The following is a 144,179-nucleotide window of genomic DNA, read 5'->3' on the forward strand; positions in this document are numbered from 1 at the left end:
TTTCAGCTGTTAATATTATAACAATAGTGCAATTCATTGAGTGTCTGTAACATCTCAGACACTATGATGAGCCCATTAAAATATGTCATTTAATTTTCATAACAAGTCTATAAGTACAGTATTGTTCTAATTTTATACATCATAAAACAGGTCTGAGACAAATATCACTCTTTCATTGTCTTATAACTAGCATTTCATAATTTGAACACAGGATACTTTGACTCCAAAACAAAGATAGTCCATCCACTATGACAGCAATTGAAAATGCAGTAAATTTTACCGCTGGGTTTTCTGGCATGAAAAGCCTGTAATTTTTTAGCCTGGATTATATTTTCCAATCAATTCTGTCATGTGAATTTTCATAATAGAGATCTTAAACAAAATTTCTCTTTTCCTCTTCCTTCTCTAATGTAATAGCGTGGCTCTTTCCTACATTCATCAAGATTAATTGCTCCAGACTTGGTATCTCACATAACTTTCATGGTTCCTAAAGGAAATATTCAAAATACCTAATAACTGATATGCCGTGGCAGCAACCAATCAGAACAGACCACCGAGAAATTAGACTCAGCTATAAACAAATAGATAGCAGCTCTGACACAGTCCCCCTGAAATATATCTCTTGTCAATATCCCACTGAAATTGGTAAACAGTATTGCCATTGAAACAGACTCCTGATTCACTAGATCTCTCATCTTTTGTCTGCTGAATTATAGCAAATTCTGATTCCTGAAGGATGTACCAAGGGATAGTGGAGGGACTTTGGAGAGATCCATGCTTCATGCTCCCTGCTTAGAGCTACTCATCCTCAGTAACTCCCTACCTCTCAGAGTTCATTTTTACCTGTGGAAAACGGGGATCATAGCATCTACTTTTCAGACATTTCTAAGGACCAAATAGGCACAATCCTGCATGGTATTTTTTACCACTCATGGCCCCTACATTGGTTCTTTCTGTTGGCTGTAGCCTCTCCTTATCTAATGGAATAGTCTAAAGAAATTGTCCAAAGGGAAAAAAAAATCTCTGTTCCACAATAAACAAATTAGCAATATTTTTATTTGTAATTATTTCTATTAACCTTATTCTAAATCCTGTTTTCTGCTCTTCTTTTCTAAGCTTTGCATTTGTGGCTGATTTTCATTGTGCCTATATATCAGAAACCTCAAGAAGAAGTCTGTCCATAGAGTCTTTGACATTGGTTCCAGACCCCATGTCTTACAAAATTAAACCTGCAGTGGAATTCCATTGAAAGCCTTTACCCCTTGTAATACCCAGCCCTTAAGGATTCATTTCCAAAGAATGTGTTCTTAGCCGTCCTCTTGGCTCGTTTCCTAGTCTTATTCACACCCATGACCTGAAGCCATGGCTCCCAATTCCGCCTCTGTGACATGTGCCCTTCTCCTGAGATCCACGCCTGCACTTCTTTTCACTGTTTCCTCACTCTCAGTGTCTCCACAGCATGATTTGCCCTCCCATCCCACATTTCCAGAGCCACATATCATCCTCTCCCACCGAATCCTGCCTTTGTACCCATCTAGTTACCAAAGCCAGAAACCTGGGAACCACATGAGGTCTCTCTCTCTCACTACCCCTCCTCCCAGACAAAACCTGACTTTTCTTCCTTTCTTAGATCACTTACTTACACATTCATGCATTCAGTCAGTCAGTCAGTCAGGTAGTCAGTGTGTATACACTGACTAGCTATTATGTTCCAGAAACACTGAGAAAACGCAAGCCAGAGACAGGCTCGGTCCCTGTCCTCATGGGTTAAAAGGGGAGGGAGGCAAGGTGGATGCTGGGATTTGGGGGTTCTTTTCTTACCTCAGATTATTTTTGTGAGGTTAAAACTAGACAAATACATAAAAGTGTACAGCACTCTATTCTACTTGGTGTTACAGTTTGGTGTGTGTGTGTGTGTCTTTTTTCCTCCAGATTGTAAGTGAAGGAACCATGTGTCATTCATCTCAGCAGAGTATCTTCCACCTGGTTCATTATTAATGAGTGTTTATTGAGTTAAAGGGGTGAGATGGAGTAAATGCTGAGGTGAAAATGACTGGATATGATAGATAATCTCCCTGAGGAACATAAACACAAGCTTTCCACTTCAGGTGTTCAAAATTAAATTACAAGTTCTTAATAATTTATCTGCTGCACTTTTAAGCATCCATGAATAGAGTAAATCAACAATCTAATGACACATGTTTCATAAGGAAAAGTCAAGGACAGTGAGCTGAAATATGCCTAAAGTCAACATCTGGTTTTGGAAAGAGTAAAATACTCCCACTCAACAGCCAAACCCTCCCCTGATTGGGTTAATTTGTAGTGGACCCTGTCACCTGTGATGTGTCTTGCATTTATTCTTAAAAGGCACCATAGTCATCAAAGAGCTGAGAGCAAGAACCGTGGCCTCTGTAGACCTCACAGTAATAGTCTCCTAGAAATGTGGCTTTGCAGACAATGGAGAGAAGCTACTTTGTTAATGGTCACAGCAGGGTAGAGCTGTTACTTGCCAAGACATAAGGCTCAAGCCTGACTCCTGGGAAGAATATTTAATGAGATAATAAAATCACTTCTCCGTTCTTTATAACTAACAGAGAATATATTATTATTATCTTTTTAAATATATCAGTATGGACAAAGAGTTGAAATAAAGCCAAGGGAAAAAAACAATGTGTGTGTTCCATTTCAGGTTACCCTGATTGGTAAACTCTTCTGTCACCTGCTCATGCTTTCTGGACTGTTATAAAAATAGCATGTTCCTGTGTTCTCCCTCCCAAGGATACTGGAGAGGCTCGGTGAGAGCGAAGGGTGTAGAATGAGGGATGAAATGTTTACCATGCCAATTGCAGCTCACCAAATAATGTGATGTTTCTTCCTTGGACTAATTCACGTTTTATGAGAGCTATTTTTAAATGTGTGCCTCCTTCTCTATTGACTTTCCCTGTGCTCATGGGGGCCTGAACACACAGAACATTTGTATTGATATTTTCAAAATGAACTTGCTCATGCATTTTGGTAGAGTATTTCTGATTCATCCATGGCTGCTCTCTTACTCTGTAGAAACACTACTTTGATTAGATATTAGTTGACTACTCTTTTTCTCCTACTACAGTTAGCACCTTTATTTATGATTGCTTATGAAGGAGAGAATGGAAAAACAGCTTACCAAGGCTTGTTTTTAAAAAAATGCATAGTGAAACGAGTCAGAGAAAGACAAATACATACTGTATGTGACCTCACTTACATGTAGGATGAGAAAACAGTTCATAGATACCGAGAGCGGGTTGGTGGTTACCATAGGCAGAGGCTGGGGGCTTGGGGAGAATGGGTGAATGTTGATCAAAAGGTACAGACTTCCAGTTATAAGACACATACGCACTCAGGATGCAATGTACATCATGGTGAGTACAGTTAACAGTACTGTACTGTATATTTGAAAATTGCCAAGACAGTAGATCTTAAAAGTTCTTACTACAAGGAAAACAATTTTTTAACTATGCATGGTGATGGATGTTAACTAGATTTATTGTGGCAAGCTTTTTGTAATGTACACATATATTATCACATTGTAGACCTAAAACTAATACAATGTTATATGTCAATTATAACTCAATGAAAAAGCCCTCTGACCTCATCTGTTCTGCTGAGATAATGATGACACATAATAAAAGTAAGTGTGGAATTTACTATCAAACTAAGTCTAAGCCATGTTCTTAAAAAATTCAAGAGCCCAAGTATTGTATTATTATTATCTTTTTAAATATAAAATATCAGTATGGACAAAGAGTTGAAATAAAACCAAGAGAAAAAATAATGTATGTGTTCCATTTCAGACTACTCCTGATTGGTAAACTCTTCTGTAACCTGCTTAAGTCTTTTAAAGTTGAGTAAATTAGAGTCTCATTGTATAAATTGTCTCTATTTCCCTCATCAGGGCTCCAGGTTTTTCAAATCAGCTAATACTCATTTCTCAAGCTTTCATTTTTACTCAGAAATTGCTAAAAGCAAATTGTGAAAAAAGACATGGAACTGCTTTTTGACCCAGCAATTCCACTGCTGGGATTACAGTTCATTCTAAGAACCTTGAAACACCAATTCATAAGAACTTACACACCCCAATGCCCATAGCACCACAATTTACAATAGCCAAGTACTGGAAACAACCTAAGTGCTCATCAGCAAATGAATGGATCAAAAAAAAAACCCAACAAACTATGGCACATTTACACAATGGAATACTGCTGTGCAGCAGAAAGAAAGAAGGAGCTCCTACCCTTTGTGACAGCATGGATGGAACTGGAGAGCAATATGCTAAGTGAAATAAGCCAGGTGATAAAAGACAAATACCATATGATTTCACCTTTAACAGGAACCTAATCAACAAAACAAACAAGCAAGCAAAATATAACCAGAGACATTGAAATTAAGAACAATCTGATAATAACCAGGGAGAGGTTGGAGGGGATTAAGGGGGGGGGGGGAGAAGGAGGAAGGGTTTTCAGGAACAACTATAAAGGACTTATGGACAAAACCAAGGGGGGATGGAAGCAGGGGAGGGAGGTGGGGATGGCTGGGATGGAGGGAGTGTTTGGGGGTCAATGCAGACAACTGTACTTGAACAACAATAAAACATTTTTTTAAAAGGTAGTGCTGTTAATCAGAAATTAATTATGAGCAAGTAGAAATCTAAGACCATATTTTACAATGATAATTGAATCAATTAAGAATAGAAACCTGCCAAATCAGTTGTTTATTGTCATATGGGTCAACTAACCACCATAGTAACCGTTTTCTCTTTTTACAACCACTTAATTCTTTATACAGGCACAACCAAAATATCTTTCCTATGAAAACCAAAAACATGCATGTTGAGAATGTGACTACATGTAAAACTTCCCCACTGTGGTAGACTCTTGCCTGGCCAGCATCGCTGATCCCCTCCCCCATTTCTGGTGACTTCAATTTTCTGTCGGAGAAACAGTCTTCTCCCTCCCCCTCTCTCTCTCTCTTTTATTTTATTGTTGTTCAACCACAGTTTTCTGCCTCCTCCCCCCACCCCACAGAGGATGATGTCAGACTCATGGAGACTGTGACTGACAGTCTCAGTCTGACTGTGACTGGTCCCTAATGGGCCCAGGAAACAACTTGAACTGGAGTCCACCCTCAGCTTTCACTGCTTGGAAAAGGCAAGTCTTTCTCCTGATGTTGATAAACTCTTTGAAAGTAATTGAATTTTCCAAGGCCATTGTTTGGAGAGAGCCCATCTGAGAAAAGACCGATGCAGCAGAACACAGCACTCAAATACGGAGAAAAGGACTATTTTCTTCAAGTCATTGCTGATTTCTTAGATCTATCTGTAACCAGAGCTGCAGAAAACTACGCAACTCTGATTTTTAAAAATCACAGAGACAATAAGTATTCCATGAGCATAGACTGACAGATTCAACTGGTTTGAAAATTCACCTGATTTAAAATCTTATGTTCACATAAAACCTACACATAAATGTTTATGCCAGTATTGTTTATGGTCACCAAAAGATAGATGGAACCTCCAACAGGCGAATGAACAAACAAACTCATCCATCCATGCAATGGAATATTATTTAGTGATAAAAGAAATAAGCTGTCAAGACATGAAAAGACACAGCACAGCATAATAAAAGACTTAGCATATTGCTAAGTGAAAAAGAGCCAATCTGAAAGGCTGTACGATTATGTAACAACAATTACATGCTATTCTAGAAAAGGCAAAACTGTAGAGTCAATAAATACATCAGTGCTAGCTAAAGGTTTGAATTGGTGAAACAATACCATAATTATCGTGAGGATTAACTAAAATCAAAGTATGTGCAAACATCACACACAAACACACACACGGAAAAAACCCCTCCAGCAGCATTTACCATGCTTGCCTACCTAATGTTTTTCAGACTGCTGAATTGTCAGCATCGCCGAGATGAAGAAATGAGTGGAGCATTATTCATGTTCAATTACTTTCCTTATTCTTTATCCAGAGAATTGTTATTTCCAGCTCAGTCATCCAGGGAGGCCCTGTATTAATGAGCCTGTGTCCCATGGCATGACTGCCAAGTGGGTACTAATGAAATAAGATACAATAAAATTTGCTTCCTCCTGGTGTCAGAGGATGCCGAGGCTATTTTGGGCCGTGGCATAGTGAGAGGGTTATTATCACTTTCGACATGACTGTGTTAAGATTGCACCTGGAAAACTTTTTGTTCTTTCATTTTTGGCAGCTCAGGAGCACAAAGCCTAGGAAGTGGTACCAAGAATCTGTGAAGTTCCATGCCGGTAAAGAGAAAAAAAATGATGGGCTAAAAGTGCGTATCATCTTGCTTTGTCAGCGAGAAGGAACATAACAGTGCAGAAATATGGGAAAGGAATCAATTCTAAAGTAAGAGAGTGATAAATGATGATAGTCAAGTGGAAAAAGGCATATCTATGTAAGATCTCATTTTTTGAAAGAACAGTTTAGGTTAAACACCAGAATGACAGTCACACCTATTCGGCTATGGAATACTTGGGGAGAAGAGGCCGTGTGTGCTCCCTTTCTCAAAACAGTGCAAACAAGAGCGAGTTAAGCAGCCAGAGGGTGAGCTAGAGGGAGCAGTACTTGGCTGACAAGATTTTGGTTTGGTTTATCATCCAAAATACTGAAATTTAGTCTTATTTATAAACATACTAAGAGATACCTAATTTCAGATATATATTTTTTTCCTTTAGCTTGTCTTGTTACTGATTGCTTATCTCTGAGTGAGTGGGTAAGAAAGATAACAGATCTATCTTATGGAATATATTAATGTGTCTCTGTAGTGTCATTACAGCTATTGATATTTTTAAAGCTTTGACCAAAAAATAGGTTTTTCTGTTTTAGTTTCAACTCATAAAACAGTGCCTATCAGCAAACAGTAAATAAATGGTGAAAAGATTGAATTTAGAGGAAACTGCACATGCCTAAATTATGCCCAGTATTTAATTATAAAGTGGACAAAGTATTATCTCATGCCAAATATAATTTTCAGTACCGTATTAAATACCAGATTCTGTTAGTGTATTTAAGTGCTATGGAATAAATTCCATCTTTATACGTTAATTGGAAGTTAATTATTTGTTTTCTTGTTCCTTAAAGCTCTTTGAAGGTCAAAGAGTAATATAGTATTAGATTTCCTATGTAAAAGTTAGATTATAATCAATTATCTTTTTATTTATTTTTTTATTGTTGTTTAAGTACACTTGTCTCTGTTTTCCCACCACCACTTTTCCCTGCCCCACCCACCCCACCCACCCCCACCTCCCACCCTCAATCCTACACACCTTTGTCTTTGTCTATGGGTCCTTTATACATGTTCCTTGATGACCCTTCCCCTTCTTTCTCCTGTTATCCTCCTCTCCCCTCCCCTCCCGCTCTGGGTACTGTCAGTTTGTTCTGTTGATTAGGTTCCACTTATAGGTGAGATCACATGGTATTTGTCTTTCACCACCTGGCTTATTTCACTTGGCATAATGCTCTCCAGTTCCATCCATGCTGTTACAAAGCATAGGAGCTCCTTCTTTCTCTCTGCTGCGTAGAATTTCATTGTGTAAATGTACCATAGTTTTTTGATCCACTCATTTGCTGATGGACACTTAGGTTGCTTCCAGTACTTGGCTATTGTAAATTGTGCTGCTATGGGCATTGGGGTGTGTAGGTTCTTTTGAATTGGTGTTTCAGGGTTCTTAGGGTATAATCCCAGCAGTGGGATCACTGGATCAAAAGGCAGTTCCATTTTTAGTTTTTTGAGGAAATTCCATACTGTTTTCCATAGGGGCTGCACCAGTCTGCATTCCCACCAACAGTACACTAGGGTTGCCTTTTTTCCACATCCTCTCCAACACTTATTTTTTGTTGATTTGTTTATTATGGAAACACTTGGAAAAGTGGGAATAGAGGGAGTGTACCTTAACATTATGTTTATTGATGAATCCCTCACAGAATGTAAATTGTGTTAAGGAAGATATTCTTTCTTATTCACGGGGTACCCCAGTGGCTAGAATAGTCTCTTATACATAGTAAACACTCCATAAATATTAGCTATTACTCATTATTGATATTATCTCATGAATCATTGTTACCTTGTCCTTCTGCTCAGAAAATGTCCCAGGGTCTAAGATGACACATAGAACCCCAAGTCAAGATCTGGTGTACGGGTGAGGGAAAATTACAATAATCCCAAAGAATATTAATTTAATCAAACTATTTTTTACATTATGTGATATCTCTCTTCTTAAACCATGCCCCTCAAAATAAAGTTTGACCAACTTATTTAGAGACAAGCAAATTTCTAGTCAACTAATAACCCAAGTTTTTTAGTTACTTTTGACTACATAGAGTTCTGAAATTAAAACCATCCCTAAGTTATCAAATAAATATAAAACCTACTTTTATTCCTCAAGATTTTACTGACTGAAGATGCAGGAAATGAGATAAAATACTAATTATATTTATGTCTTAATGGTTTGCAAAATTAACAGAACTTCTGGTGTTTTTATCTATTCTCAGTAATTAGCATCTGTGCTGAGAGAATGTAGTGTTGGCAGAGGAGCAAAGGTTTCCTTAGAAATCACAGAGACCTGATGTCTCTTCAACCCCTGCGACATATGACCTACTACAGTGATAGCCTGTCCCTGGAGGGATAAGTCCTTCTGTATTATTGGATTTTCAATATTTCCTTCATTCCTAAATGGCAGAAGAATTTATTTTTTAAAGCTTAAAGATTTTTCATTTAAAAAATCTTTTTAAATCTTGTGATTTAATCCACTAGTTTCTTAAACTGGAAATGTTTAATATACTATAACTTTAATATCCAAACATTATCATTAACTTACATTTTTAAATTTAATTTTAATATAATGTTCTCCAGAGGTACTGAGATTCATAAGCATTTTTCTATGAACACTAATTATCATTGTAAATAAGTATTTGCACATCTAATATGAGAATTAATGACCAATTGCACATTTTTATTTACTATTGAGTCTGAACATTTATAAACAAGTGAACTAGCCATTTAAATACTTAGTTTGGGTGTGAAAACTTCCTTCTCATACATCATGACCTTTTCAACCAGGTTATTTTCTTTTTGGTTTGGAATAGTTATTTATGCATGAATAATGAAGCTCTGTCATAAGTGCTTCTCATCTTTCTAGGTTATTATTTGCCTCTTTCATTGAATTTTTAAATAAATCAGTGAAGGAAGTAAGGAGAGAAATCACTATGCTGATTTGATTTTGTAATTAAATATAAGTAATTTTAAAAATTAAAGTGGGTAGTCTTACAAAAATAACATATCTCAGTTTTTCATTAGTTCTTTTCATTTTTACATGTTGGTTCAACAGATACTTATTAAGTATTTATTCAGTGGGTTTATAAGTTAGTTTCAACTCAAAATGGGGACAGCAGCATTGACACAGCGAGACATATGCCTGCATCTCTAGACCCTGGAAGGTGAGCCCCTGGCCAGATACTTTAATTGTGAGACCACTGAATTGGACAGGAATCTCTTGAAGCCAAAATTCTGTTTATAACTACAAATTCCCTATTCCAGGGAAAATACAAAAATGAAAACCATTAAATCATGTGCCTGCCCAGGAACGACTCAGATATTTTGAGGGAAATACGAAAAGCTGAGAGGTGAGGCACATGCATGATGAAAATCCCCAGATTGGCAGGAGTCTGAAACAGAGACAGAAAAGCAAGAGGCATAAATGAGCAGAGGCTCGTTAAAAATGCCAAAGACAATAAAAGTGACATTTTTAGAACTGTCCAGAACAAGAACAATGAAGCCAGAATAGGCCCACTGCTTGGGGCCATATGACATAATTCTGGAATGAATAGCTAATGCATTGGATGACAGAAAGGGGATTCAAAAAGATCTCGACAGGAAAGAATGAAGGATCCAAGCTAACAAGATAAAAATAAATACTGTTAAATGATTCAGACCGAGGGTGGGAGTTGGGGGTGGGTGGGACGGAGAGGGGGGAAGTGATGGCGGGAAAGTGGAGACTACTGTACTTGAACAACAATAAAGAAACTATCAGCTGTACAAATACAAGATTGGGGAACCAGGAAAAATGCTCTGGGGTTTTCATTGATTGAAAACTCAGTATGAATCAGTGGTTCAGAGTGTAGCCAAAAATGGTCACAATTATTATAAGGTGCATTTATGAAAATATATAATTATAGAAGTACTTATCCTCCAGTAGTTGGTCCTGATCAGAACACACTGGTTGGACTCGGCACAATTTTAAGTGTTTTTACTTTAGAGAAACCAGGACAAGACAAGACTCACTGGTATCAATGACCTGGGCCATTTTATAGGATCTCTATGGGACTTGAGAATGTTTCCTGTAAATGTTGGACTCTACACGAGGTATGAACATTATAAAATCTTTGAATGACTATGATAATAAAAATAGTTTTTACTTGTTTTCTGTTGTTCCAGAAGATAGTACTGAGTGCAGTGGATGGAATTTACAAAAATATAGATCTTGGTTTAATGAAAAATGTATGTTTCTGGTTACTGGAGGAGTTGAAGAAGAGGTCAGGAATGTTGTACTTTAAATTTAAACATAGGATGAAATCTAATAAGAGAGATTCTCATGGCCCTATCACATCTACCATTCTACGCTAATCTAATTTTCATGTCGCAATGCTCCCATTGATATCTGTATTTCTGAAATGATTTTGTAAAAGTTTGCTCGGTTAATTAATACATAACAAAATAATTATTAAATAACTTAGCACTGATTTTTTAAAAAGTATTCCAAAGAGTATCAAAATAGGAAATGAATGTGGAAACCGTCCCTTTCTAACTGCAAGAATTTGGGAAGAACACTGCATTTCACTGTCCCTCAGTAGCCGGTCGGTTGATTTCTTTTAAAGTAGAAAGCAAGTCTCAGCAGTTATTATCCCTGGTTTATAGATCGGGACAGTTGGTTAGTGGTCTTGTTTATTTTGTGTATGCCTTTGCTGATTTTTTTCTCTACCTGGTCTATCAACTGGATATTAAAAATCTCCCAATATGATTATGAAATTTTCCAGTTCTCTTTCAAATTCTATTAACTTTTGCCTCATATGTTTTGATACTGTTATTGGGAGTTTCCAGGTTTATGATAGTTATGTCTTTGTATTAATACATCTATTGTTCTGTAAAAAATTATACCTAAACTTAATGGCTTGAAACAGCATTTGTTACCTCATGGTTTCTGGAGATCAAAAATCCAAGTGCCGCTTACGCGGGTCCTCTCTTGCAGTCAGGTGTTGGCTGGAGCTGCAGTCATCTCAAGGCTTGTCCTGTCAAAGATCTGCTTCCAAGCTCACTTATGTGACGGTGGGCACAATTCAGTCCCTCATCCTGTTGCTTGTCTGAGGGTGTCAATTCCTTACTGACTGTGGGTTCGAGGCTGCCCTCAGCTCCTTCTCCTGTGGGCTCCGCAATATATCAGCATACTTTCTTAAAACACACAACCAGAGGAGGCGATAGAGATGATCATAAGAGGGTAGAGTCTTTTGTAATCTAGTAAGAGAGATGACATCCATCACTTTCACTAAATTCTATTAGAATTACTTTACTAGTCTAGTCCACACTCAAGGGTAGGTTGTTATACAAGGGTTTGAATACCAAGAGGTAGAAATTGTTGTAGTCAGAAGCTAACCACCACAATTCATTTGTTGAATTAACACTTTTATCCTTTTATGTCCATTTCTCTCTGGTAATAATTTTATTTTGAAATATGCTTTATCTTTTATTAATATAGCCACCATTTGCATAAAATATTATTTTCCTTCCATTCATTTTTATTCTATCTGTATTTTTATTTAAAGTGTGTATCTTGTATTCAACATGTAGTTGGGTATTTGTTTTCCCTCACTTCTTTCTTTTTCTCTTTTTCTTTTATTATTTTATTCTCACCCGAGGACATATTCATTTGCTTTTGAGAGAGAGAGAGAGAGAGGGAGAGGGAGACATTATCCTTTCTGATAATATTTGCATTTTGGCTGTAATATTTATTTCATTATTAAAACATTTAATTTAATTATTAATATTGTATGTTGGTATGCCATTTTATTATTTGTTTTCTACATGTCTCTTCTATGTTTTGTTTCTGTGTTTCACTTTTCTTGACTTTTTTGGATTTAAAGATATTTTTTAGACTTCCATTTAAACTTTCTATTTAACATCTTATCTATGTTTGTGTGCTTAGTTATATATTTCGCATTTTCTTTTTGTTACTTCAAAAAACATATGACCGTGTTTTCTATCCTTTTCATTATAGTGTATTGTATATGCTGTATCTATACACATTATAAATCCTACAAGATGATGTTGTGATTTTTGCATTAAACAGTTATATAATTATTAAGATATTAAGAGGAAAGAGGAAAAATAAATAGCCTTTTGTATTAACCCATATATTAACTATTTCTGATACCTTTATTCCTTTCTTAGGATCTGGGTATCATCTTCCTCAGTTTGAAGAATTTGTGATTTTTGTAGTTCATGACTGAAAGACATGACTTTTTAGTCTTATCTAAAAAGATCTTGGTTTTGCCTTTATTTTTAAAGGATATTTTAGTTCTATGTAGAATTCTGGGTTAATTTTTTTAAGCACTTAGTATGTTACTCCACTTGTTCTAGTTGCCATGGTTTCTGATGAGAAGACATTGATTCTGACACATAACATCGCATTTTTTCTTGTTACTTTTAAGAGATGATGTTTAGTTTTGGATTTCAACAATTTAACTTTGCTTTGTTTTGCCTATTAGCTTTTTTTTTCTGTTTGTTGTTGATTTAGTATATCAAATACGTGATTTTCTCTCTTCTCTCTTTCGTAAGTTTGTAAAATTTTAGCCATTATATTTTCAAATACTTTTCTGGTCAATTATCTTTCCCATTCTTTTTTATCTATTCCAATTGTACTTATATTTGACCATTTGATGTCATTTAACAAGTCCCTGGGCCTCCATTCACTTTTAAAACAGTTATCTTGTTTTAACATTTTCAATTACAATTATTAATTTTTATTGATCTAGCTTCAAATTAACTTACTCTTTTTTGGTCATATTCATTTAACTAAGTCCTCCCAGTATTATTTTATTTCAAAATTATACTTTTACTTCTCAAATTTTCTTTTTTTATCCTCGCTAAAATTTCCCACTTTTCTGATGATGTAAATATTCATTGGTTGAAAAATATGTTTTCTTTTAGTTTGGGGCACCCTTATGATTCAAAACTCCCTTCTGTAGACCCAAGTTTCCTTCTGGCACACTTTAATTCTGCTTGAAAATATTTATTTCAATATTTCTTATGATGAAGTTCTTATGTCTTTACTATGTAAATTTTCTAAATAAATTCTCTCTGCTGTTGTTGGTCTGCTAGAATCTGTTTGCCTCCATTTTTAAGGTATTTTTGCTGGGTAATAACTATAGAATAATAGGGTTTTTGTTTGTTTTAAGTGTCTTTACTCTGAAATGGCATTTACTTGTCCTCTGGATTGAATAATTTTAGTCTGAAATTAGTCCCTCTTTTTCCCTGTACATAGTGTGTCTTTTTGACCTGTTTTTGCTTTCAATTTTTAATTGTGATACGCCTTGCTGTGTTTAACTTACTTGCAGTTACTCTGGTTTATCCTATACAGTTTATTGAGCTTTTGTTGGTTATGTGGATTTGTAGTTTTTACCGAATTTGGAAAATAATTAGCCTTCATAACTTCAAATATTTTTATCCACTTTTTCCTCTAGAACTTATACCTATGTCTCACTTGTTGAATTATCCTACAGACTACTGATTTGCTGTTCTTGTTGTTGTCCTTTATTTTCTCTTTGTGATTTAATTTATATTGTGACTCTGCAATTTTCATTTCTACTGTAGTGTCTTAATGGTCACTGATCTTTTCTTCCTTAACTAATCTATTAATCTCAGATATACTATTTTTCATTTCAGATGTATAATTTTCACTTAAGAATTTATATTTTGTTTTTGTTGTATCTTCCATGTATAATCCAATTATATTAATATAGTTCTCTTCATCTTTGAACAATGTCTAATACTTATAATAGAGATTTTAAAGTGTTATTTGCTAATTCCACCATCTTTAATACCTGAATTATGGATCACATTTTCCTGCTTCTTTATATTTCAGTTATTATAATAATGAGATAACATATATTGTGAGTTTTAGTTTGTCAAGTGATGGTCTTTGCCATCTTTTAAAAGACGTGTTAGACTTTGATAAGTTACTAATGACAGATTGATACATCAGGGGTCTGCTTTAAAGCACTTGAAGGTAAGGCACGGAGTTGTCGTTACTCCAGATGTGGGCTAGCCCTGCTCCTCATGTGTGTCCCACCTGTGTTCTCCACCAAAGCTGAGTGTTCAACAAGGACTCTTGAACTCTGTTTATTTAAATACATTGTATATGGCAGGAAAGTAAGTCCAATGCCATTTACTCTGGCCAGTTAGGAGTGGCCAGATGTAGAAATACCAGCGCTCTTTATTAATGAATAGAAAGCATTTTAAAATCATCATATGATATTTCCATGTTTAAAAGTCATTAATAATCAAAATATATTTTAGACATAAATGCAACATTATAATAAATACAGTACTAAGTACTGCAATTTCTCTATAATTTTCATAAGCACTGATGTTACTATTAGATAATAACTTCTGAACTACATTATTAGTATAAGAAAAACAGGCAAAAGCTAAATTCAGGTTTAATTATATGTACTTCTTGATCTTTAAAATTTAAAACTCCTCAAAATGTTTTTGTTTTTTCTCTTTTTGAATCACTTTATCCAAGCCTAGCTAAGTCCTATAGTACAACCATTTTTAACCACACTGATAAAAGTATTAAAATATTAAACAGACTTGTAGCACTTAAGAACTTCTAAATGATTTGTAACAATTTTGTGACTTTTCTTTTCCTTAATCTTCAATACTGCATTGGTCATTCAGTCCATCACTGGAAGATTCAGCCTAGGATCACCACACAAATTTAGTTTGTAATAGCTTGAACACTAATTCAGATCTCAAAATTAATCAGTTTAAAATTTTGACCTTTTCAGTTATTAACCCTATATTTGTGATTCAATTATTTCATCAACTTACTTCATTATATTAAGACAGGTGGTATTTGTTTACCAACTCCTAGATTTTCCTTCATTCATACATTAAAATGTGTATAAATCTTATATGGGCAAATGGATGCAGAAGGTACTCAGAACTCTTAAATACTTATTGGCAGAATTTGGGTCCTTAAAGACAGCAATTGTGAAGAATTTCATTCTGATTAGCAGCTATGTTTAATAAGAATTACTTTGAGGTTTTACACACATGTATATTCACTGTGTCATATATAAGCCAGCAGGTGGCAAACTTGAGATTTTTTTTTGTACTATTGCTCTTGTTGAAGATGTATTAAACAGTGTATCAATGGATCTCATAAATAGCTCTTTTGGTGCACCATGGCATGAGAAAAATTAAACCCTCTCTAATTGTAGAGCCACTGGTATTTGAATAGCAATGTACTCATTATAGTTTTCTCTTGAGTTACTGTTTTATCCTATAATTCTTTCCCTAACAAATAGTTTTGGGAGATAGAGGATGCCAGTTTGAACTATTTTGTGCTGTGATCTTCCTGACTAAGAGTAAATATTAGCTTTGCTTGCATTTACTTTGGGGGAGATCTTTATATCATTTATAAGGCCATGCAATATATATTTTGTCTCCCAGGCTAGGTAATGCAATATGCTTTTGGAAGTTTTAACAACACTGACCCTCATGTTTTCGAACACGAAACAGTAGTTTCTTCTATAGGTAATAAGTATTTTAATTTTATTCCTACAAATATTTATGTTTTCATATGACTTACTTGTAGTCATTGATACATGAAGATGAATTGAATTTTTTTCATGTACATTTGATTCTCAAAAGTTTTAGATTTTGTACCAATACTAAAGGATCAGTCAAGATTGCTTATATTGAGGTATACGATTAGGCCTTAGGGCATTTAAGTAAACATAGTTCTATCACATTCAGAGAGAAAAATTCAACCGTAATACATGATTTACCCACTGCTTTCTCTGTGTGAAATTCATCTATTGTTAACACTACTTCTCTGTTCTCTACAAAATTCTTTTCCCTCCCTGTAAGTTACCTTCCTTCCTATACATCTGCAGTCGATTTTAACAATAACTGCAGCATGTTACTCTCTTCCTAGTGGGGAATACTTTTTTCATAAAAGGACAGCAATGACGAAAGACAAACCCAAATTAGGTACTGAGATGCTTCATGATTTCTACATATAAATTGGGTCATTTGGATGACTTCTACAAGATTTAAATAAAACAAACTATGCTTTGTTAAAGCCAAAACTATTTGAAGGATTCTAACAATTGACTCCTTGGTGGATTCAGTGTTTAAGAAGTAGGAAGTGAATTCACTAATTATTCAAAATAAATGTTTTAGTTGTTCTCCACATATCACAGTAACTAAGGATTCTTTAAGGCCTAATAACTTATAATTCTTCCTTTATTGCTTTTTTATTTCTAAGGAAAGAAGACTCAAATTTAAAAAATATATCTAATATAAATATATCATAGGGAAAGTAAATTATGGTGTAAAATCGAATTTAACTATGAAACAAGACCTGAATCAAATTGGAGCACACTGAAACTGACACTTAGGCTGTAGACCGTACGTCACTCGGCCTTAGTGTTCTCCTCATTGGGACTTTAAGAAAGAAGCTTCTAAATCAGGAGGGTGCCTGCATGAGTATGCATATATTCAGAGGTCGATACCCTGGTCTTGGTAATGTGTCCAAATTCACCCCCCCCCCCGTCTTCTATTTTCCGTCAATCCATGTCCAACTAGGGAATCCAGTTTTTGAGAAAGACGATACCCCAAACACCTTCTCATTCCCCCACTTCCTGAGTCTCCTTGAGGGAGTACCTTGTGATTTTTCATGGGGTAAAATCAGAGACCTGAAACAGGGTCCCCACTCAAGGATTTGCAGACATCTGTAGTGGCGTCGTCATCAGCCTACAGGACACAAATCCCCAAGTCAAGGCCGGCCCCTGCCCTGATGATCCTGACGAGGGCACACTGTCATAAACAATGGTGCCCTGTGCCAGATTTTGGTTTTGTGTCCTTTCCAATGTAGTACTTAAATGTGCACATCTCTCGGAATCCCAGGGAGAACACACGGTCCCAGTCCTGCTTGGTCTGGCAACGCATCCCGGAATGCGGAGCAAGGGGACAGCAAGGATCTGCCGGCCACATCCCCACCTAAGTGTGGCCCCAGCTAATCGCATGTCCCCCTGCACCCAACAAGGAAGGCAACGGGAGAGTGGACGCTCTTTATGAGCAATCTTGAGTCTAGCTCTTCAGAGAGAGGCGCTCCTTGGTGAATTTAGGAGTCTGGCCTTTCTCCATCCTCGGCGCGCGCTCCGCCTTTCTTTGCCCACTGCGCCCCCACCCCGAGTACACGCAGGTAAGTTTTACACAGAATGAGCCCCGCGTTGGCGTAGGCATCCCTTTCCCTCCCACCCGGATAGAAGCCCAGGCGGAGGCGAGTAAGGGAGATGCGGAGGTGGGGATCGCTCGTGTCGCGGAGGTTAGGGTCCCTAGGCGAGACCAATTAAGGGCCAGACAGGAGTATTGGTTCTAGACCCACAAATAGACCAAGCCTTTCCCTCCTCCGTCACCCTCTGAAATCCCGATGAGGTCACTGCGATGAGAGAGAGTCAGATCAGAGAGAGGGGGAGGAAGAGGACGACGACGGAGAAGAAACCCAGACGGAAAAAGGCCATCAGACAAGGTCGCTTTTGCTGGCGACACAGCGAGTGCGAGGCGCGTGGTGCTGAATAGCATCCGCCCGCTCAGCCAGGGGACCAGGACTCGCAGAAGCACTTCGTGTTGCCGCGAAAACAAAGGAGAGGAGACGAGCGGGAGCAAGAGAGGGAGGCGCCGAGCAGTTCGGCTCAGCATCGCGGGGAGCCAAGCTCATCTCCTTGGCAAGGGAAGGAAGGGGAGCTTGACGGTGGGCAGGAGGAGGAGGGAGCGAGCGAGAGAGCGGGGTTTCCCCGCGGAGACGCGGGACGCGGCAGAACTCTGGACAGCGCCGCGCGAGCGGGCCGGCTCGCAGGCTCCTCTTTGGGAAGCCCTGCGCCCGGGCTCCTCTGCGCTCCTGGACCCCGACCCCCGATCCTCCCACGAGTGCTGTCTGAACGTGCCAGGGGGTGGAGCGGCTCTTCTGCCTCTGGCCCGGTCAGGGAAGAGGGTCTCCGGCTCTGGAAATCCAGTCCTTGTGGATAATGCTTCGCTGGTGAAGAAAGAAAAGTTTTGGGGTCTGGTAGGGGGAGGGAGGGGTAAGGCGGATAGTGGAAGAAAGAAGGTGGATGGTTGGTTTCCCGCTCTGACCTGGAAGGAATGATGACCGAGGAAGAATGTGCACCAGCGGCCAGATTATTGGGAGCCTCTTGGTGCTCTCCGTGCTGGAGATAGGGCTGGGGGTGTCCAGCGTGGCCGTGGGGGCGGTCAGCTTCAGCCTGGCCCTCCGACAGCACAAGCCGCAGCTCGGAGACTCGTCCCCGGTATGGAGCGGGGTGTGTGTACGTTGAGCCATTTCACTCTCTTTACCTCTTTAAGGTGATGGGCCGTGTGCGTGCGTTAGTCACCCCACCCTGGGGCAGAGAAGCATAAATCTCCTCTGGCCTGCTTGTAGGTTCGTGTTGGCAGGGCAAGGCTCTTGATGGTGCCCTTTTATTTAGCACCCTAATTGTTCTCTTTTCTTTTTAATAACTTGGCTTCAGACCAAATTAAATGCCTTTGTTGAAAGTTGGGAGGGGGCGGTTTTCGCCAGCTGAATCCGCAAGACTGCCCCGGGGTGCAGATGAGGGGTCACACCTGTCAAGGGCAGACTCAGCGTCTTGTTTCTTTTACAAGGGAAATCAAAACGAGAGTGTTGTTACATCATTTACTTGCACCCGGACCAAGCGAGGATAGTTATGCATTTATTTTCGCGTACACTAAAGGGAACACAAGCATGACAAAAAGAGAGCCGCGGCGTGGGTGTGAAGGCGCATTTTATCCCAGATAACGCTGCTCTTAACTCCCCGTGCTAGCTTTCTGTACTTCGCATCTAAAAACTCTCCCTAAGTTCTAGGCAGTAAGTTGAACAATAAATGGTATGGTATTTAGCAACATCCTCATTGGAGGATAACTCAGCTCAAAGAGTGCCTAATGCTTAGAGAAAATGTCGTACTTTTCTCTAGGTCAGATGGCTGACCCAAAGAGCTTCTGGTTTATTTACTTTAGGTGAATGTCCAGGAAAGCCTTAGAGATCTATCCCCCCCCCACCCCCACCCCTGGCCCCTTGAGCGAGTACAATAACTCAGCACTGTTTCCAGTAGGGATCTCATTGTGAAAATCAACTTTCCTTCTCCTTTAAGTTATATAGCTGCTATGTCCTTCTGGGTCTGTCGCTTGATCTTACTTCAGGTAATCAAGTAGGATGTTATTCTATCCCCGACAATTGGTAGGTGTAATTAACAATCATGGCTTAGTTACTTGTGCTTTAAGTTACTGAGGGGAAAATTACCATTTTTCAAGAAAAAATTATTCCAAAGTAATTTATTTTTGAGGGAAATTCTAGCATTCTTAAAACCAGTACAATTCTGTTTTAGAAAATTTGTTTTAATATTTTAATTTTTCAAGGTGAAATGAATGTTTTTAAATTGCAGAAGTTAGAAAGAAAAAGAAAAATGGTGTTCAAGTTTAACATTGAATTCTTCCAAGAATCCTTGTTCTAAATGCAGTACGTTACTACCAACCTCTGAATCATTTACCTTTTTCTTTATCATGTAATTTTTAATGAATATTTTAAATTTATATGTGAAAGTCTAAAAGGCAAAGCTTAAATCTGATTTTACATCCTATATGTAGTAGGGATTATTCTGAGAGTTGTAGTTGTTATTATTTAACAGAAATGGTCTGACCCTAAAACTTCTATGAGACAATTGTCAAAATGAAATGGAATAGCAACATTTAAGCAAGGGGAAGAAAATGTGATCTTTTTTATGGCTTATGTGGGAGAAGCCTCAAACACTTCAACCATTCCCCCTCCTGTATTTAAGAGACTGAGTGAGTGAACTTAGGTTGTCCCTAAATAGTATCAAAGTATCCCATTTATATTCAAGAATAAAAAATAGTTACACTTGCTTGACAGCATGTAAGAAAAATAATTAAATAATTTTATCTCTCTTCCCAGACTACTCACTATTATCTAGATTAGTTGATATGTGTACATAAAGAAAATGAAAATTTTGAATCTCAGTGAAAAGCAAATAAAACAGTAATATATAGTCATCATCATAAATACTTACTTCCATTTTTAACTGATTCTTTAGAGTAACTAGAATTCACCTGTGACCCTAGAACAATAGTTTTGAATTCTACTGTCTGATTCAGTAAAAAAACATTTTAAAACTGCGTGTGATTGAATGAATGGATTTGAAACTAGAATGCCCAAACAGCTGGTCACTTTTATAAACTCAAGTTAAAAAAGCAAACTTGTGAAGAAATCAATGTCAACTTGCCATCATTGTTTATCAAAGTATAGGCTTGCTGAATTGATTTTTTTAAAATTATTTGTTCAGAGGTCATTTGTGATACAGTTTGAGTTCTCTCAATTCCGTCATTGATGAGTTCACACAGCCAGCATTTACAGGGGGATTACCATGTGCACGGCATTTTACTGTCTTACACACACAGGCCATGAAAATGAATCAGAATGCCTAGTGGAGGAAACGTGATGGGAACATCACTAACTTGGTCAGCGACAAATTAGAATCTGGCCTCAGAGAGACAGAGGGGCAGATAAAGGGAAGAGAAGTTGGGGTGGCCAATGAAACATCCACGTGAGAACTGTTATTTTCTCTTGATCTTGCAACTTCAATGGGACTTGGAATTAGTGTGTCACAGTGTTAAGTAATATAGCACAGTGTGAAACCTGGAGTCTATCTGGGTACACATCCAAGATCTGCCACTTGCTATCTGCACGACTAGCCAAAGTTTCCTCCTATGTTGTAAAATAGTGTTATTAGAAGGCACAAATAAGGCTCTTAGTTAAAAGCACAGCATGGAGTAAGTAAGCACTGAATAGATGTAAGCAGCTAATACTGGGCGCACAGACTGGCAGAGAAGGGCATGAGAAAGGAAAACGTTTCAGGCAGCACAGATGAAGGAAAACTCCTGGCGCAGGGTGGGTTATCTTCCGGGAAGGATAGGCCCCTCTGGGGCTTCAGTGCCTGCGGGAGAGATGAGGTCAGGAAGAGTGGTTAGGGCCAGGTCACGGGAGGTTGTGTGTCAGTTCAGCGGAATGGATTTATTTCCTCACACTTGTAAATTATTATTAATAACAACAACAATAATAATTTTTACTTCCTGAAAAGACTCCAGGGACATGCAGAAGAAAACTAGACAGAAGATTACAAATCTCTCTGGTATTTTATGAATCAAAAATCGGTATTATTTATGAACACAAGATAGTGTTTTATAATAACTTATCAGGATAACCGTAGTCTATAACTGGAGTGTGTTTTGATTGGTGCCATGAAGTGTTTCAACACATTAAAATTATTATTATAAATTTCTGAATTAAATTTTAGAAGTCAAGGGAAATAAAAACTGTGTTATGAAAGGATTACTTCTTATATATGGAACCCAACATCAAAAGCTCTTTTATGTAGGCCAAGGGCACTAAGAATTCAGATAAGTAGTTTGATTGCGTGGACCCAAAATATTTTTAAAAATTTAAAAGATAGCTTAAAAATAAAATAGTATCAAGATAAAGGGCTTAAAATCCATGAGATGGATGCTTATACAGATTATTTCCTGTCACTATTTCATAACCGGGCAACAGGTGCTTCTGCAATCAGTGTAAAAATGTGAGCATCTAGAAGGAAAAAATCTTTTAACTACAATTTTATAGAGACAGAAAGCTATACATGCCTTTGCAGTTTTCTGCTTCTTCTTGATTCTTTGTTATCGCTGATATAGTCACCTCGTTAAAAGCATCAAAGAAGACACAACCGTTAGATAACAGTGAATGAATCGTTGAGTAAACTGCCTTGGAAAAGATATAGTCATATGAAACATAATTGATGTGTAAGATCTGTTAACAGGGAGTTAAATAGACAAGGCTATGGTTCTGAGTTTCTGTGTGACACTCATCTTTCTCAGTCTTCAGCACTGTGGACTTCTGATGCACCATGGCAGCAACTGAGCCAATGTTAAGATTGTGATGCAATTCACCTACTGTACATTCTGACCCACATTATAGCAATGCAAGTGATGTGCTGGATATAAATGATAGCTGCTCCAAAGTATTATTTTTAATATTTAAATCTGTCCAATCCATTTAAGGAAAAAAACAGTAAAGTGAGAGAAATCCCTCAAACAGTTACTTCAAGTATACAAAATTTGGAGCTAGTGTGTCTCTTACCATATAACATATCATTATTCACCAGAGTCAAAATATATAACATAAGGGACTCATATCCTTTAGCATGAATTAAAACACTGTCCTATCCTAAGAAAATAAAACCACAAATGTATATTTATATATAATTTTAAAACTAATTTTAATTATGCAATTAATTCATAAATAAAATCTAATTTCAAAGGGTTAAAAAGGATTAAAACTGAAGTTCTTTTTCCTACCACGTCATCTAAATTAGCCACCCTTATAAATTTAGTGTGTAATCTCATAGATATTTCTCCATGCATAAATAGTATTGTTTGAACATACAGACTAATTTTGATCAAGTCTCTGGATATAGTGAACTCTATTTATGAAATCTGAAAGCTCAGGTAAAGAATCCCTTCCTTATCTGAAATACACTCTTATTCTCAACTGCTACTTGTTACACACTGGGGTTAGGTTGTAGGGGTGTCCAACCCATGGCCTGTGGGCTGCATGCCGCCCAGGATGGCTATAAATGCAGCCCAATGCAAAACTGTAAATTTAGTTAAAAGCTTTTTTTTTTTGCTCATCAGTTTTCATTAGTGTTTGTGTATTTAATGTGTGGCCTAAGACAACTCTTCTTCTAGTGTAGCCCCGAGACGCCAAAAGTTTGGACACCCCTGGTAGGGCAATTAGATAATCGGCAATTAGAGAAGTTAGCCAAGCTAAACTACGGGGAAATGTAGTTATTATTCAAGGAAATTTTGGTCACCTTCAGCCATCTATTTGTTGATACAAACAATTTGAATACAATTTGATACAATTTGCTTGATACAAACAATCTGAATAAAGTCGAAGTCTTTTATTTGGACGCTTTTGCCTAAAATGTTCAAGATAGCTCTCTGCATTAACTTAATTATTAGTCAGATCATCCAGTATGTGCTTTGAATATGGCTAAGCAGTTTAACTTTTTTGTATATTTACTTAGGTAATACTTAATTTTATTGGTAAATAAGGGCATAGCCCAGCCATCCCAACTGAAATTCTTGTTTTTAAAGTCAATAAAAACTAAAACAAATTTGATGGGCATGCACATACCCACCAAAAGAAGAAAACACCCAACAATTTTCTGTTCAAATGATTTTGAGTCTTTAACTTTTGAAGTGAAGAAATTTTTATTTACTCTCTCTCTATATATAAGTATATACACTATATATAAGTATACATATTATTATATATAAGTATATATTACTATATATACCTATATACTGCTATAGGTATATATAAAATATCCATAGTTTACATACAAGTATATATATAAATATATATTACTATAGATTTAGTAATATATATTACAAAGATTTAATAATTAGATTATTTAGTAACAGTAATACAGTATACATGCTATATATGAGTATATATATCACTATATGTACATATATATAGTATACGTATATATAGTAAAATATATATGTGAAATGTTATTCATTTAAACAGCATTTCTAGCATTTCTGTACCTAAATAAATGAATCCAAAGTTATTCAAAATACTTTTTTGTCTCAGTAGTTTAGTCAAATTACCAGATAGTCATTCTGCAGATAGATGTTCATTTCAGCATGCCAAATGGACAATGCCATAAAAATTAGATGACAGTATAGAAAGACTCTGATAGTCCTTCTAAGAGAGAGAGGGAGAAGAAGAAACTATGTGACTGCTTTCCTCTGTGATGTTCAAAGTCACATAGTCCTTCTCATGAATACAGGTCTAACGTATATATTCTTTATTTAAATCGAATGATAGTTTCAATTCATACATCTCACTCTGTGTAACTGTAGCACTAGATATTTATGTGTCTTCACTAGGTCAGGGAGAGAAATACAGTACCTGTTTCATGGGTTGCTGTGACGTCACAGTGAGGCTAAGACCATGTGCACAAAGCTGTCAGGACCAAGCCCGGCACAGAGTAACTGCCCAGTGGGCATCAGCTCCTCTAGCTCCCTGCTGTCCTCACGCTGCTCCGTGACCAGCCGGGACCTACAGCCTACCAGGGCTTTTTTTTTTTTTTTAATGTATAGCATGTGTCTAGTTAGCTTTTGATTTAATTCAAGTAACTACATCAGCAACTACAAAAATGTACCCAAATAGCAACATTAGATGATAAAACTGAATAGAGAAAGAGTTGCTGTGAAACATCTCTCTCTTTATTTTCTTTTGGAAGTGGAGGCAGTGATAGAAACTGTCATAAAAAACATTTGGTAATCAGATAAATTAGACAATTATCTCAGTTAGGCAACTCAAACAGTGGAGATATCATAACTACTATTTATGTCATAAAATAAAGTCCTCAAAAACATATAAAACCACGTAAGTCTTGTCAAAAAGTTAAAAGCACAAATGAATACACTAATAAATATACTTACTATCTTGGAGGCTTGTAGAGTTTTGCCCGAACTACCCGAGCGGCTTTTGAAGCAGTGTTTACTGCACGTGTATTATTAACAGATGCATCAATGAAGTCTCTATAGTCAACAGCGGCTCTTACAACATTACTCAGTGCCCATGATCTTCAGCCAGTATTAAGACTCCTGAGGAGCAATTAAAAGTTCCATTAGTTCGTGATCTATTATTAAAATCATGTGGTCAAGGCAAAAAGAAAATATTAGTGGTTAGGTAGATCGATCACCTTGGGAAACAGGGTGGCTCAAGCTAAGTATCTGGTAGAAATAACACAGGGCATGATTTATTAATAGTTAACTATGATTCAGATGCTTTCATATATGTTATTATTTCTAATCTTAACTTTGTGAAGAATATAGTATTTTATAAAGTTTATGTGGAGAAAAGAAATTACCTGGTGTCCAAATGTTATTTAATCAGCTGAGTTAGTACTAAAGCCTGGCAGTCCTGTTTCAAAATATGTACTTGTGAATTTTCAAGAAAAAGTCGTTGACTGAGTGAGGCCTGGCCTCATTATTTGTTCCTACTCCTGAATATAGGAACCAAACAGGAAGGCATGAAGGTAAGGTCTCGATCACAATTTATGTGTATTTTCCAGAAGAGACTGGCATAGTCAACTGATCAACCAACTCAGCCCCCGTGTTCTCAGAAGAGTGTGAGGTATCAAATTAAGTTGTTCCTACCCTTGCAGCCTAAGCTTTAGTCTTAAAAATTAGACTAAGTTATGCATCTCAATGATCATTAAATGTTATGAAGGCACATCCGGATGACACAAAACAATATATTTAAACATAGTTCAAAATGAGAGGTATTGGTGAGGGTCAAGGATGACTTCCTCATGGAGGGAGAACTTTTTCCAGGCCTTGGAGACTGGGCACCTGCCCAGGTGGGCAGAGGAGAGAAGATGTTCTAGGCATAGCTATTACCCTGTGTAAAGTCATGGAAGGGACAACAAAACGGAGAGTCTGTGGGAGACTGAGGAGACTAGACTCGATAGAGTGAAGCCCATCTCCATAGGATGGGACCTGCTTTAAAAGTGTCCAAAAACCCAGCAAGACTTGTCTGCTCTTGATTCTTAAGTAAGCTTGTTGAGCTCTGCCGGGTTGAACTTGATGAGCATGAGGCAAAGCCACTTGAGCCAGACATTGCTGCTCAATGTCAAGGCAAAACACCAGCCCTCGGTTCCAAGACGTGTATCCTGGATCAAAAGAAAGACTTGAAGAAAGTCTTGAGACTTGAGGGAAGCATAAATCTACCAACACACACCTAACCCCAACTTCAAATGACTTTCCTGTTGATGGTGGATTTGTAAGATCATGCATTCCTTTTGCTCAATTATTCTCATAGCTGCCTGACATACAAAAATAAGAGACATTTATGTCATCAGAGGTGTCAGAGTGGCACAAAGAAATGAAAACTGATTTTGGAGGTATGAAGACTTGGGTTCAAATTCTAACTCTGGCATTTTCTAGTTCTTTAAGTGTGAGTGAGTTATATTACCTCACTGAGCAATCAGCTAACTCATCTGCAAAATAATACTGTTGCCTATCTCATGGAGTTGTTCTAAAAACTAAATGTAATTCTTGTATCAAGGACTTTATACATATTAGGCATCCAATAGCTATGACTGGCCCACAACAATGACTGCCTGCTTTTGCTATATTTCTAGAAAATTCATTTTCCATGTATGGTTTCTATTTATATATTATAGACATTTTATTTTTATCCGTTTCTGAAGGGGAGCTTATTGTGAGACCATTGACGAAATTGACCTTGGACTCAAGGCTTGGTAACATCTAGGTCATGTACTCTCTCTTAGGAAATATGTACTTTTCATAACCAATTTGGGGCATTAATAGTTCATTGTGATTTAGTATGCATGTTCCAGGGTCCAAGGAATATTTTCCAGGTCAATATTGGGATAAGGAAGAATAACTATTGTTTACTAAATAGAGATGTATGCTTGATTTCTCGTTATTTTTGGCTCGGCTGTTGGATATCTTAGTTCTTTCTCGAACTTGTTTCCTGCCAATTATTTCCCTGCATGGATTACTCTGAGGAATTAAAATCATAATGATAATTATGACATTAATAATAACAGCAATGGCAGCTTATGTTTATAGGATACTATACTGTCTATGAATTTCAACTGCTTTCCTTATACCATTTATTTCAGCAGATCAGTTTCTTCACTGAGGGGTGAGAACCTAATGGATTTAGGATTTAGGGACTTAAAATCTGAAAGTGAAATCAGTAACAGCAGTAGGATAAAAGCTTAAGTCACCTGAAGAAAGAAGGTACGCGTGGGTGCGCGCCCATGCTTGTGTGCGGGGGAGATGAAGAGAGAAGCAGTTCCTCGGAGGCAGTTCGCAATGCTCGCTAATGTGCAATATAGCCTATGTTTGGGTCACTAGATGCCCTGATCTGGGGCAAGTTCACAGTGCCACGACCCTCTCCCAACTGCACTTTGTTTCCATAACTGGCTGGCTTGCAGAAACTGCCAGGCATGGTAGATGGACATTCATTTGTGTTGGACAGTTCTGGGAAGTGAGAACTTCTGTCCCCTCATCCCCTGGAGTCCCTGGCTATCTTCAGCTGAGTGGGGACGGATCACAAGTCATAGACTCAAAGTGGAAATGTTCCCAAGGGTTGATTTTTTTCATTCTTTCCTCTCTACCAAATTCATCTTCCACATCTTAAACCTTGTTATATTTTCCACGTGTATCAAGTTGTATACTTGATGTAAATACATGTGCATATACCACATGTATACTTGAATGTTGCTCAAATATATTATAACACTGTTTATTTCACTCATATATGACATGAGGGAATCTTAAACATAAAAATATAAACAAAAATCATGCAAGTTGAGGTAACTTAATGTGTAAAACTACCTTAGGTTATATAAAGATAGTTATCGAGTTATAATTATGAAATAGAGCATACACAGGTCTTGTGTAATGTATATAAGAAGTTTGTTGCTTTAGTAATTACCATGCTATTGATACAATGTCTGTACCTGGATGTTCAACATTGGTTGCATCTTCTTCTACTTCCTTCCAAAGCAGGAATCATTGCCTTAAATTGATATGTTTGAATTTTAAAATTTATTTATTTGTTGTATTTGGCTGAAATAACAGAAATTTGGACTCAGGAGGTAAACTCTTCAAATTTAGTTACTGCTATTTATGAGACATTTATCTTGTTTTGTTTAAGAACTGACATAAATTAAGACTACACCTAAGATTTAATTGGACAACTGATACTTAAATATATTGCCAATTCAAAGTCCCCCTCACCCAAATTCACAAGTTTAGTTATAACTTTCCTGGCTACTGTTAAAACAAAAACAGCTCTAACAGCAAAACACCTATTTTGTTAATATACTCAAAATATTTAACAGCTTATTTCTTAAAAAGAAAACTATCATAATGCAGAATTGGAACTGGACACAATGCATGATGAGTTAAATACAAGGAAGGTTGCAGTGCGCGGACATTGAGGAGGGTGTGTGAAGGAAAGGCATTCTGAGGACCAAGACTGTTTCCTTCTGTACAGCGAAAGATTTGAGTCTTGGGCCATTGACAAGGTTCTGAGATTTTTGGACTTGGATTCATTTAGAAGAGCTTGGCATGCCAAACAGCTACATGCTATGTTTGACGATTTTTGAAATTCATTCTTGTGTATTGTTGGTTTCATTCAGTTACTTTACAGTCTCTAAAAAGGTTACTCTTAGTACCTGCTGTGTGTCCCATTTATCACTGTGAGGGTTTTTACTTCCTTCTCTCCCTTGAGTGGTTTCAGTTCAATTTCTTTGTCTGCTGTGGTTGTCTCTCGGTGGCCAGCTGGTAAAGGGGGGCTGCTTACCACATTGATCTATCTGTTGTACATATTGTCCCCTTGGTAATTTATTTTTCTGTAAAGGTGATATTTGTAAGATGCCATGGCTCTATAGACAAAAATATACATTTACCCTTTTCCAACTGAACTTTTAAAATTTTGAGAATTTCAAAATTTCCTGGAGTGGGAGAAAGATGGCATATGAATCTATGTGCCTTGCTTTATCTCAGTGTTCTGTTTGGGAGTAGAAAATAAGAAATTGGTTCTAGCTTAAGGGGGGGGGCAAAGAACGCTGCATAATCAGCAGGGTTTTGCATGGACTAAGAAAAGAAAGAAATATAAATAGAAAAGTGAACAAGTGCCTTTTAAAAAAAGATAAATGTTAGGCTAAAAATGCAAAAGAATTGAGAGAAGGGGGAGCAGAGGCCACTAAGGAGATCGGTAAATCTAACAAAGGCAGAACAAGCCCAAGGAACTGAATTGCAAGGTAGTACAGCTCAAAGCCCGGGACCCCCAGGTTAAGGCTTTATGGAGATGGGGCCAAGTCGATGTTAAAGGCAATGGCAAAGGCGTTTGATGGGCCTGAGCTACACGGTCTGCACTGGGTTGGAATGATTCAAAAACAGGAATGGGAGTGTGGTGTGGAGGAGGGGCTACAGGAAATCAAGAGAGGTTCTGTTCCCAATCTCTTGAGCCAATGCTCTTTCTCCTCAGTTCTCTTTCCAATAAGATTTAGTCAACAAATGTTGATTCTTCAGCTATAATCTGTGCTCTGAGTTAGGTTCTGAGGATCTAGCAGTGAGTCCAATAATCATGATCCCTGATCTCCTAAAGGTTAATTTAAAAGAACAATATAGACAATGAACAAAGAATGCACAAAATAACAATTACAGGTTGTGACATGTTAAACAGGAGAAATATAGGCTTATGAAGAATGTAACTGGTACTAATAATAAGAGAATCAGGAAAAGCATCTCTGAGAAAGCAGTAGTTTCTGAAGGATAATGAGGCATTGCCCAGGTGAAGAGGGGGAAGAGCAAAGTTCCAACCAGAGGGAACAGCATGGGCAAAGACCCTGAGACAGGAAAAGTTGGATGTGCTTGAGAACCCAAAAAAAGGCCTGAGTGACTAGAATATGGCAAGTAAGCAGGAAATTTAGAAAGCACTGGTTGAGGTGGAGAGGCAAACAGGTAACGATCAATAAAACCCCCCACATGCTACTGCCCTGCCGGGTGGTACAGTTGTTGGAGCGTCGTCCCATGTACCCAAGGTTGCGGGTTTGATTTCGGGTCAGGGCACATCCCTAGGGTGCGGGTTGGATCTATGATCAGCCACATACAGGAGGCAACAGATTCTCTCTCACACCAGTGTCTCCCTTTCCCTCCCTCCTCCCCCTTCCTCTCTCTCTCAAATCAATAAACATAAACAAATTTAAAGACACGTGCTACAATGCTTTGATGTTCCTGTAATTATAATAGGATGATAGGAGCCACCTGGGGCTACAGTTTAGAAAACATTTTAGAGTCAGACAAGAAGTTACAAACCTAGTTAGGAAGCTACTAGGACATAGGATACAATGGTTACATGGATCAGGGTGAAAGAATAAGAATATAGAGAAAGCACAGACACGTGAAGCAGAGTTGACAAGACTCTAATTAGATGCCATTGTAGAGTAAAGTAGTAACAATGAATCTCAGATTTTGGGATCCAGCAACTGGTAGGATCCCATTTACTCTTTGGGAATCAGATGATTAGAAAAGGAAAACTCCTGTGTGTGTGTATGGGGTAGGTAACTGTATATGGTGGGAGAGATCAAGGATTTATTTGTAATCTGTTAAGTTACAGGTACCTGTGAGATATCCAAATGGAGAGATGCTGTGGACTCTTAGATGGGTCCAGAGTTCAAGAGACAGGACTGGGCTGGAAAGAGGAACATGAGAGTAGCCCATAAATACATGGAATACACATCAAGGTATTTAAAACCACGTGACTGATTGGCCCACCCACGACAGAACCTTTAGTTGCTATAATATACAGAGGTCAGATAGTGATTAGCAGGCAGAAAAAAAGAGACTGAGAAGGCCAAGAAAGTGTGGTGTTCAAGAAGCCAGCCCAACGGAAAGGGCTTCTGTGTAAGATGAGGACCGAGGACGGAAAGGTGGGAGGCATGGCCTACCTTAGCAGAAGTACTTAAACAGTGGGCGTATAAGCCAGCCTGAAGTCTGCTAAAGGGAGAATGGGAAGAATATAGAAATAGTTCAGTGTAGACGTCTCGTGGTAAAGGAAAAATGGGTCTGTGTAGAGAGATACAGCAAGAGATGTAAAAAGATTTGGAATTGAGAAAAGTGTCAAGTTATAAGGGAGATTTTGGAGCACTTTTGTGTGCTGATGTGAATAATGGAGTGGAAAGGAAGAATATAAACAGAGAGGAACTCTGAGTGGGTGAAGGGCGATTGAATTTAGAGCTGAAGTGGAGGTTTCATGTTGATGTTTTATCTTGTCTATTGTAAAACACAGAGAGTGCAAAATGCATATGAGTAAAGATGCAGATTTTTTCACTTAAGCGGGGAGTGCTGACAGGAGTCTCTGAAGGTTTCTGGGTTTCCTGTCTAATCTGAGATCTACTGATAGCTAAGGGTAAGGAAGAGCTAGAAGTCTGCTTTGAGGAGAATTGCATTAAAATGTTTTCTCTCCCCATTCGTTGTGAATTATAATTCATACAATAAAAAAGTGGATAGAGACAGATAAATACTTTCTTCCAAATTTATCACTTCACAAATGAACAAATTGGAGCCCAGAAAATTAGCACTGCTGATAAAGAACCAGACAAGAGTCCTGGTCCAACACTATTTCCACAGATGCCTCAGAATATTAAGTATCCTTAAAATAAGTGCTCAACCAAAAAGAAAATGCAGTTACCTGGCTACTACCTCAAACTGAATAGGAATGATTTCAAAGTACTGGCACTGCTAAAGTATCATGGAGATATAATTAGCATTTTAACAGATATTCGGGGTTTCCTTCCAGTTGGGAGTTTCAAGGAAACAGCTTTCTACAAAAATAGTGGTCTGTTCTCCATGGTGCTTTTCCAAAGCAACTAAGAGATTGAAGCTAATTTTAAAAAGTTCACTACTATTTCCAAACCCACAAGAGCTAGTAATCAATTTAGGTAAGTGAATTTCCTTCAAGAAAAAATTTAAAAACGTTTCAAAGCTCATTTATCAAGCTGTAAACAGGGAATGCCAAAGTCCTGTAGTTCTGAATATTTTCTGAGTGTTTTCTTTTTCATTCAAACATATGGGAACTAAAATTAACATTCAGATTTAGTATACTATTTGCCTAAATTGGCTAAGAACAAACAGGTTTATATATATATTATGCCTTCATCTAACACTTAAAAAATTTGTCAGCATATTTTACATAAAGATATATGTCTTTAAAAAGACCACATGAACAACAAGAAAAGCAAAGAAACAAAAACTCGTAGACACAAAGAACAGTATGATGGTCGAAGGAAGCGGGTGGCGGGTAGTAAGGGAAAAAGAGGTAAATATGAGGTGATGGAAGAAAATGTGACTTTGGGTGGTGGGCATGCAATGCAACGTACAAATGATACACCGTAGAAAGGCACACTTGCAACCCACATACTTTTATTAATTATTGTCATCTGAATAAATTTCATTTTTAAAGAAAATTATAAACAAAATAAAAGAGCCACACTTGTTTTTTAAAGATGCCCTTTTTCATAAACGTATCCTTAGCCATGGATATAGAAGAATATTCTTACTAGTGATAATGTGAGCTGAGATTTCCAGGGTGACATTAAGAAATTAAAATATGATTATGAAAGATAAGCAACATTCATCGCCTCTACACTCTAATCAGTTATAGTGAAAATAAAGGATATTCTGAAAGTAACAGTTCTTGTAGAAAAGTGTAATTTTAACTCATAATTTTGCTCATCTATTTTCAGCTCTAGCCAAGAAGTAGTATCATCGAATATCTTAGGCCCTTAAATCTTCAGCATATTCTCTTGGAGGGAGACATGAGCATTTTATGAAATATCAAGCTGAAAGTATCTACTGCATTAAATGATACAAGTTTGAGAGTCATTATGCAATGGATTACTAGGGCCAGTAGAGGGTAAAGAGAGCTCTCATAGAACTGAAATCAGCCAACCTAGGGAAGCAGTGGGTCTCCCGGTGATAAGACGTTTGGGAGGAACTTGTTTTTCTTTGATTTATGGCTGCAGCTGGCCTTTGGTCTCATCTAGATGTGCACAGTCATGTAGAGTGGCCATTAACCACCTGAGGCTACTGAGCACCCTACATGTGGCTAGTCCGGTCTAGCTGCACTGTAAGACACACACTGGGTTTCAAAGGCCAAGTATGGACAAGAAGAATGTAAAATAGCTCCAGTTTTTTAAATGTTGATTACATAGAGAAATGATAATGAGTCTATTGAGTTAAATAGAATTATTCAAATTTCATCTTTTTAAAATATAAATACTAGAAAATGCAAAGTTACATGTGTGCTTGCATCATGGCTTACATTGGATTCCTACTGGACAACTCTTATTAGATACACATTTTTTTTAATCAAAAGAAAGGATTAGTTGGTCAAGAAAATCTGCATGCATGGGTTACCTAAGATATGAACAATAGATGAGGAAAGCCTTTCTTTTTTTGGTTTTTTTATAAGATTTTATTTACTAATTTTTAGAGAGAGGGGAAGGCAACAAGAAAAAGAGGGAGAGAAGCAGCAATATGTGGTTGCCTCTCATGTGCCCTCCACTGGGGACCTGGCCCGCAACCCAGGCATGTGCCCTGCCTGGGAATCGAACCAGCAACCCTTTGGTTCACAGGCTGGCACTCAGTCCACTGAGCCACACCAGCCAGGGAGATGAGGAGAGACTTTAAACCCATTGCATTACTAGTGAACTAGGAAGTTTGAACTGGCTTAGCTGGCTGGTAGAAACACGCAAGTAGCTGTTACCGTACAACATTTCCCAAAAAGGACAACTAAGGTACTTGCTCATGTGGCACAAGGCTCTCAACCTTCATTAATTATTATGTTTTAAAGATTTTGTTTATTTATTTTTAGGGAGAAGGGAAGGGAAAGAGAGGGTGAGAGAAAGAGCAATGCACACCCCCTACTGGGGACCTGGCCAGCAACCCAGGCATGTGCCCTGCCTGGGAATCAAACCAGCGACCCTTTCATTCACAGGCTGGCACTCAGTCCACTAAGCCACAGCAGCCAGGGCTCAACCTTTATTTTTGAAATGATGAAATCAGTTTTGTTTGACTTTTTAAAATGGGATTTCAAGTGTCACTTGGCAAGTGCCAAAAGTATTGGGGAGAGGAGACACTTTACCACTTCTGCTAACCTGCATTTCTTTCATTCATATTTATTCGTTCATCAACAAACACTTGTTTGAACTTCTTGTATGTGTGAGGTCCTGTGTCAATGCTACAGTTTTAAAGATTAAAAAAAAAAAGAACTTGAGTCAAAACCTTTTTGGAATGACAGGTATTTAGTGAATAGTTACCATAAACTATAATCAGGACATCAGTTTTTACAACAGACATGGGTATAATATATTTTGTTAGGTTTTGACTAGGAATGCATAAGAGGAGTTGAAAAGGTCTTCACAAATAAAGTTAATATTTACACTGGATCTTGATGTTTAAGAAAGAATTTTCCAATGGATAGAGACAATAAACATTTATGGGCACTTGCCATGTCCCACAGCCAAGGCTAAGCACTCTCACATGGGCTGACCCTTTTAAGTTCATAATCACTTGATATTTGAATTTCCCCATTCTTATAAAAGGAATAGGGAATGTTATTTCATTATAAAGGATATGTTTAGTGTCACGGTGCTGTGATATGTGTTCGGGTAGATACTGGAGAAATACCTGGTACATGCAGTAAATACTGGAGAAAAGTCTGCTAAAAATGAGTGAGGGAAAAATAAGCCTGTTTAGTTCAGTGAACAGAGAATGTCAGGGCAGGAAGGAACTCACAAACCCCATCCACTCCAACGTCCTCCTTGTAACGGTGAAGCCCATTGACTTGCCTAGTATAAGCCAATGGCAAAGGAAGGCTGAGTGGGAGCCTGGGGGTTCTGCTGTAAGGGCAGAACTTTCTTCTCAACAGGGCACAGCCGCAGCCTCCTAGCCCAAGACTACAGAGGGTTCCATCAGAAGCTGCACTCCGGTAACAAAATGTACTCGACCCAGCTCATCCTTTACTGCAAGCCGTCAGCTTGTTTCTACAAGACAGCTTTCTGTATTCTACATTTTAGAGTTGATAGTATACTACAATTAACATTTTCATCACATAATTTCTCCTTTTCAATATTCTGATGGCTTTCCTTCCCCTTTCATTGCTTTCTGAAATACTTGGTCCTTTAACAGGACCAATGTGAATGAGATGGTCATTGTAATACAAAGTCTCAGAATGTACAGGATCCTGGATCTCACCAATATATCAACTTGGCAAGCAATTACTGGCCTCACTTTGAATGAAGCACTTTGCTGAGTATTTGAAAGTAGGTGATACACTGGACCTTGACTCCAAGGTCTTTATAGCTCGTGGGGGAAATCATCTTACATATTAAGCACTTGAATTCTTCTAAGTGCTTTACACCTGTTATTTTATCTAATATTTACAGCACTTTTATGAGGAATGAACTCCTATGCATCTAATTAAAGAGAACACTGTGGTAAAATAATTTCAGAACTTTCTCAAAGCGACACAGCTGGGAAGTGGTGGAGCTGTGGTTCAAAACCAGCCAGTGTGACTCTAGATCAGTGTCTGTTAATCACTCACTTACACTACCTCCTACTGTATATAATACAAGCACAAATAAATAGAGAATGTAATGTGTGCTAACCCATGGACGCACAGAGGAAAGCAAAGAGGGAGATGGGTGACTTCGTGGAGGGTGTGTCTTTGCAGGCAGGGCAAGCTTGGAAAACTGAAGTAGAGACGGACTGATGGGAAGTGAGGAGAGAAAGGCATTTCAGATTGGTGGAGGCATGGCCCATGGAAGGCCTGAGATGGGTAAAGAAGATGTTGGTTTCAGAGCATAGAATGCGCAGGCAGAAAACAGCCTGAAGAGGGAGGCTTGACCTAACTGTGAGGAACTCACAGTACTCGAGTACTATACTATGGAATTTGAATTATATACTAAAAAAAAAAAGAGACAGGCACTAAAAATGTTTTAAAGGTTTGAGGATAAGAGTAACATGAAGAGTCAATGTTCTTTAGGAATAATTACCTAGTCAGCAGTGTGGAGATGTCCAGCTAGGGGGCTTATGTTCATCTTTCATGTTAAAATATGGAATCAGACTGCAGGGTCACTCTAGTGGGAATGGAAATAAAAGGACAGATTTTTATGAACCATCCATCTGGGCCCTGATTACTGGCCAAGAAGTTTTTACAGCCATTGGAAAAAATGAACACAGGAGTGAGATGCTAAAAATCATGCTTAGAATGAGCTCAGGATGACATTGGGGAAACTGAGCGCAGGGAGGGCCTCTAAGATAACCCAGGTGAGGGCTGGTGAGGACCGGAATGAAGAATGTTTGCTGTAGATGTAGCGTTAATGGCACACAGTAATTGATGTGATGGGAGTGGGTGTGGAAAAGGGGAACAAATCCAAATGCCTCTGAGTTTTCAGAGAATAGTGGTAAGAGTGATAAAAAGTAGGAAAGTCATGAGTCGAAGCCGAGTTGGGAGTTACTTTGTGAGTCTTTGGAACTGACAGTATCCCTGTGGATCTATTCATTGACTCCGCAGCTCCTGGCTGTGAGCACACTGACTGCAGAGTGATTGTAGGCTGAGCTAAAAATAGACGCGGCTTTCATGATGAATAACATCCTGTGTTATTCTCTGGTCTCTTGGAACATGGACACACTTTAGACATGACATTTTGCCTTGAAATATCACATTCAGAGGCAAGTAATATTGGTAACACTTAAAAGACTTCCCTTTTATCGAGTATAAATTAATACATTTGATTGTTACTTTCTAGAAAGTAGTTCACTTATAAGCCTTTAAGTCTTGATAATTGCAGCTCAGCCCAGCAGCGCCAGAAGCTGGAGAGAAGAATAATTCCCAAATCCTGAGGGTATTGATTTACTATCAGACAACCCACCTCCACGAGGGAGGGAACGTGAGCAGTATACACACAGGTTGACCTCAGGCAACATTCTGGAAATGAGAAAAAAAAGAATATGTAAAAATTTTTTTGATTTGTCATGAATTCAGACACTGATTTGTATCCATCAGGTACTGAAAAATATTATACAATATTTATAATAATTATTAATAACTCAGTTCTATTTTATTAGGTATTAGAAATTATACCAAGTTCACGAGCATTATCTCAACCCAACATAATAGCACTGGGATAAGTATTAAGATACGTGTAGTAATATATCCATTTTACAGATGGGGCAGTTGAGATTCAAAGAGTTTAAAGCTGCTTGGACTCCCACTAATATATTTCATAGCTGCATTGAAATCCCATGCATTCCTGACTTCAAAGTCTGTACTTGTCACATTTAGGCTATCCATTTCTTTTAAGCCCTGGCTAGAAAGAGCAGTGGTGGTTCTATAACCCAGACTTGGTGGGCAGCATCGATTAATCTCCATTCAGAGTGAGAAGTGACTTGAAGCTTAAATATGGCTCCTCTAATGCTTCAGAGTAGCCAGCAGCTCCACCCGAAAAGCCACTGCAGGTGCCCTTCTCGCCCTTTAATGGTATCTGCTAGCCGAGGCATAAGCGCCACGCTATCTAGCAGGGGAAAGAGGTTAGGTTCTCTTTGAATATTCATGTTTCCTCTTCATGTGATGTAGCAGAGAAAACATGCCAGCCTGCTTCTTCCTAGTTCTGCCCTAGAACCCAAAATAACCGTGATGTTCTTTTCCTCTAATCAGATGCTCTCCTTATTTCCCCCCCCCCAGAAATCAGAGTAAAACTTAACATTGTGTTTTATGTTAAACTATTCCCCTCAACCTGTTCCAACTATTACAGTTACTCCTCTCAGACACCTTTGGAAACAAAATATTATTCAAGGGAATGAGCATTGGGGAGTTGTAACATTTAAAACAAATATTTAAAATCACATAATACATGCTATTTCTGCCTTTAGAGAATCTGAAGCTGTATTTTGGGCATAAATTATACAAGCTTCACTGTATTTCTGAGGGAAGGGTGTTAATTTTATTGAGTTCTGTAAAGTACAGAACGATCTGTAAAGGAAAGGAATTGGATAATGAGTGGTTGTTTACAGACTTCTAAACATTGTAGATCCCATATATTTTCATCTTTGTTGTTCTACTTGGGAATAGAAAATGTCCTGGAATGTCCAACAGCAGAAGGACATCACTTAAAAATGTCTGTCACCCAACAACAAATTTCCACTAGTTTAGGACGTGTGTTATTCTTCTGAGATGCAAATACCTACCTGTAAGGAGGGTAAATGTTACGGACCAGAGATGATGATAAGGATCTCAATGATCTGGAAATTTACCTGAAAGGAATCTTCTCTTGACTCGAAGAAGAAGGTATGCCAATTTATTGATTTGCTTTCCAGGCAATTACATTGCTGACACTTGTTTCTTAAAGAGATTGAGAGAGAAAGATAAGAGAACATTCAGGAGTGATTAGGAAGATGGCCGAGAAACCAGGGCTCATTTGTCCAAGAGAAAATACAGGGTTAAGGGTGTACTTGTCTTAAAATGTGGACAAATGGGTAGATAGCACAAGGATAAAGGCTTCAGGCTTAATGAAAGAAAGACCTTTCGGAAAGTCAGAGTTATTTAAAGATGAACAAGGAAGCCTCTCTTAATGGACAAGATTAATCTTAAACTGTAGACTCTTGACGAGCAAGAAATGCACATAATAGAGTCATGTTGGTCACATTATGATTCTATGACTCACTAACTTCCTAGTTTACGAAGTAGGAGAATTGTTTGTGAATGTTGTTTATTTGGAAGCAGGAAGAGGGAGTAGTAGAAAGGAAGGAAGATAAATGGAAAAGAGGAATCTGGAGGAGCTGTTGTGAATACAAGGCTAACTCCCAAAAACCCTTGACCTTCTCTCTCATTGAAAACAGAACATTTAGCACTGCTCTGGATTACTACCAAGTGTTCTGACGTACACATAAAAAAGAAGCTGATGTTTTCCCCATATGGATACCAATTATTTGTGTGTAAAACCCACCCAAGTTATACATTGGAATTTAAATGGATGCCCTTTGGGGATTCTGTGACTTAATTCAAATACATACCCACATGGTGGGAACCAACAGCCAGAGAGGGAAATACTTTTAGTTCTTTCCATATACACTTTATGTTCTTCTCTGTTTTTACGAAGGGTTGCCTCTGCTGATTTATTTTCCATCTTGTTCATACTCATTAACTCCTCTAAATGCTAAAGCCATAACTAATGGCTTATACAATGTGATCAAAACAAAGTGCCTAAAACAGAAAAGGAAATATTCTATTATTTTATATAAAAGTTTACTCTGGGGAATTGGGAAACTGAAAAAAGCAAAAATAACATTGAAATCACCAATGATCCCAATATGCAGAAATAATCACTGTTTATATTGTGATATATTGCCTCAGCTTTGTAAGTAAGAAAGTAATAATTTTTGCAATATAAAAACAAAATTTGCATTCTGTTGTTTCATCAAACTTAAAAGAGTGTTATAAGCATTTCATGGTGGCCTAATATATTCTAAGGAAAGATGATTTTAAGGACTAAATTTTAGTTATTTAATCCAGCCCTCTTTCAGACACTTTATGCAGTTATTTAAGATGAATATTATCTATACCTCCTAAACCACACTTGCCTTTGCTTGTTTTAGTAGACCACTGCAACTTCTATCTTACTTCGAAGCTAAACAAGGATGTATTCTTTATCAAAATAAACTCATTTCTTCCTGTCTGCACACTGGAGAGTTGAGCATCCTTAGAATTTTGACATTACCTTTCAAGCTTGAAAAGCAGAAGTCTTTCATAACGGCTTCTTTCCTGAGGGGTGGTAATACCGCTGTCAGAGAGTCAGCCTGAGACAGTGGAGAGTGCACACGCTATAGAGTCAGACAGTTCTGAATTTAAATCCGGATTCGGCCATTTATTACACCATCCAAGGAGACATTGGGCAAGATCACTTACTTTTCTCTGAACTTCAGCTTCTTCTGTAAAATGCACTGGTTTTATCAATTGAGACAACATGCTTGAAGTTCCTTGATTATTGTAAATCAATACTAATAAATTAATAGTCAACGAGTATTTAAGTTCCCTTCCGCGTGTGGCTTCATCAGCCATCGTATCTCTATTTACCAAACTCTGTCATCGCTGAGTTTTGGTCAGCCACACGGTGAACACCGCTAAAGCCGTAAGGTCGAATGGCAGAAACTTTTCTATTGTAATTATGTATGGTCTTTATTCTAAAGCGAAAGCAGAGGACTTTAACTTAGGAGAGGCGGGAGGGCATCATCATAAATATACTTGGGGGAGGAACTTGTGAAAGTATATGTATTACATTAAAAGGTTGGGACTTCCAGGCAAAATGACAGTGTAGGCAGACAGTGTAGGCTCTCCTCTTGCACAATCACATCAAAAAATACAACTAAAACTTAGAACAACCATTGCACAGAATTATCAGAAATCGAGTTGAATGGAAGTCTGACGACTATGGAATTAAAGAAACCACATCCATCCAGACTGGTGGGAGGGGCACAGACATGGAACAAGGTGGTCCCACACCATGTGTCATGGATAAAAATTCAGGAGGGATAGTTCAGAAGCAAGGAGTTCCAGCCCCACCCCAGGACCCCACCCCAGGACCCCAGCCCAGGGTTCCAGTGCCAGGGAGATAAGTCCCCATAACTTCTGGCTGCAAATATAAGCAGGGATTGTATCAGTAGAAGACACTTCTGAAGTCCCAAGCATTTACTCTTAAAGAACCCACATACAGACTCGCCTACTCAGACTCACTCTCTCTGAGCCCAAGCACTCGAGTAGCAGCTCGAAAGGCACCAGTGACAAACTGAGAGAAACTGAAGTGTCTGACATCAAGGCAAGCAGAGGCCATTGTCCCTTTGCTATACGTTCCACCCACAGAGCTGGCAAGCTGGTGCTGTATCTGAGACTGCCTCAATCAGGCTACCACTGTTTGACCTGCCTTGGAGATCTCCAGAGACTCTGCCCCACTCAACTTATGGGCCCACCCAAACTCCTTCTTCACTTGAATGGCTGGTCTTGGCTCATGCCTCATAACTTCCTAAATCCTACCCAACAAGCAACAGCTGGCTTCAGCGAGCCCCAAACCTGGCACTAGCAGCAGCCAGCTTAGATCCACAACTTGGCTTTGCCTGGGCATCTCCAAGCCCAGCACAAGTAGCAACCATCTCAGATTGATTTCTAGGTCAGGCAAGGTGCCCCAGGGAAAACACAGGTGGGGGCTGACCTGCTTAGAAGCAGCTCTACCTAATACACAGAAACAAATACAGGGAGATTGCCAAAATGAGGAGAAAAAGAAACATGGCCCAAATGAAAGAACAGATCAAAACTCTAGCAAAAGAGCTAAACAAAATGGAAATAAGCAATCTATCAGATTCAGAGTTCAAAACACTGGTTATAAGGATGCTCAAGGAACTTAGTGAGGGCCTCAACAGCATAAAAAATAGCCAGTCAGAAATGAAGCATACACTAATAGAAATAAAGAACAACTTACAGGGAAAGAACAGTAGAGTGGATGAAGCTGAGGATCAAATCAATGATTTGAAACATAAGGAAGCAAAAAAAAACAACCAATCAGAACAACAGGAAGAAAAAAGAATCCAAAAAAATGAGGATGGTATAAACAGCCTGTGGGACAACTTCAAGAGGTCCAACATTCACATTCATCGGCATGCCAGAACAAGAAGAGAAAGAGCAAGAAATTGGAAATCTGTTTGAAAAAATAGTGGAAGAAAAATTCCCTAATTTGGTGAAGGATATAGACATGCAAGTCTATTTCCAGGAAGCACAGAGTCCCAAACAAGATGGGTGCAAAGAGGCCCACTCCAAGATACATCATAATTGAAATGCCAAAGGTTAAAGATTCAGAGAGAAGCTTAAAAGCAGCGGGAGAAAAGACGTTAGTTATCTACAAGGGAGTTCCCATAAGACTGTCAGCTAATTTTTCAAATGAAATTTTGCAGGCTAGAAGGGATTGGCAACAAATATTCAAAGTTATGAAAAGCAGGGACCTACAGCCAAGATTGTTCTACCCAGCAAAGCTATCATTTAGAATTGAAGGGCAGATAAGAAAAAACTAAAGGAGTTCATCATCACCAAACTATTATTATATGAAATGTTGAAGGGACTTGTTTAATAAAAAGAAGATCAAAACCGTGAACAATAAAATTGAAAAAATACATATCTATCAACCATTGAATCCAAAAATCAAACTAAGCAAACAAGAACAGAGACACAATCATGGATATGGAGAACATTCTGATGGTTGCCAGATGGGAGGGGGTGTGGGGGAATGGGTGAAGAGGCGAGGGGATTAAAAATAAGTAGTTACAGAATAGCCATGGGGATGTAGAGTACAGTATAGGAAATGGAGTAGCCAAAGAACTCATACCCATGACCCATGGACATGAGCAATAATGGTGGGATTGCTTGAGGGAGCAAGGGGTACTAGGTTGAAGGGGGCAAAGGGGAGAAAATCAGGACAGTTGTAACAGTATAATCAATAAAATATATTTTTTTTAAAAAAGGTTGATTAATTGAAGGGAGAAATCACTTCCAGCTGGATACCAGACTTTCAGTAAATTGGAAAACAACCCTGTAAATTAATTGGTAGCTACTGCCACCAAGTGGTAGGAAAATACTACTTTAGAGATTGGAATCTATAGCCTTTAGGAGGAAAAGCTCCCTTAACACATTTCCTAATTACGTGGTTGGCCCTCATTTATTCCATTTCTCCCCATTGCATCACAGCCATGCAAGCTCTGATTTTCATCAGATGGACAGCTGTCTTTGATTTCTAGTACCACAGTACCAAAATATCCTTCTGTCAAAAGATTAACCTTAAGGCTTATTTTGATCTTTGCTTCAGGAGTTTCCTCTCAGAAAGAAAGAAAAAGGAAATGTAAGGGCAATGAATGTGGAGAGAATTGGGGTACAAAGTAACGATTAGAAAATCCAGTGTAGTTCAGCCTCTAGAGTTAGAAAGGCCAATGTTTGAACACCAGGTCAGCCATCACCAGCTGTGTTATGGGAAAAGATTGTCTCAGGGTGAGTTTTCTCCATTGAATATGAGGATTAAGTTAGATGATACATGTCCAATGTGTAATCCAGAGCCTGGTCTCTAGCAGGTGCTCAATAAATGTTAGCCCATTCTTTTTATTACTATGCCAATTGCACTGCATTTTCACTCCCTAAGCCTCCATATTATCTCGTCACTGCAATAATTATTAATATAATCCAACCTAACCCTAGAGAGGTACAAGCTAAGAAGGTAAAATCACCACAACAGCAAACTTTGCCACCCCGAGAGGGATGTTCCATGATTTCTCGAGCTCCAAAAAGAAAACTAAGGAGAGAAGACAAGAATGAAGAAACTCACTAACTTCTAAATCTAGACCTGGCAGTGGTTTCTTCCTGCTCAGGTTCTGGGTCAGGCAACCAAGTCCACTTTTTGCTCCCCTAACTCACACTGTGCTCTAAAGAATATTAATTAATTCCTTGGAAAGTTGCCTACAATGTAAAATCCATACATGGATGCCAATTATAATTTTATACGCTGGGGACCATAAAGTGCCATCTATTATTAACGTTAAGTAAAAAGAAAGGTAAAAATAGTAAGGCTGTTTCTGCAATTCCAGTAAACTATTATCTGGCATTCTATATATTCAGTAGCTTCAATTAACCAGTACATCCATACATTTATATTCAGTATGTTGTCTTGACTAATTTATGGTCACAACAGTAAATAGGCCAGGACACTGAGGAGCCTAAGATTAAAATGCCTTCTGTTTCATCAGAGGTAGATTGCATAGTGCCACACGTCTGTCACTGAGCTCCAGCTCTTTGAAAATTGATCATCTATCTATGCAGTAAATTACCCTCAACCAGAATGTCAGTACATTTCAGGGGATCCTACTTTAACCCCTTGTCAGAATTATAGCAATTTGCCCTCTGCACCCCAAAAGATGGTCATTCAGTCACTCCCCAAACCCAAAGGTCCCATGTCCAAAGGGACCTCACTAATGTAAAGTAAACCCAAGCTACTTTGCGGACAGGTCTATTCATTAGAAAAACTTTCCCAGAAATAATTGAAAATCTCCCTCCATGTAGCTCGTATGCATTTTTCTTAGTCTAGAATTTAAACCCAAAAATAATAGTCAATATTCTAGACTACCCCCATGTCCCAATAGGGCAAAGAACCAAACTTCTGCTACTATTAGCTTCACCCCATGAATCTGTACACCCTGCAGCACAAAATGTACATATTCAGTATATTCTGTATCGCTTACCTCTCAGCAATCGAACCTCATGGACCTGTGTTTTTATGATCTCAGCATCTTAAAAAAAGAAAAATAAATATCCTTAGGGTATTCCATTTTTTAAAAAAACTCTGGATAGATATCCAAATGAAAAAGAGGTCACCGTTTCTATTAAACCAACTCACAGTTTTTTGGGTGGACATCCAGAAGAGGCATTGCTGGGTCATATGGTAACTCAACTTGTAGTTTTTGAGGAACCGCCATATTGTTTTCCGTAGTGGCCGCACCAGCAGTGAGAATGTAAACTGTGTGAGGGTCTCTTTTCCCCCACAAGCTCGCCCGCACTTGTTATTACTTGTCTTGTTGATAAAGGGGGCCAAGTACATGGTGACAGAAGATGGCTGGACTTTGAGTGGTGGGCACACAATGGATCATAGAAATGTGTACTTGAAACCTATATGACCCTATTCACCAATGTCACCACAACAAATTTAATTAAAAAGCCAACTCACAGAATACGCCAAAGGATGATTTCAACTGGAGGCAGATGAACATCAAAATGGCCTCTGGCCCTTTGTCTCCTAAGGTTTGGCCTCCTCTTGGAATCAGCAGGACTGGATCCTTCAGACAGAGTCGTGCGGAGCATGGCCTGCACCTTAGATGAGCTGTGCACCCACATGGGGCCCACGGCCATGCTTCCGACACGTTCTTTGTTAAATTTGCTGTCATAACCCTTTGTTTGCTTATCAAGTTGTTTTTATAATGCCAGCTTATTTTAGTTGTGTTGAGGGGATAAGTAGACAGGGGGTTATTTGACATTAGGTTTTATGCAAAATGGGGCTAGAGGTACAGCCAGGAACCTAAGGGTGAATATGATAGTGACTGGGAGGAAAAACGAGGAAAGAATTTCAAGGGGAGGGTCAAAACTATGGTGATGAGTGTACAGCCGTTCTTCCCTCCACAAAGGTTTCTTTTTTCCCTTGGAAATTTTAGGTTTTATTTATTTGTTTATTTGTTTGTTTGTTTGTTTATTCTTGTTCAGTTACAGCTGTTCCCATCCCTGCCATTATTTTCCCCTGCCCTAACCACCCCACCTCTCACATTCAACCCTCACCCCTCTATTGGCTTTGTCCATAAGTCCTTTATACATGTTCCTTGATGACCCTTCCCTTTCTTTCCCCGCTCTCCTCCTCCCACCTCTCTTCGGGCTACTTCTCTCAAAGCTTTTCATTGGGGATATTTTATGACTTCTCTCTGAGAAGAATGCTTCTGACAAGATGTTTCTGGTACACTTCGAGCTGTGGCGAAGCAGGCTGTAGGGCACACCAAGGAATAATGTGAGAGCCCCAGTCTTCAGTTCTCACCGAACTTACAGTACTCACATGCCACGTGATGTTTTGGCATCTTAATTCCTATATCCACAAAATGGAAATATTAAAGAGTGTGGGTTTTTTTCCCAACCTTCCCAGAAATACTGAGAGGGAGAACCTAAACAATAAGTGTTACAAACTTTTGGAAAAGTTAACTGTGGAAATTGGAGAATCGATCTCAACAATACTTAAGAAAGCATTTCTGGTTGGGGCCATTTAATGGAAATCAGCAAAGGGGCTGGGTGATGAAGGTCCGTCTGCTAAGGCATCTGTAACCTTTCTTCCAGAAAGGCAAATAATCTCTGTGCTGAAGCGTATCGTCAGTGCGGCATTTCATATTTTCTCCCAAGACCATATCTGGAATGCTTTTGTGCTCCAAAATTCTTTTTTGCCACATTATTATATTTTCCCTGCAATCTTTGTGGGGTTTTCAGGCCCACCTTAACTCCAGGAAATGGAAAATCTGTCAGGCTTAATCTTTTTGCTCCTTTAAGAGCCAGAATCTATTGTTTGGCTCTCTTGAGTGTGCAGGTTATTTTTTATTCACTGTAATATTATCTTATAATACTAAAAAGTCACGTGAGTGTCTGTACAACTACACTGGCATGATAAAGTTGCTGAGTAGTGAAGAAATGAATGGGTCCAAGCCTGGAAGAAGGGTTCCAATTGTTCTATGACAGTCCTCTTTATCCAGAGGAAGCTGAAAGCCATCACATTAATAACACAAATCAATGAGGCTCAGAAACCACCATTCAGAGCTATTCTGAAACAATTCGGAAACAATTCCAGCATCTTCCCTGGATTTTTTATTAGCTTAAGTTTATAAATCTTCTGCACCATTATTGTATTTTAATTGCAATAATGCCTTCCAAGATTTAGTCCTCAAATACCTCACTCTCCAGATTCCTTTCCTAGAATCTGCTTGTTTTAACAGCCTGATTCATGTCTTGTAAGACAATTTTAAGGCAATCAGAAATTTATAATCAGTTTTAATTTTATAATGTTTCCAATAGCCTCCTTTGAGAATTGACTTCCATCTCTCCATGTACCTGGCCAAGGTTTTAGGGCTTGCTGGCAATCTGACTGAACCAGGTAGCGAAAGGTGCAATGCATGTTTGCCCTTGTTTAAGACCAGTTTGAACTTAACTAAATAGTTTGTAGAGAGAAGAGACACCTTTCCCTTAGGAAATTTCAGGTGTGCTATAAATAACACTCTGCAACTCACTGGTTACCCATGGAGTTTGGAAACATCTTATTCTGGTTGACTCTTTCCAAACTCTTGGTTTTCCCAGTCCTTTTATGTTTACTGACAGGCTCTGACACAAATATATTCAGAAAGAAAACTATAATTTTCTACCTGATCCAAACTGTTTATTATAAGAATGATTGCGAACAGCGAAAGCCTGGCTAAATAATATAAACTATAATGCTGACTTACGGAGTGAAAGTAAAAACTTTCTCTGTTTATTTTGAAAGACTCTCTAAATCAACTGGTGTAGGCTCTCCTTCTTACAAGACAGAGGCAGATAGAGAAAAGGATAGAGAGAAAAATTGGGGCAAGAAATTAGAAGCAGATGAACAGGAAAGTGGCCTCTGACCCTTTTTCCCTTTTGTTAACACCATTTTTGTTAATACCACTTAGAGAAACAATTCTCTCCATCCTTGGAGGCTGTATGTGCCATCCCGATGGCCCCCATCTTTGCTTACATCTTGGTGTTGTGATCCCTGAAAATGATTCACCATCATGGAAAACAGAGAAAAAAAATAAGCTTAAAGGATCTTAAAACCCAAATATACTACTAGTTCTGTGATGGGAAAAATGAACCTGTCAAAGATAAGCCACTTAAAACTGACCATGCAAAGGCATAAAATGTCCACAGTAGGGTCCAGAGAAATTAACTTCAACTTCCTCCCTTCCTGTGGCTGATGGAGATAAGTATGAACAAAACACTCTTACCGTATTTTGCTGCATATAATGAGCATTTTTTTTGCCTGAATTTTTGAGGGAAAAATAAGGATGCGCATTATACATGGGTAGTACTAATTCCATATCCATTTAAATGTTTTTAATTCTTTTATTTATGCTTATGTATTAAAAGTGTAACTCCAGAAAGCAATAATGATATCTGTATGCAAAATAATACCCCGAATACAATAATGGGTTTTGTGCCTAAATATAAATAAATAAATAATTGAATGAAAATATTAAAAAATGAAAGACTTTTTTCCTTAACATTTGGGCCAAAAATGTGGGTGCACATTATACACAAGAGTGCATTATACATGGCAAAATACAGTACTCCTCCTAGAATGCTTCTGTTAACCAGCTGAATACCTGGGAATGGAGAAATATGAGAGTTTAAACCCTTCAGGAAAGAGAAGAAGCTTGGTTCATCATATAACCTAGTATTCAGGGTCTGATTTTAGATGTCCTTTGCTGCTCCCTTCAGGGCTACCACTCCCACAGTGGTTCCCACCTCTGGCCAGCTTATGGTAGGGCCAACTCATTCGGCCAAACTATTGAATAGAAAATTAAATCAGTCCTGCGATTCTACAGCTAAACATCTCAAACTATAAGGAGCGTGACAGCTACCGTGGAATTTATCCAAGATTCAGATTCTTGGACCCCACCCCATCAAAATTTGATTCAATAGGAGCCTAAGACTGCACTTATGACAAGTGTCCCCTTGTCGTCCTAATAAGATGGTGTACGAATGAGATCCTTTGGAAAATTCTTGTAACTCAATGCTTATAACTCAGGTCATTTGGACTAAAATGAGTCCAATTGTCAAGACACCCAAACCTGTATTCTCAAAGACTGTCCTTGGAGAAAAAGAAAAAGGGGGGTGTAGATGAGCAACCTTCATATGCTGCCCGAAGCCAAGAGTGTTGAGAGAAGCCTCCTTACTCGAAACTGGGTCCATGCATATTCAGATGGAATTGGTACATGAAACATATGTTCGCAAATGAGGAAAGACTGCTTTATTTTGAGATCATATGAAGATTTCAAGTACATAAAATCAGAAATATTATAATTGTGACATAAATGCTGAGGTTTGATGGAGTTATTTGTAGAGACCCTGCTCTGCCTGGCATAGTAGGAAGGACCACATGATAGAAAACACCTACCTTTGGTTGTGGCCCTTCCAGGACAGGCCATGGCTTATAATCAGGAAATGAGGTACTTCCCTCCTTTTTTAAGCATCTCTGCGCAGACAGGTTGCATTTGCCAGGTATAGTACCTGATGGCTTAAAAAAAGTTACAAAGCAATTTTAAAAATTGTATTCTGATATTTTAATGTCCTGAATTTTTTTTCTGTGATATCCTTGGATAGTTTTATATTTGATCTTGACCCTGACTGAAGGAAAAGTACCTGGATTTCTTCCAGGATCAAATTTCTGAATGGGATTGGGGTAGTGTGTGCATCAAGACGGAAGGGCGGTTGAAGGGGAGGTTGAGCTATAATCACCAAAGAGAGTTTACTGCAGAGCAGACCGGCTGACTAGAGGGAACAGCACTCACAGAAGAGTGCTGAGATCCTGTCCAACTGCTAGTTTCACCAAAGTGGAAAATGTGATTTTGTGTGTATTCTGAAGCCAAGCCTGGTGTTCTCAGAGAAAATGAATCAACAGCTGGGAAATGTACTCATAGGTTACTTTCCCAAATCATTTTCTGTCTCACACAATTGAGAACCCAAGCTAACATAATGTTATATATATATCAATGACATCTCAATAAAAATGTTTAATAAAATATTTTAAAAGGTCACAGCCTTTTCTAGTTTGGGAAGTACATTCTCACTTTTAAAAAGAATGTGGCAATTATTGTCAGTGCCAAGCTAACACCTTTTTCAGGGATTTTGGTGCACAAAGGTCTAATGCTGACATATAAGTAGCATCTGAAGTTTCAGAAGGAAATTTTGAAACCCACAAAGCTATGATTGTGACACTTATAAGGTCAATATCATTCAATTTTTTTTTGAAATGCTGCCATTGAGAAGAGAATTAACCTAATCTGATCAACCATTGAGTATTTCAGAAAAACAAAAAAGAAGTTAATTGGATTTTATTCCATGAAAAGACTAATTGCACTCAGTTATGTGTCTTGAAATTGGCTAAATTTGATTAATTCCTCCCCCTTCCCATGATTACTGTAAATATATTCATTTGTTCATCTACCAATTCATTCATTCAGTTTGAAATTTCATTGTGTCATCTAGAAACTTGATTTTAACAGCACAGCTTTGTCTAAGGAGCTGTGGCAAAGTTGGATATAAAAATCAATGATTTCTTACCATGACTGTACCAGCAATCACAAATAAATAATACATTCAATTCCTTTTCTTGTAAAAGATGGGGTTCAAAACGGTGTCTCTGCTCCATAATTTCTTTTCTACATTGACTTGCTCATCATGGAGCAAACTTTTCTTTTGCAATCCATTTTTTCCTACAAGGTGGAGAGACTCAAAATGCTTTGCACCATAAAAGTTTTACTTCAGCTCCTACCATGAATGTGTAGAATTACAGAATTTTTCTAAATAAAGATGAAATCAGTCATTGAAGGTGAGGCTACATCTACTTTAATATGTAGTGGTTTATTTTTTGTTGTAGTTTACTGAGAATAAACCACATTCAGCCTTCAATCTCAATTCTCCAGGACAGGCTCCATTTATTTCAGAAGGACCGAACTCAGTTCTTGTCAACCACTCATGGCACTTACGAATTTATGCCTGAAAGCTCTGATCACAGCAGGTTCCAAATTCAATTTGATTAAACACAAAAACCCAGCCTTGTGCAAAAGCAAACAAGATGATGGTCTTACACAGTGATGCTGAAGAAACACTAATTATGACCCCCTTGACTCCAAAACATGGCCTGCCATCCCCCGTTCCAAACACACTTTCTAAAAACATAGATCGGGGCATTGTTATTAGTACTTTTTTTTACATACCCACAAGGAGCATGGAACTTTGAGCCATTCACTGACCTATGCGTTTTCAGAAAGTGTTCAGGAAGATGGCAGTCCGTATTTCAGAGTCCAGGAGTTCTGCTGGTGTTTCTTCCATCTCAGCTCAGGCCACCATCTTACCTGCCTATGCACACGCCTGGGAGTGATTCACCAGTGAGGATGGATCTTGATGGGCAATCGCTGCCTGATACCTTCCAGCACTTCCCCAGCCCAGGTAATCGCAACTATTTGTTTCTTACACGTTTTTCCATTTGGGCCTCATAAGAGAGAGAAGACAGTGAGATAGCAAGAAGCAAAAAGGCAGAGAGAGAAGGAGAAAACCAATAAGGACAGAGAGGTTTTCATTTATTTGGGGGGAAGTTCTAACAAGGCCCTTTTCTTTCTTATGTACCAGTGAACCTGTCCCTTTTTCTATTTTTCCTATTAAGAAAATTGAATGAATTCACATTAAGTTGGATGTTTGCATTATTGTAATTATACCAATTTACTTTATAGCTTCATTTATTTCTTTTCATTTTTTTAACTTTCCTGACATCTGTTGGTTCAAACTTTAGTGTCATTTTATTGTTTTTCTTTTTTTATTATTTTTCTGGTCATCTATATTTTTTATTGAATTTATTGGGGTGACATTGTTTAATAAAATTATATAGGTTTCAGGTATACAATTCCACAATACATCATCTGTGCACTATATTTTGCATTTACCACCCCAACTCAAGTCTCCTTCCATCCCATTTATCCCCACTTTACCCTCCTCTACCTTCCCTACCCGCCTTCCCTCTGCTAATCACCATACTTTTCTTTGTGTCCATGAGTTTTAATAACTTAACTTTTCTCATGCAGCCCTCAACCCCCTCCCTTCTGACAGCTATTCTCTGTATCCATGAGTCTGTCTCCACTTCATTAGTTTATTTCATTTGTTAGATTCCACATATGAGTGAAATCACATGGTACTTGTCATTCTCTGACTGGCTTATTTCATTTAGCATAATGTTCTCCAGGTTCATCCATGCTGTTGCAAAAGGTAAGCGTTCCTTCTCTGTTACGGCTGAGTAGTGTTCCACTGTGTAAATATACCACAGCTTTTTTACCCACTCATCTACTGATGGGCAAATGAACAAATGAGAAGTTCTACTTTAAATGAACAAACTTAAAGTTCTACTTTTCCACTGACAGCTAGAATAGGTTAAGTCTTCTTTTATACTGTTAATGATTCAAGAATCTTGGGACAGTTTACTTACACCTTCTTTACTCCCAACCCACCATCTCTCCTGCCAAAATCACCTGGGATGTTAATTCTAAACAGATATTAACTTTTCCAATCAATATTTTTCAATTTCAAAGGTTTACTGTTTTGTTTTATTTTATGTTTTTAGTCTACCTTCCTTTCCTATCTCATGTCTCCCCCCATTTGTGTTTTGGAAGAACAGCTTCTAGTAATTCCTTTAGAGAAATAATGTTTTGGAGCCTGTGTTAGTTTCCTGTCGCCACTGGAACAAATTATCACAATCTTTGCGGCTTACAACAACAGAAATTTATCTTCTCTCAGTTCTGGAGCCCATAGTTCCAACATGGGTCTTCAGGGCGACATTCCTCCTGGGGGATCCAGGGGTGAATCCTGTTTCCTTATCCTTCCCACTTTTCAAAGGCCGCCTTCATCCGTTGCCTCATGTCCTTCTTATCCACCTTCTAAGCCAGCAGTGCAGCTTTTTCAAGTCTCTTTCTCTCTCTATCTCTTGGTATCTTCATATAGCTTCCTTTTGTGTTTGACCTTCTTGTCTTCCTCTAAAGGACCCTTATGATTACACATAAAAGCAACCTGGATAATACACAATAATCTCCTCATGTGAAGATTATAATTTAATTACATCTATAAACTTTTTTTTTTCTGCCACAGAAGGTAATAGTCATGGATTCTTGGGACTGGGACATAATGTTTGGAGAGCCATAATCCAGCCTACCACAGTGCTTTTGACCAAATGAGCATGTCTTTCTTGTAATCTCTTGGGTGAGGATTGGGCTGATACATAGCTCAAAGTCCAAAATCCGTTTTATCCGAACCTGGTAGTATTTTATCTGAGTATCATCTTTAGGCTATCAGAGTGAAGGTGGAGTCACTCGAGTGCGGAGCTGACTTTACTGTTGCGATGATTGTCTTCAGAGCCCCGTAGTCGATCAATTCCATCAATGGTGACTTGCGTGCAGTTGCCTTTACATTATTCAGCGTCAGTGCCTCAAACTCAGCGTTTCCTTTTCTCTCCCACCGCCCTGCAGCGGAGGTCTCCTCTCTTCTCTTGCATCTCCCTCAGTGTAGACTGCTGTTGCTTGTTACTCACACCTGTTAGGCTCCATGGTGACAGACAGGTGGGAGTGGAGATGAAGATTTTTTGTTGTTCTGCTCCAGTCGCGGTTTGGGAAGGCCCTGTGATCTGGCCTCAGGGGCAGGACTTTCTCAGTGCCCTGTACTCCGTTCCCTGAGACAGCCAAACGTGGCCTGGCATCCGTGATTGGTTTTGTGTACAAGGTGCCTGCCTCCCCTCCGTGGTTATTGACTCTCCTTTAGAATAGGCATAGGATGTCAGGCCCGAGATGAATTTTTGCCCCTTCCCTTATACAAAGAATTTTTTTAACACTTTTTCCCCATTTTCTGTAGCGATACATATTTGCAAATGCCCTAGAAATGACAGGTTTTGCTACCCCTCTGCAAAGGGCTTAGAGAATTTGATTTGTAAGGAAGGAGCAGGGCTTTGCATCACCACCGCCCCCACACGCGTATATGACAGCCAGCATATCCTCCTCCCATCTCTGCAACTGGTGACAGTTTGTGCTTCCGGACTTTTTTGGAGGGGCATCTTCCTCCTTGAGCTGCAGTTATTCGTTGCCTTGGAACCTTTGCTCTCTGATCGGCTCCAGAAAAGGTGTCAGTCTAGAAAAGTTGTAGTTTATCTGGTTTTGCTTACTGTTAAGGTGGAAAGAACATCTTTGGACTTTCTACATCCTAAGCAGAAGCCTCCTCAGACCTTTTATTTAGAAAATCCACTCAAAATGTAGGATGCCATCTCTATAAGAGCTCCATTTCGTCCTACCATGAGTTCACAGCCTTAGTTTTCTATCGAATTTACTCTAAGTTGGAATGAAATGAATTCCCCTTGGAGGACTAACTAGTTTTATTTCATTGTTGCTCTTAATTCCCTATCTTTAGATCACTTATTTTACATAATTTTATAAAGATAAACAAATGCCATTCTATGTATTTAAACAGTCTATCTTTTCAGGAATAAAATTATATTTTCTCTTGTAAAACTGTGTGTGTGTATATGTATATATATGTATATATGTATATATGTGTGTGTGTATATATATCTTCAGCCATCAGTTTTACTTCTTTTAACTAAATTGTTTTTCACATGTTTTGTAATTTCCATAATGTGGTGAGTGCTTGGCACCATGGATAAAACTATGTTCAGCAACAAAGAAGTATCTTGAAACATTATAACAAATTCCCTATATAACAAGGTACACTAAATTTTAGACTGTAATGCCATTGAGTAATCCCATAATTATTTTTCCTACAACAAAAATTAACAACGGCAAAGGCAAAGGAGAGCAATTAAAGATGACCAGGTGTCCACTGAACTCCTCTGGTTGGATTTGCTAGTATAATACACCACAATACACTGGAAAATTTGTGAAAAGCATTTCTGTTCACTTACCAGAATTAACTGAGACACTTAATAAAACCTCATATTATTTTCTGATTTGTGACCTTGATGTATGACCTTGAAGAAGCCACTAACCCTGTCTGGACCTCTGGGTCCCCTGGTCAATGTAAGTGCTAGATTAGGCATCCACTAAGATCCCTTGCAGTGCTGTGACTTGCGTAAAGACAGCCAATGAAATAAAATATCCTTTGCTGCTTTTTGTGCTTGTTTTAACTTTTCAATAAACTGTGATGGCTGAACTTCAGCCAAGATCCATTAAAACCACCTTAGAAATTCCATGATTTTAGATACTTCTGATTATATGGGTCTAATTTTCCTCAGGTTACAAGTTTCCTCTAAGGAATGTGGATTTTGGGTAGCCTAACAAAAGTAACTATGGGGAAGTACTTACACTTCAGGCCTGACTGAGAGTGAAAAAATATTGTTGAATGCCCCTCCTATTCTGCGTTCCCCCACCCAAGCCCTGAACTTCCTGTTCTTAGTGGAACAATAGATAGAAGTGATTTTATTGCTACCTAGATGCTCCAACAAAGTGGGAGAACTCTGCTTGCCCCTCCTGCGGTCCCCTCGGTCTTGGCTGTGAATAAACAATGGCCATGTTTATAGATTTCAAGAGAGATCCAAGGAATTGCTTTCAAATTATTTCAAGAATGAGTTCCAGGTGAATGGACTTTCAGGGTGAATAATAGTTTAGTTGGGGAAGCAAGGGGGAGAACACGCTGATGCTTTGATCTGAACCTTGGAAGCGCTGAGAGGTACAGACCTGGTCCAATCTGGAATGGTTTCAGCCCAGCCCAGAAAGATGTGAGGTGGGATCAGTAAGAAAGAGTCCATATGGGACATGACCATCTAGACCGTGGACACAGAGGACAGTGAGAAAGGGTCACTTGGAAATAGCTTTTAAGGCTCCTGAAAATGACGCAAGTATTCGAGTTTTATCAAGTTCTGAATTCTATCTTCTCATGGCTTGATGGCATTAAAATGACTTTGTTAACCTTTTGTCCTATGCTTTCTGAATATAATCCCAACTTATTTTTTCTTTGTGAGTTATATTTTTGACTATCAAAATTACAAATTTATGTATTAATATTTACAAGTATTTTCCTTTTTGTGTGACTTTGCTAGTTAGTATGTTTAGAAAATCTTTCCCCACTCTTCTAAATTATATATTTAACTTTATTATCTTTCTACATTTCTATTTTTATACATTTATTTTTTAATATATTTCATTGATTATGCTGTTATAGTTGTCCCATTTTTTCTTCCCTTTATTCCCCTCCGCCCTGTACCCATGATCATACTCCCACTTTAGTTCATGTCCATGGGTCATACATATAAGTTCTTCGGCTTCTCCATTTCCCTTACTATTCTTAACCTCCCCCTGTCTATTTTGTACCTACCACTTATGATTCTTATTCCCTGTACCTTTTCCCCATTCTTCCCCCTCCCCCTTCCCACTGATAACCTTCCATGTGATCTTTATTTCTGTGAATCTGTTCCTGTTCTACTTGTTTGCTTAGTTCATTTTTGTTTTTTTAGGTTCGGTTGTTGATAGTTGTGAGTTTGTTGTCATTTTACTGTTTGTATTTTTGACCATCTTCTTTTTGTTACATAAGTCCCTTTAACATTTCATATAATAAGGACTTGGTGATGATGAACTCCTTTAACTTGACCTTATCTGGGAAGCACTTTACCTGCCCTTCCATTTTAAATGATAGCTTTGCTGGGTAGAGTAATCTTGGATGTAGGTCTTTGCCTTTCATGACTTGGAATACTTCTTTCCAGCCCCTTCTCGCCTGCAAGGTTTCTTTTGAGAAATCAGCTGACAGTCTTATGGGAACTCCTTTGTGGGTAACTGTCTCCTTTTCTCTTGCTGCTTTTAAGATTCTCTCCTTATCTTTAATCTTGGGAAATGTAATTATGATGCACCCGGGTGTGTGCTTCTTTGGGTCTAACTTTTTGGGGACTCTCTGTGCTTCCTGGACTTCCTGGAAATCTATTTCCTTTGCCAGATTAGGGAAGTTCTTCTTCATTATGTTTTCAAATAAGTCCAACTTCTTGTTCTTCCTCTTCTCCTTCTGGCACCCCTGATTCAGATGTTAGAACATTTAAAGATGTCCTGGAGGTTCCAAAGCCTCTCCTCGTTTTTTTGAATTCTTGTTTCTTCATTCTGTTCTGGTTAAGTGTTTTTTTCTTCCTTCTGCTCCAAACCCTTAATTTGAGTCCTAGTTTTTGTCACTTCACTGTTGGCTCCCTGTACATTTTCCTTTATTTCACTTTTCATAGCCTTCACTTTTTCCTATATTTTGCAACCATACTCAACCATTTCTGTGAGCATCCTGATTACCAGTGTTTTGAACTGTGTACCTGATAGGTTGGCTATCTCTTCATCACTTAGTTGGAGCTTTGATCTGTTCTTTCATTTGAGCCTTTTTTTTTTTTTTTTTTTTTTTTTTTTTTTGTCTCAGAGCACCGTTTACATAGTACAGGCTGGAGCCTTAGGTATTTCGCCAAGGAGGGGCAACCCACATGGCTTCTGGGGGAGGGGTCCAAGAGGTAACAATGCCACCTGCTCAGCTCTCAGCCAGCTTTCAGCCACTTCCTCCTCTACCCCCAAACAAATTGGGCCCTTCTGGTGCTGATTCCCAGGTGGGTGGGTTTGTTTATGTCCTAGGACCCTGTGGATCTCTACAATGAACTCTCCTATGAGGCTGGGAGTTTCTCCCACCACCTCAACCCCCACAAGTTTTTTCAGTCAGAGGTTTTGAGACTTTATTTCTCCATGCTGGAACCCTGGGTTGCATGGTCTGCTTGCTCCCCAGTTGTTCCTCCCAGTTTATCTACACACAAATGTGGTACAGCCCCCTTTGCCAGCTTCCACCTCGCCTTGTGCATGAGCCACCACCCTGTCTGTCCCAGTCCTCTAGTCGCAGCCTTCCAGGAGTCCTCTGCACCCCAGCTGCCCATCTGCACCCCTCCTACTTGTCTGGATGAATGTTTCTTCTTTAACTCCTTGGTTGTCAGACTTCCATACAGTTTGATTTTTCTGGCAGTTCTGGTTATTTTTTTTATTTAAATTTGTTCTTGTCCTTCTTTTGGTTGTGCAAGGAGGCAAAGTGTATCTACCTATGCCTCCATTTTGGCCAGAAGTCCTATATTTTTGTACATTTAAATATTCAAACTGTTTCCTAGACATTTTGGTATATGATGTTAGGGTAGGTTAACTAATTGTCCTAATTCTATTTATTGAATAAATCATCCTTATCTTTTCCCCATTAATTTGAAAGATCACCTATATTATATACCAAATTCTTATATATCCTTGTGTCCCCTGAGCCGCCTTGCTGCATCATTGCTTTCTTTGTAATCACTGTGTTTCCTTATACAGAAAACTCCCTTGCAAAGGGACAATTTCCTTACCCAATATTTTCTACCCAATTTTATTGCTGCTTCTCATAGCATACAATTTATTTTAGATAATCCTTCAAGTCTTTTGATTTGTAGTTTTAAAAATCTATCAACATGTAAAATAGTCTGTTCTGACTTGAGGTAGCAAATTTAAAAAGAAGAAAATCAAATGGAAATGAGTTTAACCTCATTCAAACTTATCTCTGCTAATCTGAAGGCCCTTAGTAAGGGCCTATTTATTAATGAATGATTATTTTATTTACATGGTTTACTCTCATCCAGAAGTACGTATAAATGTGCATTCAAGTGGCCCTAAATGTTTCTCTTGAAATTAAACCATTTACCTTTTTTGACAACCAAAATGTCTTAATAGTGTGTCATTGAAAGATGATTTGGTGCAGCCAGTTTTGCAAAGCAACTAGGTCAGCCATGTGCTCACTTACAAGAAAGTAGTTGCCATCAGCACAATATTCCCCCTTGCCCACGATTTTGCTTTTTGCTGCTGCAGTTACCTATGGAAAACCGTGGTCTCAAAATAGTAAATGGAAAATTCCAGAAATAAAATATGTGTAAGTTTTAAACTGTACACCATTTTGAGTAGTGTGATGAAATCAGGTTAGTTGTTGTACTATCACAGTGCTTGTGTTCAAGTCACCCTTATTTTACTTCACAACGGCCCCAAAGCTCAAGAGTAGTGATGCTGGTAGTTTGGACATGCTAGAAAGGAGTCATGAAGCCCTTCCTTTAAGTCATCAGTTTCAACCTTTTTCATCTCATGGCACACATCAACTAATTATGAAAATTCTCCAGCACACCCCAAAATATAGTTTTTGTCTATTTGTCGAAAAAAATGGTGTAATTTTTATTCATTCACACCAGATAGCTATTGTGTTGGATGTTGTCATTTTTTAATTTGACAATCTAGAGGAAAAGAGGTCAGTGCCCCTGACTACATAGTTGGATTTTGCATGCTTTAAAAAATCGGGCAGCACACTGGTTGGAAATTGCTGCTTTAAGTGAAAAAGTAAGTGTGTATAGTACACTAAAATATTTTGAGAGAGAGAGAGACCACATTCCCATAACTTTTCTTACAGCATATTGTCATAATTTTTCTTTTATTATTATTTGTAAATTATTGTGCCTAATTTATAAATGAATCTTTGTCATAGGTATGTATGTACAGGAAGAAATATAGTATATATATGGGGTTTAATACTATCTGTGGTTTCAGGCATTTTCTGGGGGCCTCAGAACATGTCCCCAGTGGATAGGGAGACTCCTGTAGCTTCATCCCCTTGTATTCTTCCAACATATCCACAAGGACAGTATTTCTGGTAGAATGAGGGGTAGCTACTTTACCTGACGTAGTCTGAGAGGTGTAAAGAATGTCTCTGTAGAAAAACTTCTCCCTGTCTGATGCCTTATCTTTTCGTTTGTTCTAGATTCCCTACCTGCAGTCTAGCCCATTGGTTTCTAGTTTCTAATTGCGTAGTATGAATGATTGTCTCACACCACTGTTTTCCCTGAGAAAGTAGGAAGGGACAAGCAGACAGTGAATGGAAATCGGAGGACCAAACTCTAAATTCGTTAACTTCATAATTTTGCCTGGTGGTAAAACTGATTCAAGTTTTGCTTAGATCCCACAGTTACTTATATCAACCTTGCAAATAATAAACTTTCATTAGCATTTGCATTTTTATCCCTTCCTGCTCTGGAACGGAGTGTTTTCCTTTTCAGCTTTGGATGGGAATGTAAACTTTTCCAGCTTCCCTGGAGCAAATGCCATGAGTGAACTATAAGCTGAAAACTAGGCATCCTCTTATCTTTGGATGTGAAATAATTGTTGTTCTTTTCCTTTTCAGTTTCTTCTTTGTGGCATATGTGGGATATTGTGCGCCAAAAAAAAATCTGGACTTGTCGTAAGTTTCCGACTTGTTTGTATTGTGCACAGAAGTATTTGAAATTTCAGAGCTCAAAAATGGAATTGGTGACTAGCCAACTTTCAGATGTTGAATGTTACTCATTTAGGATAAAAAGAAGACTGACAAATAAATCCTGGCTTTTTTATTTTCAAAGAAAACCATGAAGATTATTAGAGATTATGAAGAAAGAAAGAAAGAAAGAAAGAAAGAAAGAAAGAAAGAAAGAAAGAAAGAAAGAAAGGCTATGACACTCTTTAAGTACATAATATGCAACCCTTAATGACTTCTGTGGATGACAGTGTCCACTTTTCTAACTTATAAATTCCCAAACATACATATGAACCCTTCAATAAGCTGAAAAAGGTATAACTTGAGTTTGTGGGAAATTTAACTGTTTAAATATGGAACTGGGAGTAAAGATTACTGGCTTTGCTGGACTGTGAAGTTAATTTTATACAGCAGCAAAACAGCTGTGTTGTTATAGCTACAGTTAATTCCCAAATATTTTTAATTTAATTTTATTTTATTACAGTGAATGCAAATGTAAGTGTTTTCAGATGTTTTATGGCACTATCGTGGGTTTTGGGGGGTGGAACATGCTCCCCGTCAACTCTGATACTGGCTGGAGGACAACTTCTGTGAGCTTGAGCGTGGGTTCCCCACTGCCTTCCGCGTCATTTTATGAGAGTTTGGAAAGAAGGGAAAACGCGGTTTATTTTATTGAGTGCCATAGGAAAGATCATAGACCTTTAAATATTGGCAAAATGAATACCACACATGGACCCTAGAAAGTGATCTTTGAGCCTAAAAAAGCATTTCCAGGGGGAGACCAGTTGTCTGAAAAGGACAAGGAAGGAAGAGTAGTGCAGCTTGTTTGTGAAACTCCTTTTCTAATAACACTTGTCTGTGTGAGAGTATCTACGGTGACAGAAAGGATGAAGGCCCCATCACTTTAGACATGTGAGATGTAATGTTTAAAAATTACATAAAGAGCACCTTTGGCTGAATTATTTTCTTAGAGGATTGTAATTAGCTTCTATACTTCTCCCATCACCCTTTAGACATGGCCTTCATTCTTTCTACACCTTTTCTACCAAGACTCTTTATGGTTATGTAGCAGCAATTGCTTGGAACTTGAATGAAAGAAAGAGTTGGGGAGGGTGGAGGGGAGATTGTGCTGTATTGAGTCAGCTTTGCTTTCTCACGGCTAAGGCTCCCTTTTTTTCCTTATCAGATGATCCTCTTTTCTGCCTGCTGCATCTGTGGACTCATTGGGGGCATCCTGAACGTTCAGTTCCTCCGGGCGGTGACAAAGAAGACCTCTTCCCTCTATCCTCTGCATCTCGCCTCCATGTCTCTTGCCTGCATTGGAATTGGGGGCTGCACCCTCTCTTCATGGCTCACGTGTCGTCTAGCCAGCTATGAACAGAGGAGGATGTTCTCAGAAAGGGAGCATTCACTGCATCACTCTCATGAGATGGCTGAGAAAGTGAGTCTTGTGCCTGGTCCTCTCTCTGCTGGTATGTGATGAGGACCACAGTCAAATCTAGATGGGTCAACTTGGAGCTCTAGATGGGAATGTGAGAAATTACATTTTATGAAATTTTGGTCCTATTGGACAAAGGATGGGAATTTCTTATTTTTTTCTCTGCAATTCTGGGCACATCTATTTTCAACATAATTTTGTAGACTCTCTATACAAAAATGCAGTATCTAAAGTAGGACTTCATAAAATATTAAATGCTTTATAAATATGGATTTTTATGTATTATACTGAGGAAAAACACTAACTACATTCTCGACTCAATGACGCCAGTTTTAGAAGTTGGATGAATTCGCCTTTCTAGCCCACCCCTTTTGCTTGTAAGTGGATGCATTTGATTATGTAAATTAGATTTTCAAGCATAAAAGGGCCTTTTAATAAGGCGACAAAAAGCCTGGCCTATCAGTGCAGAAATTACAATTCACATAAAGCTTCATTTAATTTTCATCTACAGTTCATGCATATTTGGGTAGCTTTGCTGGTATTTTAAACAATGTTCTTTGCATAATTGTTTCATGAAAGCCATTCAGACAGGAAGTTATATTTACTGCAGAAAAAGACAAATGATACAGTGAGTTGTCTGTGTTTCTACCATATTTGCACATATTTTTAAATTTAGTTCCTGCCACTGGATCTATCAAGGCTAAGATAAAGCATCTATGACAGAAACCCAGTAAGATAGTGGTTACATCATATTTTACTTGATATCATGGAGATACAACTGCATAACTACAGAGTAGAAGAAAGAATAGCAAGACTTACTGTTGCACATTTCTATGTAATGTTATTTTGAAGAAAAAGTGTTTCTTCTGTAATTTATGCTTGTATTTTATATACAATCTATGCATTCAAATAAGGAGAGTAAATGCTCTTAAATTGTTTCAGCAAAACAATTTTAGATTCATGTGTGTCCTTCAAAAAAGAGTTAATAGTATATGATCTCACCTTTAACTGGAACATAATCAACAAAAGAAAAAAGCAAACAAAATATAACCAGAGACATTGAAATTAAGAACAATGTAACAATAGCCAAAGGGGAGTGGAGAGGGGATGGGGGGAGAGGGGTCTACAGGAGCTAAAGGACACAAGGACAAAATCAAGGGGGAGGGTAGAGGTGGGGGAGGAAGGTGGGATTGGCTGGGGTAGGGTGGAGGGATGGGGAGAAAATGCAGACAATTGTAACTGAATAAAAATAAAAAATAAATAAAAAAATAAAACAAAACCAAACCTAAAAAAAGAAATACTAAGACTGGTCATGTAAAGCAATGGGCTATTCAAAATAAATTATCATTATCTATTTGGAGAGTGGCTATTTCATGCTCTATTTTTTAATACTAGTGTGATTTATTTTTGTGTATATGTGTGTGCAATATTTATTGTATGATTGTTATATTTACATTAGAGATTGAGGGCTATTGAAATAACCGACTTGCCCAGCTGCCCGGTGGTGCCCCCGACACCAGAGTTACCTACAAGGTACGCTGATTTCCAGGGAGTTACCGTGTTGTAATGTCACTGCAGGAAGTGCTGCCTCTTCTAGGAAGCCATGGGGTCAGCCGATCAGTCTGGACTGATGCTGGATGTGGCTCCTCAAAGTGTCACTTTCATGAAAGCTACTTTGAGGACCAGACATGAACTCCCATGGCAGTTTTAAAGCTTGAAAGTTGGTTGAGTATTTAAAATATTCAGCCTGCCTATAGGCATCCAAACACTCTTCTGCTTGGATGATTCTTGACTCCTTTGTTCTCTGCTACATCATTGATTCTGACTCAGTATCATCATTCTCAGACCAGAGTTTTGGTTTTAATAATAGATGTATCTGATAAAGACACACTGTATCTCCCTCATGCCCAAACTGCATGAGCAGATAAATCTGACACTAATGCAGTAAAAATCCTGCATGGAAACTTTCTTCTTGTAAAATTATCTGATTGATGCATTTTAAATTTATTTCCCATATTTTGGATTGCTGGAAATTAGTCGCTGCTCTTGGTTTGGTTAAACAATGTAATTACAAATACATAAAGCCACATAGACACTGTGGCCCAATTGAGAAAAGATGTCCATTGGCAAATACTGTCACTTGGTCGGGCTCACATTTAGAGTAGAATCTTCTTGTTGAATAGGACATGCCTACTTGCAAATAAACTGTATGATACTCATCCATTTAAAAACTGGTTTTCATTGTTATTTTCTATCAGTGATTTTATTGAATCTGTATCAGGGTGAATTTAGTTGAGAAAATTCTTCTTTTTTGTTAAGATTTTAAAAAAACTGGGTATTTTAATCCTGCAATGAAAGACTATACATTAGAGTAGTTTTTCATGGTTTTAAGCTACACTATTAATGCAATGTCATTTTAGGAGAAGGAAAGGAAACTAAGAAAGTTAATTCTTATACATTCATTAGGAAATTGTGTTTTTGTTCTAGTAGGAGAAATAGAAAAAGATGTAGGAGTAAATTTTGTTAAAGATCATTTTGTTTTGGAGGAATTATTTCTACTTATCTTGCCACCAACACTGAGTTCTTGAATGAAACCCTAACTCTGTTTTCTTATTTATTAACTTGACAACAGTCCAATAATCTCAGTGTATTTTTAGATGCACTTCCCCCTCACATGTCTCTAGCAGCGCCAGCTCCTCAATTAGCTGAACCACCACCAGACCATAGAGGCCAGCTGCCGGCTCTAAAGGATGTTCTCCACTTCCTGTCAGAGCCTTTATCCTAAAGGAGTTTGAATTTTTAGGCTTTTTTATTCTGGTAATTTCTTAGCATCTTACTAGGGAAGATACAATGGATGCCCAGGGACAAGATGACTAACGCCCTTCAGCCTGGAAGAGGCCAGGGCACTTCGCTTGGAAGGATGGGTCTTGATGTGAGAGGAATTGTCTCGCATGCCCATTGTCTCCTTTCCCAGAATTTTCTTGGAAGAAACACTGCCCCATCTTCTGAAAGTTTTCAAAAGTCATGTTTAAACACCAGGCCAATTCCTCTCTTCAAGTACCTCATTGCTCTTCCAGGAACTTTCTAAACTCCCTCAATAGAGAAAAGCAAGCATTTTCACTCTATTTTAACTTCTGTATTGCATTTTCAAAGAGAAAAGACAAAATGAGGCATGGATAACTTTTTATTTTCAAATAAATATTTGGAAGAGTTTCTAAAGCTTGTAAAAGCAAACACTTTACTTCGTAATTATTAATTCATCCAAACAGAAAGTAGATACAAACTGATAGGCATGAGATAATTGAGAAGATAATTTTCTCCTGCCCATCTTGAATTATTCTTGACTGCTCTGTTGCAAGTAGGCTTGTTCAAGTGAGGAAAGATGTTATCTATTTTTAGAGAGTTTTGCCCAAATATTATTTATAATATGATACACTGACCATTATTATGTGAAGAGACCTCACATCTCCTCACTACATTTTATTGTATAGTGAAGAATTTAATGTTTAATAAAACATGAGTTCAAAGCTTCTACATTTTTCTTAAATTAATATGTTTTCTACCATTGTAAATGGAACTTTTTATGTTGGGTCATCCTAAAAATTTAAATTGTAATTGCTATCCCATGCAGTTTTCTCATTAACTGAGTAATCGATCCCTTAAAAAACATGTTGTGTTTTCCTTTTTGTTTTTGCTGTATGAGTGACAGTGTCATAAAAATAACCTTTCCACTGTGATTTATTAGTGAGCCATACTTACAAATAAGCAGGGATCCCCTGGTGGGCCTTTTTCAGTTCTTAGCAAAAAGGCCCCATGCTTTTCTACAGAGTGAAGGCGACCCCTAGCGGGCTCTTTGTTGACATGCTCGGCAGAGGATCCTCTGCATAGAGACACCTGGGCGTATAACCATCTTCTTTCTAGGTGAGGTCTTTCCCAAACAGAGTTGAGCAATGAACTGGAGAGACTGCACTGTTTTTGTGGGCAGAAGACTTTGGTCTCGTAGACTGTCACCTCCGCATTTTCATGTGCCCCAAGATGTCATGAAATTTCATTGCCTCCAACGCCACACAACGCCAATCCTTGTCCTTCCCTCAAACCCAGCAAGTTCTTCAGTGGCTTCAAATTTCTGTTTTGCAAACCCATCAACCAAGTCAGTGTCTTTACTCTGATAGAAATTTTAATTAATTCATGTTATTTTCCTAACAGGAAATGACAGACAGCATGAGCAACGGAGGACCCCAACTGATATTTAATGGAAGAGTATAACCGATGTTTTAAAGAACTGAACATTTTTTAGGATTTTCATGAGGCAAGGAAACACCAAAGGACTAGGAGATAAAACTAAAACATTTCTTGCATTTGCTGTTATCTCTCCTGAGCATCCACTAAAATTATTCTTCCTCAATTTTGCCTCACTTATGTCTTCAGCTTTTTTTACTGGGTGAAAAACTTTCCAGAAATGTTCTAGTACGTAATTTCAACATTTTCCAGATGGCTCTTAAAAAGACTTTTCAAGAAAAGAAACAAGGAACAGATAAAACAGGAGGATCCATGTACTATACAAACACTTTTTGACTAGCATGAGTGTTAGATCTGTCATGATATATTTCATATAAGTAATCCAAACTGCAACTATCAAGAAATAACAATAACTTACTGAGTTTTTGTTTTGAAAGACGATGGTTTCAAGAACGCCACCATTCAAAACCTCAGCAATGCCTTGTAAAAACATTGTAATGATTTTCAATTTGAATGAACTCTATTTCCTAATTTATTTGTAAATGACAAAAACCTTAAAGCATAAACAGATTTTTAGAGAAAGAATACTAATCTGTATGATATTTTTGCATTTTTGCACGAGTGAAAAAGTTGTAAATGAATATCATTTTAGGCAAATAAACAGGTATGGGGTATACTGTGCAGATCGATCTGCAAGCTCACGAACGAGGCTAAGACTAAAGAAAGTGTGTGTGTGTATGGGCATGTATATACTGTAAATGTGGACAGTATGGGCAGCACAGGTGTGGAGCGTTCGTGCATGTGAGCAGGTAGAAGAAAAGGAATTGTGATCCCGAGCAGGTGTCATTAGGATTCCATTCCCACACAGGTGGGGAGGCAATTGTTCAAGGCTTTTCTATGCCCACGAAATCACGTATTTGAATTTCTACTAAACGTGTTCATTTTTATTCTTTTTAACATGTCTGCTGTGTGTACATATTATTGTCCCTGGGATTTATAGAGTTGACTGATCTGAACAGTATAGTATAAAAATAAATCACTTAATTATTTGGCTATTTTACTATGGTATTTATGGAACAACAATATTAATATTGATTTATAAACATAACTTTAAATGACATATTTCTACATTCATAAATATAGACATAATTACTTATGATTATTCATGATATATACATTTTAACCACTTGCAGCCTAATTAAATTATACGCAAGGAAGGAGAAGTGTGCCCAAATGATGTAGTTACAATGAGCTTTGCTATGATTGAATTTAGTGTTTTGTTTGCTTTACCGTTCACATGGACCAATATAGACAAACCGTTTTTAAGAATGCATGTACCCAAAGAACCTGAAAGAGTGGTGTGTAGAAGGAAATGAAAAGATAGGCTTGCATTTGCATAGCAAGATTCAAATCTCCCACGATGGAATGTTAAAATAGTAACCTACCAAAAATGCGTAGTCAAGAAAGTAGCATCGTCTTTGATGATATTTATAAGAACATAACCTCTGGCAGCACATAAAGAACTCTGATATTTTTAAATATGTAACTCTCACTGTATTGCATATTTTTATTTTTCTCCAAAGCTAATTGATTTTCAACTCATTTTTGTGTGTTCCTTACTGAACCATAAGTAAATCAACACTTTTAATATCCAGTATTAGAACATATTATAATTTAGATGCAAAATGCAGGTTTTAATTATGCTAAGAAAATGATAATTCCAGTTAGTGGAAATCTGAAGTTCTTTTACTTTTAGAGCAACATTATAATCACTTACCAGTTTTAAATGAGCTCATAAAAAATTTCTGGCTGTATATAGTCAAATGAAATAGCTGGACTATGGTTGTGTGGTATAGTTTTTGAAGTCTCCCAACTCCTTTGGATAATTTCATTCCCCAGTAGCTTACCGATGTTGCCATAAATGCAAGCTCAGATAGTGAATCAACATCAGCACCGTTCATTGGATGCCACGAGCAGGCACCATCTTTGTTTCTGAAAATCTAAACTGTACCATGCCGATGTTTTATGTGTGTGGTCTTACTGAATTTATCTAGGGTTGTAGTTTTGTACTGAAAGAATAATCACGGACTCTAATTTTAGGTGGCATTTCCTTGTAGACATGTTTGCACAACACAGAGTTGTAATCCATCAGTCAGATGTTTGAATGCCTTTGAAATAATTTATGAAATCGCACTTAGAGGACAAAAGTAGACACATCGCTGCTTTGACATAGAGTTAAGAAGAAATACAATCATCACAATTTTCTAAATAGTTACAGTATCTATAACCAAGTATAGCTATATCTTTAAATGTAAGTTATTTTTACCTAATATTTTCAGGGCTCAGTTATTTAGAGTGATATATTTGGGGTGCGTGTCATTCTTTTTGAGATAGGCAGGGAAAATTAGGAAGACATTATTGCAATACTAGAAAATTTAATTTTCACAACCATTGAACTATGAACTAGAATATTTTTAAGTGACTACATTACAGTTTTAGTATAAGCCTACCCTTGGGGAAAACTAATGTGACCCTGAAATAGAAAAAAATACATGAAACTGGTGTGGTAGTGTGCTGTGGAGACCAGCTACAAAAGGGGCAGTTATTGTAGCATAAAAGAATAAAAAAGCACTCATCCTGGAACTTTGTAAACATATACGTGTGTGTATGCACACCTGCACACAAATATATATAACTGTTTGAAAGTGGAACGTGGTATGATGACTCTGTCGATATGTCTGTGTAATAAAATAGTGTGTTTTGAAATTACGTATGGTGTGGGCTTTCTTTTTATCGTAATACCAAAAATAATTTCCCTCAATAGCTTGGTGAGTAAAAGTTCTATTCTGAGTTTTACAGGGGACAAGAGGCAGAGATGGTCCCGGCTAGAGTATGGAATTAAGAAAAGGTGCTGTTTGGCCCCGGTTGGTGGAGCTCAGTGGATTGAGTGCAGGTGTGTGAACCAAAGGGTCACTGGTTCAATTTCTAGTCGGGGCACATGCCTGGGTTGTGGGCCAGGTCCCCGGTAGGGGGCACACAAGAGGCAATCACACATTAACGTTTCTCTCCCTCTTTTTCTCCCTCCCTTCTCCTCTCTCTACAAATAAAATAAATAAAAACTTTTAAAAAGAAAAGAAAAGGTGCTGTTTGACAAGGGATAGATTAGAGTGTGCTCAAATAGAGAGTGGCTGTTGACAGAAGACAAAATGAGCAAGTTTGGAAAGTGAGGTCCCTGGGGAGGCAGGAGGAAATAAGATCGGATCACAAGAGACAGAATGAACTACAGATAGGACTGAGATCACAGAGCTCACAAATGAAACCACACTACAGATGGCCCCTGATTTTCAGTGGTTCAGCTTTGGATTTTTCACCTTTCTGATGGTGCAAAGGTTATATGCATTCAGTAGACACTGTACTTCGAAGTCTGCAATTTGCTCAGCTCCTGGGCTACAGTATACAGTGTGATCCTCTCTCGTGGTGCTGGGCAGCAGTGACCCTCACCACTCGGTCAGCCGCACAATCATGAGGGCAACGACCGACGCTCTGTAGTGTGCTGTGCTGCCAGCGTCGTTTGGATGCCACGCTTGTTGTTTTCTTACCCCATCGTGCCTACAGACTGCCCACAAATGTCTCCTGCTTCTGATGAAAAGAAGAGGAGGGAGGCAGTCACAGCTACTCCTTGACTGACAGTGGGATTACGTCCTAATAATGTAAGTATTCTGACCATGTTTAAGGGAGGTGGGTGGAGAGTTCTGATAGTTGGTAGTTAGGTGTTTTAAATGCATTTTGGACATCATATTTTCAACTTATGATGGGTTTATGATGATGTAACCCCATCTCTAAGTTGAGGAACTTAGAGAGCTCTGCTAATGTCTTTGCATTGTTCCAATTGGCTGCTGCTAGCATTTGAGGTAAATGGGTAATTCATTGTGCAGACTGTCCTATGCATTTCGGGTCACTAAGCATCTCTGGCCCCACCCACTAATGCCAGGAGGACACCCCAGTGTCCTCCAAAAATGTCCTAACAAACTTTCACCTACCTCTGGTAGGGAATTATTGCCTCCTAAATGTAGAACCACTGAGGAAAGCCTCTGACCACAAGCCAGAGCAGCCGATGTTAATGCGACTTGACCTGCTCCGGGCCACAAACTCACTGTTCGAAAGTCTGCCTGTATATTCTGATGTAATAGCCACTATCTCGTCTCATGGGATTATCTAAATTTAAATATAAATTAATTAACACAAAAGCAAAGATTCAGTTTCTCAGGCGAACTAGCCACATTCCTCAGGCTGAATAGCTACAGATGGACAACAGTTAAAGCATATTTCCATCATCTCAGAAAGTCCTATTGCTCAGTGCTAGTCAAAAGCACATAGAGGGGCCCTGGCTGGGTAGCTCAGTGGGTTACAGCATTGACCCCATACGCCCCCAGTCAGGGCACTACAAGAATCAACCGATGAATGCATCAATAAGTGGAACAACAAATCAATGTCTTGATCTCTCTCTCTCTCTCTCAAATCAATCAATAAAAAAATTTTTTAAACTGCACATGGAGGGAAGTGCTTCAGAAGCCTCAATACTTATGCAGGTTCTGCCACAGTCAACCAATTATCATCGTAAAAGAATGCTATGGAATTTGAAGTTGATGGACCAATTCAATCCATGGCCTGAGCAAAACTAGTAAAAACTTCCCCCCAAACAGTGTCAGCCAAACCCACAATAAAACAGAAGCTGCTTTAGAGACATCATGGTTTTCAAAAAAAATCTGGCCATGGAAAGAGTTCACTAAATCACGAAGTGTTTTCTGTGTGACAGGCAAAATGAAATGTTGTGTAACTCCAAGTTTTGAAGGAATGTATTCAGCCTGTTACCATGCACCAGTGAAAACTACGGTTCCTGAGCTTGGGAAGGTGAGGGCAGCAGTATGCTGTGCTCTGCTTTTTCTTATTGATTTAGCTCGAAGGTAGCCAGCTTAGAAACCGTCTGTCTCAAACTACTCCACCATTTCTTCAAAGGTTATTTAAACACGTTTCAGAAACTTAGAGAGAACATCTTAAGTGCCATTTGGTTAGAACACAGTTTCCAAATAAAGTTTCAAGACTTGACATTACTTCACTCTTTTCTTTCTTAAATCATTTTTCTGGAAACATATGTAGTATTTCTTACTCAAAGTATATGACAGCCAAGAAATTCAATTATTCCCAATCCATAAATCACAGGTTGTCAGTCAGTGATAGCAGAGGAAACCAATTCAGAAATTGCTTGGAAATGTAGATGCCAGGAACATTATTTATGAAATGTAAGTCTTTTACCAGGAATACATTGTGAAAAGTCAAGTTCTAGATCTAAAAAAGTTATTTCAGTATTTTAACAATTAAATATTATCTATATCAACTAATTATAGGCAGATAGCTTCATTTAATTGGAAATCTTCAAGAACTGGGATCCACATTTATTTCCTTCACATCAACTATGAACTATTGATTTTAAAGTTTTTTTCTTCATTAACACCCAAAGGCTCTGCTTCTTTGCTATACAACATATTGCAAGCTCTAACCCCCAAATTCAAAATGTATTGTGTTACTGAAAATTGCCAGGGATACTTTAGATCTTGGCTGAAGCTTCATAGAAAAAGTTAAAATATTGTCAATCTACACCAAACCTTTCTTTAGCCACAAGGAATCAGGGTTTATGACCACTCTTATTAATCAGTCAGGATATCGGTCCCCACCTTACTCAGTAAGACCAAGGTGCTCCTCAAACATCATTCTGCGACATCCTGAAAGATGGATAGGAGAAATGCCTCATGTCTTCCAAGGTCACTGCCCAGGATTAAAAAAAAAAAAAAGCTGCATTTTTCCTTGTGGATGGCTTTACCAATGAAACATTCTCTCTCACTCTGTCCCTCATTATAAATCAGCCAGTCAAAGAGGTAGCGCTCAACCTTATCGTATAAACATACTCTGCAGGTCCTGTGCTATTTCCTGCCATCATTACAATTCAGTCTTTTAAGATCTGAGCTTCTCTGTCTTTTCTGTCTTCTAGGTACATAGTCTGTTCAGAATGTATCCAGCCATGTGATATGAAAAAGAGAGACATTTATTAAAGAAGATACAAGAAATATTGTACCTAGGACAATGACACCTCATTCCCCTTCAAGGTAGGTACCTTGGGACCTCACACCATTCTCCCAGCATCTCTTCCACTGTTCAAAACACTCTGCAAAATCCTTAGTTGGAATCACCACCAGCTGCCCCTGCACTTGAACCTGAGACTTCATTTTTCTAGTCAACCTGTGACCGCTACACCCATTCATTTCACTCTGGGCATTCAGGACTGTTTAACAGGACACCTTACACCTCCATCAGCCAGGGAAATCCAGCCTTGGTCACTGAGCCAGCAGTATCAAGTGACAGAGCAGCTTCAACAGTGTCCGTCACCTGCAAGCAGACAGGTGCTCAAATTGACAAAGGGGACTCTCAGGATGGATCTAAGAAAACTAAAGGGAAAACTTGAGCTTCCTATACCCTCAATGCAAAGAAGGTGGGAAACCTAGGAGATCATTGGAGGCAAACAGAAGCTGTGAGTTGGAAGCTGGGGCAAGACCACTTTTACTCTGGGCTTCAGTAAGCTATAGAGAAAACTAATTTTGTGATGAACAAAATTCTTCTTCTGCATGTGAGATATGATTATTTCATGTAGTATCTTTTTTTTAAATGTCTCATTTAGCCTACTTACCTGTACAAAAGGACATCCAAGGAAGAGGTCTGATTCAAGCAGAGCTCACACTCAGTATCACGCTGAAGTGGCTATGGTACAAGACAGTGGGAATCGCAATGAGAAATGTCCAGTCCTTGATTCTCCTCACTCAACAATACCCTTTTCAGTGTGAGTCCTGGGGTTCCAGATCTTTCATGTGGTCTTGCCTTGTAAAGTTCTGCATGCTGTTGCATTCTTAATGACTGTGGAAGCCCACTCTTTGCCACTGGATAAAGATGAATTCATTATTGTAATAATTTCCAAAGCACAGAAATATTAAGGACGCCCCGTGGCTTCTTACAAGGGAGTCTAAAGTATGACCCATTAATATGCATTTTATTTAATGACTTAAGAATGAATTATATACCAAAATACACCATGTCTATATTTCTTTCTTGTCTGCTTTCCACCTCAAACGTTCCACACCATGTTCTTTGGAATATATTTAATGTCAAAGATCTGTGAGTTCACACCCCCACACACTATGCAGGCAGCAGGTGGTTTATTAAACGACAGCTTTAAAATAATATTCCAAAATTAAAAAGGAAACGGTTTTCTATTTTTTTGTTCTTCAGTGAGCTAAAGACAGATGGAAGAAAATGAAGATATTCATAGATCCCCCTGAAAGCACCATGGTTAGTTTTATTGGCCAGATTCCTGGGATTTGAAAACCTTGAAAGAGGGGTGTTGAAACTCCATTGCAGTAAGATCTATTGGGAAAGAAATAGGCCCTTACAAGAAATGCTGGCCCTAGTTTTCGTAAAAGGGTGGTATAAATTATATAAAGATAGCATCATAACCTCAGAAAGTGGCCCACCCCCTTCCGATACCCTCTTTACCCCTTCCCGAACCTCACTGATGTTCACAGCTAAGCTGCAGGTGCACAGAGTCAGATACACTCCACAAAGTGATTTTATTGTTTTAAGCGAATACTTTTAACCTAGAACCTTTCATCCAAAAGGGCTATGTAATTTCCTTCTTGTTTGATAAATATCTACATAGATACTTGCAGCTTCAGGTGATAGGATGTTATCAAAGTCCATATTTGAAAGTTCAGATTTAAAGCATATATGATTATAAGTAAAATATGATGATAAGTAAGACTAGGAAATACAAGATGGTCTGTCCAGGAAAAGTCCAGCCATTTTTAATATGACAAGAACAATTTGCTTGACATTGATGTAACCTTAGGCATCCAAGGAGAGTGGACTGGAATGCGCATGCATAAGCAATGACGACTTCACTGTGCTAGTCAGTGGGGGCGGTAGATGCCATTGAGTGAGCGTGTGTACTGTGTGGCTGTTGCATTCAAAATGACTGAGTGAATAGAGCAAGGAATCTGCATCAGATTTTGGGTTAAGCTTGAACATTCCTTTGCAGAAACTATTCAGATGGTTCAGAAGGCCACAGCTATGGGCAACTGTGACGCGGATGCGCCAGATGACGCAGATCCCGGCCGGCAGGATCTGCTGTTGTGGCCGCAATATACACATACACATGGACTACAGAAATCCTGTGGAGGAAAAGGGACAGCAGGGCCAATCCCTCAAGAGGAGAGCACCCTGACCCTTGCCTTGACAGGCTTTTATTGTTTTTCTAGGCCCCTTACATCAAAGATGGTCCTCCTTTACTATGCAAAGGTTTGTTTTGTGTGATTATCTTTTGCAGACAAAGGAGAGGGTGTAGCTGAATACATCAAAGGAGGATATTTGCAATGTAAGGGGAGAAGTGGTCCAAACAGGCTATGCTCCATATCTGGAAGGTCTAGCTCAGATTTTGGGAAGATAAAGATACTCAGTAAACATTTGCTGCCTCAGGGTGAGGGAGTTTTAGCAAGAGCAAGTCTCATAGCAGTCTAGGTACAATGCAGGCCTGATTCCCCACTGGAGAACCTATCCATGGACGTGGGTCCTGCCCGCCAACCTTGCTCCCCACTGGCTTTTCCGAGCGGGGGCTGAGCCACACTTTCCACGCTTGGAACGGTTCCCCACACAACTGGTGATTGGCAGCTTCATCACAACAATGCACCCGCTCATGCATCATGTTTGTGCAGAGTTTTGTGGCGAAACGTCAAATTACCCAGGTGGCTCAGCCCCCCTACAGCCCAGGTTCGGTGCCCTGCAACTTCTAGCTTTTCCCAAAACTGAAATCACCTTTGAAAGGGAAAGGATTTCAGACCATCAATAATATTCGGGAAAATACAACGGGGCAGCTGATGGCAATTGGGAGAACTGTGTGAGGTCCCAAGGTACATACTTTGAAGGGGACTGAGGCATAATTGTCCTATATACAATGTTTCTTGTATCTTGTATCTTCTTCAATAAATGTCTCTATTTTTCATTTTAGATGGCTGGATACTTTCTGGACAGTCCTTGTACATATTTTCTATCTATACACACACATATATTTTTAGATAATATTCAGAACCTCTAAACTATGGCCAGGAGATAAAATCCAAGCATAAAGGTCAGGGTGTTTCAACAGTATTATATGCAGTTACTACATAAGTGAGAAAAACAAATAACAACATATAGAGGGATTGAGAATACAATGGTTAACTTATACTTTTTGCTCTTATTACTGCCTCATAGCACCTAATGTGATTTACAAACAATCTGTTTATTAAAACTGTGTAAACACTGTATTCACTTTGGACAAGAAGAAAGGTTGCTTCTGGACTGAAGAAGTTGAACAAACACTGCCGTGGGGATTGGCAGTTTATGTGTCCTTTGAAAATTTCCGAACAGAATGAAATTTCAAATAGTGAGATAATTGAGGCAAAGTGGTATTTAGGATAACATCGCCACAGAGTGAAACAAGTGTCATAAACCTTCTCTTATTTACAAGTGAAAATGTGGCCTGAGCATTTGTTGTTAATTTTGAATGATTGTTTATCTTATTTCAGTGAGAAAAGAATAGCAGGAGGATTTGGCTGTGCCTAAAAGCATGGGGCATACATGTATGCTAAACCCAGTGAGAATAACGCACGCTTCCTAGAGAATGGTTTTCCTTCCTGAAGACTGCTCTATACCCCTTGGAAATAACCATGATTTTATTTAGTTTTAATTGTTTCATTAGTTAAGTTTCAATGCAAAATTTACCACGAAGTTATCCCTGTTTGTATAATCCACAGGGGAATACAGAGTGAAATCCTTTGTGCAGCATGAGAAATGTGTGGAAATTAAATAAGGGCATTCTACCTTTCCAAGTCTATATAAATTGTGCATATTTTATTTTCCTTATTTTGCAAAATTTACTGAGTTGGAACACTGAACCATATGAAGGGAAAAATCAGCTACATTGTTAGTTATCACTGCATCTACATCAACTATACCTGAATAAAATGATCAACTCTGAGCCTCTGTCCTGAAAGTGAAGACCACAGAGGCGCCGCTTCTCAGACGTCAGCAGGTGTTATAATCACCTGGTGGGCTGGGTGAGCCAGGTTGCTGGGCTCTGAGTCCAGTAAACCTGGGTTCAGAGTCAGTAAACCTGGGGTGGGGCCTGAGAATCTGCATTTCTAACCACTTCCCTGGGCTATGGATGCTGTTAACGCAGGGACCCGACTTTGAGGACCACCGAGAAATCATAGGTTTATGAAGGGAGATGGGTCTTAACTTATGGACAGGTACTTTTGAATCACTTCATTGCTGTGTATTTTCAGTAACAGCATAAGTGGCAAAAATGTAAAATCTATTATGTTTAATAAAACGTAGTATTATTTTTTCTTCATTTTAAGCATGGTATACATCTATAAGTTCAACAATCGAATAAAGCCAGAAGAGTTTTCAGAGTCAAAAAATGATCCTAAGTCCTCTTTCGAAGGATTATAGGTAAAAACAAGCCATCAATAAATAGTTGTTTCAATTTTTGCCATTCCTACAGTGCTTCAGGTTGAAGTGAAACTTTACAAATTTAAAGCTCACGTTTGCCATCTGCTGGCTTATTTGTGAATTACAAGGGGTCGGTATCAACCAATAGCTGGTGGATATATTTGTGTTTAGATTTTTGTTTGTTTTTTTGTTTCTTCATTTCCAAAACCTATTAGCCAAATTTTAAACAAGTATTTTCCCCAGAAGCACTGTATTTCAAATTTTATTGAACTACTAAAAAATTTTTCCAAACTAAACACATTTATTTCAAAAAACTAGTTTGTGTTCAACCTATTTTCATGCTTGCTACTGACAAATGAAATCGCAAATTTGTGTCTCGGTACACCTAGTGCATATATGCAGTGAATTTTATAAATAAAATATTTAAGAGGATACTATTTGAATCTTTTTTAAAGCTGAATCAAATATTTATATAGATAGGTTGCTTATAATAGCAGGACATTGAAAAGGAGCTGAAATTAATCGTGCTAATAACACCAAAACAAAGCAAAACAATAAATCATTCCCAGAGATGGGGCCAAAGCATTCTCCAGTTTTTATTCATACTCCTATCCAATATTTTCCTCTTAAGTCAAGGGCTTTCTACCTTGCTATTCATTCAAGAAGGTCCTATGCTTCCGCTCCCAAGTTCCTCTTCAGCCTTAATTAGGCCAAATCTAGCACGTTTCAACTAAAGTGCCTGATCAGGTACTAAAACAGGGACATACTATGAAGCACTTAATATTGGCCAGTCGCTGTGCTTCTCATTGCACTGTCTTATTTCTTTAATCTTCACATGTCTCCACGTCACACCTTTGCGCTACAGACTAGGAAGCTGAAGTGTGAAAAGAGCAGCCGGTCGTCCCAGGCGATGGTGCCGAGACTGACACCCAGATAACCCAATGCCAGCACCTCCCAGCCATGCTGTCTTGCCCGAATTACTTCTGCGAGACTGCCAGCGTTCCCACGGTGGCCAAAGCCAGGGCTTTAAAACATTCTTCCCACGTCTGTTAAAATGATAGTATTTACCAGCTTGGCCAGATTCCCACTTTCACGTTTTTTAGGCAGAGGCTAAATAAAATAAGCCACCCATTTTCATGGCTCTTACAATTTCCTCCTTATCAGTGTTGGTCACGAGTATAGGAAAAGTGAGGATTTTTAGTGATTTAAAGCATACGTTACTCCTGGTTTAGATTCTTTGATTAACAGCTGTGTGTTCTTGGGCAAGTCATTCATTCACTCAAGAAATATGCGTTACGCGCTAGGCTTGCGGCTGTTAATAGTACAAATAGGATTGCCACATTTGAGGGGCTGACATGTTTTAGTCTTCATTAGAATCTGGTCTCCTTATCTACAAACATATATGGTGATTATAATAGATGCATAAAGGTTCCGTGTTGGTGATTTTTACATAGCCTGGCGGGTTTGTAGTAAAGCTTAACTGTGATGATGATGGTGGTGGTGGTGAGGTTGGTGAAATCATCACTCATTCTACCAATTTCACAAAATCGACGCATAACGGTGATAAAAGCCTTCCTGTCGGTACTATTGTTGCTCTTCACCCAGTGGGAGGAGGCATTTTAGGGACTTCCAGGGCACGCCTGACATGTGATAGAAGCAGCCCCAGGAGCTCTCTTAGGAAAAACACAAAGCATTGAGATCAGAAGCATTCTATGCATTGGGTGGTCGTTGTGCAAGTCCCAGAATCTGGGCGGGAGGTCGTGTGGGTCCCTCTCTCCCTCAGAAACCTGCATCGCCACCAGGAAAGCAAACCCTCTCTAACCTGCAGGAGGATGAGCACATGGAACCACACCTGACCACAGATGCCCCCAGGAGTGCAGCTGATCCCCGCGCAAATTTGTACCCGTGGAATTTTGAGCCAAACTGATGGGTATTCAAAGCCACTAAATTTGGGGATGGTTTGTTATGCAGCAAAAGCCAACCGATGCAATGGCATTTTCACCTGAATACGTTTATATGAAATCTTTTCTTTAAGGCTTTACAATTGTTCAAACTTCCTAATTCCATTTCTGTATGAAAGTCTGCTTTAATAAGCCCAGCTTTAAACAAAAGAAAGAAATCTGCCTAAAATCACAGCCAGTGAGTGCACAGCAAGGGTTCCGACTCAAACAGTGTGAGTTAAGCACTCAAGCCGTTCACCTCAAACTATATTAAATGGTCTAAAAACAGAGGATTTTTACAACCACCCAAATCTGCAACAATAGAGATCCTTTATTAAGTTTCTGATATTTTTAGCATAAAACAATGCAGACTCATTACAATTACACGAAAATCGAACAAGTAATACAAGCTATAAACCCACCCTTGAGATAACTAATATTAATATATGGTACTTATACATCCAGATTCTTTTTATAAGAAAAAACGCATTTGATTAGAAGCATGCAGCACAACTACTTTGTAATTTATTGCAGCAAACTACTAGTTATTGCACATTTAATAATTCCAGAGATTCTTCGATTGTGAGGAATAGAAAGAGGCTGATACCACGTGGTGTTTGTGCATATTGGAGAAGGAAATGGTAAAAAAAATGCAGCCTGTTGTGGGAACACTTATCTCCGGGGCCGGCGGACACACACGCAAAGTCATTTCTAACCTTCTCTCTTCCTCTTGCAGAAAACAGATTGATTTTCTTCCACATACTTGTGTTTGGCTCGACAGCCTTTTCTTGAGGCAGTGACCACCAATGCCTGACTTTCTGTGACACTTTGATCAAGTTTTAGAGAAAAAGAAGGGGGTGCAGTCCAACCATAGGTTCTTGAGCAAACAAACTTTGTGTATTATGTGAAATGGGAGGTGGGTAGGAGAGATCTCACCGTACTTCTGTCTTCTTCTTCCCTGGGTGATGGGCGGAAACAGTTAATTTGGTAACATTTATAATGGTGAATACTTACATGCAGGCTGAATCACATTTTCACTCTTCGTAATCATGCAGCTAACGATGAGGCCAGAATTTTAAAAACTAAAAGCAATTTCAAAGTCAAACAAGGAACTCTCTAAATTGCCTATGAACACAGAAATGGTTGCACAACTACTCCATGTTTAAAATTTGAGGAAAATCATTATTGGGGTAATTGACTTCAGGTTAAGTTTTGTGTTGACTGAATTATCCTGATGTCCAGCTTGCTGTGTTTTTTTTGTTGTTGTTGGTGGTTTTTGTTTGTGTGTGTGGTTTGTTTGTTTTGCTGAATTGCTTTTGGACAAATTATTTTCATTCAAATAACCTGCAGGTAATCCAGAGGCATCTTACATGCAAGAAGAGGCTTAGATTTACTTGGTTTGAGGTGCCATGAAGGCAGCAGGAGATTTTAAAGTTCCAACACGGCTGTCGCAGGACTTTGCAACAAAACCCAGATAAAGGCTGGTACATTTCCCGTTTGTGAACCTCACATGTTATCACCAAGCATTGGGAGCAGTTTCGTCCTATTATCACATCATGCTGAGTTTGAAGTCAAAGAATACTAAAGAAAATGCTTTTTTACTTATTTTATTTGAACCTCTTACCATCTCTATAGTAGCCAGGGCAAGTATTATTGAGGCAGCATAGTAAGAAACTAGAGAAATTCCTTGGCAAGTGGAACAGGGAAACTGAGACAGAGGGTGGATTCAGACTGGCCCCACCCACAGCCCTGATTCAGCTGCCTCCTTCTCCCTTGCAGGATCACTCTCTGAAGCATCAAGCCCTCAGGACAATAAGGCTCTGCTGGGCATCAAATGCTTTTAGACACAAAGCTTTGGGTCTGTTGACCACAGAGACAGAGATAACATCCAGGCCTCAATGGTGTCTTAGCTGCAGGCCCAGAAAAGCAACAAAACCAGACGAACTGATGTGTCACTGGCAATGGGACCAGCTGCACTGATCCACTACCCCTTCCCTGGAACCAACCAATCAGTAGAGACCAGGACCCTGCAAGGACACACCTAGAAAGCTGATGAATATACTATTGAGATCCTCCCCTGTGACCTCCCCTAAAACTCCTGTCTTTAGCAAACAGGCAAAGGACCCAGTGTGAGCTCTCTGTCTCTCTGCACAGCTGGCAAACACAAGGCCCACCAGCTGAAGCCAGCCCTCTACCTTGTTTTAACTGGCCCAGCACCTTGTTTCAACCTGGCAGCAGTGCCAAGCTCCTTGCCCATAGTTAAGGAGTAGTTACATTTACACAGCCCGAAAATTACATTTGACCTTTGAAGGCAACTGCAAGGCTGATGTGGCCCCCGGTGAAAATGAGTTTGACACCCCTGCAAGTGTCGTCCCCCGACCCCTTCTTTCCTAAGGCACATATCTTTGCTTTCTTTTTCTCCAACTCAGTAACTTGTCTCCTGAGTCCACACAGCCCGGCCAGCTCACTTTTTCTGCCTTTGTGACCTTTTTTTTTTCCTAAAAAGCTAGACTCAACTTTTCCTCACGTTTCCAAAGGGCCAAGGCAGCTCTGCCTAGGCTCATTCCTGTTGCTGTGCTCTTGCCTCTTCTATCTTAAGTCCTTCCTTTGTTTCACTGTCCCCAGCTCTGATAAACATACTCTCAAAATCACTTGGACTTGTATTGTGAAATCTTTCCTGCCAGAAGTCAAGCACCAAGAGACCACATAGGCGCTAACATCATTGTCCCTATTTTACAAATGTGAAGAGAGGGTTAGAGAGATTAGAGGCTTTTTACAGTAGCTATGGGAAGTGGGAAGTGTGTTAGTACTCACACCATTAATTGCTATACAATTCTCTTGGTACCTTATATAGTGGAATCTACATTATATGTTTGCTTAGTTTAGTTCCTATTTCCTCACTTAGACTGTGAGATCTTTATCACTTATTTTGTTCATTCATTTATTCATTTAAGATGCATTTTTTGTTTGTTTGTTTGTTTTTAGTTATACAAGGCATTGCAGAGGTGAAAGACACAGATATGGTCCCTGCCTTATTGAGCTTGGAGTCTTGTGAAGGAACTAACATACAGGCAATTAACACAAAACAAGTACATACTTGATGGTGGTAATTTACAAAGATGAGGAGCTACCCAATTCTTAGGGGGAGAAGAGGATGGGGTGGTATAAACTCTACAGAGAAAATGAATGTAAAATACCAGGGATTTCCAGAAGGTATCCAGCCATGTAATATGAAAAAATAGAGACATTTACTGAAAAAGATACAAGATAAAAGAAACATTGTACACAGGACAATGATGCCTCAGACCCCTTCAAAGTTATGACCTTCTTTGGGAAATCTGGTTCATTGGTAGCAGTTTGAATCAAGGCAGTAGTGGCTGCAGCACGATGTCCCTTCTGCTCTGATATGACACGTTTCACACCAAGATCTTGCATCACAATCTTGGACACAATAGTTTTGGGAAATCTCCAGATCAGCTTCTAGTTCTCGCACTGTCAGTCACTGATCTTTGTTGACTGCAGCCTGTACGCGTTCAACATTCTCAGGTGTTCTGTTTGTTGCAGGCCTTCCAGAATGTGGATCGCTTTCCACAGATTCTCGACCATCTGAAGAGTTTGTGCCACACTTTTATTTATGCTGCACTCATTGCATTGTCCCCCAAAACCTTCTGAATCATCCGAATAGTTTCTGCAGAGGAATGTTCAGGCTTAATGCAAAATTGGATACAGAGTCATTGTTCTACCCACTCAGTCATTTTGACTGTGACAGCCACACAGTACAAATGCTCACTCAGCGGTGCCTAACGCCCCCTCTCCCACACTGACTAGTACAGTGACACTGTCATTGTTTACACCTGCACATTCCAGTCCACTCGACTTGGCTGCCAGATTACATCCATGTCACATAAATCATTCTTGTTATATTAAAATGGCTGGACTCTTCCTGGACAGAACTCGTATCAGCTAAAATTCGACGTGGGAGTACGAGTTTTCCTGTATGCGAGAAGCTACCATATTCTCTGGCAGAGGGAACAGAGGAAGATTGGGAAGGGGGAAAGAATGGCCTGAAAGCGGGGCAGGAACATGGGAGGTGGCTAGCAGATGATGTAAAGTGTGACAAATGGAACTGCTGGGGGTGGGTCGTATAATGGCTCTGTAACTTAGGAGCCATGTAATGCAAACTTAAGGAGTTTGTATTATGCTGAAGAAAATGGGGCGTGTCTATGGGGCTTTAAAACAGGGAGAGTCAGGGTCATATCTGTGTTTCAGAGAAAATCTGGCTCCTCCAAAGTGCCCTTCGAACTTAGGATAAGCTTCCACACACAGTTCTGTTGTTTGGGAAGGCAGGACCCAGAGAAGTGTCTGAAGAGAGTGATGCTTTGGCTTCTTCCCGACAGGCCTCGCGGCGGGTTTGATGTCTGGGGGGCCAGGAGCTTCAAGGGATGACAGCCGGACTGAGCCACCTGGAAAATCAGTAGTACAATCTCCTGAATTAGCAATTACAGAATGAGGCGAGAAAACGGACTGGAGAAAGATATGGGACATCTTCCTACTGTTGCAGTTGAGGCAACTGGGCCGCTTTTTAGGATTGGGCTCCGGGCAGAAAATATATACCATAAGCTTGTAAAACCTATCAAATCATTTTGCTATTGGAAATGACCAAAGTGTGAACTCCTATTAAATCTAGATACTAAATCCAAAGGGAACGTTATCGTAAACACAGGTTCGCTAGCCCTTTAGAGAGACCTGGTGTTTGTTGGCCTTGGAGCATGCTCAATAGGGAGTCACTGCTCCTAGCTCCCAGAGTTGTCCAAGTGAGAAGAAGCGGTTGCCCCCTGCTGGTCAGAACTGCGTGATGCAGCACAGGGAGACAAATTTACAAGGGGCGTGGCAGACGGTGGATGACGTACAAACCTACGTCCGGAAATAGGGGTTAAGGTTGCGTCAGTGGCGCGCGCCGTGGGAAACCTGACCAGACGCATGGCTGCAGGTTGTTCGGAGGCTCCGCGGCCGAAAGCGGCCTCCGAAAGGTCGGTTCTGGCGCCCGCCGGCGTCCTGCCATGTCTGGAGCTGCCGACGTACGCTGCCGCGTGTGCGCTGCTGAACAGCCGCTACTCCTGCCTCGTGGCGGGGCCGCACCGAAGGCACATCGCACTGTCGCCGCGCTACCTTCACCGGAAACGCACCGGTATCCGAGAACAGCTCGATTCGGAGCTCCTGCGCTATTCCGAAAGGTACCAGTCTCTTAGTCTTTTCCTTCTCGGGGCAGACAACGCCGTAACGGAGCCTGCCGCCCCTGCATTTGGGTACGAGAGGCATCGGCGGGTGCAAGTCATGACGGCGCGGGAGAAAGGGGGCGTGTGGGGGAAGTCCCACCGGCCACCGCGAGCTCAGCCCCAGGCGTCCTGGAGTCGGGAAAGACGAGTACATCCCTGATCAAGATCCATGCAGAGCCCCTTACCTAGGCAAGAAGGAAAACGTAAAGGTGACTAGACTCGTGGAGGCGGAAGGTTTGGAGAGGCTCGCTCCAGAAGCTGGGTGTAGGGGTAACAATAGAGCAGGGGTCTGGAGATCGGTGAGGCCCAGGTCTGATTGTCTTTTCCTTGGACAATGAAAGCCTGGAATGCAGTACTTGAGTTGATGCTCTCACATTCTATAGAAAAAGAAGCCTCGGTGCAATTTTTAAAATATTTTTTGTTTATTTTCAGAGAGGGGAAGAGAGGGAGAGAAAGGTCAGTGTGTTGTTGCCTCGAGAGCTCCCCTTACTGGTGCTCCCGGGCATGTGCCCTGACTGGGAATCGAACCGGTGACCCTTTGGTTCACAGGCTGGTGCACAATCCATTTAGCCACACCATCCATGGCCCTTGGTGCAATTTTTATTTGAAGGGAGGTATTGTTGTTTGTCATGTCCCTGGTACTTTCCTCGTCTCTTGGACCTGATCAGGGATGAGAGAAATACTATTAGTTTTGTTACGTTTTGTTTTTAGTCCAACTGGCCCACCTAATGTTCTTGAGAGTGGAAAAAAAAAACCCTGGTGCATTTAAATTAAAATATTCAAGAGTAACTTCAAAGTTCTTAGAGTTGCAAGGGTGGAGGCTCAGGCGAGGGGGCAGCTAGATGTATCTCAATCCTCCTCTGGACTGCTTTGACTCAAAGGCAAGGGTCTGCAACTAGGGTGAGTGGATTCTCTACGGATTCCTTGTTACCCTATAGGAATTTTATTAGCCCCTGGAAATTGCAGGAATTTCCTACATCAGTTTCCTTGAGCAAGTATCCCAACCTTTCAAGGAATCTTGAGGTTAAGAATCCAACAGAATATACTGCATCCTCCAAGTACCAACTCACACTTGGTGTCTCTTTTGTATACTAGGGACTTGGGGTATAAAAACAAAGAAAAAACAAGATCTGTGCTTTCAGAAACTTTAAGCTCTAGTAGAGATACATATGTAAGCCAAATGCAATGAAGTGTTAAAATCTGGCAGAAATCGAAATTAATTTATAATGAGAGAAGGAGTGGTGAATTCGGCCTTAGGACCTTTGAAAACAACTTCCCAGGAGGAAGATACTTGGAGATGGTAGCATTCCAGGAAAATAGAGTGGCGTAAACAAGTGGATGGTAGATGTGCAGTAGAATGCTTTGACCAGAGAATTGTAAGTATTAAATAACTGCAGTAAGGTTTCTGTCCTTGATGATGAGTACAGCTGCAGAAGAGGGCAGTGGGTCAAAGACAGGGTGGGGGACAACCCAGAGAGGATGGCCATGTTGCTCGTCTTTCCTGCCTTTGTCAGCTTTTTCTCTTTTTTCCTTTTTGCTTAAAAAGGATTAACACAATACCACCCAACTCGGAAACTTGGCACACTCTTGAGAGAGTAGTACATATCCCTGATCTTTGGGACATAATCAGATCTGCAGTTTCAGAAACTAAGCCACAAGTCTTGTTGTGATTTGGCAGCGTTCAATGGTGGTTTAAGAAGGGTGAGACAGTAGACAGGAGACCAGTTGAGAGAGGATAGCTATACAAGGTGGTCAAACAGTCTGGGAGCATAGGCAGCTGTTTGATGTGTTTTATAACTTTCTATAATCAATTAATGCCTCCACTGGACAGGCTAGGGCAAAGTCACCCAGAGTGTCTCCAATGGGAGTCATTTCACCTGAGACTGGGAACTGATTGAGTGAGAATTTCTTTAAATGAATTGGACTGTGTGGCCAATTCAGATTATAGAACAGGTTTCAGCCTGGACCCAACCTGTCCCTCACTCCCCCCTCCTCCCTCTTCCCACTCCCCCTACATATACACCTTACTTTGGGTGTGCTAAAGACTCCAGTTTATTCAGTGCAAGTCAGGCACCTCACATTAAACTATGCGCTACTAATGAGAGACAAAATATTGAACCTAGCAGGAATTGTAATATGTATCAATCAACAATATATTATGTGTAGTTTGTTTCCAGACTAGGGAATCAAGAGGACTTTCTTGTTTCTCTTTGTTTAAGAAGTGAGGAAAAGAGAGGAATTGAGATATACACCCAAGTCATCTCAGCCACATCCCCTATTTGGCAGACTTTCCACCCTTTTAGTAAGCTTCATGCTGTGAGTTGCTTTCCCAAAGGTTCAGTGGGTTCACATAAATCTTTTGGGCTTAGGCTCTATGGTCGCATTTCCCAGCCAAGAGTTCTGAACCCTACAGCACCCAATGGCTCCCTCTTATGATAGTTTGCAGCACTGAATGAAGTGCAAACACTCTTCACTGTGCAGAAGTGAAACTTAGCAGATAACATTACCCACCTACACAATTGCAAATATATATACACACACACATACATATATATACATATTTGGTTAATTCTGTATAATACCAAAATTGCTTTTATTCAGCCATTCTCACAAAAATGCAGAAGACTTTTTTTTTCCCCTGCGAAGTCCTATTTTTTTCCCTCTCATTCTTGATTGACTAAAATCCAGATGACTAGCAAATAGGGAACTCTTTGCTTGTGCATATTTGGACATTTCTGGGTACCTATTTTACATAATTATTTTTAACTTAGCCATTATATTTGAACACTCGGTGAAGTTGTTAATAGACTAGCCATATGCCATGTAGCGTCTTTGGCTTGGGCAGCTACATTTAGGAGATATGTTTTTGGAGTCAGAATATTTATCCAATCAGCGTGACAATGCCTAAAAGAGGGTAAAAGATACCATTTTTCTTTCTTTTTTTTTTCAAAACAGCCTTTCAGGTGTCCCCATCGCATATGATAACATCAAAGTAGTGGGTGAACTGGGAGATATTTATGATGATCAAGGATACATTCATCTTAATATTGAAGCAGATTTTGTTGTTTTCTGCCCAGAAGCAGGGCAGCAGCTTATGGTATGTATATCTGTTTTCCAACTTTCTTCATGTAGTTATCTAAGTATGTGATTTGGAAACTTGAGACTGTATACTGTGGGACTGTTTTTTGTGGGTGACTAAAAATTATTGTAAGTAAAGGAAAAATTAATTTCCATCAGTTCAACTTAGGTATGTTTTAAAACTTCATCATCCTAAAACTCACACACATGTATAGAGTATGTGTTCATCCAATTTACTCTTTTCTTTGTATAGCACCAGAATGATCTTAAGATATAAAATAAGATCAGTTTTTTTTATTATTTTAAAATTTTTCAGTTATACATAAATACAGTTTTTTGTTTGTTTGTTATTTATTCCCAGTCAGGGCACATTCCAGTGTGGGCCAGGTGCCCATCAGGGGATGTGCAAGAGGCAACCAGTCGATATTCCTCCTCCTCTCTTTCTCTGCCTTCCCCCTCTCTAAAAAATAAAATACTTTTTAAAGAAGTAAAAATGAAAGATTCAAACCATGTAGTAGTACGTAATGCAGGCGTTGCAAATTAAAATGGTCATGGGACCAGGCAGGTGATGAAAATGAATCAAGGGTGAGGGAGCGGTTAGGATACTTGAACTCTGCCGTGAGGGAAAGGACCTGTGGAAAGGCCGCCTAGTTTGCCAAGAGAAGCTGGAAATGCAAACATTGATGTGAAATCTACTGAAATGTATTCCTTTATCCTGTTCACTTGCCCTTCTCTTCCCTCAGCAATTCGGTGTGTATATGCATATCTATTCATATGTATATTATTTTTTCTTATCTAAAAAATATTTATAGGAATTGCTTAATCTAATGATGATAACTAATTCTTGATACTGTTAATAAAAATGTGGGTTAGATTTTACTACGACAAAATCTACATGGAATTTCTAATTAAAAATATTTTTTCACTGTCAATTAAACAGGAAGAAATAGTATACTTGGACTGCCAAACTGGAATCCGACAACCAGTTTGATACTATTAGAGTTGATAGTAGATTTGTACTTAAAAATTCCTAAATTTAATTGTCATCTGCTTTATATAAATTATCACAAATGTAAACATGTCCACAGAAGTAACATTCTAATGTAAAGAAAGTATAAAATGAAAAGTAAAATTATCCCTCGTACTTGGTTTCCTACAACAAAATCCAGTCCTTAAATACATTTGACCAGCTTTCTCCCAATTTTTATTTTTTATTTTTGTTTTTTAAATTTGTAGTTTTCAAGATTTTATTTTTTTTCTTAGAAGGGAAGGAGAATGAGAGGGAGAGAAAGCAATGTGTGGTTGTCTCTTGCACGCCCCCTACTGGAAACCTGGCCAGCAACCCAGGCATGTGGCCTGACTGGGAATCAAACCAGCAACCCTTTGGTTCTCAGGCTCGCACTCAAACCACTGAGCTATACCAACTAGGGCTCAGTTTTTATTTATTTTTAGTAATCTGAAATAATTTGCAAGCAATAGAAGTACAGGTCATTGTGTGCAATTCAATGCATTTTGACGAAGACATACTCCTTAGAAATGGGCTTCCCGCACTTCCTGGTCAGTGCTCTCTCTCTGTCCTAGATACAACCACTGTTGTGATTTCATTGGTCATAAATTAGTTTTGCTTGTTCTGTAATTCCACATTAATGGGATTTTTTGTTACGCACTCTAAAATGACCTCTTTTGTTCGATGTGAGTGTCATCCATGCTGTTGTGTGTACTGCAGTTTGTCCCTTTTTTATTGCTCATGGTATTACATGAATGTATCACAGTTTGATTATCCATCTTCATTGATGGACATTGGGTAGTTTTCAGTCTGGAGCTGTTAGTAGAAAGCTGTTGTGAGCGTACTTTTTCACTTCTAGGGTAAAAACTACAAGCAGTATTGCTAGGTCTCAGGGTAGATGTGTGTTTAACTTTATGAAAAACTGCCGTTAGGCTAACTTGCTATTCAGCACTTCTGGTTGCTCTGCGTCTTTGCCAACAGTTGGTGCTGTCAGACTTTTAATTTTACTGGTGGGCAGATGATAGCTTCTCAGAATGGTTTTAATTAGCATTTCCATAAGCTTTTAATTTTGGTGAGGTCTAGTTCATCATAGTATACTTTTATGGTTATTGCTTTTTGGATCCTAAGAAACCTGACTGCTCCTAGAGTCTGGAGATATTCTTCTATAAGCTTCTAGAATTTTTGTTTCAGCTTTTCCATTTAGGTCTGTGGTCAAGCTTTAATTTTTTGTGTATAGTATAAGGTAGGCCATTGAGATCCATTTTCTTGTCCATTAGCTATTCAGTTATACCAGACCCGTATATTGAAAAAACTTTCCCCGTTGAATATATTTTAATTGGTAGATTTTATTTTTTATAGCAGTTTCAGACATGTAGAAAAATGGAACAAACACACTGTTTCTTCTGTTACTGACATCGTGTGTTAGTGCGCTACATTTGTTACAGTTGTTGAGCCAATGCTGACCCATTTTCATTAAATGTAGTCTGTAGTTGCCATTAGAGTTCACTCTTTGTTGTATGTTCTGTGGGTTTTGACAAAGTTATAATAACTCTTCTCCACCATCACAGTATTCTATGGAAAAATTGGTCACTGCCCTAAGTGTGCTCTCTGCTCGACCTGTCCACCCCTGCCTCCCCCTCTGAAACCCTGCACTGCTGCTTCCTTCACTGTCCCCTTCGTTTTGCTCTTGTCAGAATGTCACGCAGTTGGACCCATAGACCGTGTAGCTGTTTTACATTTGCTTCTTTCGCTTACCAGGATGCCCTTCAGATTCCTCCATGCCTTCTCATGGGTTGATAGCTCATTTCTTTTTATTTCTGAATAATACTCCATTTTTTCAAAAAGATTTTTATTTATTTACTTTAGAGAGAGGGGAAGGGAAGGAGAAAGAGAGGGAGAGGAATATCAGTGTGTGGTTGCCTCTCACACCCCCAACTGGGGACCTGGCCCGCGACCAGGCATGTGTCCTGACTGGGGATCGAACAGTGACATTTTGGTTGGAAGGCTGGCACTCAAACCGCCGAGCCACACCTGCCAGGGCTCCGTTTTATAGATACAAGAGTTTGTCCAGAGCACGCAGAAGGTACCATTGTGGACGCCAGTCTCCTGATAATGACAGGGGCGTTTTATTCTATATGTATAAGGACTTGCTCACATTCACCAGCATTGTATACATGTTAATAGTGTTTAAAATCCTGTAATTCAAAATATATGATTTTTAAAAATATTTTAGGTTTTTAATAGTATACTTATCTATGTTGATTCCTAGGGGAAGAATAGAAAACTAAGTTTTTTGGAAATTTTCATTTCAAGCTTTAAATTATATAGCACATACTTTTATTTTAGTTTCAAAGCTTCTAGTGTTTTTGTGATTCAGTCCAAACCTCTGTGCTCAAGATTTACATATAAAGGGTAGGCTGTCTTCTAATTGGAATGCTCTGTAAGTTTGGAAAGCAGACTTTGTGTAGAAAGATAGTGTGGATCCTAGTGATAAAAAGCACATGCTTCCTGCCCTGAGGTCTTTGCACGCGTATGTCACATCAACGAGTAATTTCTGCCTGGTTGCCCCGTGGTTACAGAGCACTCTGCTCCCCACCCTGAATCTTCAGGTCGGAGCTGAGTGGGGTTTTTGCGGGGTGGAGGGAAGGGTCATTGTTCATCCAGCCAGGCACTTGATAAGCAATTACTTATTTAATAAAGTTTGAGCTTTCGGAAAGCTCTACAGTGTTCTAAAGCAGTGCTTTAGTATCACGTGCGGTAGGTTTTAATTGAGATAAACTTTTTTCATATCAAATTATGCCATTATTTTGATGTTTACTCTGTGAAGATCAGTTTGAAGCTTATAAAGTTTGATTTACCTGTTAACTCTCTGGATGTCTTCTTGATGTTAACACTCTTCTTTCTTGTTCTCAGGGTACAGTTAATAAAGTGTCTTCCAGCCACATTGGCTGTTTAGTGCACGGGTGTTTTAACGCGTCCATCCCTAAGCCTGAGCAGATGGCAGCCGAGCAGTGGCAGAGCCTGGAGATAAACGTGGGTGATGAACTAGAATTTGAGGTATTTCGTTTAGACTCAGATGCTGCTGGAGTGTTCTGCATTCGGGGAAAGCTAAACATCACTAGGTCAGTTCCTAATCACGTTATTATCATTTTGATACTTAATTGTTTCTATTTAATTCTAAATTTAGAGATCATAAACCCTCTTTTGAAGAAAAAGTGTATGTGTATATATATAAAATTTTATTAGAGTATTTATGCATTCAAACTGGGAAGTCATTGTAAATAGTAATCTTAAGCACTGTAACAATGCGTTAAATATTCTAAAGCTCTACATCTAGCTAACTGGTCTGCATTTTAATAACTCAATTTTACTGACTATTTTCTACTTAATTTTTTAAATTATGGATCCCCCAAGCATGAAACTACTAAAAGCTTAATCATGTTGTATAACTTATTGAGCTGCTTTTTTTATATGATTGAAACAAATAATTCATTTGATTATTGTCATTATGCCAGGTAAATAATTTCTATATTTTTCTGTATTGGAATGCTTAATTAGTCTGATCTTGAATCCAGAGCTTGGGGAGCCAATTTTAATGGGGGCAGGGGAACTCTTAGAATATTGCTGATGTTAATTTAACCATTTTTCTAGATCCTGCCCTGGTAAGTAATAAGAGTTCAGGCTCAAGTTCTCCAGCAGCTGTCCAGTAGAACTTTTTGTGACGACAGAGTTGTGCTGAATTCGTGCAGTCCAGTAGCCCCGCAGTCGAGCATTTGAAATGCGGCTGGTGTGACTGAGGGACTGAGTTTTTAAAGTTACCTTGTTCAACAGTTGTATGTGGCTAGTGCCGCTCTACAGGACTGTGCAGGTCTGGAAAGAGCTGCTTCACCAAGTCTTGCTTTCATTTTAGTGACGTAACTCATAATTGGGAAGTAATATGCTTTCGCGTAGGTTAAGAAGAACAGTGACTGTTATTTAAAACAAAGATTCAGATAGGAGACAGGAAACTCCATTATTTTGATACGTAACAAGTATATTTTCTCTGTCATATGTCAGTGGTTTGACTAATAAGCCTGGGTATTGTGATGTTTAGTGTTCAGTGACCAAATTTTTCTGAACAAAACCAAAATTTAGAAGGCATGTTTTGACAGCCTTTTTATGTCCTGTTTATGTGTGAAAACAGTCTGGGAGAAGTACTTGGGATCCAGTAATTTTAACACTTTAGTGGGCTGAGGGGAATAGGAAAGAATATTTGAAATTTATGCCATAGTTATGTGTCTCATACTGTTGTCATTTAGAAAAATCTTAGCATGCTGGAATATTCTTGATCCTTCTTTGTTGTTTTATTTTTGCTTATTAAAGTTTTAACCTGTTAATTTACAGTTTACACACCAAGTGCTCTGCAGTTTCTGAAGAAGTAACAGAAACTGGCCCCGAAGAAGCTGTTGAAAAACCTTCGAAGAAGAAGAAGAAAAAGAAGAAAGACCCAGAGCCAGATGAAGGAGCAGGTGGTACCCCAGAGCCAGCAGGTTTTACAGATGTCCCCGTGGTGGAAGAGACAGACCTGCAGGTGAATAGCAGTGTGAATGGCCTCTGGGATGAAGAGCCAAAGAAGAAGAAGAAGAAGAAAAAAAAGAAGAAAGACCCAGAGCCCGGTGAAGGAGCAGGTGGTACCCCAGAGCCAGCAGGTCTTGCAGATGTCCCCGTGGTGGAAGAGACAGACCTGCAGGTGAATAGCAATGTGAATGGCCTCTGGGACGAAGAGCCAAAGAAGAAGAAGAAAAAGAAGCACCAGGAAGATCAGGATCAGGACCCTGTTTTTCCAGCCAGTGACTCCAGTGGTTACCAGAGTGACCATAGGAAGAAAAAAAAGAAAAGAAAGCACAGTGAGGAGGCTGAATTTACCCCTCTTTTGGAACACTCTCCTAAAAAGAAAAGGAAAGAGTAATTTTCTTTAGTGTGTTGTAAATATTCAGTTTTGAAAGGTTGATTTATACACAGTAGATGAAAACGTTTTTGAATGATATGAAGTAGTTTTTAAAACAGGAAACTACTGAATAGGAGTTGAGTGTTGCTAAAATTGCGGAACTGGTCATTTGGAAAATGCCAGTACTATTGAAGTGCCATTCTATTGTATACAGAATGAAAGTAAGAGTTCCCCTCAGTCTCCACTCTTGCATTCTTCCAGGTTTTACATTCTAAATAAAATTATTTATATAATTGCAATACTAGCAAAAGACTTTAATCAATGTTATCATATCATTAAAGAATGAATTTGAGCTTAGGTTTTCAGTTTATTGCCTTTCTTTATCATGAAATTACAGGCCATTTTGTTTTGCTTTTTTAAAAAATTCAAGGCATTTGCCAGTTTCAGATGTTCCTTAATCATGGCTCCCACAGTGTTTCTTTTGTTCAGCTTAGAGTGGTTTGCCCCAGCAGCGTCTGAATTCTCCAGCGCCCTTCGGAACCACATCACCGCCGGCTGGTCAGACACAGTACTCTCCTTTCCTTCGAGGTGCACGCTTGGTGGTGGTTTCTTTCTTCTCTGAGTCCCCGAGGTTGTGGAAAGGGATGTTCTCTTGTACTTACTCAATTGTGCCTCAGCCATTCTGTTCTTCTTGTGTGTTGGAGAAGGAGGAGGATCTGATGAAGGCAGGGTAAATCGGATCCTGATTAGTGGGGAATTTCCCAGATGCTTTTTAATAGTTGGGTTAGGCTGCTGGAAATTGTTCTGAAGAGAAAACAGCTGTTCACTGCTTCCACTGAGAAGACGTCAAACCTGCCTTAACTGCTGCAGGGCTAGCAGTGGAACGACAAGCCGGTTCAGGCTGAGGATCAACACGTGGTGGTGGTCACTCAAGTAGCAGGTATCTGACCGTCTCTGTGCAACACATTCCACTAAGGTCCAGGGGTGTAGTGGCAAACAAAGTAGATGCAGCCCCTTCCCTCGTGCCATGTCAAAGAGAAACACATGCACATACACACAGTAAAGGTAAGAACATACAGAAAATTAGCAATTGTGCTAAGTGCTACAAAGAAAAAGATCATTCACTGGTGATTGTGTTAGTATCTTGAATGAATGAATGGTTAAATCGAACTACAAACAGCAGCCAGTGTTAGCATGTATGTAGTATCGGAAACAGTACTGGTCTTACACTGTTTAATGTCTGTTAATGTATAAACTCTGCTAGTAGTGTATCTTGATCTAAATTTATGATGGTAGAGTGCACTGTTGGTGCTGGCGCTGCTGCTTCCACTGCTGGTGCCATTGTCGCCGCCGCATCATGCCCTCACCTGGTGGTCCTTACCAGCCCCAGCTGTGCCAGGTCCTGGCCCCACAGGGCCATGTTCTAAACCAAATAGGCCCTTTCTAGAGCTTCCACGACCATATGGTGCACCCACTGATTAATCTGCGGCTGGTCTGTTAGGTCCATGGGATCCATGTCTTCTAGACCCTGGGCACCAGGAATGGGAGGGCAGTATCCTACCCCTAATATGCCACATCCATCTCCAGGGCCATATCCTGCCCCTCCTTCTCCCCAAGCACCGGGAGCAGCACCACCTATTCCATGGGGCACTGCTCCACCAGGAGCCTGGGGACTGCCAGCACCATACCCTGTGCCTGCAGGATCCTGTCCCACACCAGGACTCTGTCCTGCTCCCAATCATCCTTTTCAAGTGCCTCAGGACCTTCTGGTGCTCCACCAATGCCTGGTGGTCCCCATTCTTAGCATTAAGTTAATGGATGAAGAGGTGATGCTTTGCTTGTTGAAGTACGTATATAGTACATGAATGCATATATAAAAATTGCTGGTTTGGCTGTTAGAGGGCGTTCGTGAACAACTCTTGCATCTCTCAGAAGATAATCTGCCTCTTGTACTTGGATTATAATGTATCAGATGGATACAATCAGATAAAATGTAAAAGTAAATCATTGAAATGTGATTTTTACTCAGTTTTTATGGAAAGTTAAAATAAGTGTATTGAATATCTCTTTGATATAATTTGTTTAAAACAAATTGTGGATTTTAAATTATGTAACTACACACTTAAAAATCTAAGATGTGGATTATTGGCAGAATCTGCAACTGCACTGGCAAACAATTTCAGGTACTTTTCTATAATCACTTTCCCCTAAATAAACACACTTTGAAAAGAAAAAGATAAAAATAATTTTGTAATGGTAGAATACAGGGTTTCAGTCTTTGCCTACAAGTAGATACACAGTGCAAAGCTGCAAGCCAGTCTTTCCATACAGTTTAGTTTCAGGCGAGTATTGGGCCCTTGAAATGTGGGTACTCCAAATTGAGATGTGTCTAAAATACACACCAGGTTTTGAAGATGTACAAAGAAAGAATATAAATATCTCAGTTTTGTATATTAATGAAATTATACTATTTTTGGTATAGTGGGTTAAATAAAATGTTAAAATTAATTGTTTTTTTTTTAACTTTTTTTTTTTTTTGCTAAAAGATTTAAAATTGCACATGAGGCTCACATCTTTTTGACAGCACTGGTTTAAAGGAAGGATGAGTCGAAAAAAGTTGAGAACAAGCTGTATTCTCAGGATTTATTATTGTGGCATGCCCATAAAATGTTTTATAAATGCTTCCTTAAATTTAAAAAATTTGAATACATCATTGTAATCACGTCTGACAACACAAAATTAATTTTTAGTGAAACAATTTCCCCTTCATAAGTACAAGGAAGCTTCAAATTTATGCTACTCATGGAAAAATACATTGTGGCTTATCAATGGAAGCAAATTCCCACATGTTTGTATCTTTTCAGTTGGTGCTTCAGTCATTCATGTGCTATACAATTTAAAATAATTGCTTTTTTGAAGAAAAAACATAACTTGAAACTATATTTATTCATGCTTTTTCACAATGATTAGCCTTAAAAAAGGAGCTCTGGTATTTGCCTTGCCTCGTTTGTATTTGCCTTGACTGTTTTTATCTGATATAAAACCTCCGACGATAGCCTCCAGGTATTTTTCAAAACATTCGTCCCGTGCTCTGCTAACTGAGGTTTTATCTTTTTATCTCAGTATTCACTCATAAAACTCCTCTGGCCTAGACCAGACTGCTTACCTTTGCTGTAATTCCCATCAGTCACCAACTTTACAAGGCACCTCATTAATCATTTGGAATAAATAGATGATTTAAATGGTTTCTTCTCTCAAAGCACTTAAGAGTTTTTTCCACGAGATACAAAACAAAGTGTAAGTCAAGGATCAGTTTGAAAGGCATGAACCGAATGTAGCAACAGTCACAGGAACTGCCGCTTTTGCAGGTGGAGGCAAAGGGCACTGTTGGAGCGGGTGCTGCCTGAGCCGCATTTTGACACATGCAGAAGGGAAGGAGGCGGAGGAGGGCCCAGCAGGGGCCCGAGAGATAGCCAGCACAGAAAACAGTTTCAGACACTACCTTCTACATAACGTGTTTCCAGACTGAAGTGGGCTAAATGTGCTTGCTTTGTAATTCTTAATTGTTTTTAGGGTTTTTTAAAACTTGTAGCACTCTGCATTGTTGTTTGAAACTGCTTACCTGTCTTACATACTGATAAAGAGAAGTATGTCTTGACCAAAAAGTTTTCTGAGAGCTGGGATTGCACCTTAACTGTCGGTACACTGCTAAGCAGTGAAAGCATCAGCAGCTACTTTTAACTGATAAAATGAAAAGCACAGCTTCAAATGGTATCACTTTCCTCTGACACGACATTCTTAACCTTTTCACACATTGCTTCAATTAACATCTTAAGTGCTTTGCCTACAGATGACGCCATTTTCAAGTATTTGTATCTCATCAGTGTGTCAGTGATAATTTAGAACTAACTTCCAAATGGTCAAAATTGAGTCTCTCACTTGCTTTGTACAATACAGTCACCACAAGGATCATCTTTGGATATTTTTCATCCACAAAGAAGACATATTATATTGCAAACTTAATATATATTCATTTTTTAAAGTTCGAAATGCAAAAGTGTCTCCCCACCCTCCCTCCTGACATGCACACACCCATGTAACATTCTTCATCCCAGAAATAAGTACTATTGTCAGTTTTCTGTGTACTAGAGTTTTGTTTTCAAATTGACTTTAAAATATTTTAAAATATAAATGCAGTCAAACTACTCAGTCTTTGGACATACTTTCATCTGATATAGATTATTTTCCATATGAATATATGAAGATACTCTGATTTCTAATGTTGGCAGAATTTCATTGTGAAATTTGTTTCATTTCGTAATGGTGAATATTTGGGTTCATATTTTCCCTCTTACTAAACACACACATTGAACATACACATACAGACGTCTTTATTTGATAAAAGTCCTAGAAGTAGAACTGTGTGAAAGGGAATAATTTCATGTTTTGAGAAAATTCCTCATAAAAATAAAAATGGAACTGCCTTTTGATCCGGCAATTCCATTGCTGGGATTATATCCTAAGAACCCTGAAACACCAATCCAAAAGAACCTATGCACCCCAATGTTCATAGCAGCACAATTTATAATAGCCAAGTGCTGGAAACAGCCTAAGTGCCCATCAGTAAATGAGTGGATCAAAACACTGGTGCATTTACACAGTGAAATACTACACAGCAGAAAGAAAGGCGCTCCTCTCCTTTGTGACAGCATGGATGGGGCTGGAGAGCATTATGCTAAGTGAAATAAGCCAGGTGGTGAGGGAAAAATACCATATGATCTCACCTGTAAGTGGAAACTAATCAACAAAACAAGTAAAATATAACCAGGAACACTGAAATTAAGAACAATCTGACAGTAACCAGAGAGGAAGTGGGAGGGGATAATGGGGGGGGAGGGTTTCCAGGAACAACTATAAAGGACATGTGGACAAAACAAAGGGGTGGGGGTGGGATAGCTGGAGTGGGGGCGGTAAACGCAGACAACATTGTACTTGAACAACAATAAAATAATTTTTTTAAAATTGAAAAAAATTTACTTTTTGATATAGATGGTCAGATTGTCCTTCAGGACATTTGTCCCAGTTTACAATCCTATCAGCAATGTACGGTCGCCAGTGTTGCTAACGTGGAAATTACGGGTCATTGTAAGTTTTGACCATCTGATAGGGGAAAACATGATGTTGTGTGATTTATATTGACTTAGTTTTTAGTGAGCTCGAACCATTTGTGTGTTGTCTATACATTTGTTTTCTTAAGAATTTGTCCAAAAAAAAAATTTCTCTTCATGTCCTATGGTGTTTTTCCATTTCTTTCTCTTTTTTTTTTAAGAGCCCTCTATGTATTTGGGACAATGATGTTTTTTCTATATATGTTAAAATAATTTTTGTAATTTGTCATTTATATTTTAGCTTTATCGTTTGCTGTTCAGCTATTTTTTCCCCAAATTGATGTTCATGTGTCCCCAATCAATCAATTAAACCCATATTTTCTCTATAGTTTGAAGACCTATCTTCGCTTCCACTACGTTGCACATACTGTAAATAGTCCTGCTTTTGATGTGATGTGCTTATGTAATCTGCTATGGGACCACACTGTTTATTACTTCAGTGTGATAGGCAGAGTTCTCACATGGCCCCTGAGATGTCCCACCTTTCTTATAACTGAAGACGATAAATTTTATCTCCATAATATTTTTAATATTTTAATTATATGGCACATTTGACTTTAAGAAAGAAATTATTTGGGTGGCCCAAGCCTTAATCGCATGAGCTCTACGATGTATTTGGTAATTTTTTAAATTTTATTTTTCAATTAGAACTGGCATTCAATATTTTATTAGTTTCAGGTGTATAGCATAATGGTTAGACAATCAGATACTTTAAAAGTGATCCCTTCCCTCCCTGATGGTTCCAGTGCCCATCTGACACCACTCACAATTTCTGTAACATTATTGACTGTTGCCTATGCTGTACTTGACATACAGAAGCCCTTTTAAGTCGCAGAGTTGTCTCCATCCACTGGCAGAAGAGAGATTTGCATGCAGCATGAGAAGCATGTGCCTGGAGGGAGATCCCTGACGGAAGATGAGGAGTGAAGTGTCAAGAAGCTGAGCTGCTGCAGGCGACCCCTGGCCAACAGCCAGTAGGAAAACAGCGACCTCAGTCCTTTATCCTCAAGGAACTGAACTCTGCCAATGATCTTGGAAGCAGATTTCCCCTGGACCACAGGTGGCAAACACAAGGCCCACAGGGTGAATCCGGCCCTGCACCTTGTTTCCACCCGCTGGCAGCGCCAAGCTCTCGCTTAACTGTTAAGGAGTAGTTACATTTATACAGTCCTAAAATTACATTCGGCCCTTTGAAGGTAACCGCGAGGCTGATGTGTCCCTGGGTGAAAATGAGTTTGACACCCCTGCCCTAGACCCTCTAGATGAAAACTCAGCCAGCTAACACCTGGATTTCAGTCCTGTAAAATCAGCAGAGAACCCACCCACAGCTGCCAGGCTCTTGACTGACAGCTGTAAACTACTAAATGGATGTTGTTTGAAGCTTCTACATTTTTGGTAACTTGTTAAACAGTCATAGAAAAATGATAAACATAGCTTTATGGTAAGATTTGAGATCTGGTTGCAATACCCTTTATTATGCACTTTCAGAATTGTCTTGGCTCACCTCTTTCGTATAGTCTCCTGGATATACTTACAAATCACTTTTGTCACGCTAAAAAACATTCTGGAGATTTTGACAGAATTGCTCTAAATCGGGGTGTCAAACTCATTTTCACGGGGGGCCACATCAGCCTCGCGGTTGCCTTCAAAGGGTGGAATGTAACTTTAGGACTGTATAAATGTAACTACTCCTTAACAGTTAAGCGAGAGCTGGGTGCTGCCACCGGGTAGGAACAAGGTGCCAGGCCGCAGGTCTTGCGTTTGCCACCTGTGCTCTAAATTGAGGTATAATTGAGGGACAATTGAGTTCCGTATCATACTTAAGTTTCCCTAGCCAATAAACATGTTAGGTCTTCATTTATTCAAGTCTATTACATCCTTTGGTAGCATTAAGTTTTTCTCTATTAAAACCTTTTCTACATATTAAATTTATTTTCAGGAATTTCTGCTTTCGTTCCTGGGATTTTTAAAATGTTACATTTCCTAACTAGTAATTGACCAGGTTTGCCAATTTTTGTTTTATTCCCTTAATTCCTACTCTTCACTACATACTATGATTTGCTTTACTTTTTCTCCCCTTGGCTTAAGTTAAATTCTCCGATCCAGTTTAATTTCAAGCTTTCTCATTAATAGCATTTGGCCCTAAAATCTTCATCTGAATTCCACGTTGTATGTATCCTCAAGGACACATATATAGTGTTCTCATTTGTTTCTAATGTCTAGATATCTCTGAATTCTTTGAAACAAGATTTATTTAGAAGGGCACTAAAATTTCTAAGAGTTTTCATCATTGTTATAATTGACGTTTATTGCTATCTTCTCATTGTTAGTTTCCAGCTCTTTCAGGTACTGAGATCTTTAAAGATATGCTCAGATTTCTACTTTTGGAAATTGAGATTTTCTTTGGGGCCCAGCATATGGTCAGTTTTAAAAAACATTCTTTAGGTACTTGGAAAGAATATTTTTTAAAATATACAAATCACTTGTTTAATGTGTTTTAATATCCTCTCTTGTGAGGGGAAATGAACTTCCCACTCAGTTTGTCATTGGCTCTCCTTACTAAAAACAATGGTGTGCAGGCATTTGGTCTTACCTTGTTTTCTCTCTCAAACCTCGACTTTGCCAGCAGTAAATAACTGTTGGAATTGTTCTGTCTTCTATGTATTTCATATAAATATAAAGTACACTGGTCCCCTTAAAGGCCAGTTGCCTTCCCTCAGACATTAGACTGATAAACCTATTCACACTTACTCACATTAATTTGATAATTTGTCCTGAGTTCATTTTTAAAGTGCTAAAAAGGCAAAACAAAAAGCTAGTTAAGTTACAAAATTTGAGCAATTAAGAACAGAAGCTGAATCAGCAAATATGAATCTGCAACCAGGATTTCAATAGCAAATAAGCTGAGTCTGAATAGTTGTAGGTAATTAGTTCCACATTCATTGGACGTAATTAGGAAATGCTCTTGTAGTTATTGACTCAAGGAAAGGCCAGGACAAATGAATTACCTTGCCAATTTTTATTAAAAATTTGGAAATACAAGGTAACAGAACCATTAAAGAGAATCATACTTAGAATTTAAAATTAGAATGCATTAGTAAATGAGCATGAAAGGAAAGAAACGTAAACACGATGTGTCTAATACATGACAGAAGTTGTTCATTCTGCATCCCACCATATTTTGTTAGTCTAGTGTCTTTCAGATTTGGTTTTCTGCAGGCCAGATCACCAGTTAAAGAAGATTCTACAGGCATAAAAGAAAATTTTGTGTAAATGTGAGTATTCATGCATATGGGCAAGGGAACACGCGAGAATACTAAGCCTCCAAAATAAGTGATTATGCAAACGTATTTCAATGCCTAGTGTTCTAAGATATTCATGCACAATTTTTTATTCATTACTTTTAACCTTGGTATGTTAAATGACAGTGGTTTGACCCCATGGTGTGGAGTAGAGCAATATAACAGCATTCCTGATGCTTATAAATGTGTTACTTTATGGGGAAGCTCTGCCTGCAGAGCCCGCCCCTGGCTGCCATGGATGAGAATAAGTCTACAAAGATACGATCTGCTGGGGGAGGAAAGGTAGCCAATCTATCAAAGGAGAAGGGTCTTGAGCCTGTACCTCAATGGGCTTTTATTGGGTTTAATTTGCATAGGAACACAGGGCATATATGTAAAGCTCAATCATTGTCAGGCAGTAATGATCAATCAATAGATAACATTCAAAGAACTATGAGGGCTTATTCTGAGTCAGGGTCAGATAGCTAAAGGGCCATAAAACTTTGGGAAACAAATTCATTCTATGCTTGGACTCTTATTTAATTTGAGGGTATTCTTAGCAAAGTAGGTTTCACAGGATTTTATGCATTCTTTTCTCAGTCCTGATAGCCCCTGGGGCCTGACCTTTCCAGCACAGGACCACACCTGCCTCTGGCATTGTTTCAGGCTTAAATCGGGTGGGCGATTTGAGTAGCCAAGAGATTAGGAGACTTTTTACAGATAGAATGAGGACTCAGGATGTAACAAAGCAGAGGGGTGAGGGTCCATCACCACTTTTCTATCGTCCCCTAACTCCTTCCTGAGGGCCCCTTCACGACCGTGGCTGTGTTAGGTCATCCCTCCCTTGAGGAATTTTACCCATCATTGGCTAACCAGTCATTCAACCAGGGCCAAGCATGGTGAAGTAAAGGGGGCAGAGGCTGCACCCCTGCCAGGAGGATAAGTTTTGTCTCCTTAATGGCTTATGGTCCCAGGGTCTTTTTACTCAGCCTTAGCCATGGGGGGTTACAGCTTCTGAAAGCAGGCAGGGAGATTCCCAACATTACTTTTAAAAGTTTTACTTACCTCTCTGGGATATGCTACTTTATCTGTAGAATAAGAACACTGAACTGGGAGCTAGAAGATCTAATGGTTCCTTTCAATTATAAAATCCTAAATGTCATTGATACTGCTGTTTATTGTAAATGGTATGTTACTTCTTGGAGTCTTATTTACTTATTTGCACTTACTAAGAACTGTAAAGGGTGAGAGTTTAACCTACTTGCAAGCTAACCAGTTAGTCTGCCACAAATTCATGGATGCTGGCACAAGACAGGAGACTCCAGGGTCAGAAATACAGGACGTTTACTTCCCAGGGTGCATGAAGCAGTATGAGTTTCTTTGTGTCAGTTCCCCTTTCCCTGCAAGTCCCAAAGGGGCAGAGCTGAGGGCCCAGGCAGATACTGTAAATGAAAGAAGCTTATGTCACAGCTAAGAAGCCCTATGCTTAGGGACAAGCAAACCTGTCCAACCTTTGCTCCAGAGAGAGACTTTAACTTGATTATACTGGACAGTAAGCAAACCTGGCCTCTGTTATGGAGGGAGACACTATTTTTGTTTTCCAAGGCTTTAGCTATATGAACATCCTTGAAAAGTTAATCTGGAGCAAAAACCTGTGAGTGCCTCTTGTTCACGAGATGTGTAGAAAAGCAAGACACTTGTGGAAAATGATCTCCAGACACCACCTTATTCCAAAAGATAAGGTCAATTAATAAGGCCTCTAAATAATTTATACATGTACTATATGTCACTACATATTAATACACTTTACATAAATGTATATAATATATTTGGATTATTGAGTCCATATTTCAGCTTTAGTATCAAACTATTCACTGATACTTTTTATTGTGTGGATTTATTTTTAGGAATCATCTTCAAGTTGCTTGTTGTTTATATAGTTTTTCTTATGTGAAACTAATACATGGTCAAAGGGCCATCTGGGTGCATTACACGAGCACAGTTACGCATATGAGGTCTGTCAGGAAAAAGCCAAACCATTGTTAATATAATGAGAATGGTTTGTGCAACATCGATGTAACTGGCAGCCAAGGAGAGTAGACTGGAATGCACATGTGTAAACAATGACAACTTCACTGTACTAGTCAGTGGGGGCGGTAGACACCACTGAACAAGCATGTGTACTGTGTGGCCATTGCATTCAAAATGACTGAGTGACACACGACTCCATTCCAGGAAGACAAACAACCCAATTAAAAAATGGGCAAAAGACCTGAACAGACACTTCTTCAAGGAGGACGACATACAGAGGTCCCAGAGACATATGAAAAGATGTTCAGCACCACTAGCCATCAGGGAGATGCAAATTAAAACCACAATGAGATACCACCTCACACCAGTCAGAATGGCCACCATAAACAAATCAACAAATAACAAGTGCTGATGAGGTAGTGGCGAAAAGGGAACCCTAGTGCACTGTTGGTGGGAATGCAGACTGGTGCAGATACTGTGGAAAGCAGTATGGAATTTCCTCATAAAACTAAAAATGGAACTGCCTTTTGACCCGGCAATTCCGCTGCTGGGATTATACCCTAAGAACCCTGAAACACCAAACCAAAAGAACCTATGCACCCCAATGTTCATAGTAGCACAGTTTACAGTAGCCAAGTACTGGAAGCAACCTAAGTACCCGTCAGCAAATGAGTGGATCAAAAACCTATGGTACATTTACACAATAGAATACTATGCAGCAGAGAGAAAGAAGGAGCTTATACCCTTTGCGACAGCATGGATGGAACTGGAGAGCATTATGCTAAGTGAAATAAGCAACGCGGTGAGGGACAAATACCATATGATCTCACCTTTAACGGGAACCTAATCAACAAAACAAACAAGCAAGCAAAATATAACCATAGACATTGAAATTAAGAACAATCTGATAGTAACCAGAGAAGAGGTGGGAAGGGATAAAGGGGGGGGAAACGGGGGAAGGGTTTTCAGGAACAACTATAAAGGACACATGGATAAAACCAAGAGGGGGTGGAAGCAGGGGAGGGAGGTGGGGATTGCTGGGGTGGGGGGTGGGGGGAAATACAGACAACTGAACTTAAACAACAATAACATAATAATAAGAAGAAATGACTGAGAGAGTACAGCAACAAATTCTGCATCAAATTTTGTGTTAAACTTGAACATTCCTATATGGAAACTATTTGGATGATTCGGAAGGCCACAGCTTTGGGCAATTGGTGATTGGCAGCTTCATCACAATGCACCTGCTCATGCATCACGTCTCATGCGGAGTTTCTTGGCGAAATATCAGATCACCCAGGTGACTCATCAGCAACTTCAGCCCAGATTAAGCACCCTGTGACTTCTAGCTTTTCCACAAACTAAAATCACCTTTAAAGAAAAGAAATTTCAGACTGTTGATGAGATTCAGGAAAATATGACGGGGCAGCTTACTGCTATTAGGAGAAATGTGTAAAGTCCCAAGTGCCTACTTTGAAGGGGCCTGAAGCGTCATTGTCCTGTGTACAATGTTTCTTGTATATTCTTCAATAAATGTCTCTATTTTTTATGTCATGTGTCTGGATACCTTCTGGACAGGCCCCTTATATATATTTAGCATCTGAATCTATCAGGAAAGTGCAAACTCAGGCTAATGCTAAATGAATCAGTCATTTGGAACATACAGCTTTGAGAAGATGCACGTTCTGTTTGTATAACCCAGAGGTAATAGGCCTGTGTTATCACAAAAGGGTCATACGTGGTGGGAGGATTAGGTGAGGCATGTATAAATTCAGTAGTCTATAGTTCTGCAAGTTTGCATTTTATTGCATGAAATATAAGGCTCATCCATTTCCTCCCTTCAAAAATCATAAATTGAACAAAAAAATGGGAAGGAAGCCATTTAATTTTTAAGTCACTGGTGAGTTTCAGCCAGGCCTGGGGCAGCACAGTGTATTCCAGTCTCCCCATTCAATTGTTTGATTCGCCTTCCGTGCCCTGGAGACTGGCTTGCAGTGCTGGCACCCTGTTTATTGCTCCGTGCAAGAAAAACAAATGAAAACATAAAGAGGACTGCCAAAGTGCCTTCGTGGGTGTAGTCAGCAGATTAAAGAAAAGCCAAGAGAAGCATTGTTTTCATCCAGCCAAATGTTGGAGATGCTGTATATTTTACCAACCCACATGTGGCAGGGAGAGAGAAATATGTGCGCGCGGCCGTGGTTTGGGTTCCTTTGTTAACTGTCTCTGCATTTGAGTTTGATTTATTTCAAAATATGGAAAACCTGTTCTGCCAACACATTTAAAAATAAATGGTGAAAAGTTCTCCTTGGTCTCCAAAATGTTCAAAACGAACACTTCAGAGGCAGACTTGGACTAGACGTGACTAAGGCTCAAAGAACAAAGAGACTATGACCAACTTTATTTTTGAACACCTTTTTTATGTCTTGAAAGTAATTATGTAGCGAGATGAATTTCTACAATGTATTTTCTATGCACATATTTCTCCATTTTATTAGCTTAAGAACAACACTTATGATTTCAAGAGAAGAGAGAAGGTTGGAGTAGTAATAATACTCCTCCACCTACGTTTTAATGTGGACTTTGAATTTTTTCCAAGTAGAGTTTACAGACGGAAAGAACTCAAATTGTAAAAAGTGACAGCTCTAATCTCAAGCAGAGATCAGTATTGTTCCACAAATCATAACTGAGGAGTTTCTATCAGTTTTCCTCGGAAACATGTTTATAGTACCCATAAAATTGAAGAGCTTGCATCTAATTTATCATGAAAATATGTTTTCTTAACTAAATTTTTATTTGTTGTGGATTTTGGTTCCCGACTACACAAGTGATTCGCCGTCGCGTGTTGGTGTACCAGGAGGCCCAAACCCAGCAGTCTGGTGGCTCCGCGTTCTTCCGAGAGGCTGAATGGGAACATGCCCACACCTTCAGAGGCCCACAGCTTTGTTATATTTAGACAGTGTCTGGCTTTTCTTTGTCCTCTGAGCCATTCATTCCTGCAACCAACATTTACTATGTGCCTACTGTGTGCCAGACTCTTGATTTAGGCACGGGAAATTGTCAGACAAATAAGAGGCAAGGCTGCCTCTCCACGGTGGCGCATTTCAGCTGCAGGAGACAGACAAAAGTATAGGTACATGGGTAGTGTGTCAGAGGATGCTAAAGGTTATGAGGAAAAATACAGCAGAAGATGCGTCAGTGTGAGGTTTACAATTTTCAACAGGGCAGCGAATAAAGCCCTCATTAGGAGGTGAATTTGGGACAAATAATGACGGAGATGGATTCTAGAGGTAGAGAATTTTAGAGTTCAGTGGAGGCCTACAGGTGGGAGAGGTGTTCTGGGTTTCATATTTCTGAACGATTCCCGGACCAAGGACACCTATGCCAGAATGAGCAGGTGGAAAATGAGACATGGCGAGTTCAGATCAAGTTACATCTTTGTATCTCTGACATGATTTAACCTTGGCCAGTAATCTAAAGAAACTCAAGGAATTAATGATGTTTTCTTAATAATTGCGTTAATATCAATTATATCAAGGATAACTAAAGACCTATTATTGGAAAAAACTAAAATGTTAGGTGCCATGTGCAATATGCTTTATCTGTTTTGGTTTCAAGTTATGAAAAAAATATATTCATGGTTTTCAACTTGTACAGAGTAGATCAAGTAGCATAACTCCTATTTAATAGATGATGTAATAGGTTCCAGATGTCAGTTTTTGGTTACTTTATCTTCTGGTAAGTTTAAATTATTGATTCAGGTATGTTTTCTTTATATACTTTGACATATATGATACTTAAACTTCCATAAAAAACATTTATTGCTATGAAACCACATGACTTAATAGCATAAGGAAATATGTAATTTAAAATTCTCATCACAAATAAGCGGTAAGAGAAATGCACTGTAGAAATAAGTAGCAATGAAATTTCCTCTTCCGTGTACACCCTCTTTAATCCAATCAAGTCGGCCCAGAGTCCCAGAGAGGCAGCCTTTGTATCATATACTGTACTGTTCCACCCATGCTGATTGGGTCAAGGATGGACTCCAGCTGAAAGTCATGTTCTCTTTCTGAAGAACTTGGGAGAGAAAAACAGAAACTGAATCAGCATATGATATGGGTTTTGGAGCTGTAATTTCGTGAAGAATAGAGATAATGTCAGCTAGATACACCAGTGCAAGGGAAATTACTGACAAGCAAAAATTAGGACTCTGCAAAGAGAGCTGGCTATCTGTGAGAAGATGGTAGATTCTGTGTCCCCAGAGGGACGGACTTGGAGAGACTGGCTGCCAGCCAAGTTTCTACCTCATGTAAGGCCTGGCTCCATTTCCTGCTTTTGGCTTCCACAACAGTATTCTTCTCTTTATGATAAACATCCCTTTAATTTGAATCCTTTAGAGGGGTTCTGTTTCTTGCAACCGAAGAGCCCTTTACTATTGTTAGGGACTGGTTATTGTAAGGATTTGGCTTATGTTAATTAAATAAGTTTGTATTGTTTAAGCTGGCCTTTAAAATATTGTTTGAATATGACAGAAAGTTGCTCAGGTTTCTGATAGCTACCCATACCTGAAATAAATAAGGCCTCTCTCTTTTCCTTCCTCACTTGAATAAAGTCAAGTTTAGTGACTACTCTGCTGTATTTGGACATGTAAAGTTGTGAGTGCGTAGCATGCTCTTCTATTTGGAAGAAAGAGCTAGACTTGTGACTACCTTTATTTAGATGTGAATGGTCTCATTTCTTCAGTCATTTAAAAACATCACTTTGCTTCTAACTACTTCTTTCCCCCCCATTTTATGGTAAGAGTGACCAAAGTATATAAAGAATGTTGATGAGATACAAAGTTTTGTACTACATTTAATTTTTAAAACTAAAAATAGTGTATCAAAAGCTTGCTATGTCCAGGCTTTATATTAAGTACAAAAAGGGCTACAAGCGTGATTAACAGGTGGTACCCACATTGTTCCTTCCCTTATAGAGGAACTTTGAACTTAAGAAAATCTTTCTGAAAGCAATGGTCTATGTGCTGGATTGTATTACTATAATTCAAACTTTGTTTGCTGTGACGGCCAAAGAATGGGAATCGTTCAAGTGCTTGTATGGTGGGAAACTGTCATTAGAAACGTGATTACATTGCCTTTCTGACAAAACGGGCAGGATTTGTAGGGTGAATCTGAGAGTCACTATAACATTATTTTTATAAAACACTTAATAAGTTTCTCAAAGAACCTAAGAAACTCTTCATTCAGCATCAAGATTTAGTTTACTCTTTTAAACACAAAACCCCCAGACAGATAAAACATGTATATGGGGATGGAGGTGGTGATGAACAGCATTTCTAATCAGACATCAGTCAGCTATTGGGTCACCAAGTGGCGTTTTAGAAATATTGTTTGTTTAATGACGTGAAGGATAAATGAGTTATTTGGTAAGATGAAACAATATTTACAGTAATTTTATCCTCACTTTTTGAAATTACAACATGGTAATACAGTTTCTAGCATTAAATTTCAGTCCTAAATTGTTGTTCGGGTTGCAAATGTATTATAGTAGGAATGGGCAGGAGAAGATATTTTGACCTATGTTTTTGCAATGATATTCTATGTATATTTTTTGAGTGAAAACTATGTCCAATCCTAAAAGTTGATATGATTTTTTAAAAATTTTCAAGGTGTTATTATAATTAAAAGCAAAATCCAGGCTATTATGGTGAAAAGTATAGTGCTATATACAGAATACAATGATCCAGCTACAAACTGAAGGTTATTTTGAGAAAGATAGAAATAATTAAGGGCCAGAGAGATTTATGCAAGATTAAGATAACTCAATAACTAATAATAGTACTTAATTACAGTTAACTAGATGACAAAGTAATCACTAAAATAACCTGAACATGTAAAAATTAAGGCTGAAGTAAAATTGATTATAAGAGCGTAAATTTGGACAAAGAAAAATGAAATAGTAGGTAAAAACATAATGATAAATTTAACTGGACTGATAATTATCTTCCAGAAGAAGCGATTTTATTCAAGTAAACTGTGTTTTCATCATTTTTAAGATCTGAAATAAACTTAAGACATCACATAATTTTTCTTGAAGGTAACCAGGATGCAAGTCCTAATAGCTCAGGTTTTCCATGGACAGAATGAAGCCAAAGAGAGGGAAGTAGGATCGGGCCCTCCCGGCTCTATAAGGGAGTGAAGACGACAGAACATTAACAGGGATCTTTAATTTCTCATATTTGCCCTTGAAGGAATGCATTCCATTAGTTTTGTTTTAATTTTTTTTTCTTCTGTAGAGCATTTAAAGAAACATTCCAATTTCACAATTCCCAGGGTACAATAACTCCTTTTTTGCTGTTCTTATCTGTTAACTCTCCTCACTTTCTCATATCCTTCCATTCTAATACCCTTTTTCGTCATATCAACGTCCTCTCCACACCACCCCGCTTCCCTTCACTTCTCTGGGCTTGAATCCTTTGTATATTGGAAATAATCATCCTGTAGTGGGTGATCCCTTGAAATCCCCTCCTGTTACTAAATGTACGATATAAGTATTTCTTTCATAATAGCCTTCCCATTAATTTAGTTCTCATAAATGCACTTAAATGATGAGAAACTTAAGTAACAAAAAAACCTTAAAAATCTATAAGCACATGGGAGGACTTCCAGTTTCCAGTTTTGCACATAAGGAGCTTGGAAGTCGACACTTCATCCTAACAAAAAGTAAGAGGCTGAAAAAGACTGAAAAATCAACGACTCTTCTTGGATCCATGTAGAGAGGAAGTCGGAGGAGAAACCACTCCCCCAAGATTGGAGAGAGACAGGCAAATATGGGGCATCATCGCTGTCGGAGCAGGGACAAGTGGCCCCCTCTGCAGGAGCGGGGGCTGCAGGAGGAACCCTGAGCTGTAATTGACAGGTTGCTGGAGGCTCGGCACAGACTAGTCTGGCAGTTCAGAACTCCAGGGGGACCCAGTCGTTGTGGGGAGTGGTGGGGCACAATATTGAGAGATTTACCTCCAGGAGCTTGACAGGTTCTCACAGTAAATCCTGGAGGGAAATCCCCTTGAGCTTTTGGCGAGGGAAGGGAAAGGAACCGTTTTTAAATGCTCCAGAACACTCTGTTCTTAGCAAAGCGTATCCTCAGGGGAAAGTAGTTCACCAGAGCCTATCTGGAATCTAGTCAGAGTCTCCCGGACTCCGGGGAAGGAAAATAACCAACGCTATCAACTCTAGTTTGCCACGTGGGAGGAGGGAAAAGCTCAACTCCGCCCACTCTCACCGCCCTGTACCATCCAGGAGGATGGGAAAAAAGAAAAAAATAAAAACAAGAAACTTATGAGGTTCACAGCCCAGAGGCACAGGCTCACCAAAACAGACCCAATCATGGCTATAGAGTGCTTCCAGAGCTTATGGCCACGTGTCTAAAGGCCTGTGTACTTTTACATGCTATCAAAAAAAAAAAAAAAGAAATTCAAGGCATACTAAAAGGCAAAAAACATAATTTGAGGTGACAGAGCAAGCATCAGAACCAGACATAGCAGGGATGTTTGAATGATCTGACGAGGAAATAAACAACTATATTAATATGCAAAGCATTTCAGTGGGCAAAGTTGACAGTGTGCAAGGACAGATGGTAGAGAGATAAGAATCCAAAGAAAACCACACACACAAAAAAGGCTGGACATCAAAAATACTGGACAAATGAAAAATACCTTGGATGGCTTATTAGTGATTAGGCAGGGCTAAGCAAAGAATCTCTGGATTTACTGGACTTGGCCAAGATGGAGATGTAGGTAGACACACTGTGCCTCCTCACACAACCACAAGAAGAACAAAAACAAATTTAAAAACAAAGAATAACCAGAACTGACAGAAAATCGAACTGTATGGAAGTGTGACAAGCAAGGAGTTAAAGAAGAAATATTCATCCAGACGGGCAGCCGGGGTGGAGAGGATGCAAGGCAAGGCGGGCGCTGGAGGAGCGGGCACGTGCAGATAAACAGGGAGGGACAGCTGGGGAGCGAGAAAGACCCGCAACCCAGGGCTCTAGCTGGGGGTAATAAAGCCTCACACCTCTGACTGAAAACACCTGTGGGGGTTGAGGAGTGAGAAACTCCCAGCCTCACCGGAGAGTTCGTTGGAGAGACCCAAAGGGTCCTAGAACGTACACAAGGCCACCCATCTGGGAATCAGCACCAGAAGGGCCCAATTTGCTTATGAGTAACGGGGAGAGTGACTGAAAGCTGGCAGGGAGCTGAATAAGCGGCATTGTTCCCTCTCGGACCCTCCCCCACATACAGCGTCACAGCAGCAGCCAAGTGGGTTGCCCCACACTGGTGAACACCTAAGGCTCAGCCCCTTACTATGTAAAGGACATGCTGAGACAAAAAAATATGGCCCGAATGAAAGAACAGATCAAAGCTCCAGAAAAAATACAACTAAGTGATGAAGAGATAGCCAACCTATCAGATACAGAGTTTAAGACACTGGTAATCAGGATGCTCACAGAATGGGTTGAGTATGGTAGCAAAACAGAGGAAACAGTGAAGGCTATGCTAAGTGAAATAATGGAAAATTTACAGGGAAACAATAATGAAGGGAAGGAACCCAGGACTCAAATCAATGATTTGAACCAGAAGGAAGAAAGAAACATTCAACCAGAACAGAATGGTAAAAATAAAAATTCAAAAAAAATGAAGAGAGGCTTAGGAACGAACCTCTGGGACAACTTTCAACTTTCCAACATCCGAATCATTGGGGTGCCAGAAGGAGAAGAGGAAGAGCAAGAAATCGAAAACTTATTTGAAAACATAATGAAGGAGAACTTCCCTAATCTGGCAAAGGAAAGAGACTTCCAGGAAGTCCAGGAAGCTCAGAGGGTCCCAAAGAAGTTGGACCAAAGGAAGGACACACCAAGGCACATCATAATTACATTGCCCAAGATCAAAGATGAGGAGAGAATCTTAGAAGCAGCAAGAGAAAAGGAGACAGTTACCTGCAAAGGAGTTCCCATAAGACTGTCAGCTGAATTCTCAAAACAAACCTTGCAGGCAAGAAGGAGCTGGAAAGTAGTATTTGAAGTCATGAAAGGCAAGAACCTACATCCAAGATTACTGTATCCAGTGAAGCTATCATTTAGAATGGAAGGACAGATAAAGTGCTTCCCAGATAAGGTCAAGTTAAAGGAGTTCATCATCACCAAGTCTTTATTATATGAAATGTTAAAGGGACTTATGTAACAAAAAGAAGATCAAAAATATGAACAGTAAAATTACAACAAGCTCACAACTCTCAACCACTGAACCTAAAAAAAACAAAAGCAAAAACGAACTAAGCAAACAACTAGAACAGGAATAGAATCACAGAAATGGAGATCACATGGAGGGTTATCAGCAGGGACGGGGAGGAAGGAGAATGGGGGAAAAGGTACAGGGAATAAGAATCATAAATGGTAGGTACAAAATAGACAGGGGGAGGTCAAGAATAGTAAGGGAAATGGAGAATCCAAAGAACTTATATATGTGACCCATGGACATGAACTAAGGTGGGGGAATGATGAGGGGAGGGGGGTTAGAGGGTGGGAGAGAATAAAGGGGAGAAAAGAATGAGACAACTGTAATGGCATAATCAATAAAATATATTTTAAAAAAAGAATCTCTGAGCTTGAGTATATCTCAGTGGAAAACTCTAAAACTTTTAGAGAAGAAAGACAAAACCTGGAACAGAATATCCCAGGACTGTGGGAAAACTACAAAAGGTATGACAAATGCATAATGGGAATATCAGAAGGAAAAGAGAGAAAAAAGAACAAAAGAAATATTTGAAAGAGTAATGACTGAGAACTTGCCCAAATTAGTACAGCACCAAACCACAGATCCAGGAAACCCAAAGAATGCAAAGCAGAATAAGTGCCAAAAAACAACATCTGGGCATATCACTTTTAAATTATAGTAAATCAAAGGGAAAGAAAGGAAAATCCTAAAAATTCCAGAGGGGAAAACACCTTACTTATGGAGGAACAAATACAAGAATTATATTCACTTTCTCCTTAGAAACCATGTAAGAAGAGAATAGGGTAAAATATTTAAAGCGTTGAAAGAAAAATACCACCAACCTAGAATTCTTTACCATTCCTCTGAATTCCTAAATTATTTAAAAGAAAATTTGTGCAAGTTTAGGTTTAGAATTCCTCTTTTTACTGTAAATTTCTTTGAATTTTGACTAATGCAAGGTCATGTATCCATTATTATGGTATCACACAAAATAGTCACCCTGCTCAAAAACAAACAAACAAAAAACCGTCCTGTGTTTCACTTATTCAACCCCACCCTTACCCCTGAAGTTCTGATCTTTCTGCCACCTCTCTGGTGATGCCTTTTCTTGAAAGTCATATAACTGGAATCCTACAATAGACTTGCTACTTTTATTTAGGAACATGCATTTAATAATCATCTATGTGTTTTGATGGCTTAATAGCTCATTCCCTTTTATTGCCGAAAAGTATCCAGCGTCTGGATATATCATGGTTTGTTTGTCCCGTCACCCTTTGGGGGACATCTTTGTTACTTCTACTTTCTGGCAATTATGAATAACGCTGCTACAAGATTTTAAATCAACTGGGTAAATAGCTAAACGTGCAATTGTTGGCTTGTAGGATAAGACTGTTTAAGTTTTTAAGAAGCTGCCAGACTGTCTTCCGAAAGAGCTGTATCACTTTATATTCACATCAGCAATGACTAGGAGTTCCTGCTGCTTTGCATCCTCACCAGCAATTAGTACTGGCAGTATTTTTGTTTGTTTGTTTTTTAGCCATTCCAATAGGTAGGTAGCAGAATCAATTTCACAGTATTTAATTTAAAAATGTTAGAGCCATAACATTCTTGTTGGAAATATTAAATTCCTTACTTTCTTAAACTTTATTCTGTTTCTTTTTGCATACCCTATTTGAAATAAGAAAAAATGCAATATTTGAAGACATATTCATAGTCTCCATTAATGAACACGTTTGCATATAAAATTTCACAGCTTCTCCCAGTTCTGGTGACCCTTTTCTGCATCATTGTGTGAGCAAATAAATGTAGTTCAAGCACAGTTCTTTCAAGCTCCAAAATTATATCTTAAATGGTACAGTCTAGTCTAAACTTACCTGATTAGGAGACCCTTCACTCTTGAGTTCAGACAAAAAAACAACCAGGATTTCAAAGCAATTCAATCAATAGTTCTTTTCTTATGTTTAATTTGAACTCTTACAAAATAGCATTTACATGTTTTCTTAGCTTGACTTCTAAAGATTGATTTTTATGCTATTAATCAAAGTGGTTTGTGGGTATGGATGATTTTCCTAATAAAATTTTATCTCTATTGTATTCTATATCAATCCATTATTAATTTAAAAGGGTTTAGGATACCAGGTTTTTGAGGACCATGAAGCCCCCTAGGGTTGCTGATTGTAGCTTTTCTCATTTATAAGAGAATTCGTCCCTCCTAGAAAAGCCCTTAAAAGCAGAGATTCAAGCACATTTGGATGGTTTTCACAAACTTTTTTGATTGGTCTTTTTTTATTGTTGTTCAAGTACAGTTTTCTGCCTTTTCCCCCCACCCCAGTTCAACCCCCCAGCCCTCCCCACCTCCCTCCCATTTCCAACCCCCCTCCATTATTGTCCATGTGTCCTTTATAATTGTTCCTGCAAACCCTTCACCCTTTTCCCCTGGAATTCCCTCCGCTCTCCCCTGTGGTCACTGTCAGCCTGTTCTCAATTTCAGTGTCTTTGATTATATTTTACTTGTTTGTTTGTTTTGTTGATTAGGTTCCTGTTAAAGGTGAGATCATATGGTATTTGTCTTCACTGCCTGGCTTATTTCGCTTAGCATAATACTTTCGGGTTCCATCCACACTAACGCAAAGGGTAGGAGCTCCTTCTTTCTTTCTGCTGGATAGAATTCCATTGTGTAAATGTGCCATAGTTTTTTGATATATTCATTAACTGATGGACACCTAGGTTGCTTCCAGCACTTGGCTATTGTAAATTGTGCTGCTATGAACATTGGGGTGCATAGGTTCTTTTGGATTGGTGTTTCCGGGTTCTTAGGGTATAATCCCAGCAGTGGAATTCCCAGGTCATAAGGCAGTTCCATTTTTAGTTTTCCGAGGAAATTCCATACTGTTTTCCATAGTGGCTGCGCCAGTCTGCATTCCCACCAACAGTGCACTAGGGTTCCCTTTCTCCACAAACTCTCCAACACTTGTTGTTTGTTGATTTGTTTATGGTGGCCATTCTGACTGGTGTGAGGTGGTATCTTATCGTGGTTTTAGCTTGCATCTCTCTGATGGCTAGTGATGCTGAGCATCTTTTCATATGTCTCTGGGCCCTCTGTATGTCCTCCTTGGAGAAGTATCTGTTAGAGTCCTTAACTTTTTAGAACACCTCTGAAGTACATTTATTTCAGTTTCCCTAAAATTAACCACTTTATTGAAATTAAGGAATATTAATGCTTTCCCCAAAAGAGATATCCTTCACCCTGTGTCATATTTTTGACATTTGAATTTCGATAAACACGTTTTTAGCCTATCCCCTAAGAATGTCTCCACCTTTCACTTTCAAGGTATTGCATTTAGATTAACCAAGCACCTGCCAGTTACTTCAGGATGTGGTAACACAGAAGTTTCGCCCTATGAATAACTCGTGGGATCTTCCTGAATTTGTTCACCTGGATTTTCTTCATGATACTTAAAATCAGACCTGACATTTTAGTAAAAGGCTAATTTATCCTGATCTAAGGTGGAACTTCTAACTCTTACATCATTAACTCTCACACACACAGAGACACGCCCACATTAGATTCATATATTGTCTAACAGATAAATTTATTTTAGTATATAGCCTAAGTTTTTAAACTTCTCTGACAATAGCAGTATATTTTAAGCATTGATTTTATACAAATTTAGTACTATTTCTCATTTGTAAAATTAAAAAAACAAAAACTAATCCTTACATAATTTGTAACATTTGCTTTGTTGTGTAAACGAGTCTCTTTGCCCTTACCATGGAATGGGAAAGGGTAGGTAGGCAGTGGAAGGGTTTGAACCCTGGCAGAATTAGGTCCAAATCCCTGGGCAAAGTACCTGATTCTAAACCTATTTCCTCATCTCTCAAGTGGAGATGCTCCAGGTTTAGAGGCAGTACAGGAAAACGACTTGGTCCATTGGCTTGCTATGGTTGCCCATGACTAATGGTAACTTTACGACATCAATTACTTCTCGCTGTCCAAAACCGGAGTCCGCTCTCTTAACAGATGTGCTTTGGTCTATCACCCCAGAAAACTTTGTTACTGCAATATCTGTAAACATACTTTAGAGATGTTCTCCCTTAAAAATCAAAAACAAAAAAAGTCACAGAGAAAAGTATATGCACTTAAAAATCTCAAGATAAATTGTGTTTAGTACCAAACTTCACAATGATTAAGTTCAGATTTTAAATTGAAAACTATATGCATATTTCAAGGTAGTGTTTCTTTTTTCATAGTTCTTTTTTTTTTAAACACTGGGTTTCTTTTTACCATAAACACAATGCTTTTGTTATCGAGTATGCTTTTTGTTATGGTGTAACCATGATTTATAATATCACTTATATTATAAATGTATAACATGTACATATATTATATTTTTATATTTGACTTTTATAATATTTTAGAAAGTCTCTGCTTTGCTTTTTTCATTAAAGCAAATGAATCTAGCACCTCTATTTTAAATTAAAAATATTTTTAATCAATATATGCACGTTAAAATTAGTCAATAATATCACATAGTGGGAGTATGTATTTTATTGTCAAAGGTCTATTTTCTCCAAATTACATGGAAATTTTGCTTTTGAATGATCATTATTTAGGAAGCCATTATAAAAAAAAACTATACATCTTCTAGCATTTTCTTCAAGGACAAGTCAAGGGAAAAAAAGCCTATTTCAGAGCCCTTACATTTGTAATCACTCCTTTGTTGTTGAAAGAATTTCTATGCATTTCTTACACTCTACCACAGGGTGGAGTATTGCTTTAAATATGGGACCTTTTCACACCATGCATTCCTTACTAGATTAATTCTATTATGTGGGTAAACAGTCAAATGGGGTTTTAGTGAATGTTGATGAAATTTTAGGACTGAAACATTAAGCCCTATAGGACTTATTTGAAATATTAGCCAGGTACAATTAAGAACAAATAGTAAACATAAATGTTTCACTTAATGACCACCCCTTGCCCCAACAAAAGAAAGCAAAGAAGCTTATTCCAATCCTTCGGAATAATGGATATTATTCCAATCCTATGGATATAATGTCTTGAAATTGTCATTAAACTGTGTGTATTTCTTCTTCAAAGGCAGGAGTCATATATATATTCATTGTGATAATGCAGTTTATGCTGAAAAATATTTATTAAAATAATATATTACATTACTTTGAAAATATGGCTGTACTACTGAATTGCTTTAGAATGAACATGCTGAATATTTGACTTACCAAAACAAAGTCAGTTTATCGGCATTAAATAATTCCTAGCTGAGATATAGCAAAAGTCATCTCCTTTCAGTTACTCAATGCTATTAAAAAAAAAAAAAACCTATCATTGTTCAATTACAGTTGTCCCCATTTTTCCCACATTACTCTCTCCTGCTCCACCCACCCCCACCTCCCACTTTCAACCTTTCCCCTCCCCTGTTGTCTTTGTCCATGGGTCCTTTATACACGTTCCTTGATTTGACCCTTCCCCTTCTATCCTCCATTACCCCCTCCCCCCTTCCCTCTGGTTTTAACCCAGAGGAAGCAGAAATGTTCTCCCCAGAAGCTGAGACTATTGGGGCAATTCTTATGGATCTGACAGTCATGAAATTACATGTCCATGGCATTTCTCTGCCTGATATCCCCCTTGTTTGTTACTCAGCAGACTAAGGGCAGAAGCTGTGATGGGGCAGCAACACCGATTTCATACAAATACAAATGCCAATTCTGCATGAAAATGAAGAAAGCATGCTTACATAGTATGCACGAGCTCACATCCCAGACCTCTAGGAGAAGACCACTGAAGAGTTTGTTACATGTGACTTAGACCAAAATGTTTCAGAACACTCATCCAGACATATGTGTTTTCAAAATATTTCAACTTGTGATCATCAAATGAAGTAAATGAAAATGAAAAGGACACTTTCCTTAGCTCCATACCTCATCCTGAGCATGTACATGGAGCCAAGATTAAGATGGTAATGGAAAACAAATTCAAATTTGGAAAGAGAAAGATGACATTTAAAGCCATTATTTCAGAACTGAAGAGCAGTTTAATTTTTCTTTTTATAGTTGCTGAGCAGTAAGGAACCAAATATTTATGTGTTTCAGACAACAACTTAATTTTTATTGAAATGTAATTCATAAAAAATTAAAAATTTTAAAGTGTATAATTCAGTGGCAATTGGTGCACTTAAAATGTTGTGAACCATCCCTCTCCATTTCAGAACTTATTTTGTCAACCCAGAATAACACTCTGTACTCAGTAAAAATAGGCACTCCCCATCCCCCACGCCCCCTATTCCTGGACAATCACTAGTTTGCTTTCTGTCTGTGTGGATTTGCCTATTACAGATATTTCATATAAAAGGTATCATACAATACATGACCTTTTGTGTCTGGCTTTTTTTACTTAGCATAGTGTTTTCAAGGTTCATGCATGATATAGCATGTATCAGAATATTGTTCCTTTTTATGGCTGAATAATATTCCATTGCATGTATAACCACATTTGGTTTATTGATTCATCCATTGATTGTTTCCATCTTTTAGCTACTGTGAAAAATGTGGCAGTGAATATTGGCAAACAGGAATCTGAGTCCCTGTTTGCAATTCTTTCAGGTATATACTTAGAGGTGGAATTACTGGATCATAGGGTAACGCTATGTTTGGCTTTTTGAGGAAATGTTAAACTTGTGTGCAGCAAATGCACTTTTACAATATCACCAACAATGTATGAGGGGTCTGTCTCCCTGCATCCTTATAAATTCTTTTTTTCTGTTTCTTTTTTATCATTTTTTAATTAATGTTCAAATACAGTCATCTCCATCTTCCCACCACCACTTGCCCCGAACCCCCCTACCTCCCACCCTCAATTCTACCCACCTTTGGCTTTGTCCATGGGTCCTTTATACATCTTCTTTAATGACCTTTTCCCTTCTTTCTTGTTAGCTGCCATTTTTGCTGTTTTGTTTTTAATTATAATCATTTTAGTAGTGGTGAAGTAGTATCTATTGTGGCTTTGATTTGCATTTTCTTAATGACTAATGATGTTAAGCAAGTTTTCGCGGGCTGTTGGCCATCTGTGTATGTTCCTTGGTTAAATGCCTATTTAAATTTGTGTTCGTTTATTAATTGACTCTTTGTGTTGTGGAGTTTTACGGTTTTAAATATATATTCTGAATATTAAATCCTTATCAGATAATTTGCAAGTGTTTTATCCTATTCTGTAGGTTATCTTTTCACCTTCCTAATAATATTCTTTGCTACACAAATATTTTTAATGTTTATGAAGTCTAATTTATCTTTTTTGTTATTGTTTGTGCTTTTGATGTCAAATCTAAGAATCCATTGCCAATTTTGAGGTCATCAAGAATAACCCCTATGTTTTCTTCTAATAGTTTTATAATTTTAGCTCTTATACTTAGGTTGTTCATCCATTTTTAAGTTAATTTTTGCCTATGACTTGAGGTAGGAGCCCAATTTAAATTTTTTCTATAAGATGACCCAGTTGTCCCAGCACCATGTTAAAAAACTGTTTTTTCCTCATTGAATGGCCTCGGTACCCTTGTCTCACACCAACCATCATTTGTCTGTTTTGTATCCCTATGCCAGTACCACCCTGTTTTGAATGCTTTAACTCGTAGTAAGTTTTGAAATCAAAATATGAGTCCTCCAACTTTAACTCTTTCAATGTTGTTTTTGGCTATTTGGCACTTCTTGAAATTCTACGTGCATTTCTGGTAGGATTTTCCATTTTCACAAGGAAAGGCAATTAGAATTTTGATAGAGACTGCAATGAATCTGGAGATCATTTTAGAGAGTATTGCCATCTTGACAAAGGCTTCCAGTTCATAAACACAGAACGTGTTCTTCCTGTTTCTTTAGGTCCTCTATGATTTCTTTCAGCAATATTTTGTAGTTTTCAGTAAGCAAGTCTCTCACCTTCTTGGTTAAATTTTTTCCTAGGGATTTTAGTCTTGGATGCTAATGTAAATGACGGTTTTTTTTCCTTTTAACATTCAGGATTTTTACTGCTGCTGTAAGAAACACAACTGATGTTTCCAGTTGATTTTGTAACACACACCTTTGCTGAATTTGTTTCTTTGCTCCAGCAGGGACTTTATGTTTTGTTTGTTTCTTTGGGATTTTCTGTATGGTAAATTTTGTCATCCGCAAAGAGAGATAGTTTTGTTTCTTCCTTTCCATTTGAATGCTTTCTATTTCTTTTTCTTGCATAATTGCCCCAGCTAGGACTTCCAGTACAATACTGAAGAGCAGTGGTGAAAGCTGCGTCTTTGCCTTGCTCCTGATCTTAGGGGAAAGCTGTCAGCCATTCACCATTGAGTATGATGTTAGTTGTGGGTTTTTCATAAGTGCCCTTTATCAATGTTAAGGACTTTCCTTTCTATTCCTAGTGTACTGAGTGTTCATATTATTCAACGTTGTTGCATTTTGCCAAATGTTCTTTCTGTGTCTACTGACATGTTTATTTTTTCCTTTATTCTGTTGATGTGGTGTATTTCATTGATTGATTTTCTTGTTGAACCATTCTTGCATTTCTGTGATAAATCCCACTTGATCATGGTATATAAACATTTCAGTTTGCCATTGGATTCAGTTTGCTAGTATTTTGTTGAGGAATTTTGCATTTATTTTAATAAGGGATATTGATCTGTTATTTTCCTTTTCTTCTTTTATAATGTCTCTGTCTGGCTTTAATATCAGGGTAATACTGGCCTCATACAATGTTTTAGAAAGTGTTCCTTTTCCAATCTTTGTAAGAGTTTGACTAGTTTTGTTGTTCATTCTTCTTTAAAGGTTTGGTAGAATTCATCAGTGAAGTCATCTGTTTATGGATTTTTCTTTACTGGAAGATTTTTGATTACTTACTGATTTAATGTCTTTTGAGATTTTTATTTATTCTTGAATCAGTTTTGGTGATTTGTGTGTTTCTAGAAATTTGTTTGTTTCATCTATATCATTTTTTTTAGCCTACAATTGCTTGTGGTAGTTTATTTTTCTTTCTTTTTTTGACTTAGTCTTTATTGTATTTTTTTTTCCATTGCCAGTTAGTCCCCTTCCCTCCCCCTCCCCCCAGCAATCGTTCATGGTATTTTCTTATAATCCCTTTTAATTTCTGTATAGTCAGAAGTAATATCCCCATTTGCATTTCTAATTTATTTGTGTATTCTAGTTTTTCTAAGGCTAGCTAACGTTTTGTCAATTTTCTTGATCTATTCAATCGATCAACTTTGGTTTTTTAACTCTCTATTATTTTTCTCTTCTCTTATTTTATTTAATTGTCCTCTAATCTTTATATTCACTTCTCTTGATTTGAGGTTTAGTTTCCCCTTCTTCTTCTAATTCCTTAAGGTGTAAAGTTGAATTGTTAATCTACGATCACTCTTTTGTTAGTGTGGATATTCATAAGTATAAATTTCCCTCTGAGAATTGTTTTTGCTGCATCCCATGTTTTGGTAACTGGTATTTTCATTTTCATTTATATCCAAGCATTTTCTAACTTCCCTAATGATTTCTTCTATGACTTATTGGTTCTTTAAAGTGTGTTGTTTAATTTCTATGTATTTTCAAATTTTCCTGTTTTCCTTCTGTTACTAATTTCCGGGTTCATCTCCATTATAATTAGAAGACACTTAACATGGTTTCAATTTTTTCAAATATACTGAGAATTGTCGTATGGCCTAACATATCTTCTAGCCTGGACAATGTTTTGTATGTACTCTGCTTTTGCTGTGTGACATGTTCTGTATATGTCTGTTAGGTTGTATGTGTAAATGTTGGGGTACACACACATATATGTGTGTATGTATGTAAATAAATACATATATATATAAAGCTGTTAGGTGATATGTCACTGTTGGGGCTAGCTGCTTTACAGAGTTGTTCAAGCTCTTATTTCCTTATTAATACGCTTTCTAAATGTTCTGTCCATTATTAAAAGTGGATTGTTGAAGTCTCCCACTATAATTGCCAAATTGCATATTCCTCCATTCAGTTATGTCAGTGCTTGTTCCATATAGCTTGGGACTCTTTTGTTTATGTGTATTTGTTTATAATAATTTTCATATCTTCTTGTATTAATATGCAAATTTCTTCTTTGTCTCCTGCCACAATTTTTTACTTTATATCTATTGTGTCTGATATTAGTGCAGTTGCACTAGGTGTCCTTTGGGGACTATTGCTATGGAAAATCTCTTTCCATCCTTTCCCCTTATTTGTGTCATTGTGTCTATAGTAAGTCTCTGGTATGCAGCATATCATTGGATCAAATTTTGTTTTGTTTCATTTTTCAGCCTGCAAATCTTTATCTTTTAACTGGTGAGTTTAATTGATTTGCATTTAAAGTGATTACTAATAACGAAGGGCTTACTTCTGCAATTTTGCTACTTGTTTTCTATATGTCTTATATCTTCTTTATTCCTCATCTCCTCCAATACTGCCTTCCTTTGTTTTTGATGCAAATTTTTAAGTAAACCAATTGACTCCTCATTTACATATATAATATATATTTTAAAAGCAAGTTTATTGAGATATAATTTATATACAGTAAAAGTCACCCTTTTTGGTATAGTTCTATGAGTCTTGACAAATACATATAGTAATGTTAACTACCACCTAAAATTACCACTTAAAATTTCACAATAAAGATAGAGAATAGGTTCCTCTCCTTCACCAATTATTCACTTGTAGCTTTTGTAGTCAACCCACTTCACAAGACAGTTCTTTACAACTACTGATCTTTTCTCTGTCTTTAGAGATTGTCCTTATAGAAGCATACAGCATGGAGGCTTTTTTGTGGTGATACCACTTAACATAAGATATGCCCTCAGCAAAATTTAAAATACAGTACCATTAGCTATAGGGAATATGCTATACAGTGGATCTCTAGCACTTATTCGTCTTACATAACTGGAACTTTGTACCCTTCGACTAATATCTCCCTGTTTTCTTCTTGTTCCGGCCCCTGACATCCACCATTCTATTGTGTTCCTATGAGTTTGACAATTTAGGTTCCTGATAAGTGGTCTATCATGAAGTATTTTCCTTCTGTGTCTGCCTTATTTCTAGCATAATGTCCTGTATGTTCGTCCCTGTTGTCACAAATGGCAGAATTTCCTTTCTAAGGCTGAGTAATATTCCATTGTAAGTATATACCAACTTCTGTCTGTTCTTTTGTTGAGGGACATTTAGGTTGCTTCCATATCTTCTTGGCTGCGATGAACATGGGAGTGTGGTTATCTCTTCAAGGACCTGCTTTCCATTCCCTTGGGTATATACTTAGACGTGTGATTGCTGGAACTTATGGTAATTCTATTTTTAATATTTTGAGGAACTTCTATACTGTTTTCATAGTGGTTGCACCAATTTACATGCCCTAAAACAGTAAATTTCCCTTTTTTCCAAATTGTTACCAGGCTTTTTTTTTTTTAAGTAATAAACATTGTAATAGGCTTGAGAAGATGTTTCATTGTGGTCTGATTTACATTTCCTTGTTGATTAGTGATGTTGAACATCATTTTGTATATGGACCATTTGTATGTCTTTTTTGGAAAGTGTCTATTCAGGGCCGTTGCCCATTTTTGAATTGAGTTATTTGGTTTTTGGGTTTTGGTTCTTGGGTTTTTTGTTTGTTTGTTTGGTTTTGCTATTGAGTTTCTTATATATATTTTGATATTAACCTTTCCATCCATTTTATTTATATTTTCTTGTTTCTTTCTTTTGCTGTGGAAGGCTTTTCAGACTGATGTAGTCCATCTTGTCAATTGTTTTTGTTTCCTGTGCTTTTAGTGTCATATCCAAGTAATTAAGACCAAGACTAATGTCAAGAACCTTTTCTCCTGTTTTGTTCTAGGAGTTTTATGGTTTCAAGTCTGACATGTAGGTCCTAAACATGTCTGTTATTTTTTGTACGGTGTAAGCTAAGGGTCCAGTTTTATTCTTTTGTATATGACTATCCAGTTTTACCAACACTTGGCCAGACAGAACATTAATAAAGAACAGCAAAGTTCTTTATTGAATAACACTGTAGGCCGAAGGGATCTAACAGACAATTACAAAACACGCCATCTAACAACAGCAGAATATACATTCTCCTCAAGTGCACACAGAATCCTCTCCAGGGTAGAGCATATGTTAAACCACGAAGCAAGTCTTAACAAATTTAAGGAGACTGAAGTCATATCAAGCTTATTTTCTGATTATAGTGATATGAAACTCAAATCAATTATAGAAGGAAAACATTAAAATTCAATGTTTTCTTGTATACACATACATGCATAGAAGAAGAATACTCCTGGTCAAAAAAGAAAAGTGAAATCACAAAGTATCTTGAAACAAAATGAAATAAAAATATAACTCACCAAGCCTTATGGGGTGAAGCTAAAGCAGTTTTGAAAGAGAAGTTTATAGTGATAAAGGCCTATATTAAAGAAAAAATAAAAGCTCTCAAAAACTTTTTTGAAATCTGTCAAAACACTTAAAGAAGAATTAATGTTAATTCTTATCAAACTCTTCCAAAAAAATTTGAAGAGGAGAGAACACTTCCAAACTTATTTTATGACACTAGTATTACCCTGACACAAGCCAGACAAGGACATTACAAAAAAAATTTCAGGTGAATATCCTTGATTAACTAACATGTATGCAACAATACTCAACAAAATATTACCAAACCAAATTCACTAGCAACTTAAATGTATCATACACCATTATCAAGTGGGATTTATTCTTGGGCTTAAGGAATGATTCAACATAGGCAAATCAATAAGTCTAAACACCACTTTAACAAAGTGAAAGATTAAAAAAAGATTTTTAAAAAGAAAAAAATCACTAAAATAGGTACAGAAAAAACATTTGACAAAATTCAACATCCTTTCATGATACAAACTTTCAACAAACTGGGTACAGAGGGAACACACCTCAACATAACGAAGACCACGTAAGATAAGCCCACAGCTAACATCATACTCAGTGGTGAAATGCTTAAAGCTTTTCCTCTAAGATCAGGAACAAGACAAGGCTGCACATACTTGCCACTTTTATTCAAAATAATACTGGAAGGTCTTGCTAGAGCAATTAGGCAAGAAAAATAAGCATCCAAATTAGAAAGTAAGAAGTAAACTTATCTTTGTTTGTAGATGACATGATGTTGTATGTGGAAAATTCTAAAGACCACCAAAAACTATTAGAACTAATAAACACATTCATTTATGTTACAGGGTACAAAATCAACATACAAAACTCAGTTACATTTCTAAACATTACCAGTGAACTATCTGAAAGGGAAATTAAGAAAATCATCCCACTGAAAATAGCATAAGAAAATACCTAATCAACAAAACAAACAAGCAAGCAAAATATAACCAGAGACATTGAAATTAAGAACAAACTGACAGTAACCAGAGGGAAGGTGGGAGGGGATAACGGGGGGGGGGGGGGACAGGGGGAAGGGTTCTCAGGAACGTCTATAAAGGATACACAGACAAAACCAAGAGGGGATTTGGGCCAAGTGATGGGGGAAAATGGAGACAACTGTACTTGAACAACAATAAAAAAGTTAAAAAACTAAACTAAACTAAAATAGCATCAAAAAATAAAATACTTAGTCATAAATTTGACCAAGGAGGTGAAATATGTGTGCACTGAAAACTATGACATTATTGAAATAATTTGAAGAAGACACAAATAAATGGAAAGCCATCCTGTTTGTGTCTCATTCAAAGCATAGATGTGTTTAGAAAGATCACAGCAGTCATTCTGTGTTCACCTCATAGATTATTTTCTGTTCAAGATAATCATTAGGTCCTGTGTATACTTATAAGTATTTCCATGCATATAAGCTTCAACTATTAATACAATGGCAAATGATTTCTGGAATCAATTTTAATTTGGAGTTATACTTCTTGTCACTAAGATAGACATTCTCATCTTATACTCTCTGCCTTCTCCCTCTGAAAACTCTTATCAAACCAGTGCCCAGTGTTTGATGGCTTTATTGATTTTTCTTCTGAACAGTTTCCGTTAGATTTTCCTGTAAAAAGGGGTAGGATTTGTGTCAGTGTTCCAACTGCAGGTGGCACTGACTGACTTAAGTTGTCAGTCCTTTTCTTGGTTATTCCTTTTCTTAACCTGGAAGTGAACAGAATGCTACACATCATGAATCATGTTGAAGGCAAAGCCAGAAGAATAGTTCCTTTGAGGGAGCGGTTTCATGTGGGAAACCATTTTCTCTTTTTATCTATTGTGCTCTTAGGAGTTCAGCCAAGACCACATCTGTTTAGTTGATTTGATACATCTTAGCATCTAGCATGGTGACGTGAGTGCGTAGACATTTGATAAACGCTCTATCATGATAGTTGAGGTTATCATTGTCAGAGCGATTATGAAGCCTGTTCAAAAAATGATTTGCTGGTACAACTTCATGGTAAGGTATGTTTTGCCTCTAGATTTCTCTTTTAACAGAAGCCTTGAGTGAATTACCTTTGTTTAAACATCCAGCAAATTATAGGAAGGAATCATAGGGGCCACTTAGTCTATATACCTAATGTTACACAGGAAGAATTTGGAATTTGAAGAATGAGGAGGTTTGACTTGTTCAATATAAAGAATGTGGTTAGTTCCAGATCTAGGGGAAAAAGCAGGTTTTTTGACCCTAAACACAGTGATATTTCCACTATACTAAAAGAAGGAGTTGCTTTTGCTATTACCAAATGGCAATTTATAGCTCTCATTCAAAACCATGTTTTAAAGTTATGCTTTAGAACTCTAAATGGAATACAATGAACACTGAAAATATCTTGATGTATTCCCTCCCAGTTTGGAGATTCTGATAGAGTGGGTGGGCCCATCCCACTTTATTAGGCATTTATTGAATAGTAATAAAAAACAGAGTTAATAGAATACAACCTAATTAAGTCTAGTTGGGTAGCCAATTTCAACCCCAGCTGACACAGGAAGCTGGAAGAATTTAAGTGAATAGAACTTCAGGGTCTGTGTTAATATTGGCTTTGGGGAATTTAAAAAATTTTAGAGACTTACCTCCCTGGTGAGATGGCCGGTGTTGAAAGCAAATCTCCTTTAGAGTGATTCAGGTATCAATTTCTGTTGGGGTTCAGGGAAATGGCTGGGGATTTTACAATATATAATATCATATATATTCTGACATTGATGATTTTCATTGGCTGAGGCAAATTGATGTAGTGTAAGATGAAAATCCTATACATCCCAAAGTAGGCTTGATGCAAAATGCAGCTACCACAACAAACCTCAAAAGACATTTGTTCATTTGGTTAATTTTGTGGCCAAATGTTTTATTTCATAATTCTGGAAGTCAACCAATTCCCTGCTCCCTCACTACATTTCAACGCTGAATAAATACAGTGCTGGACTTGGCCCACGGAAAACGACCTGCTATCACTCATGCAGGCAAAGCCGCAAGTTCTGAGTGGACTTGGTCCTCCTTCTGGACTGTGGTAGGGAAAATAAATGCACACAGTGACTTATGTCTGTTTCTTCAGGTGACTTTCACCTTGGCTGACTTGATTTGTGCTGAGGGGACCACAGAGAGACCTTCATCTGCCTCCCAGCAACCAAAGGTCAAGCTATTTTCATGCTTCTCTGTCTCATTTTCCTTTCTTCTGGGGCTGATCTTGTTATTTCAGTCCTTATATTATTGTCACACCTTTTTTTAAAAAAAACCCTATTTTTGCTTTGTGATTAATTGCAGGCCCCTTTTAAGCGTAGTGAAAACCTATCTAATTATGTTACAAAAAAAGAATTCTTATGTAGATGATTATTATTATTATTATTATTATTATTATTATTATTATTTGCCCCTGGCCCCAGCCATATTGAATGGTTCGCTCCTCTCCAAACGTATAGGGCATCTTCATCTCTTTTTGCTTTTGTGTATGCTGCTTCATTTGCCTAAAATGCTCATTCTTCTGTGCCTGGCTGATTTCTATTACCCTTTAGGATTTAGCTGACTTCCAAAGAAAACCTTCCCTGTCCCATGTGGTCTGGATGAGGCACCCCTACATTGTATCATGGTTCATCTCTCTACTCCTCACACTATATTTTTGCCATTTTGTTGCCCTAATTTACCCCAACACCCCCTCCGAAACCAACTTAGAGCAATCACCGGCTTCTTTTTCTACAGCCTGAGCCCTCTCAATGGAGGACAGGAGCAGTGCCCTGTTCCAAATGAATTCCACTCTCCAGAAACTTCCTGAACCCGACCACAGCCAGCTCTATCAGCCTGGGATCAGTCAGGAAAACAAAGCCACTGTTACTATTCCAAGAATAAAAAGTTTCATTAGAAATTTGGCTTTACAAGGCTGTCGGAAGACCTAGAGAGGGAAGGTCAGAGAGTTACCACGGACAATCAAGGCGCTGAAGCTGGAAAGTCAGGGGAGTTGGTGAAGACTTCTGTCTGCTACCTGCAGCAATAATGTCAGAGATTCTTGGGAGCTCACTGAAAAGCGGCTGTGACTCTCAAGCCTTCTTACAAGTGTGGTTGCTGGCACATCCGGAGAATAATGGTTTCATCTTCTCTTCTGCTGCCCAACCTTCACGCAGCTTCCTCCCAAAGGGAACTCCTCTCCAGAATGCAATAGGGAAGGGGAGCTTGGGGAATATAATTTCCCTGACCTTAAAAGGGTGTGATTATGGCACTGACTTTGGCAGCAGACAGAGCATCCCAGCATCCTCTCCTTGTTTCAGACATGAGCACATTGGCGGACACTTATTGACTACCCACCCCTGCCAGTCACTGTGCTCAGCATTTCCTGTTTTCTCAGCCAAGTTCTGCAGCAGCCCTAGTGGTGGTGTGGACAGAGGGCGTCGGAGGGGAGAGAGCTTTATTTTCTACATTTTACAAATACAGAAACTAACACTAAGAGAGGATCCCCAGCTGAAGTAACAGTGGAGCTATGGTTCAAATCCAAATCTCTCACAAGAGATCCCAACTTATGACCTTCATTGCCCCTCTTATCCATTCCTTCATTAATACAATTATTGCTAAGGGAGCTGAAGCCAGGTGATTTTCCCATGTGCTTTCACTGCAGATGGCACTCCTAATTCCAATGATTCTTGTAAAAGTATTGCTTAGGGAGATATCTTTAGGGGATGTATAAGGGTTGAAGTCCAAAAAAAAGGTGGGCTCCCAAAGGAAATGTCGGCACTTTTGGAGAAACTAAATAGAATGTGTACATCATGGATGGATGGATTCCTTCTCCAAAATTATTCAAGACAAAAAAAAAGTATCTGAGTATGGTTTAGAGATAGGATTAATCTTTTCAAGAATGGGAATTAGTAACCCTGCTGGACAATTGTAAAAGTAATCTACCCCCTTGGGACTTGTAACACAGCACAGAAGTATGCTGAAGTGAAGAAAGTAGAGCGCAACGGAAACAAAGCCAGTTAGGATGGAACGAGAAAGAGAGAATGGGCCAGAAAGAAAAATGTACTCGTGGTCATCAGAAAAACTTTAGGAAGGAAGAGAAAGAGAAAGAGCAAGAAAGAGTAAGAGAGCATGTAAGTAAGACTGGCTGTGTATGGGAGACTCAAGTAACAGGTTCTGCACCACAGGAAGGAGTAATCTACAGGGCAAGAGTGTTCACAGGGCTTGGGGAGGGCACTTCTACTCCCACCCTAGGCCTTCGGTGTGATCTCAGTCTCCCCAAACCGTCTCTGCTTGCTAATTCCATATTTAACTACTTTGATACTGAGAGTTGGTTATATAGTATAGTAGAAATGTTTTTGATTAGTGGAAAGATGTGTCCAAAGATAAATACATCCATCTGAAATTTGCTTTATAAATGCACGTCTGATACGTATATAATCAGACTCATAAATTTTCCAAGGTCTCACGGAAGAGCCGGTATATTGAAATTTTGGACACAGAAAGTTGAGAGTCAAGTACCAGGCCACTGTGAGGACTCAGTCGGGACTCAGAAACCCCATGATGACCTCATGATGCGGCCTACTGCCTCGCCCCCGAGGGAAATGCAGAGTGTATTTCAGTCCAGACACAGGTGAGAAAGTCGTGTCACGTGTGTGCCACTGGGCGGTGGCGTGCAGTGGGTTTGATGGGAAGGATGGCACGAGGCTGTCCCCATTTGGTACCTGTGCTGATTTAAACACCTGTTAAAAAAATGGCAGTACAACTACCCTCTAGATCCAGGAGAACATAGTTTTAATTAATAATAAATCTCCCATTTTAGGGTGATGGGTTTAAGGAGTGTAATTTTTAAAAAAAAATCATGAGGCACAAGTAACAAATTGTGTATGATGAAATGACATTTTTTAACTTTTTTGATCAAATTGATTTCTATTTGTATATTTGTATGGCCCAACAATAAACATCATCCAGTAGGAGGTGATAAGATACATGAATGTGCTAATTCAACAGCTTTCCACTCCCAATTGTGAGAAGAAACAAGAATGTCACTGTGAGAGGCACATAGGCTACTTCAGTGGTTTCAAGTCCCTCACCTGAACCACTCAGCATTCTCAAAGCTAATGATCTCTAGCTCTTGCTGCATATTTTCTCCAAGATCTTTAAGCTTCTTTCTGTTCAGTTGTAAAGCTGTATCACACCAACCTGCCATCCTATCATCCTTCACCACTGAAATTCAAAAGAAAAGCTTTTGCTGAGGTGGCTTGGAAGGCAACACAAAATTGTGAAATTTTCAGTAAACAAGGCCCCTCGGTAGCAGTCAGGCAGCGTGGGTGAAACTCGACATACCCCCAGGGTCTCTGCTATCTCCTCCTAAGTGGTTGCTGCAATGTGGCTAGGGAAATGCAATATAAATAAGGAGAAGGAGCCCAGTGGCGGGGGGATTTGGTAAAGCAACTGTTCCTCTCTGGAAGTCTGTGTGAAAAACAATGCCAAAATCAAAATCCAAAAGTGTTGGGTGGAGTGAGCCCAGTCTCTGGATATTTGGCTGTACAAACTCAAAATCTCCGAGCCTTCTGGCCAAGTGCAGTGTGACTGGCAGCTTGAAGAGATGGCTGCAATGGGAATAGCAGGCATGTGGATCAGGGCTGAGGTGAGTGAACAGAAATGCATGGGTCCCTGGAAAAAGAGTGTGGAGAGACAGAAATGACATTTTGGCATTCGGGAAAGTTTCTGGATTCAGCATATCATGGTGAATAAAAGATAATGTGCACTTGGCACTAGAAATGAAACTTAATGACTCATTCGTTGAGATGAGTCTGATTCCTCTTGAAAGACATTCTGTCTCAGCTTGCAGACTTGAGTAATTATGTTTGTCAAGAGCAACTTATTTAATTCTAAATCTGAATGGGGATGAAACTGAGTAGTAGCAAAAGGGAGAAATAGAAGAAATAATGATTTAAAGGTTTCAGATAGTGAAATATCTCTAGGCATAGGTAATAAATTGCCAAAGTGTGAACATAACAGTTTATAAACACTGATATGTGACCCTGCTGGGTTGGTTTCTATTTTATCTAAGTTGGTGTTCTCACCGGAAAATCATACCGACCAATTCCAAAAGTGGAAACATGCACACAAACACAGGCTGTCATTTCTATAAAAATCAAGGCTTTAACGTGGAACCTCTAACGCGTGGTAACAGAGGATGCAAATATGTAGAGGAGTCACGTGGAATCAGGCACCTGATTATCACATTCCAGGCACCTGTGTGTAATCTGCGATCTGAACTGTAGCATCCCAACTGCGGACCCAGGGGACTGCTGTGGCAATAATGATCAGGGTCCATGTGATATGTAGAGAATTGCACACTATATAAACCAAATCAGGATGCACATATTTTTAAAACTTTCATGTGGATTATTTTGAACAGAATTGTTCCATTGTATCTTGTTTCTCATCATACAAGAAAGAGAACATCTAAACATAGGACATGTTCCTGTAGGCTTACCTAGTGGTGGGTGCAATTCTCCAAGAGCTGAACTCCTGTTTTTTCTCATCTATACAAGCTAAATTGAAAAGCAGTTAATAGAGAGTATTATGATTCTTGTGATTTGCGAAGATGGAACTGCCTTTCGATCCAGTAATCCCACTGCTGGGACTATACCCTAAGAATCCTGAATCACCAATTCAAAAGAACATATACACCCCATTGTTCATAGCGGTGTGATTTACAATAGCTAAGTGCTGGAAACAGCCTAAGTGCCCATCAGAAAATGAGTGGATCAAAAAACTATGGTACATTTACATGATGGAATACTACACAGCAGAAAGGAAGAAGGAACTTCTACCCTTTACGACAGCATGGAAGGAACAGGAGAGCATTATGCTAAGTGAAATAAACCAGTGAAAGTGAAAGACAAATACCATATGATCTCACCTATAAGTGGAACCTAATCAACAAAACAAACAAGCGAGCAAAACAGAACCAGAGACATGGAAAAAAACACCAAACTGACAGTAACCAGATGGAAAAGGGGGAGGGGGAAAGGGAGGAAAGATGGGGAAGGTCAGTGTATAAAGGACCCATTGACAAAGACAAAGGGAGGATTGAATGTGGGAGGTGGGGGGTTGGTAGGGCAGGGGAGAGTAATGGGAGGAAAAATGGGGACAACTGTAATTGAACAACAATAAAATTTTTTTTAAAAAGAAAAAAAGAAGAAATCATCTGCCAATTTCAGTTCTTAATTTTCAATATAATGTTGCTTGGGCATTTTTTACATAATACAAATGTGTAACAAACTTACTCTTAAACCACTCTTAATGGTAAAGAACTCTTAAAATTGAGAGATTAAAAGGCCTAATTCCATCAGAAAAATGCTCAAAGAACATAAATAGATACTTTACAGGGGAAGATATACAAATAACCTTTAAACATATGTAAAGATGTTCATTCTTAATTTTTGTCCAAGCAATTTCATTTTTAGTAATTTAATCTACAGTTCTACCCCTCAGAATACAAAAATATCTGCTGAAGATTATTCACTGAAGTATTATTTGCAATATTTAAATATTGGAAATGACCCAAATGTCTATACATAGGAGAGTGGTTGAATAAGCTATAGTACTTTTGTACAATGGAGTCACAAAAAAGTGAATGTCTCTATTAACTGATATAGAGGGATTTCAAGGATATATGCACTGTGTGAAAAATAAACAAGGGGCAATTTTTTTGTACTACACCTCATCTTCTGTGTGAGATAAAAAGACCATGCGTATGTATGCACATTTCTTTATTTGTATGTATCTATGCTATAGACAGAATGTTTGTGTCCCCCCAAATTCACATGTTCAATCATAACCCCCAGTGTGATGGTAGTAGGGGGTGGAGATGTCACATAAAACATAGAGATATCTGTAAGATAGCATATAGTGATATTAAGAACACATCATCCACTATTCCTTTCTGATTATAAACTGTCAATATTTATGTTGATCACTAGACTTTCTCTGCCTCCCATAATTTTGAAATGTTTACTACAACTACTTCATGTCCATTTACCAAAAAAATATTCTTTATTTTCTCATTATTTTTTCTTTTCCCTTCTAAGTGCCTATAGTTTCATTCACCAGGACTGTTTCTGACTGCTGATGGTACTTAGTTCACTATGGAATTAGTTCAAACTACAAATTTTTTAAATAGATTAAAGAGTCCCTTTAAATTTTTAGACATGGTTTTTCTATAGTTTTTCTAGTTATAGCACAAGTTCCTTGGGAATTCCCGTCTGTGTTCAGTGTACAGCTGGCATCATGTCACAGTTACTTTCTTATGTTCCTTTCTTAAAAGAAAAAAAAAAAAAAAAAGCAGATTAACCCTAACAAATAGCAATCATCTTTTGTAAACATCAAGGTAAGGGTATTGTTTCTCAATAGCTTATCTAGTATTTTTTAAAATCCTCACCTGAGGATATGTTTATGGATGAGAGAAAGAGAGAGAGAGAGAGAGAGACAGAGAGACAGAGAGACAGAGAGACAGAGAGAGATGTGAGAAACATTGCATTGATCGGTTGCCTCCCATTTGTGCCCCGACTGCTGCCAAACCCATAACCTAGGTATGTGCCCTGACCGAGGATTGAACTTGCAAACTTCCAGTGTATGGGATGATGATCCAACCAATTAAGCCACCTGGCTAGGGATCTATTATTTTTTATTTATGTTTATTTATCTAGAGTCCAGTTCCTTAGACAGCTTCATTGGAAATTCACCTAATGTGTGTCTGGGAGTGCTGACCTGCAAAAGGATTAGCATAATTCAATATCATACCAATGTACAATGTAGAATTATCTAAACCAACATACAATTTTGAACTTCATCAAAATTCAAAATATTTAAAATTTTAATTAACAGTACAAATTTTAAAAATTAACAGTATGAATCTCAGGTCTATTTCCAAAGAACACATTCCTTTGAGGAGACCTAACATTATCCATAAACGGATATAGTTATCCATACAAATGTAAACAGAAAATGTTATTGATATTCTCATGCAAAAGACCAGAGGGCTCACTGCAACTTTAAGAAACTTCCCAACTTCAACTGAACTCTGAAACAGTCAGGTCTCTTTACAGACCTTGTATAAGCAAGTAAGTACTCAACTACATACTCCCTATTCTAGGATTTTTGGCATTCCTGCTTTGTTAGGGACTGAATGTTTGTGTCCCTCAACCCCACATTCACTTGTTGAAGCTCTAACCCCTCATGTGATGGTATTTGGAGATTGGGCCTTCAGGAGGTAATCGTGGTTAAATAAGGTCGTGAGGGTGGGGCCCTCATGTTGGGATTAGTGCCCTGTAAGAAGAGGAAGACCTCCCTCCCCCTGTCATCTCTCCACTTCGAACTCTCTCTCTCTCTCTCTGAGAAGGCTGTAAACCGGGAAGTCTCCACCAGAAATCGACTATGCTGGCACCTAATCTTGAATTTACAGCCTATAGTTTATCTTTCTGTATTTGGAACAGAGTCTTTTATAGAAGAAATATTTTTAATTTCGATGAAGTCCAATTTATCAGTTTCCTTCTACAGATTGTGCTTTTTGTGTCAAGTCTAAGAATCCATGGTGAAGCCCTAGATCCACTGTAGTTGCGGATCTGACTTTCTGTTTTCAGTTTTCTGAGCTTTTTTTCCTACCAGATTTTGCAACTTATTGTCTACTTCCATGTCTTTGTGGACTGGTTCTTTTATAATTATATAATACCTATCTCTGTCTCGGGTAATTTTCTTTGCTCAGAAGTCTATCTGATTGTAGTACAGCCACTCCTGCCTTCCTTTAACATTTCAAATACATATATGATATATATTTATCCTTTTACTTTCTACCTGCCTATATTATTATATTTGAAGTGATTTTTATGGTCAACAAGATATAGTTGTGCCATGTTTTTTAACCCAATCTGCCAATTTCCATTTTTAATTGGTAAATTAGACTACATTTATTGTTATTATTGATGAGTTTGCCATTTTGTTTTTGTTTGTTCCTTCTGGTTTTCATTTTTCTGTTTTCCTTTTCATGTCCTCCTGTGAGTTACTTGAATGTTATTTTACAATTCTATTTTGATTTAGTGATAGTATTTTGAGTATAACTCTTTAAATAGATTTCTTAATGGTTGATCTAACTACTACATTATGTGTACAAAACACAATTAATTGATGTCCTCATTTTTATCAGTTGAAGTATGGAAACTTTAGCTTTTTAAAAAAAATATTTTATTTATTTATTTTTAGAGAGAAGGGAAAGGAGAGAGAAAGAAGGGGAGAGAAACATCAATGTGCAATTAATTGCCTCTCATGTGCCTCCAACTGGGGACCTAGCTGCAACCCAAGCATGTGCCCTGACTGGGAATCGAACTGGCAACCCTATGGTTCACAGGCTGGGACTCAATCTACTGAGCCACACCAGCTGGGGCAAACTTTAGCTTCTTTATTTCTCATTACCCTCACATATTTACAGATGTCTTAAACATTTCCTCTGTGTATATTTAGAGCCACATTCAACAGTTTATCATTTTTGCTTTGGCCATCAAACATAATTTTGAAAACTCAAGAGAATAAAAGCTTATTATATTTACTCATATTTTTGCTTACTATGTTCTTCTTCCCTGATATTCTAAGGTTCCTTTTTATATTGTTTCCTTTCTCTTTAGAGAAAGTCCTTTAGCCATTCTTGGAGGTTAGCTCACCTGGGACAAATCCTCTTAGTTTTCTTCCTCTTGATTTCTACTTCTTTCCTGAAAGACAATTCACTAGCTTTACAACTGAGTTGAAAAGCCTTCTATCTAGACTCCATGGATTCTGATGAGGGATCTTCCGTCATTCTAACTGCTTTCTTCCTCTTCATGAGGTGCTGTCTTTCTCTGACTGCTTTCAAGATTTCTTTCTTTAATTTTCAGTAGTTTAATTTTGAGGCGCTTTGGCATTTATTTTTGGGGACTCATTCAGTGTCCCAAACCCATAGGTTTATATCTCTTACCCAGTTTGGAATGTTTTAGAGGCAGGGACACAAGGAACAGACTGACAGCTGTTGGAAGGGAAGAGAGAGAGGAGAAGGGAGGGGGAGACTAAATGAAAGAAGGTGAAGGGATTAGCCAAAGAATGTGTATGCATAACCCATAGACACAGACAATGGTGTGGTGATGGCCAGAAGGAAGGGAGAGTGAGGGCTGGGTGGAGGTAGACAAAGGAGTGGGGGGTGGGGAATGGAGACATCTCTAATAGTGTCAACAAGAAAAATAAAGAAAAAATCGCATTAAGTTTTCAGCAATTATTTCTTTGAGTATTTTTTTTAATCTCTCTTCTCTTTCTCTCATCCTTTTTAGGACTCCAATGATATGAATATGAGGTCTTTTGTTATAATCTCCCAGGTCCCTGAGGCTCTGTTCCTTTATGTTTAGTTTACTTGACCTTGGTTGTTCAGACTGAGTCATTTCTTTCCTTTGTCCCTTTCATCCTGCCCTTGAGCCCAATCACTGCACTGGCCTTTGAATTCCAGTTATTGTATTTTTCATGTCTGAAATTTCCATTTGGTTCTCTACGTCATCTCTTTCTTTGCTGAGAACTTCTAATTTTTCACTTGTTTGAAATATGTTTTTAGTTGCTCCCTGAAGCATGTTTATGATGGCTTTTTAAAGATATTGTCAGATAATTCTAACATCGAGATCATCTTGGCGTTAGTATCTTTTGTTCGTCTCTTTTCATTCAGTGTAAGATCTTCCTGGTTCTTGATGATGACAGACTTTTTATTGTAACCAGAGCAATTTTTACTATGCTCTGAGACTCTGGATCTCATTTAAACCTTCTGTTTCCTTACTTTGTCTGACACTGCTCTGGCAGTAGAAGACAGAGCACCACATCATTATTGTTACTTGGTGGCAAAAGTCCATATTCCCCACTCATCCTTCATTATATGTGAAGGGAAGCTCCTCATTACTGCTGGGTGGATTTAGCTATTGTCAAAGTCCTGATTTTCCACTAGGCCTCTTCTGATACCACCCAGTGGGGAGGGGAAAGAATGCCTTATTACTTCTGGGTGTAAGGGGATGTTCAGGCTTCCTACTTGGTCTCCGCTGACCCTGAGGCTTTCTTTAAATGAGGGCTTGTTACTGGCCAGCAGGGACAAAAGTCCTAGCTCTCCGCTTGGCTTTCTCTGACATCATCACAGTGGGGGTGTTGGGGTATCTCATTACAAGCTCATGAAGGTAGACTCTTGGCTTTCCACTCAGCTTTTAAGGGTGAGGGCTGGAGTTACACTACAGAGTTGTGTGTGCTGTCTGGCTTATTTTCCTTTCCTTTTATTTTTCAGTTACAGTTGACATATCATACTATATTAGTTTCAGGTGAATTGTGATTATTATCTAAATGTTTTCAGTCTTGGATCACCGAATTTTAACATTTAAAGGAACTTTAAGGGAGATCCATTTTTAATTTTTTTGAAGTATCTCCATACTGCTTTCCACAGTGGCTGTAGCAGTCTGCATTCTCACCAACAGTGCAAAAGGGTTCCCCTTTCTCCAATCCTGGCCAGCACTTGTTGTTTGTTAATTTATTGATGACAGCCATTCTGACAGGTGTGAGATGATATCTCATTGTGGTTTTAATTTGCATTTCTCTGATGATTAGTGACATTGAGCATCTTTTCACAGGTCTGTTGGCCATCTGTACATCCTCTTTTGAGAAGCATCTACTCAGGCCCTTTGCCCATTTTTAAAATAGATTGTTTGTTATTTTGGTATTTAGTTTTATAAGTTCTTTATAAATTTGGGATATTAACCCCTTATCCGATATATTGAAAAATATATTCTCCCATTCTGTGGGCTGTCTTATTTTGTTAATGTTTATCTTTGATGTGCAAAAACTTTTTAGTTTGTTTATTTTTGTAGTCCATTTGTTTATTTTTTCTTTTGTTTCCCTTGTCTGGGGAGGCATTTTTGATAAAATATTGCTATAAGCAATGTTCGAGATTTTGCTGCCTATGTTTTCTTCCATGATTTGTATGGTTTTGGGTCTAACATTTACATCTTTAATACACTTTGAATTTATTCGTGTGTGTGGTGTAAGAGGGTGGTCTAGTTTCATTTTTCTGCACATATCTGTCCAATTTTCCCAAGACCATTTAAACTATCTTTAGCCCATTGTATGTGCTTGCTTCCTCTGTTGAATATTAATTGACTATAAAGGTATCGGCTTAAATGATCTCATTCACAATTGCTTCAAAAAGAATAAAATACTTAGGAATAAATCTAATCAAGGATGTAAATGACCTGTACTTAGAAAATTATAAGACACTGAAGAAAGACATAGAAGATACAAATAAGTGGGAGCATATAATATATTCATGGATAGAAAGAAATAACATCATTAAAATGTCCATACTACCTGAAGCAATCTATAGATTCAATTTAATTCTTATTAAGATTCCAATGATGTATTTCACAGAACTAGGACGAATATTTCAAATATTTATGTGGAACCACAAAAGGCCCTGCATAGCAACAGTGATCCTGAGAAAGAAAAACAAAGTTGGAGAAATCATACAAGTTAATATCAAACTATACTCTACAGCCATAGTAATCAAAACAGCATGATATTGGCATAAAAATAGACACATAGATCAATGGAATAGAACAGAGAGCCCAGAAATAAACCCACACCTTTATAGTCAATTCACCAAGATATGGAGGCAGTCCAAGTGTCCATTAGTAGATGAGTGGATAAAAAAACTATGGGACATTTACACAATGGAATACTACTCAGCCATAAAAAGGGGAAAATTACCTCTTTTGTCAGTATGGATGGACCTGGGGAACATTATGCTAAGTGAAACAGCCAGTCAGAGAAAGACAAATAACATATGATTTCACTCACCTGTAGAATCTAATGAACAAACTGACCTAACAGTGTAACTAGAGACAGACTCATAGATAGAGAACGTGGTGACAACTAAGGTGGAGGTGGGGGAAGTTGTGGGGGAGGGACTGAGCAAAAAGGAAAAAGGGCTCATGGACATGGACAACAGTGTGGTGATTGGGGGTGGGCACAGAGGACTAAATGGTAATGAAAAAAATACAATTAAAAAAAAAAGGAACTTTAAGAATTATATATTCCAATCCTTTCATTAAACATATGAGGCTATAAGAAATGAAATATATTGTCTATGATCAGAATTTCCAATTAGTATGAGACATTGGATTAAAACCTAAGCCTTGGAAGCCCACTTCATGGTTCTTGGTTTTTTACTAGGCACTTCATACAATCAAATTAATTCAGGGGATGTAAGAGAACCTTTCTAAATATTTTTAAAATATTTTGCTTTTTTAGACAAGTACGTATTTATAAATTTAATTGTTCAAACATAAATGTTTCACTTCATCAATGTAAATATGATATTGTAGCAAAATCCCAAAGCTTATAGAACTATGATTTCAATAAAAATTTGTGTGTATTCACATGACCTTATCATTAGATATTTCTTCTCCTTTCCCTTGCAGACTTCCCCAACATTTTCCCTAACATTTGCTCCTAAAGCACTTTACCATTTGAAGTTCAACAGGAAATATGTCATTATAAGAAATGCTATCTTTTCAAAGCTGTGCCTTGAAATTAGCTCCTTTTTCATAGTTTCTGCCAATTTTAGCTTATTTACAATTTTCATTTTAACTTGGAAATCTTCATTTTAACATTTTAACATAATAGTTAAGCACATAATAACATAATGATTTAATGTGTTATTAATATAATAATTTATTGAGTGTCTACTATGAACTAGTCACTGGGCCAAGCATTGAGTACTAAAATGATTAAAGCTAGTCATATCTTTTAGATGTTCATAGTTTGTGATATGACATAGATTTGCAAATGTGTAAAATTATAATCAAGACTGTTCTTAGAACACTATCAAAATACCATATAACAAAACACTAACTTTCTTTGAACTTCTAAATTCAAGCACAAGGCAACATGTAAAAATACTCCACAGTTAGAAAAGCTCAGGACTCTTGTTTCCAAATTTAAAATCTACAATGGAAAAGGGGATGATTTTCTTAAATTTGCACATAAGAAAAAAATATAGGCACACAGAGCTGAGAAAGAATTTACTTAATGTTAATTCACTTTGATAAAGATTTATATTCCCCTATGAAACCAGATGGTAAAGATTATATATTTTGATATAAAATAGGTAAATATACCATGGTGGAAAGAAAGGATTATGGGGAGAACTTTGATCTGTGGAGGTGCTAGAAACAATTAAAGATATGAAAGGAGTATCACCAGTACCAGGTGGAGTTCCTGTGAAATCGACCAAGTGTTCCAAGACTGTTTGACAATTCCTCTCGCAGATGTTTTTAATCTTGGATTAAAAGCCCACGCGTTACCTGGAAGCATGAAAAAGGCTACTTTGGAAGTGATGGCAGGAAAGGCATCAGGAACTTGACTCAGGTTCTTCATTGTTATTGATTTTTCGGACTTCAGTGTCCATCAGCCAACAACCGCTCTCGGTGATTATCTGTGTAGGATGCATAAGAAAGGTCATGGGTCACGAGATCATCTGAAGAATATGAAGAAGGAAATCGAACACGGTTATATATTTTCTAAAAGTATCCAACAATGAAGTTTTACACTAGAACAAGCAAATTAAAAGTGTACATTAGGTTATTTTACTAGGGGTAGACTTGGGAGGTAGTATGTCATCTGTCTAAATGGCAGAACAGAGGACATCTCATGCTGACATGTCCCCAAATTCTGGAATTTAATTGGGGAAGACTACTGAAAAATTACTGTCAGAAAAAAGAAAAAAACATCTTGGCACGACCCACAGTGGTGAGACATCTGTTATTGCAGCCTGGAGTTTAGACACACTCTACAAGTTAAAGAAAAAAAATGATTTTAGGTTCAATGATATCTGATTATTACACAACAGATAGCTAATAATTAGTTATTTACTTTATTACTATTGGATAATTTGAAAAGAATATTTCCAAAGATATGGAAATGATCAGTAGACATTTCATGCACACTACTGAAGTTTTTTGTTAGCATCTTCCAAATCTCACTTGGCAAACATCAAATATATTTGTTCTCAGCTGATGCAAGTGTGCAAAATCCCAAAAGAGGATTTCCAGAGGCACAATCTATGGGATGACAAGACAAAGGTGAAACCTCGAAATTGCTAAAATTGCATTCTTTTGCTTTTCATAGGTAACAACAGAGTTACTAAATGAATTATAATAATAAAAATTAATTTGCCAAGAATCTCTCTCTTTCTCCCTCCCTTTTCCCCCACCACCTCTGCCTCTCTCCTGCCCTCTCACTCTCATTCTCACTCACTGTTTTATTCCAGACACTTCCATTTAGAGTCCTAGAGAAATAAATATTTCAGAGAGGAATTCCATGCTTTCTTTGGAGGGAAAATTCCCCAAGAGTTCAATAACGCTCTATAGAAACAGTTAGCGGTGGGAGGCCTTTCCTACTAAATTTAAAACAATATTATCAGGCACGCCAATTAAAACCCTTGTGGGATTGGGTGTGGTGGTAGAAGCAACTTCAGGTCGCTACAGAACACAGAGAAAATGTTCAAAGCAAACCTCTAAATGAAATTGGGTCTCTTTTCTTCCCATTTTAATAGAAAGGATGGTTCATTCTTATATCCACTCTATTGTTGATGTAACCTTAAAGTTTTGGCAACACATCTCAGAAAATCTGACCACATCCCCACCTTTTATTCCATGAAAGATGGGGAAATGCTGATCTGGGTAAGTTTCTGAGGAGACAGAGAGAAGGTTCGTGAACCTTAGCATTAGTATAGTTCTCAAAGCAGGACTGTTCCAAGGACAGGTTTGGATAGAGGGAGAGCACAATGATGTTCCATTTTAGAACTCTCCTTTCTAAGTTTTGTATGACTTACCACCCACCATACTAAATTACTGTTAGTAAATCACTGATGCCTTTTCATTTAGTCCTAGTTTTTACAAAGTACATTATTTCCTATAAAATGACACTTTAATTTTCTACAGATTTTTATTACTCTGTCTTTAATACCTGTAACAAAAAGACTATGTGAGAATAAAACGGCCCCTATTACATGATTACATTTGGAAGACTCTCACATCACACACACACAGAAGCACAATTATGTCATCTTCTGCAAACATCAAAGAACTACTACCCAAAACCTTAGATTATAAAAGTAGGCCATGAGCCAGTGTGTTAGTCTATTTGGGCTGCTATAAGAGAATACCATAAAGTTAAAGAGAAATTTAATTCTTACACTTCTAGAGGCAGGAAAGTCCAAGATCCAGGTACCTACAGATTTGGTGTCTGGTGAGGGCTGGTTTCCTGGTTCACAGACAGCCACCTTCTCACTTGGTGAAAAGGGGCTGGGAGCTCTGCAGGGTCTCTTTTATAAAGGCACTAATCTCTCCATGACGGCCTGCCCTCATGACCTGATCACCTCTCAAAGGCTCCATCTCCAAATACATTAGCTATCAGGATATAACATGAATTTTGCAGGGGTACAAACATCCCGTCTGTACAGGACAGTGGGAAGCCGAATTAGTGTTTTGGGTCACACACAGGCTAACAATAAGGAGGTGCTTGTCTTCAAATTATGTTGGGCTCTTCCATCCCCAATGTTTCCTTCTACCTTGGTAGAAAGGTAGTTTTAGAGAAGATTTAAGGTAGGAAGAGATAGTCACTTACATTGCCCACGAGACAGATTTTTCCATAGAAACAAAATTAAAATCAAGAAGGAAAGGTGGGAAGAGGGAGGGAATGGGGTTCATATCTTACTGTTTATGGGTTGAAGGTCATCATTAAGCATGGGAATTTTCAGTGGTTATAATTGCCTCTCTGAGGGGCTCATATACACTAAGTAATCAAGAGGTGAGTCAGTGGTAAATGGCTGTTTGAAGTTATCTTCCTGTCTGGAATTTTCCCTCTGCCCTATGTCATATGGGGTAATCAAATCTATATTTAACAGATTCATTATGTCTCACCTGACACAAGGTTTTCCAGGTGAAGTACCTAATTTGGACTTAGTCTAATAAATACCTACCTTTGTAGTTGTTGGTTTAAAGTCATATTGGATTTCCATACACCTGGGGGGAAATGGACAAACTTGGCACACTCATTTTTAAAGAGTCTGACATGGGATACTGGACTCTTGGACAGAAGTTCTGCGGAGAAAAGCTTATTCAATGCCAGAAAGAAGACATTTAAACTCTCAAGCATCCTCAGAAAATTGTTCCTAAGTCACTCTTCACCCTAAAAGTGTAGTCAATATTTATTGCTATTAAAAAAGAATTACAGTTCCTGAAAATACTTAACTCCTTTTACTTTCTCAATTTTTTTTTCCAGATATACTATCCTATGCTTATAAATTGGGTAAGCTTCACCAAGTTGGACAAAATCTCCTTAATATGCAGGTAAATTTGGGTACAATTTGAAGACCCTGGTAAATGTTTCCAGGAGGTACGGAATAAACTACCGTTAACGATTTTTAGAGTAGAAACCAAAGCCTAGTGTTGAAACTACTGAAAACAGAAAGGGAGAATCATCATGAACACAACTGCTTGAAAAGAGCTGAACTGCATCCTCAACCATCTTAAAGTCCTGTAGACACCGAGAAGTATTGCCCGAAGTGAGTAAGTTCACTGCGATGCCGGCGCTCCTCCCT

At 38.4% G+C, this 144,179-nt stretch overlaps 2 protein-coding genes across 4 annotated transcripts; both read left to right on the top strand.

Moving 5' to 3' along the window:
• Nucleotides 1-17,437: 17,437 nt before the first annotated feature.
• On the top strand, nucleotides 17,438-66,600 carry TMEM196 (transmembrane protein 196). Of its 3 annotated transcripts, none has more exons than XM_045197290.2 (5): nucleotides 17,438-17,553; nucleotides 59,683-59,739; nucleotides 60,977-61,231; nucleotides 62,688-62,761; nucleotides 65,435-65,512. In XM_045197290.2, the coding sequence occupies exons 3-5, from the start codon at nucleotides 60,977-60,979 to the stop codon at nucleotides 65,439-65,441; spliced, it is 336 nt and encodes a 111-aa protein (XP_045053225.1). In that variant the 5' UTR covers nucleotides 17,438-17,553; nucleotides 59,683-59,739; the 3' UTR covers nucleotides 65,442-65,512. The 3 variants fall into 3 exon arrangements, with proteins under 3 accessions (XP_045053225.1, XP_045053224.1, XP_024418654.1); XM_045197289.2 differs by lacking the exon at nucleotides 17,438-17,553 and adding an exon at nucleotides 17,777-18,655; XM_024562886.4 differs by lacking the exons at nucleotides 17,438-17,553; nucleotides 62,688-62,761 and adding an exon at nucleotides 17,777-18,655 and having other exon boundaries at nucleotides 65,435-66,600.
• Nucleotides 66,601-82,950: 16,350 nt separating this feature from the next.
• Nucleotides 82,951-92,336, top strand: POLR1F (RNA polymerase I subunit F). Its single transcript, XM_024563131.4, has 4 exons — nucleotides 82,951-83,234; nucleotides 86,232-86,373; nucleotides 90,274-90,482; nucleotides 91,744-92,336. The coding sequence occupies exons 1-4, from the start codon at nucleotides 82,981-82,983 to the stop codon at nucleotides 92,306-92,308; spliced, it is 1,170 nt and encodes a 389-aa protein (XP_024418899.2). The 5' UTR covers nucleotides 82,951-82,980; the 3' UTR covers nucleotides 92,309-92,336.
• Nucleotides 92,337-144,179: the final 51,843 nt, after the last annotated feature.

This window comes from Desmodus rotundus, chromosome 6 (genome assembly GCF_022682495.2).
Source record: "Desmodus rotundus isolate HL8 chromosome 6, HLdesRot8A.1, whole genome shotgun sequence".
NCBI lineage: Eukaryota > Metazoa > Chordata > Mammalia > Chiroptera > Phyllostomidae > Desmodus > Desmodus rotundus.

Coding starts and splice junctions, on each gene's coding strand:
- TMEM196 (XM_045197289.2), top strand. CDS start 18,509: ATGTGCACCAGCGGCCAGATTATTGGGAGCCTCTTGGTGCTCTCCGTG. Junction 59,740..60,976: donor AAAAAAAATCTGGACTTGTC/GTAAGTTTCCGA, acceptor TTTCCTTATCAG/ATGATCCTCTTTTCTGCCTG. Junction 61,232..62,687: donor CTCATGAGATGGCTGAGAAA/GTGAGTCTTGTG, acceptor TATTTACATTAG/AGATTGAGGGCTATTGAAAT.
- POLR1F (XM_024563131.4), top strand. CDS start 82,981: ATGGCTGCAGGTTGTTCGGAGGCTCCGCGGCCGAAAGCGGCCTCCGAA. Junction 83,235..86,231: donor CTCCTGCGCTATTCCGAAAG/GTACCAGTCTCT, acceptor TTTTCAAAACAG/CCTTTCAGGTGTCCCCATCG. Junction 86,374..90,273: donor AAGCAGGGCAGCAGCTTATG/GTATGTATATCT, acceptor TCTTGTTCTCAG/GGTACAGTTAATAAAGTGTC.